The following is a 141,618-nucleotide window of genomic DNA, read 5'->3' as shown; positions in this document are numbered from 1 at the left end:
GACTCGGATGTCTGGTTTCCTCTCAGGAAAGAACAGTTCCCCCATATCAATATTTTATCCCACACATCTCTACTGAAAGGGCAATCTTTGCCTAAATGAGTTACCGTCTCTAGCGCTAAGTTACAAAGACAGCAAACTGGGTTGCACTGCCAATGTCTCTTCTGCAGGTTGTCAGCAGTTAGCACTTTATTATGTAAAAGAGTCCACACAAAAAAACGGCATTTAGGTTCAACTTTTGCTTTCCAAATGGGGTCAATTTTCATTCTGCAATAATTTGTTGCGAACTTGATCTTATATTCGGAAAATATTAGAGTGTTTGTATATTTAGATAAGTTTAATACAAAAACATATTTAATAATATAAGTGGACTTGAGCTTGTTGAAAAGCTCGTCTATGGTGATGGTACAATTGAGTGATTCTATGATTGCCAACACTATCACCTTCCAAACCCTCCGATTTAGAGCCTGCAATAACTTGAGTGCTCTCTCGTGATCGTCGTAGGGAAGCTACACCTTGTTTGCGTACATCTTAATGATCAGAACCGAGAAAACATAGAATCGATTGCCTCTTCACCCAACTATGTGTAAAGTGTTCGTACTCTCGACAGTGGGTCTTAAAGAGAGTATGGTTTTCACATGATCGTTACTCCTCATAAACATTCTCCAGGGTAGTCCAGATCCCATAAACCTCACTCAAATATCCAACTCTTTCAAATTTAGAGAGCGGGAGTCAAGAAAACAATGCATTCTGAGCCTTGTTGCATGTGTCATGGATCTCTATCTCCTGCATCTTATAAGTGTGCGACCGAGGTAAATTTTCCAAAATCATGAGCCAATGCTTTAAATATATGTCGGTATACGGATCTTCCAGTACATGTAATTCGTCCCATCGAAGGGTGGTGGTTTGCCAACACCACGTTCCATTGTCGTCTTTTCGAATCAAGAACCAACTAAGGTGGAATCATCATTTACCCACTTCGATACCAATTAAAGGATCAAATCAGACGAGCAGAGGGGAGTGAATGGGAGCTACCCTCCAAAACTCCAAATGTCACACAAAAGATGTAGAAGCACCCACCACTAGAGGATAAATTTTCTTAGTGACGACCAAAGGCCACAACAAAGCACTCGAATCGACTAAAAATGTCTTTGCAAGAGAAATCTTCCAAACTCAAGAAAAATGAGCGCTTCACTTCTTTGTTGGAGATGAAAGAATTGCTCAAACCAAAAACATATTGACCCACCAGTGATTTCATGCTTTGGAAATTGTCCTAGGACGCATATAAGTCTAATGAAATAGACATATCACAAAAAAACACCAAAATCCAAAACGACCCAAAATTGTGTCGCTTACTCATGTTGTTTTTAGCATCTCAAATTGAAGTTTGAAAATGCAAAATCAGTCCAAATAGACTCCCATTGAGGTAAATCTTTTGCACACACCATCACAAGGGAGTTTCAAAGGTGTCCACAACATATGAATCGAAAAGATCAAAACTTCAAAATCGGGTCCAAAAACTTAAACTTGACATAGGGTTTGTTGGGGTTTTGTCAAAAGAGAAAATCTATTAGAAAACTTGTCCATGAATTGGATCAGCTCATACAAGAGGTTGCAGTGAATCTAGAATAGTTACTAAACTAGAGATTAACCCTAAAACACTTCCCAAACTTGTGAAAGCAATGATCAACTCAAAACTCAAATTGGAGGGGTAGAGAGGAGAAGAAAAAAAACTCAAGAACAAACAACATCAGATTTAAGATGGAATGCAAAACCCAGAGGGCAAAGTGTGGTTACGGCCACACTTCCTCAAAATTTCATGAACTTAGATGTCAAGGTTCAAGATACCTAAGGATCTCTTAAAACTTGAGAGGAAAATGTAGATTACAAGCTAAGTGATGGGAATGAAATAATGCTAAAAGATATGGTTGAATGGATCGACCATTCCCTTTTATTTATAGAGGGTTATTGCTCTTTCCTAAACTACCCTTAGAAACATAGAGCCTATGCCTATCCACTCATCCAGGGGTGAAATGGACTAAATCTTGGAATTTGATCTAACGACCACACATTCTTCACTTATCCACACATCCAGGGGTAAAATATTTTATGATAAGCAATTAATGCATTATTTGACAAGTATTCGATATCCAACCAAATAATATATGTATCTGCCACTTATCCACCCGAATAAATATCCGGTCCCTGTATCCGTAACCGTCCCATTTCTAACTATATGTATCTGATCCCAAATCCGTTTTAAATACATTAGGGGTAGGATACAGGATGAGCTAGTATATGTCCGGATCCGCTCGTTGACGAAAGTGGGGAAGTCATTTCATGACATGTACTATACTATATATATACTCCACGGAATGAAGTGCATATAGACTGAAAACTGAAACACGTTTAAAAGATAAGAGCATATATATGTACGTCGCTAATCATTCTCATATTTCTCTATGGCATGTTAGTAGGACCATTTCTGGAACTCGGATATCTCAAGTAGCTGGGAAGGCTATCGATCAACACAGTAATTTGTTCGTGCAACTTGTTGGTTCTGTTTAATTAGGTACGTACTACGTATCCACCTACCACTCTATCCAGGAAATATATGACTTTAATTTGTCAGCTTGCATTGCAGATTTGCAGTGAACTTAGTTCGCCCAATAATAGGTTAGGGCGGCGTTAGGCTGGTTCTAACCCTTTATCGACCTATGACGTGAGCGAGCCAACCATCTATCCGTCACTGTCTCTAACCTCGGTCAGCAGTCGATCGGTTAGATCGGTATCAACCACGTTGGAGCTGGACAGATAGATCGATATCCACCGTTGCATTGAACGGTTTAGACGACACCGACTATCTTTATCTAACTATTTGAAGTTAAACAAAAATAATAAAAAAACAATCCTATAATGTAGCCTATAAATGGAGGGAGATGTTTGGGTTCTTTCACACCCCTCACTCTCCATTTTGCTCCTACTACTTGCTATTTTACGCCTCTCGCTCTCCTTTCACTCCGCCAAACAACTCTCGTCATGTCTTCCTCAGACTCCTATGTTGAGATAATCGAAGACAAGATAACCAATATCACTACAGTAAACTAACAAACATCCGACGGCCAAAGCCGTCGGACATAAGCTTCACACCGTCGGGGATAGCTTATGTCCGACGGCATTATGAAAGGGAATTAGGCTTACACCTAGTCCCTAATTAATTTTGGTGGTTGAATTGCCCAACACAAATAATTGGACTAACTAGTTTGTTCTAGTGTATAAGTTATACAGGTGCAAAAGGTTCACATTTAGCCAATAAAAAGACCAAGAGTTGGATTCAACAAAAGAGCAAAGGGGTCAACCGAAGGCACCTCTGGTCTGGCGCACCGGACTGTCCGGTGCACCAGAGGACTCCAACGCAAACTCGCCACCTTCGGGAATTTCCATAGGCAACTCCGCTATAATTCACCGGACTGTCCGGTGTACACCGGACAGTGTCCGGTGCTCCAAGGGAGAGCGGCCTCAGGAACTCGCCAGCTTCGGGAATCTCCAACGGCTAGTCCACTATAATTCACCGGACAGTCCGATGTGCACCGGACTGTCCGGTGCAACCCCGGGGCAACGGCTATTCGGCGCCAACGGCTACCTGCAGCGCATTTAATGCGCACTCTGCGCGCGCAGAAGTCAGGCGCGCCCATACTGGCGCACCGGACAATGAACAGGAGATGTCCGGTGTGCACCGGACATCCAGAAGGGCCCACAAGTCAGAAGCTCCAACGGTCAGAATCCAACGGTAGTGATGACGTGGCGGGGGCACCGGACATGTCCGGTGTGCACCGGACTGTCCGGTGCGCCATCGAACAGACAGCCTCCCAACGACCACTTTTGGTGGTTGGGGCTATAAATACCCCAACCACCCCACCATTCATTGCATCCAAGTTTTCCACTTCCTAACTACTACAAGAGCTCTAGCATTCAATTCTAGACACACCAAAGAGAACAAATCCTCTCCAAATTCCACACAACGCCATAGTGACAAGAGAGAGTGATTTGCTTGTGTTCTTTCGAGCTCTTGCGCTTGGATTGCTTTCTTCTTTCTTGATTCTTTCTTGTGATCAAACACTCACTTGTAATTGAGGCAAGAGGCACCAATTGTGTGGTGGCCCTTGCGGGAAGTTTGATTCCCAAGTGATTTGAGAAGAGAAGCTCACTCGGTCCGTGGGACCGATTGAGAGAGGGAAGGGTTGAAAGAGACCCGGCCTTTGTGGCCTCCTCAACGGGGAGTAGGTTTGCAAGAACCGAACCTCGGTAAAACAAATCCACGTGTCACACTCTTCACTTGCTTGCGATTTGTTTTGCTCCCTCTCTCGTGGACTCGTTTATATTTCTAACGCTAACCCGACTTGTAGTTGTGATTATTTTTTGAGAATTTCAGTTTCGCCCTATTCACCCCCCTCTAGGCGACTTTCAATTGGTATCAGAGGCCGGTGCTTCATTAGAGCCTAACCGCTCGAAGTGATATCGGGAGATCACGCCAAGAAGGAGATGGAGACCGGCGAAAAGCCCACTACAAGCCACGGGAGCACTTCATCGGAAGAGTCCCGCACCAAGAGGAAGGAGAAGAAGAAGAGCTCCTCCAACAAAGGAAAGGAGAAGAAATCTTCTTCGCACCACAAAGAGAAGAAGGAGAGATCTTCCTCCCACAGGCCACATCGGAGAGGGGACAAGCACAAAAGGATGAGGAAAGTGGTCTACTACGAGACCGACACTTCATCAACATCGACCTCCGACTCCGATGCGCCCTCCGTAACTTCTAAATGCCAAGAGCGTAAGAAGTTTAGTAAGATCCCCCTACATTACCCTCGCATTTCTAAAAATGCACCTTTACTTTCCGTCCCATTAGGCAAACCACCAACTTTCGATGGTGAAGATTATGCTAGGTGGAGTGATTTAATGTGATTTCATCTAACCTCACTCCACAAAAGTATATGGGATGTTGTTGAGTTTGGTGCACAGGTACCATCCGTGGGGAATAAAGACTATGATGAGGATGAGGTGGCCCAAATCGAGCACTTCAACTCTCAAGCGACAACAATACTCCTCGCCTCTTTAAGTAGAGAGGAGTATAACAAAGTTCAAGGGTTGAAGAGCGCCAAGGAGGTTTGGGATGTGCTCAAAACCGCGCACGAAGGAGATGAGCTCACCAAGATCACCAAGCGGGAAACGATCGAGGGGGAGCTCGGTCGGTTCCGGCTTCGCAAAGGGGAAGAGCCACAACACATGTACAACCGGCTCAAGACTTTGGTGAACCAAGTGCGCAACCTCGGGAGCGTCAAGTGGGACGACCGCGAAATGGTTAAGGTTATTCTAAGATCTCTCATTTTCCTTAACCCCACTCAAGTTCAATTAATTCGTGGTAATCCTAGATATACTAAAATGACCCCCGAGGAAGTTATCGGGAATTTTGTAAGTTTTGAGTGCATGATCGAAGGCTCAAGGAAGATCAACGAGCTTGATGATCCATCCACATCCGAAGCTCAACCCGTCGCATTCAAGGCGACGGAGGAGAAGAAGGAGGAGGCTACACCAAGTCGACAACCTATAGACGCCTCTAAGCTCGACAATGAGGAAATGGCGCTCGTCATCAAGAGCTTCCGCCAAATCCTCAAGCAAAGGAGAGGGAAAGACTACAAGTCCCGCTCCAAGAAGGTTTGCTACAAATGTGGTAAGCCCGGTCATTTTATTGCTAAATGTCCTATATCAAGTGACAGTGACCGAGGCGACGACAAGAAGGGGAGAAGAAAGGAGAAGAAGAGGTACTACAAGAAGAAGGGCGGCGATGCCCATGTTTGTCGGGAGTGGGACTCCGACGAAAGCTCTAGCGACTCCTCCGACGACGAGGACGCCGCCAACATCGCCGTCACCAAGGGACTCCTCTTCCCCAACGTCGGCCACAAGTGCCTCATGGCAAAGGACGGCAAAAGGAAGAAGGTTAAATCCAACTCCTCCACTAAATATGAATCATCTAGTGATGATAATGCTAGTGGTGAGGAAGACAATTTGCGTATCCTTTTTGCCAACCTTAACATGGAACAAAAAGAAAAATTAAATGAGCTAATTAGTGCCATCCATGAAAAGGATGATCTCTTGGACTCCCAAGAGGATTGTCTAATTAAAGAAAACAAGAAACATGTTAAGGTTAAAAAGGCTTATGCTCTAGAAGTAGAAAAATGTGAAAAATTATCTAGTGAGCTAAGCACTAGCCGTGAGATGATTGACAACCTTAGGAATGAAAATGCTAGTTTAAATGCTAAGGTTGATTCTCATGTTTGCATTGTTTCAACTTTCAATCCTAAAAATAATAATGATGATTTGCTTGCTAGGATTGAAGAATTGAATATTTCTCTTGCTAGCCTTAGAGTAGAAAATGATAATTTGATTGCTAAGGCTAAAGATTATGATGTTTGCAAAGTTACAGTTTCCGATCTTAGAGATAAAAATGATATTCTTCATGCTAAGATTGTTGAACTTAATTCTTGCAAACCCTCTACATCTATTGTTGAGCATGTATCTATTTGTACTAGATGTAGAGATGTTGATGTTAATGCTATTCATGATCATATGGCTTTAATTAGACAACAAAATGATCATATAGCAAAACTAGATGCTAAAATTGCCGAGCACAACTTAGAAAATGAGAAATTTAAATTTGCTCGTAGCATGCTTTATAATGGGAGACGCCCTGGCATTAAGGATGGCATTGGCTTCCAAAAGGGAAACAATGACAAACTTAATGCCCCTCCTAAAAACTTGTCTAACTTTGTTAAGGGCAAGGCTCCCATGCCTCAGGATAACGAGGGCTACATTTTGTACCCTGCCGGCTATCCTGAGAGCAAAATTAGGAGAATTCATTCTAAGAAGTCTCACTCTGGCCCTAATCATGCTTTTATGTATAAGGGTGAGACATCTAGCTCTAGGCAACTGATAGTCGCCTAGAGGGGGGGTGAATAGGGCGAAACTGAAATTTACAAATATAAACACAACTACAAGCCGGGTTAGCGTTAGAAATATAAATGAGTCCGAGAGAGAGGGCGCAAAACAAATCCCAAGCGAATAAGCAAGAGAGACACGGAGATTTGTTTTACCGAGGTTCGGTTCTTGCAAACCTACTCCCCGTTGAGGAGGCCACAAAGGCCGGGTCTCTTTCAACCCTTCCCTCTCTCAAACGGTCCCACGGACCGAGTGAGCTTCTCTTCTCTAATCAAAGCCGGGAACAAAACTTCCCCGCAAGGGCCACCACACAATTGGTGCCTCTTGCCTTGATTACAATGGAGTTGTGATCTCAAGAACAAGTGAGAAAGAAAAGAAGCAATCCAAGCGCAAGAGCTCAAATGAACACGGCAAATCACTCTCTCTAGTCACTAGGGTTTTGTGTGGAATTGGAGAGGATTTGATCTCTTTGAATGTGTCTAGAATTGAATGCCTAGAGCTCTTGTAGTAGTTGAGAAGTGGAAAACTTGGATGGCAATGAATGTGGGGTGGTTGGGGTATTTATAGCCCCAACCACCAAAAGTGACCGTTGGCTGGAGGCGTCTGCTCGATGGCGCACCGGACAGTCCGGTGCACACCGGACAGTCCGGTGCCCCTGCCACGTCATCACTGCCGTTGGATTCTAGCCGTTGGAGCTTCTGACTTGTGGGCCCGCCTAAGTGTCCGGTGCACACCGGACATGTACTGTTTGATGTCCGGTGCACCGGCATGGGCGATTCTGACTTCTGCGCGCGCTGCGCGCGCATTTAATGCACCGCAGGGAGCCGTTGGCGCCGCAGGGAGCCGTTGCTCCGCTGGTACACCGGACAGTCCGGTGCACACCGGACAGTCCGGTGAATTATAGCGGAGCGGCTGCCGCGCGAACCCGAGCCTGGCGAGTTCAGGAGGCCGAGCTTCCTTGGAGCACCGGACATGTCCGGTGCACACCGGACAGTCCGGTGAATTATAGCGCGCCGTCTTCCGAGAAATCCCGAGGGTGAAGAGTTTGAGTCTGAGTTCCCTGGTGCACCGGACAGGTACTGTTCACTGTCCGGTGGCACACCGGACAGTCCGGTGCGCCAGACCAGGGGTGCCCTCGGTTGCCCCTTTGCTCCTTTATTGAATCCAACACTTGATCTTTTTATTGGCTAGATGTGAACCTTTTGCACCTGTATAACTTATACACTAGAGCAAACTAGTCAGTCCAATATTTGTGTTGGGCAATTCAACCACCAAAATTATTTAGGAACTAGGTGTAAGCCTAATTCCCTTTCAATCTCCCCCTTTTTGGTGATTGATGCCAACACAAACCAAAGCAAATATAGAAGTGCATAATTGAACTAGTTTGCATAATGTAAGTGAAAAGGTTACTTGGAATTGAGCCAATATAACTACTTACAAGATATGCAAGGAATGTTTCTTTCTTATATAACATTTTGGACCATGTTTGCACCACATGTTTTGTTTTTGCAAATTCTTTTTGTAAATCCATTTCAAAGATCTTTTGCAAATAGTCAAAGGTACATGAATAAGAGTTTGCAAAGCATTTTCAAGATTTGAAATTGTCTCCCCCTATTTCAAATGCTTTTCCTTTGACTAAACAAAACTCCCCCTAAAAGAGATCCACCTCTTAGTGTTCAAGAGGGTTTTGATATACCATTTCTGAAATACTACTTTCTCCCCCTTTTGAACACAATAGGATACCAAATGATAAAGACTTTTGGAAAGCACTAAGTTTTTGAATTTGGTGGTGATGGTGCGGTCCTTTTGCTTTGGGCTCATTTCTCCCCCTTTTTGGCATGAATCGCCAAAAAAACGGAATCATTAGAGCCCTCTAAGTGCTATCTTCCCCTTTGGTCATAAAATAAATGAGTTAAGATTATACCAAAAAGCGAAGCTTTTGAGCTTTTACTCTCTTCCCCAGGGATGAAGTTCTTTTCTTTGATGCTCATTTCTCCCCCAAAGAAGAGAGAGTTGCTCGGAGTGTTGGCGAAGTATGAGTTACGGAGTGGAAGCCTTTGTCTTCGCCGAAGACTCCAATTCCCTTTCAATATACCTATGACTTGGTTTGAAATCGACTTGAAAACACATTAGTCATATAAAAGAGATATGATCAAAGGTATTTAAATGAGCTATGTGTGCAAGCTTAGCAAAAGAAATTTCTAGAATCAAGAATATTGAGCTCATGCCTAAGTCTGGTAAAAGATTGTTCATCAAGTGGCTTGGTAAAGATATCGGCTAATTGATCTTTAGTATTAATGTAAGAAATCTCGATATCCCCCTTTTGTTGGTGATCCCTAAGAAAATGATACCGAATGGCTATGTGCTTAGTGCGGCTATGCTCGACGGGATTGTTGGCCATCTTAATTGCACTCTCATTATCACATAGCAAAGGGACTTTGGTTAATTTGTAACCGTAGTCCCGCAGGGTTTGCCTCATCCAAAGCAATTGCGCGCAACAATGTCCTGCGGCAATGTACTCGGCTTCGGCGGTGGAAAGAGCGACCGAATTTTGCTTCTTTGAAGCCCAAGACACCAAGGATCTTCCCAAGAACTGGCAAGTCCCCGATGTGCTCTTCCTATTGATTTTGCACCCCGCCCAATCGGCATCCGAATAACCAAGTAAATCAAATGTGGATCCCCGAGGGTACCAAAGCCCAAACTTAGGGGTATAAGCCAAATATCTCAAGATTCGTTTTACGGCCATAAGGTGGGATTCCTTAGGGTCGGATTGGAATCTTGCACACATGCAAACGGAAAGCATAATGTCCGGTCGAGATGCACATAAATAAAGCAATGAACCAATCATCGACCGGTATACCTTTTGATCCACGGACTTACCTCCCGTGTCGAGGTCGAGATGCCCATTAGTTCCCATGGGTGTCTTGATGGGTTTGGCATCCTTCATCCCAAACTTAGCAAGAATGTCTTGAGTGTACTTCGTTTGGCTAATGAAGGTGCCCTCTTGGAGTTGCTTGACTTGGAATCCTAGAAAATACTTCAACTCCCCCATCATCGACATCTCGAATTTCTGTGTCATGATCCTACTAAACTCTTCACATGTAGACTCGTTAGTAGACCCAAATATAATATCATCAACATAAATTTGGCATATAAACAAGTCATTTTCAAGAGTTTTAGTAAAGAGTGTAGGATCGGCCTTGCCGACTTTGAAGCCATTAGCAATAAGGAAATCTCTAAGGCATTCATACCATGCTCTTAGGGCTTGCTTGAGCCCATAAAGTGCCTTAGAGAGCCTATAGACATGATTAGGATACTCACTGTCTTCAAAGCCGGGAGGTTGCTCAACATAGACCTCTTCCTTGATTGGTCCATTGAGGAAGGCACTTTTCACGTCCATTTGATAGAGCTTAAAGCCATGGTAAGTAGCATAGGCCAATAATATGCGAATTGACTCAAGCCTAGCTACGGGTGCATAGGTTTCACCGAAGTCCAAACCTTCGACTTGTGAATACCCTTTGGCTACGAGTCGAGCTTTGTTCCTTGTCACCACACCATGCTCATCTTGCTTGTTGCGGAAGACCCATTTGGTTCCTACAATATTTTGGTTAGGACGTGGAACTAAATGCCAGACCTCATTCCTCGTGAAATTGTTGAGCTCCTCTTGCATCGCCACCACCCAATCCGAATCTTGGAGAGCTTCCTCTACCCTGTGTGGCTCAATAGAGGAAACAAAAGAGTAATGTTCGCAAAAATGAGCAACCCGAGATCGTGTAGTTACCCCCTTATGAATGTCGCCGAGGATGGTGTCGACGGGGTGATCTCGTTGGATTGCTTGGTGGACTCTTGGGTGTGGCGGTCTTGGTTCTTCCTCATCCTCCTTTTCTTGATCATTTGCATCTCCCCCTTGATCATTGCCATTATCTTGAGGTGGCTCATCTTCTTGATTTTGCCCTTCATCAACTTGAGCCTCATCCTCATTTTGAGTTGGTGGAGATGCTTGCATGGAGGAGGATGGTTGATCTTGTGTACTTGGAGGCTCTTCGGATTCCTTAGGACACACATCCCCGATGGACATGTTCCTTAGCGCGATGCATGGAGCCTGTTCTTCACCTATCTCATCAAGATCAACTTGCTCTACTTGAGAGCCGTTAGTTTCATCAAACACAACGTCACAAGAGACTTCAACTAGTCCAGTGGACTTGTTAAAGACCCTATATGCCCTTGTGTTTGAGTCATAACCAAGTAAAAAACCTTCTACAGTTTTAGGAGCAAATTTAGATTTTCTACCTCTTTTAATAAGAATGAAGCATTTGCTACCAAAAACTCTAAAATATGAAATGTTGGGCTTTTTACCGGTTAGGAGTTCATATGATGTCTTCTTGAGGATTCGGTGAAGATATAACCGGTTGATGGCGTAGCAGGCGGTGTTGACCGCTTCGGCCCAAAACCGGTCCGGTGTCTTGTACTCATCAAGCATGGTCCTTGCCATGTCCAATAGAGTTCGATTCTTCCTCTCCACTACACCATTTTGTTGTGGCGTGTAGGGGGAGGAGAACTCATGCTTGATGCCCTCCTCCTCAAGGAAGCCTTCAATTTGAGAGTTCTTGAACTCCGTCCCGTTGTCGCTTCTTATTTTCTTGATCCTTAAGCCGAACTCATTTTGAGCTCGTCTCAAGAATCCCTTTAAGGTCTCTTGGGTTTGAGATTTTTCCTGTAAAAAGAATACCCAAGTGAAGCGAGAATAATCATCCACAATAACAAGACAATACTTACTCCCGCCGATACTTATGTAAGCAATCGGGCCGAATAGATCCATGTGGAGTAGCTCAAGCGGCCTGTCGGTCGTCATGATGTTCTTGTGTGGATGATGGGCTCCAACTTGCTTTCCTGCCTGACATGCGCTACAAATCCTGTCTTTCTCAAAATGAACATTGGTTAGTCCTAAAATGTGTTCACCCTTTAGAAGCTTATGAAGATTCTTCATCCCAACATGAGCTAGTCGGCGATGCCAGAGCCAACCCATGTTAGTCTTAGCAATTAAGCAAGTGTCGAGTTCAGCTCTATCAAAATCTACCAAGTATAGCTGACCCTCTAACACTCCCTTAAATGCTATTGAATCATCACTTCTTCTAAAGACAGTGACATTTACATCAGTGAATAGACAGTTGTAGCCCATTTGACATAATTGAGAAACAGAAAGCAAATTGTAATCTAATGAATCAACAAGAAAAACATTGGAAATAGAATGGTCAGGAGATATAGCAATTTTACCCAATCCTTTGACCAAACCTTGATTTCCATCCCCGAATGTGATAGCTCGTTGGGGATCTTTGTTTTTCTCATATGAGGAGAACATCCTTTTCTCCCCGGTCATGTGGTTTGTGCACCCGCTGTCGAGTATCCAACTTGAGCCCCCGGATGCATAAACCTACAAAACAAATTTAGTTCTTGACTTTAGGTACCCAAACGGTTTTGGGTCCTTTGGCATTAGAAACAAGAACTTTGGGTACCCAAACACAAGTCTTGGAACCCTTGTGTTTGCCCCCAACAAATTTGGCAACTACCTTGCCGGATTTGCTAGTAAGCACATAAGATGCATCAAAAGTTTTAAATGAAATGCCATGATCATTTGATGCATTAGGAATTTTCTTCTTAGGCAACTTAGCATGGGTTGGTTGCCTAGAGCTAGATGTCTCACCCTTATACATATAAGCATGATTAGGGCCAGAGTGAGACTTCCTAGAATGAATCTTTCTAATTTTGCTCTCAGGATAGCCGGCAGGGTACAAAATGTAACCCTCGTTATCCTGAGGCATGGGAGCCTTGCCCTTAACAAAGTTAGATAAGTTCTTTGGAGGAGCATTAAGTTTGACATTGTCTCCCCTTTGGAAGCCAATGCCATCCTTGATGCCAGGGCGTCTCCCATTATAAAGCATGCTACGAGCAAATTTAAATTTCTCATTTTCTAGGTTGTGCTCGGCAATTTTAGCATCTAATATTGCTATATGATCATTTTGTTTTTTAATTAAAGCCATGTGATCATGAATAGCATTAATATCAACATCTCTACATCTAGTACAGATGGAAACATGCTCAATGGTAGATGTAGAGGGTTTGCAAGATTTTAATTCTACAACCTTAGCATGCAACATTTCATTCTTAGTTCTAAGGTCGGAAATAGTAGCATTGCAAACATCAAAATCTTTAGCCTTAGCAATTAAATTTTCATTCTCTAATCTAAGGCTAGCAAGAGATGCATTCAATTCATCAATCTTAGCAAGCAAGTCAATGTTATCATCTCTAAGATTGGGAATTGGCACATTACAAACATGTGAATCAACCTTAGCATTTAAAATAGCATTTTCATTCCTAAGGTTGTCAATTATTTCACGGCAAGTGCTTAGCTCACTAGATAATTTTTCACATTTTTCTACTTCTAGAACATAAGCCTTTTTAACCTTAACATGTTTCTTGTTTTCTTTAATTAGACAATCCTCTTGGGAGTCCAAAAGGTCATCCTTTTCATGAATAGCACTAACTAATTCATTTAACTTTTCTTTTTGAGCTATGTTAAGGTTGGCAAAAAGGGAACGCAAATTATCCTCCTCATCACTAGCATTATCATCACTAGAAGATTCATATTTAGTGGAGGAGTTGGATTTAACCTTCTTCTTTTTGCCGTCCTTTGCCATGAGGCACTTGTGGCCGACGTTGGGGAAGAGGAGTCCCTTGGTGACGGCGATGTTGGCGGCGTCCTCGTCGTCGGAGGAGTCGCTTGAGCTTTCGTCGGAATCCCATTCCCGACAAACATGGGCATCGCCGCCCTTCTTCTTGTAGTACCTTTTCTTCTCCTTTCTTCTCCCCTTCTTGTCGTCGCCTCGGTCACTGTCACTAGATATAGGACATTTAGCAATGAAATGACCGGGCTTACCACACTTGTAGCAAACCTTCTTGGAGCGGGACTTGTAGTCCTTCCCCCTCCTTTGCTTGAGGATTTGGCGGAAGCTCTTGATGACGAGCGCCATTTCCTCATTGTCGAGCTTGGAGGCGTCTATTGGTTGTCGGCTTGGTGTAGACTCCTCCTTCTTTTCTTCCGTCGCCTTGAATGCAACGGGTTGAGCTTCGGATGGCTCGCCAAGCTCGTTGATTTTCCTCGAGCCTTCTATCATGCACTCAAAACTTACAAAATGCCCGATAACTTCCTCGGGGGTCATTTTAGTATATCTAGGATTACCACGAATCAATTGAACTTGAGTGGGATTAAGAAAAATGAGAGATCTTAAAATAACGTTTACCACTTCGTGGTCATCCCATTTCTTGCTCCCGAGGTTGCGCACTTGGTTCACCAAAGTCTTGAGCCGGTTGTACATGTGTTGTGGCTCCTCTCCTTTTTGAAGCCGAAACCGACCGAGCTCCCCCTCGATCGTTTCCCGCTTGGTGATCTTGGTGAGCTCATCTCCCTCGTGCGCAGTTTTGAGCACATCCCAAATTTCCTTTGCATTTTTCAATCCTTGCACTTTGTTGTATTCTTCCTTGCTTAGAGAGGCAAGGAGTATGGTTGTGGCTTGAGAGTTGAAGTGCTCGATTTGGGCCACCTCATCCTCATCATAGTTCTCATCCCCTATTGATGGTACCTGCGCACCAAACTCAACAACATCCCATATGCTTTTGTGGAGCGAGATTAGATGAAATCGCATTAAATCGCTCCACCTAGCGTAATCTTCACCATCAAAAGTTGGTGGTTTGCCTAGTGGGACGGAAAGTAAAGGTGTATGTTTGGAAATGCGAGAGTAGCGTAGGGGGATCTTACTATACTTCTTGCGCTCTTGGCGCTTAGAAGTGACGGAGGGCGCATCGGAGTCGGAGGTAGAAGTTGATGAAGTGTCGGTCTCGTAGTAGACCACCTTCCTCATCCTCTTGTGCTTGTCGCCTTTCCGATGCGGCTTGTGGGAAGAAGATTTTTCCTTCTTCTCTTTGTGGTGAGAAGAAGATTTCTTCTCCTTCCCTTTGTTGGAGGAGCTCTTCTTCTTCTCACTCCTTTTGGTGCGGGACTCTTCCGATGAAGTGCTCCCGTAGCTTGTAGTGGGCTTTTCGCCGGTCTCCATCTCCTTCTTGGCGTGATCTCCCGACATCACTTCGAGCGGTTAGGCTCTAATGAAGCACCGGGCTCTGATACCAATTGATAGTCGCCTAGAGGGGGGGTGAATAGGGCGAAACTGAAATTTACAAATATAAACACAACTACAAGCCGGGTTAGCGTTAGAAATATAAATGAGTCCGAGAGAGAGGGCGCAAAACAAATCCCAAGCGAATAAGCAAGAGAGACACGGAGATTTGTTTTACCGAGGTTCGGTTCTTGCAAACCTACTCCCCGTTGAGGAGGCCACAAAGGCCGGGTCTCTTTCAACCCTTCCCTCTCTCAAACGGTCCCACGGACCGAGTGAGCTTCTCTTCTCTAATCAAAGCCGGGAACAAAACTTCCCCGCAAGGGCCACCACACAATTGGTGCCTCTTGCCTTGATTACAATGGAGTTGTGATCTCAAGAACAAGTGAGAAAGAAAAGAAGCAATCCAAGCGCAAGAGCTCAAATGAACACGGCAAATCACTCTCTCTAGTCACTAGGGTTTTGTGTGGAATTGGAGAGGATTTGATCTCTTTGAATGTGTCTAGAATTGAATGCCTAGAGCTCTTGTAGTAGTTGAGAAGTGGAAAACTTGGATGGCAATGAATGTGGGGTGGTTGGGGTATTTATAGCCCCAACCACCAAAAGTGACCGTTGGCTGGAGGCGTCTGCTCGATGGCGCACCGGACAGTCCGGTGCACACCGGACAGTCCGGTGCCCCTGCCACGTCATCACTGCCGTTGGATTCTAGCCGTTGGAGCTTCTGACTTGTGGGCCCGCCTAAGTGTCCGGTGCACACCGGACATGTACTGTTTGATGTCCGGTGCACCGGCATGGGCGATTCTGACTTCTGCGCGCGCTGCGCGCGCATTTAATGCACCGCAGGGAGCCGTTGGCGCCGCAGGGAGCCGTTGCTCCGCTGGTACACCGGACAGTCCGGTGCACACCGGACAGTCCGGTGAATTATAGCGGAGCGGCTGCCGCGCGAACCCGAGCCTGGCGAGTTCAGGAGGCCGAGCTTCCTTGGAGCACCGGACATGTCCGGTGCACACCGGACAGTCCGGTGAATTATAGCGCGCCGTCTTCCGAGAAATCCCGAGGGTGAAGAGTTTGAGTCTGAGTTCCCTGGTGCACCGGACAGGTACTGTTCACTGTCCGGTGGCACACCGGACAGTCCGGTGCGCCAGACCAGGGGTGCCCTCGGTTGCCCCTTTGCTCCTTTATTGAATCCAACACTTGATCTTTTTATTGGCTAGATGTGAACCTTTTGCACCTGTATAACTTATACACTAGAGCAAACTAGTCAGTCCAATATTTGTGTTGGGCAATTCAACCACCAAAATTATTTAGGAACTAGGTGTAAGCCTAATTCCCTTTCAGCAACCAACCCATGCTAAGTTGCCTAGAAAGAAAACTCCTGATGCATCAAATGATCATACCATTTCATTTAAAACTTTTGATGCTTCTTATGTGCTTACTAACAAATCCGGCAAGGTAGTTGCCAAGTTTGTTGGGGGCAAACACAAGGGGTCAAAGACTTGTGTTTGGGTACCCAAAGTTCTTGTGTCTAATGCCAAAGGACCCAAAACCGTTTGGGTACCTAAAGTCAAGAACTAAACTTGTTTTGTAGGTTTATGCATCCGGGGGCTCAAGTTGGATACTCGACAGCGGGTGCACAAACCACATGACAGGGGAGAAAAAGATGTTCTCCTCATATGAGAAAAACCAAGATTCCCAACGAGCTATCACATTCGGGGACGGAAATCAAGGTTTGGTCAAAGGACTGGGTAAAATTGCTATATCACCTGACCATTCCATTTCCAATGTTTTTCTTGTTGATTCATTAGATTACAATTTGCTTTCCGTTTCTCAATTATGTCAAATGGGCTACAACTGTCTATTTACTGATGTAGGTGTTACTGTCTTTAGAAGAAGTGATGATTCAATAGCATTCAAGGGAGTGTTAGAGGGTCAGCTATACTTGGTGGATTTTGATAGAGCTGAACTCGACACTTGCTTGATTGCTAAGACTAACATGGGTTGGCTCTGGCACCGCCGACTAGCCCATGTTGGGATGAAGAATCTTCATAAGCTTCTAAAGGGAGAGCACATTTTAGGATTAACAAATGTTCATTTTGAGAAAGACAGGATTTGTAGCGCATGCCAAGCAGGGAAGCAAGTTAGTACCCATCATCCACACAAAAACATCATGATGACCGACAGGCCACTGGAGCTCCTACACATGGACCTATTCGGCCCGATTGCTTACATAAGCATCGGCGGGAGTAAGTACTGTCTAGTTATTGTGGATGATTATTCTCGCTTCACTTGGGTATTCTTTTTACACGAAAAATCTCAAACCCAAGAGACCTTAAAGGGATTCTTGAGACGGGCTCAAAATGAGTTCGGCTTAAGGATCAAGAAAATAAGAAGCGACAACGGGACGAAGTTCAAGAACTCTCAAATTGAAAGCTTTCTTGAGGAAGAGGGCATCAAGCATGAATTCTCTTCTCCCTACACTCCACAACAAAATGGTGTAGTGGAGAGGAAGAATCGAACTCTATTGGATATGGCAAGAACCATGCTTGATGAGTACAAGACTTCGGATCGGTTTTGGGCGGAGGCAGTCAACACCGCTTGCTACGCCATCAACCGGTTATATCTACACCGAATCCTCAAGAAGACATCATATGAACTCCTAACCGGTAAAAAGCCCAACATTTCATATTTTAGAGTCTTTGGTAGCAAATGCTTTATTCTTGTTAAAAGAGGTAGAAAATCTAAATTTGCTCCTAAGACTGTAGAAGGCTTTTTACTTGGTTATGACTCAAACACAAGGGCATATAGGGTCTTTAACAAGTCCACTGGACTAGTTGAAGTCTCATGTGACGTTGTGTTTGATGAAACTAACGGCTCTCAAGTAGAGCAAGTTGATCTTGATGAGATAGGTGAAGAACAGGCTCCATGCATAGCGCTAAGGAACATGTCCGTTGGGGATGTGTGTCCTAAGGAATCCGAAGAGCCTCCACATGCACAAGATCAACCATCCTCCTCCACGCAAGCATCTCCACCAACACAAGTTGAGGATGAGACTCAAGATGTTGAACAAGAAGACCAAGAAGATGAGCCACCTCAAAATGACGGCAACGATCAAGGGGGAGATGCAAATGATGAAGACAAGGAGGATGAAGAACCAAGGCCGCCACACCCAAGAGTCCACCAAGCAATACAACGAGATCACCCCGTCGACACTATCCTCGGCGACATTCATAAGGGGGTAACTACTAGATCTCGTGTTGCACATTTTTGTGAGCATTACTCGTTTGTTTCCTCTATTGAGCCACACAGGGTAGAGGAAGCACTACAAGATTCGGATTGGGTGGTGGCGATGCAAGAGGAGCTCAACAATTTCACAAGGAACGAGGTATGGCACTTAGTTCCACGTCCTAACCAAAATGTTGTAGGAACCAAATGGGTTTTCCGCAACAAGCAAGATGAGCATGGTGTGGTGACAAGGAACAAAGCTCGACTTGTGGCCAAAGGATACTCCCAAGTCGAAGGTTTGGATTTCGGTGAAACCTATGCACCCGTAGCTAGGCTTGAGTCAATTCGCATATTATTGGCCTATGCTACTTACCATGGCTTTAAGCTTTATCAAATGGACGTGAAAAGTGCTTTCCTCAATGGACCAATCAAGGAAGAGGTCTATGTTGAGCAACCTCCCGGCTTTGAAGATAGTAAGTACCCTAACCATGTCTATAGGCTCTCTAAGGCGCTTTATGGGCTCAAGCAAGCCCCAAGAGCATGGTATGAATGCCTTAGAGATTTTCTTATTGCCAATGGGTTCAAAATCGGCAAGGCCGATCCTACACTCTTCACTAAAACTCTTGACAATGATTTGTTTGTATGCCAAATTTATGTTGATGATATCATATTTGGGTCTACTAACGAATCTACTTGTGAGGAATTTAGTAGGATCATGACACAAAAATTCGAGATGTCTATGATGGGGGAGTTGAAGTATTTCTTAGGATTCCAAGTAAAGCAACTCCAAGAGGGCACCTTCATTAGCCAAACGAAGTACACTCAAGACATTCTAAACAAGTTTGGGATGAAGGATGCCAAGCCCATCAAGACACCCATGGGAACCAATGGGCATCTCGACCTCGACACGGGAGGTAAGTCCGTGGATCAAAAGGTATACCGGTCGATGATTGGTTCATTGCTTTACTTATGTGCATCTCGACCAGACATTATGCTTTCCGTTTGCATGTGTGCAAGATTCCAAGCCGACCCTAAGGAATCACACCTTACGGCCGTAAAACGAATCTTGAGATATTTGGCTTATACTCCTAAGTTTGGGCTTTGGTACCCTCGGGGATCCACATTTGATTTGATTGGTTATTCGGATGCCGATTGGGCGGGGTGTAAGACTAACAGGAAGAGCACATCCGGGACTTGCCAGTTCTTGGGGAGATCCTTGGTGTCTTGGGCTTCAAAGAAGCAAAATTCGGTCGCTCTTTCAACCGCCGAAGCCGAGTATATTGCCGCAGGTCATTGTTGCGCGCAATTACTTTGGATGAGGCAAACCCTGCGGGACTACGGTTACAAATTAACCAAAGTTCCTTTGCTATGTGATAATGAGAGTGCCATCAAAATGGCCGACAATCCTGTCGAGCATAGCCGCACTAAACACATAGCCATTCGGTATCATTTTCTTAGGGATCACCAACAAAAGGGGGATATCGAGATTTCATACATTAACACTAAAGATCAATTAGCCGATATCTTTACCAAGCCACTTGATGAACAAACTTTTACCAAACTTAGGCATGAGCTCAATATTCTTGACTCTAGAAATTTCTTTTGCTAGTTTGCACACATAGCACACAAGTATACCTTTGATCATATCTCTTTTGTATATGCTATGACTAATGTGTTTTCAAGAGTATTTCAAACCAAGTCATAGGTGTATTGAAAGGGAATTGGAGTATTCGGCGAAGACAAAGGCTTCCACTCCGTAACTCATACTTCGCCATCACTCCAAGCAACTCTCTATTCTTTGGGGAGAAATGAGCATCAAAGAAAAGGACTTCGTCTTTGGGAGAGAGTAAGAGCCCAAAGCTAAAGGACCGGACTTCGCCTTTGGTATAATCTTAACTCATTTATTTATGACCAAAGGGGAAGATAGCACTTCGAGGGCTCTAATGATTCCGTTTTTGGCGATTCATGCCAAAGGGGGAGAAAGGTTGAGCCCCAAAGCAAAAGGACCGCACCACCACCAATTTCAAAAAACTTAGTGTTTTCCAAGAGTATGTTTCAATTGGTATCTTATTGAGTTCAAAAGGGGGAGAAAATAGTATTTCAATTTGAATCATCAAAACCCTCTTGAACACTAAGAGGATGATTTCATTTAGGGGGAGTTTTGTTTAGTCAAAGGAAAAGCATTTGAAACAAGGGGAGAAAATTTCAAAACTTGAAAATGTTTTGCAAACTCTTATTCATTTACCCTTGACTATTTGCAAAAGAACTTTGAAAAGATTTACAAAAGATTTTTTTTTGCAAAAACAAAACATGTGGTGCAAGCGTGGTCCAAAATGTTAAAGATGAAGAAACAATCCATGCATATCTTGTAAGTATTTATATTGGCTCAATTCCAAGCAATCTTTACACTTACATTATGCAAACTAGTTCAATTATGCACTTCCATATTTGCTTTGGTTTGTGTTGGCATCAATCACCAAAAAGGGGGAGATTGAAAGGGAATTAGGCTTACACCTAGTCCCTAATTAATTTTGGTGGTTGAATTGCCCAACACAAATAATTGAACTAACTAGTTTGTTCTAGTGTATAAGTTATACAGGTGCAAAAGGTTCACATTTAGCCAATAAAAAGACCAAGAGTTGGATTCAACAAAAGAACAAAGGGGTCAACCGAAGGCACCTCTGGTCTGGCGCACCGGACTGTCCGGTGTGCCACCGGACAATGTCCGGTGCACCACCGGACAATGTCCGGTGCACCACCGGACATGTCCGGTGCACCAGAGGACTCCAACGCAAACTCGCCACCTTCGGGAATTTCCATAGGCAACTCCGCTATAATTCACCGGACTGTCCGGTGTACACCGGACAGTGTCCGGTGCTCCAAGGGAGAGCGGCCTCAGGAACTCGCCAGCTTCGGGAATCTCCAACGGCTAGTCCACTATAATTCACCGGACAGTCCGGTGTGCACCGGACTGTCCGGTGCAACCCCGGGGCAACGGCTATTCGGCGCCAACGGCTACCTGCAGCGCATTTAATGCGCACTCTGCGCGCGCAGAAGTCAGGCGCGCCCATACTGGCGCACCGGACAATGAACAGGAGATGTCCGGTGTGCACCGGACATCCAGAAGGGCCCACAAGTCAGAAGCTCCAACGGTCAGAATCCAACGGTAGTGATGACGTGGCGGGGGCACCGGACATGTCCGGTGTGCACCGGACTGTCCGGTGCGCCATCGAACAGACAGCCTCCCAACGACCACTTTTGGTGGTTGGGGCTATAAATACCCCAACCACCCCACCATTCATTGCATCCAAGTTTTCCACTTCCTAACTACTACAAGAGCTCTAGCATTCAATTCTAGACACACCAAAGAGAACAAATCCTCTCCAAATTCCACACAACGCCATAGTGACAAGAGAGAGTGATTTGCTTGTGTTCTTTCGAGCTCTTGCGCTTGGATTGCTTTCTTCTTTCTTGATTCTTTCTTGTGATCAAACACTCACTTGTAATTGAGGCAAGAGGCACCAATTGTGTGGTGGCCCTTGCGGGAAGTTTGATTCCCAAGTGATTTGAGAAGAGAAGCTCACTCGGTCCGTGGGACCGATTGAGAGAGGGAAGGGTTGAAAGAGACCCGGCCTTTGTGGCCTCCTCAACGGGGAGTAGGTTTGCAAGAACCGAACCTCGATAAAACAAATCCACGTGTCACACTCTTCTCTTGCTTGCGATTTGTTTTGCTCCCTCTCTCGTGGACTCGTTTATATTTCTAACGCTAACCCGGCTTGTAGTTGTGATTATTTTTTGAGAATTTCAGTTTCGCCCTATTCACCCCCCTCTAGGCGACTTTCACATTAACCTATCTCTGACGGTTTTAAGCCGTCGGAGGTAAGGCGTGGAAATAGCGTTAGGTCCGACGGCAGCCGTCGGACATAAGCTATCTCCGACGGCCTCATCCGACCGTCGGAGATAAGGGTGGGCAACCGTTTTACCCGTCGTATGTGGGACCCACTTCGATTATGTCTGACGGCTTAAGCCGTCGGACATAACAAGCCCTTATGTCCGACGGCTTACACTAGGCCGTCGGACATAATAAATTCCAGAAATTGCACAAAATTCTGAATTTTAAAAAATCTGACATTTGCAAATACAAAACAGATTTCATGCACATATACACATTCACAATCACAACTATACTCACATAAGTATACACATTCACAAATATACTCACATAAGTATTCAAATTCACAAATTTAACATAACGACATATAATTCCAAATGGTTGCAACAAGTGTTTACATCAACATAGTTGTCCAAAATCCAAACTGACATCGTTCGACGGATAGTCTTTCACATGAAAGGTTGCAACAAGTGTTTTACATCATTATCACTCATATCCATCGCCACCTCCTCCGGCTGGACTCTGCGTGTTGTAAAGGTTGTTCACCCACGAATGTGATGTGTCATCTTGACCAGACCCATCTCTAGGTGCGGCAACTGAAGCGGGTGGTGTCTGAAATCCCTATAACACAAGCACATGAAATAGTAACCACTCAATTATTCATTTAAACAAATAAGACATATATGAACATGTCACACACGCATATGTGTACATACCGTAGGGAATTGTGTCGGAGGCGGAGGTGGAGGCGCCAACATTGGCATTGGCAGTGCAAAGTCTGAAGGCGGCATCCCATATGTCGGCATCGGGACGCCCACTTGTTGGGCTAGTTGCTACAAATTATATACAAGTCATTGTTGAGCAAATAAGATACACATCATGTGTTTTGCAAAATAAGCTACAAAATGTTACTTCAACTTACCGAGAGAAGAGCTTGATTTTGGGCCTGGAGGCTTGCATAATACTCGTCCCTCTTCTTCTGGTACTCGGCTTGTTGTCTCTGGTATTCAGATTGTTGCCTCTGGTACTCCATTTGTTCCCTCAAGACTGATTGATGGTACTCTGCCTGTTGACGCAACACTGCAAGCTCTATCTCATGGGCGGATGATCGTGAACGGGACGACTGTGAAGACGACGATGTGGACTATCGTCCACGGCGTCTCAGCTCTCTGGAATCAATCGTAGAATAAAAAATACCCAACCTACAAGAGTGAACCATGCACTTAGTATAATAACTCATGGCTCAGTTGAATCGCAAGCATATGATGACAATTTTGAAAACCAAATCAAATAATCTCACCGTCCATGGGCTTGTCCTCCTGCGCTAGCATATGCTGCCTGAGGGTCGATTGTCTGGCTCCTCCAATCGTACTCCTGCCCATGGCGTTGAACCATCTCCTGACCATACGAAGCCTGGAGGCAAACAATATCAAATATAAGTGCATAACCCCTATGCCCTTGCAAACAATATCAAACACATAATAGAGTACCAAAAACTCACTAGACGGTCGGTGGCCATCTGAGTGCATAACACATCAGGATTCTGAGGATCAGAACCCCTATGCCCTTGCATATAGACCTCCACATCCGTGGGCGTACGACCGGATTTGACTTCCTATACATAAAAGTTATAATGACACATTTCTATGTGATTCAAAGTTACGACAAAATGTGACTTACCATTCGCTTAGCCAAGCGCACATGACCATCACCGCCGTAGTTGTGGAACGACTCATTCCCACGATTTCCCCTGTTCCTTTCGGAAATGGCACGAAACTCAGGGAAAGGCCACCATCTGCACAATGCCCGATAACCGTCTGATCGGGTGGCCATCCACGACACCGACACCTACATGAAATTTTTTAAATAAAGCAAGCAAATACATGGCTTCGTGCGATATGAGAGGCAACAACCTGTTTACCTCTAGGTATTGCTCCTCCGTGAAGTAAATTGATGACCACTCGGCCTTGGTATTTGGCATCGGTCGATCATCAGCATTTGCTCTGTACCATGCCTTTATAGCCTGAATTCGTGCATAGTACATTGCATCTGCAACAACATCGTTTGCGTTATACTCAAACACGTAACGAGCGTTCATATCATATGATCCATCGTCCGACAACTTGTACCGTTTTTGCAAAAAAAAATTAGTGTTATCATAAAAGCAAACATATATGGAATAACTAAAATAGTATAAACAATTCATACCCAGAATGCATCCCAAACTAGTGCATGTGTGTTGCCAAACGTTCTACAGACACCATAGCGATAATGCTCCCAAGTGGTGGCGGGGACAGACTCGCCAGTAGGCAAAGTCACAAGACCAGGCCAGTGCAGACGAACAAGATTACCAAGGACCATGTTCACCTGCCTGTAGTGTCCTGTGCCTGTGAACGAGTCGTCGATCCAAGTCCTGCAAACAGAAAACAATGTAGAAATTAAAACATAACTTTCAATAACATTTAAGCAAAGATATGTCACTCGCTTTCCACTAGGCTTTATCAAAACCCGAGATTCGGGTGGAAGCTCTGGAGGTGGTCCAACAAAATGTAGCTTCCTCGTTCTCCTAACTTGAGAAGTTCCAAACCCAGCCGCGGAATCTCCACCAGCGTCGTCTCCAGCATCATCTCCCACATTATCTCCACCATCATCTTCAACATCATCTCTTGCATGATCCTCTACCACTGGTTCCTCAATTTCAGCATCCTATGAAACAAATAACTTACATCATACAATATTAAGTAACTCAAATAATGTAATTTAACAACTAACTTACATCTTGTGGAGGCAAATGTTCTGCCAGCGCTCTCCGTCTGCTCATGGTAGAACCTATGCCCTGAAAAACTGAATCCTCACCCCTCGAGCTGCTCCTCGAGCTACTCCTCGTCCCAAGCAAACTACGAGCAAAAGTCTTCATTTTCTTTGACATCCTATTTTAACAAAAACAAGTTAGTACATAAATCGACAATAAAATAATAAAATATGCAATAAAATCATAAAATATGCAATAAAATCATGATCCATACTCGTCAATCGTAATCGTAATCAAAATCAGGATCTAGTTGCTTTCGTCGATTTAATGGACGCCAAGTAGCTTTCTTCTTTGTCGTCACTCGTTTTCTTTTTGGAGGAACCTCTACATCATTTTGATCACCTAATAAAGATTCTTCCAACATTTCAGTTTGTACATTAAACGTGCTTGTAAGTTCTTCGTCTTGGAAAATCTCAGTAGCCCCCACTTCCTGCTCGAATTGACTTTCAACATAACCAGCATCACTAGGAGCATATAGTCGTTCACGAGGATTAACTTTGTACACTACCCTCCAATCAACCAAACCATTTTTCTTAGATGGATATGTCATATAATACACCTGCTCGCATTGGTGGGCAAGGATTATAGTGTCGTGGCCTTTTAATCTATCGTTGTGTTTGACTTCCACCATGCCATATTGATTTTCTCGTGTTGTATTTGGAGAAAACCAATCACAATCGAAGAACACCACTTTGAGTTGTTTATCTCCAAAAAACTTGTACTCGATTATATCATTAATGACTACATAATAATTAGTCACCTTCCCTTCATCATCGACAGCTCTAGTTACAACTCCGGAGTTTGTCGTGGCTGCTAGAGGATGATCATCTTCGAACCTTGTGGAACGGAATCTAAAACCATTGACATCATACCGACCATAACGTCTGCCAGTTACTGCTCCTAGGGATAATTGTCGAAGGTCCGGATGTATATTGTCATTTTTGTCTACATAATCTCGAAACCAACACAAGAAATTAAGTCCCCCATCTTTTCCCTCTCGACGAATCTGGTCACGTTCACAGCCAGAGATGCAATTTTGAGAATCAAATTCCCTGTTAGTACAAGGAAACAAACCTTTTAGTATCACAACAAAAATTCTAGCGGCAATGACTAAAATAAAGTTCACACTTACAGGAGAAACTGACTCATCTCTTCCATGTTGTTATACATGTAGAGTAAAGCAGTCTTCCATTCGTCGTTGGTGAAACAATATGTTTTGCTGGGTCCTACAGTTTTGCCCCTCCATTGAAAAATTTCAATATCACTAATAGGGGGCTCGTCGACATGATACCGCAACGTATGGGCATTGACATTGTGTTCCTCTGCAAAGTACAGGCCCGTGAACGATGCTATCTCTTTGTATTTGAATTCTTCAGCGATGCACCCTTCAACACGTCTCTTATTACCAACCATTGCACGTAGCTTCTTTAGTGTCCTTTCGATGTGATACATCCATCTATATTGCACAGGACCTCCTACCTTAGCTTCGTATGGTAGGTGAACAAGTAGATGCTGCATCGGATTGAAGAAACCTGGTGGAAATATTTTTTTAAGTTTGCATACCAAAATCGGTATTTGTTGCTCAAGCTTCTCCATCATATCTTTCTTTATTTCTTTAGCACAAAGATGTCTATAAAAGTATCTTAGCTCCGCTAATGCTTTCCAGACATCATTTTTTACAAAACCACGAAACATAATAGGATGGAGTCTTTCCATTATTATGTGGTAGTCATGACTCTTCAACCCAGAAAACTTGCCCGTCTTCAAATTCACAAACCTTCTAAAGCCCGCGGCGTAACCATCTGGGAACTTTAAGTTTTTCAACCATTTCATCAATTGTTTCTTCCTTTTAGGTTTAATACTGAAAAGAGCACGTGGCTTCTTCTGATTCTCTCCTATCTCCATAGTTGGTCTTCTACAGATTAAGGCCAAGTCTTTCCTTGCCTTAGGGTTGTCTTTTGTTTTGTCAGTGATATTCATGCAAGTGCTGATAATGCTTTCACCCATATTTTGTTCCTGGTGCATGACATCAATGTTATGCATTAGAATCAATGCTTTCATATAAGGGAGTTCCCATAGACCACATTTGTGAGTCCAATTATGCTCGGTTCCATAACCTTCAAAACGATTTCCATGTTCGTTTAGTTTCAAATCATTAAGTCTCGCGAGAATCTCTGGACCACTTAGACGCTTGGGTGGTCCCCTCGTCACAATCGTGTCCTTTTTAAAAGCGTTCCTATCGAACCTGAACGGGTGATCCTCTGGCAAAAAACATCTATGGCAATCGAAGTAACATATCTTTCCACCAAACTTTAGTCGAAAGCATAAAGTGTCTTCAACGCATATCGAACATGTCAAAATCCCATGACAACTCCATCCAGCAAATATACCATAAGCCATAAAATCATGAATAGACCATAAAAACGCGGCTCTCAGGTTGAACTTCTGTTTCTTGTAACAATCGTACGCCTCGACTCCTTCCCACAAAATTTTCAATTCTTCAATCAGGGGTCTCATCATCACATCGATCTTTGTTCTAGGATGATTCGGACCAGGTATTACAAGACACAAGAAAATAAATTCATATTTCATGCAAAGAGCTGGTGAAAGGTTGTATGGAACAGCAAAGACGGGCCAACATGAGTAGGACGTTGCAGTTAGATTGAATGGCGAGAAACCATCTGTTGCCAAACCGAAGCGAACATTCCGCACTTCATCAGCAAAGCTGGAATCAAAAGCATCTAGTGCCTTCCATGCATCTGTATCAGCTGGGTGCACCATGACATTTGGATTCTCACGTACCCTTCTTTGTGCCACCTCATGTGTCTGGCTATATTCTTGGAGATGAACAAACGTTTCAACCGAGGTATAAGAGGCATGTAACGAAACTGCTTACGTGCAATCTTTGTAGTCACGGTCAAACCATCGTCGTTTTCAACCTCAACGAATCTACGCTCACCACATACAGTTAACTTCTTCTCACCCGCGGTCTCCTTCCAGAAAAGCATACAATTATTTTCACAGACATCGATTTTTTCGTAGTCCATACCGAGCCCAAATAACAACTTTTTAGACTGATACATGTCCTTTGGCATCTTGTGATTCTCCGGAAGTACATCACTGATCAAGTTCAAAAGCTCCTTATAACAGTTGTTTGAGAATGCAAACTTAGACTTAATAGCCATAAGTCGAGTCACAAATACAAGGACAGTCACTTTTGTGTGCTCATGCAACGGCTCTTCGGCAGCTTTAAGGAGCTCGAAGAACTTCTGAACCTCAAGTGTAGCTGGATCCTCAAACTCAGTGAGTTGACCGGGGTTCTCCGAATCGACGGTTAGAAGCTCATGGCATACATCGTCAAGCATATCTTCCATCCTATTGTAGTCCTCCTCTTCATGTGACTGAACTTCCGATACAATACGAGGAGGTGGGTCCTCACCGTGGTGCACCCACACCTCATAGCCTGGCATATAACCGTTCTTGCAAAGATCTATCGACATAGTCCTCCTGTCAAGGAAATAAATGTTCCGACACTTGGTACAAGGGCACCTAACATCGGTTCCAGTCTCTGACCGAGCAAAAGCACAGTCGAGAAACGCGTCAGTCTTGGCAACCCACTCACTTGATAGAGCACCTCTTTTCTTCCAACCTTCATACATCCATCGACGATCCTCCTCCATACTAGATACGAGATGTTAACTTGATTAGTTAAGTTAATCACGCCTCTAATCTAATAACCACACTAATACAAGGAAAATAATTTAACGGGACCCTAAATCATATAAAATAACCTTATTTCCGATGGCATAATAATTATCCTCAGAAATTAATAATTTAAATTATATAGACACCACTACATAACATTATCACGGGTGACAAATCATATAAAATGACCTTATTTCCGAGGGCATAATAATTACCCTCGGAAATTAAAAATTTAAATTATCTACGCACCACTAAGTAAACGAAAACAAACTAAATTAATTACATAATCTAATTTCGCCATATAATCAAATTTAGGCCATTGGATATAATAAGATAAACATTATTTAACATACCAATTATTTAATAACAACATTAGAAACTACAAAACAATATTAATATATACAAAATAAAACTAAAAATACTTACTTAGATAATAGGGCGGGGCAATTCCGGCGCGGGCGGAGATGTGGCCGACAGCGACGGGGCAGCACCGGCGGTGTGAGCTACGGGGCGAGCGGGGCCGCGGCCGGCGGCGACGGCGGCAGGGCAGGGCGGCGAGTGGGGCTGCATCGACGGTGCTGGGGCAGTGGTAGGCGAGGCGGCGGGGCAGTGGGAGGCGGGGCGGCGACGCAGTGGGCGACGGCGCCGGGGCAGTGGGCGACGACGGGCACAGAGAGAAGAGAGAAAGGGCGAGCGCGCGTGAAAATGAACCGCGCGCCGGTCTCTGCCAGCGTTAAAAAATCTTACCTCCGACTGCTACGCTGCCAGCCGTCGGACATAACCTTATCTCCGACGGCCTCGTACACAGCCGTCGGAGATAAGCAGTATTTCCGAGCGCCCGTTGTGGCCGTCAGACATAACCTTATCTCCGACGGCCTCGTAGGCAGCCGTCGGAGATAAGGTGGCCGTCGGATGTTTGTTAGTTTACTGTAGTGTATGACATCAAATTATGATAGATGTAGCAGTAAAACCTGCCTCTAGGTCGAGATGGAGACGAAGGACGCAATAGCAGAGCTACATCGATCAGGATTATGAAGTCGTCATCCACAACTGGCTGATGCAAGATGTACTACTTTAGCGACCTGCGTATCTACCCTCCATTCTACTTTTATCAAAGGTATCACATGTGGAGAAATATCTTTATTCAAATTTTGGAGAAGTTGGGTGAGGAATCCCTCTATTTCACTCTTAGAATCAATTCACTCGATCACAATGGTTTCTCTCCCCATAATAAATACATTGCTACCCTGCGCATGCTCGCATGCGGTAGCATTGCTAACTTCGTTGATGAGTAAATCAAAACAAGGAAAAGTTTCGCCTTAGAGTGCTCTTAACATTTTTATAGGGGGTATCATTTCATGCTTTAGTGAGGAGTATAGTCGATGTCCTATAATTGATGATCTTAGATGTCTTTTAGCTAAGGAGGAGGAGAGGGGATTTTCTAGTACGTGCATTATAAAGTGGAGGAACTGTCTTGTTGGATGGAAAGGGTAGTTTAGTAGGGGGCATTAGATCCCTGATTATCATACTCGAGGTTAGGGACGAAGCTACATAGGGATTAGGGGGTGCACATGATTTAGACAAGATTTTCACCATATATGCATCACCTACAAATTATTATCATGTACCCTTAAGGCATTTGCACCCTCCTTTTATTTACTCTAGCTTCACCACTACTCGTGATCTTGTGAATTTGGCATGCTTTTTTAGGTAGTGGGGTCGAACAATGATGTCAACATTCTCTACCAATCACTATTTGTTCACTTACGTGCTAAGAAAGAAGCACAAAATATGAACTTCTAGTGAATGAACATGAGTATAACTAAGGGTACTACCTCGCCGATACAACTACATGTGGTGGCTGGTGTGTGTGAAGATCATTCCCCTCCCATAGATTACAAAATGGTAGATGTTTGCTGCATGACAGAAGGGCACGTGGAAGAACATAGAGAGCATTTTGGGGTACTAAAGGCTTGCTTCTATATTCTCGTTATCACCAGTCATTCTTTTTCACACCAAATACTCGATATGAACGTGCATGCATGTATCATTTTATACAACATGATTATTAAGGATAAACATGAAGGAGCCTACGACGTGGACAAATATGAGATAGTCAAGTCCTCCATCGTAGCATCAACCATCACTAGCGAAGCACTCCACGAGATTTTCAATAATCCTTCTACGTGAGGTTGTAATCCATGCCAATCTTGTCCATGACTAGCTCTAAAATAATTTTATAGAGAATATCTAAGATATGCACATGAAACTTATTTTTTCTATAAATTATGTTATTTTTATTTTTATAATCATATTATGTATATATTATTTTTTAAGGATTATATAATTTTATTTTCTTAATCGTGTAACCGAATGTATTTTTATTTCAATAAAACGACGTGGTTCATATGAGTCTATAAAAAAGTTGATGTGAAACCGTAGTCTAATGATAAAGATTATAAACTAATGTTGCGACAAATAAGGTATGAGACAAATAAGGTTTGACGAAGGTCGGTAGCTTAAAACTATGGCAATGGCCCCGATTTCCGATTCCTCATGTGGAATTCATCTATTAGAGCTAGTTTGAAAGTTATAAAATTGGAGGAGATTAAAAGAGTTAAAATCCCCTTCTTATTTAATTTTGAATAAGAAAGAGATTGTAGCCTCTCCAATCCAATTCGGTATATTAGCTCCCAAATTAGTTCTTAGAAAACATGAATGAAGAAGCTTCTTCCCTAATGGAGATGTAAACCGAAAAATTCTCCCCAGCAAGTAAACGGGGACGGAGACAGAGAAGCATTCTCCATCCCGCTTCCAGCGGAACCTGTTAAACTTACGTGTGACTATATTTACATGTAAAAGTTAATGATAAAAATAAATAATTAACTTGTCAAGAGGTTACTCATTATATAAATACACTTTAATGTGCATATAATAATTTCTTACGGTGACAATGTTGTGCAAAAAATAACAAAAAAAGTCATAATTATAAATTAAGAGATCCCCACCGTGGATTTACCTCACGGGAAACGGCGATGGAGAACACTGCAAGTGTTCATGGAGATTCCTGCTGGAATTTTTTTTGGTCGCGTGAATGGATATGAGGAGATATTCCACAACGAAGAACTGCTCGTTGCCATCCCTGGTTAGAACCAGCGTGATAGCGTGACTGAGCCCCATTTACCTGAAACGCCACTGCCCTGCTCACTACTCACCTGTCCTATAAAACTCTCGTTCCTTGCAGCGTCACATGCCGACTTTGTCACTCCATTCACGAGCCAAAGCTAGCTAGCTCCTCTCGGTGCACGATCGAGTTACGAGTACGAGCACACGTCGCCTTCCCTACCGTTGCCAACAAGCAACAGAGCCAAGAAATCAGTCGCGCTAGAGCGAGCAAGGACGATGCTGGGATGCTTCTCGCGGCTGCGGCGGCCGACGACAGCGGCGCCGGAGCCCATGCCGGCGGCGTCCGACGACGCGTCCACGTCGACGGCCTCGGCGGCGGGCTCCACCTCGCCGTGCTCGTGGTCGTCCTCGGCGCGCTGCAAGGACGACGAGGACCACGGCGGCGGCGCGGTGGGCAAGGACCCGTCGGCGCTGTCCGAGCCCGGGCTGTCCTCGGCCATCGCGTCGCGCCGGTTCTTCCTCTCGTCCCCGGGCCGCTCCAACTCCATCGTCGACTCGTCGGCGCACGGCGGCGGCGGCGGCGCCGCCGCCGCCCCCGCCCTGGACGTGGGCGTGGGCGCGGCCGGGGTGGCGGTGCCCACGTACTCGCCGGACCCGCACGCCGACTTCCTCCGGTCCATGGAGGAGATGGCCGCGGCGCTGCGGCTGGACGCGCGGCGCCGCGGCGACAGGGCGCGCCTCCACGAGCTGCTGCTCTGCTACCTCGCGCTCAACGACAGGCGCGCGCACAAGTACGTCGTCAGCGCCTTCACCGACCTCCTCCTCCGCCTCACCGCCGCCGCCGCAGCCGCCAACCTCAGCGACGACGACCGGCACGAGTAACCGCCTTTTTTTTCACGGTCATGGCCGTGCGTACGGACAGAATTTCGGGTACGGCGGAGGCTCAAAAATCCTCGACAGCATGAGCGAGCGTTCCAAGATCACCCAGAGCTGTACATACTGCCTCCAGCTCCAGATCGAGCTCCGTAGCTAGAAATCTGTTCGTGTGCGCAGCATTTTGGTTCCCTTTTACCTCTAGCTCTGGGTGTGTTCAGTTGTGTGAGTGTGACTGTGTGAGCAGTGAGCGTGCTGGCGAAGATATGATATGGTATGGCCAGCCTCTAAAAACAAAGCGGCATTTGCATCGCGCTCGCTTGGTTTGCTTTGTGATTGCCTGTTTGCCTTTGCCTTTTTGGGGGGTCATCTCTTGCTCTTTTACTGTTCGTCTCTTTAGCTTTCTGCTCTCTTTGGGGGTACCTACACGAAGCCTAAATACGCTTTGCTGTTCGGCGCCATAGTTGAGCTTGAGCTACTAGTAGTGATCCAAAGTGGCCAGAGCGAGGCACTGTATCCCGTCGTTCTAAAATCTCCAAGCGCCCTGGCCAAATTATGGGTTCGTGCTTGCTAACCCATAAACGAGGTCTCCTCGAGACGAGCGACAGGCAACAATAATAAACGAGATGCCGTGCAAAACTAATCGGGCGCTGCAGGCTGCAGGCTGCTTGCTTCCAGCCTAGAGTACACATGGCCGCTGTGCAGTTGGATTGGATGGATCGCATCTGCAGCGCAGAGCAAGCGAAGCAACCATCGGCGGCGCCATTACGTTTTCCTGACTGCATTCACTAGGGAGGGCATACTGCGCGATAAGGCCATGGGCGAGGGACCCACGACGAAACCACTCCCACTCCCACTCCGGGGTTGCAGGTGGGGAGAGGAGCTGTGCCGTGCCGTCGAAAAGACTCCGGCCGGCCAGCCAGGCCGTTGGGGGGCGGCGGCACTAAGTTGACACGGCACCGGCAGGCACGATCGCTAGCTATACTAAACCGTGTGTGCCTGGCAGCGAGCGCCAGAAAAAGCTTGCGCGCCCGTGTTGTGATTGCGATCCCTGCAAGGCCATTGACAACGCCGGAGCAGCGACCAAATCAGCACACAGGATCCTGGAAAGCATCAGAACCACGCACGACACGATCCGAGTCCACCACCGGCAGCGGCAGCGGCAGCGACAGAACCATCTCCGGTGGCCACGCGTGCGGTGAGACCCAGTGCACACAGCAAGGCAGCATTACCGGCATCGACACCGGAACTGAGAGTAATAAACCAGAGATGCAACACATACTACAGCCTTCAGGAAAGCAAGCAAGTAGTCACACCATCGACTCAAGGGCTCCACTTGGGACCAAATTAGATATAAGTATATTTACTGGATCGTGCAATAGTATTGACGTTAACATTGGGAATCCACATCTATTTTCAGAACACACGGCGGCATGTTTTGTCATACAAATCTTGTCAATAAATTACAACTCCTAAAAATCAAAGACCGCTTGGGATGTAAATGAACCTCTGCAGACATCTACTATCCATCCAATGAAGGTCTGTAATTGAACCTCTGCGTCACTTAAATCTAATACCCGTCCAATTTACAGGTGTTTCGGTCATAGAAACATCAAATTGGATAACAAGTACCTTCCTAGGCCAGAAAATATATAGTTGACGATAACATAGGGAAGAAAATCTATGGGAAAAATCTACATCTATAGTCAAGACTGTCAGAACAAAAATAAGCATTTAAGCTTTCGATTTCCTTTGGCATACATCTGGTCTACACAATATCGAATCAAGACAGACATAAATATACATTCACAGTCTAAATATCCATTCTGATCCATTCACATTCTAAATATTCCAAACACAAACCTAAATATGTATTCCATTACCATGAAGTTATGAAATTTGGAGCCTGTTTGGTTTCCTGCCTAAGACGCCACAGCTTGCCTAAACTTAGTCGTTTGAATTGAAGAACTAACCTTATACAGAAAAATTAGATAAATTATGACGCCTTAGTCAGGATATCAAAAGAGGCATTGAAGCCATAGATATGGTTTTCCGGGCAAGCATGCACTCTGACTGCCCAAAAGACAAACAAGGACTCATCTAATGTCCGAGTACAAAAACATAATTACTAATAAGCATTGAAACAGCTTTTCCATCTACTTCCACATAAATTCACACCAGGATTTCTGAATATAATACCAATACAAACAACACGAATGCCCAAAAGAGTGGCACCAACCTATTGCAACAATATACTCTGATATCCAAAGAACCAGACATATTCAAAAGTGCCAAGGAATATGTAGCAACTACCTTCTTAACAGTAATTAAAATCTTAAGGGCAACTCAAGAAAGGAAATAATATAGAAAAAGATCCCCAACCAGGAAGTCTAGGCAACATTAAACTTCCAAATGGGGAGAAAATGATACTTAAATAGGAAGACAGATCTCTTCCAAATAACCAGTCAAACCGTTGCCCGTAGGTGCTTGCAAGAAAATACACCTACTGCAAATACAGCTTCCAGAACTAAAGGTTATAGCTCAACTGCTTGTAGATATTATATTCAAGGTAACATATTTTGTCCACAGTAGCAGCACATGAATCTATAATTTGGGATCAGAGACAGGTATGCGCGCCTCGGTGCAAATTAAATAAACTGATGGAGGTGGGCTTTATGGCAAGAGATCATTCGTTTGGGTCGAATTCTCTTCTACTCTTTAGGAAAGCCCTTTTTCTAGAATCTGAGTCAAGTTCATCCAGATCGGATGCAATTGCTAGGTACCCACAAAGTATCCTCTTTTTCTCAGCTGTCCTGATATCCATTTCGACCAACAAAGGGTTCTGATCAGAATCTACAGAACGACTGGCATGAACACGAGACCAACCTATACGTCCACGATCTTGCCTCTCAAGGAACTCAGCAAGACGCTCAGCCTCCTTCAAGCCAGATGGGTTGTTTGCAAACTTGATAAGTGTCAAACCCATGTGTCCTTCCTTTCCATACAAGGACTTTGACTTCCCACCAGAAAACCCTAGTTCTGAAAACAAAGATACCAGATTGACACAGCAAATATTACTGTGGTATATATGGCATTACTACAAAAAAGGGATGAAAACGGTCGGAAACGGTATTTATTCGGTAATCAGTTTTTTTGTCGTTTTCTTTGATTGCGAATAAATATGATATATAATGCACTATACAAATTTGTATTCTTGTTTATAACATCGAGCTTGTAAAGATTCATAAAAGTTAAACCTCAAATTCATCCTATATTTTTTTAAATGATAGATATAAAATTTGGTATGGATTCGAAAACAAATTCGGTAATTTTTTCAACTTTTTTTATTGTAGGGAGCAAATAATATATAAAACAATTTATGTAATATTTTATTCTTATTTGTAATAATGCGCTTAAGAACCTATCACCATCAAATTTTATACATATCTATTTTAAAATATTAAATTTGTCCTAACAGCTCATATTACCACTTTCATCCCCGTCTACAAAACATAAGCTTAGCCGAAGCATGGTTTCATAAACGGGGATGTTATTTCTTGAGTGATTTTATTTCTCTGCTCCAAATATGGTTAGTTCTAACTGGCGGCCTTGAACAAGCTAAAGAGTGAATGGCATTGCTACTTACTTGCATTAGATAGTTTAGTTAAGCATCGGAAATGAACCCAGAACCCCACAGTGATGCTATAGTTCTTCCTTAACTAGAAAGGTGGTGTTGACACCTTTTTCGGGCGCCAATCACTCAACACAAACCGTGGCGGTGTTCTCTGCACAGGGGCGGACGGTCCGCGACCTGGCGCAGGGCTAGGGTTTCCTGCCTGTCGGTCGGACGGTCCGCGCGTGCGCAGGGGGCGGCGAAGGTCGCCGGCGGCGCCTGGATCTCGCTCCGGAGAGGGACCCCGTCAGGGAGGAGAGATCCTAGGAGTTGTCTAGGCTCGGGCAGGCCGACTTAGACTCCTCTAATCGACGTAGAGTCGAATAGAAGCGGAGAATTTGGGGATTGAGAGACTAAACTATAACTAGAGTAGAACTACTCCTAATTGTACAGGAAATAAATGCGAGATAAAAGTGTTATTGATTCGATTGATGATTACAAATCGGCTGTATACCTCTGTATTTATAGAGGAGGGGGCTGGACCATTTACAAACTAATCTCCCAAGCTAATTCCGCGAATTTAGCTAACAACCGTAGCACAAAACTCGGAACCCTAATCTGCTTTGCGCACGCGCGGACCGTCCGATCCTCATTTTGGTACTCAACAGGTGGCATCACAAAACATTGGACGGAGAAATGTTATTTTTCATATCTGAGTACCTAACCAACCGGAGCAAATAAATTTGTTTGAAGAAGATCAATCATATAGCCGCCACACTCACAGAACAGGGAATAATTGAACCCCTTGAGGTCAGGATGACACATGCCTCATGTAACAAAGACAGATCCAGCAAAACTACTGTTGCATAGAAACTGCAATTACTTAGGGGGTGTTTGAATGCACTAAAACTAATAATTAGTGGCTAAAATTAGTTGAAACATCCAAACACCCTAGCTAATAGTTTAGGTATTAGCTATTTTTGGAAAATTAGTTAATAGTTAGGTAGTTATTTGTTAGCTAGCTAATTTAACTAACAATTTTTAGACAACTAACTATAAGTTCTAGTGCATTCAAACACCCTCTTAGCGTTTGAATGCATTAGAGCTAATAGTTAGCTAACTAAAATTTACTTGTGGAATTAGCTAACTAACAAATAGCTAGCTAACTATTACCTAATTTTAGCTGGGTTGAACCAACTAATAACTAATGAGTAGTTGAGGGTGTAGCTAATAGTTAGCTGCACTATTAGCTGGGGGTGTTTGGATGTCTCCACTAAAAGTAGCTAATAACTAAACTATTAGTTGAGTTGTTTGGATGTCTCCACCTAATTATTAGCTCTAGTGCATTTAAACAGGGCTTTAGACCCCGTTTGAATGCACTAGAGCTAATAGTTAGCTGGCTAAAAATTTGTTAGTAAAATTAGCTAAAAAATAATTGGCTAACTATTAGCTAATTTTAGCTGGGTTGAACCAGCTAATAACTAATGGGTAGTTGAGAGTGTATCTAATAGTTAGTTGGACTATTAGCTAGAGGTGTTTGGATATCTCCAACTAAAAGTAGCTAATAACTAAACTACTCCCTCCGTTTCTTTTTATTTGTCGCTGGATAGTGTAAAATTGCACTATCCGGCGACAAATAAAAAGAAACGGAGTGAGTATTAGTTAGGTTGTTTGGATGTCTTAATAACTATTAGCTCTAGTGCATTCAAACGGGGTCTAAGTGTTAGCGCAGTAGCCTAGGCATTAGTTGGATTTATTTGACTGTAAATTCAACAGAAAGCTTCCAATCAAGCATTGGATGAACTACTAACTGTAACCTGACAAAAGACCTGAAAAGTAGCCTAATAAAAGACCTGGAGAGTAGTGCTACCTAACAACCACAGCACAGCTATTCCTATGGTCAAGCTGAACAAACAAATTACGAGGTAATCCTCATAGCCTCCACGCAATCCTGAGACTTTATTGGCAGCATCTACAACTAGGTTACCTTTTTAGTTGCCTCATAGCAACTCTAAGTCCCCTTAATTTGTGGGGTCAATGGAAGGAAAGTATGTGAGTTGTCCTGTATCACTAATTTAGCTTATGAGGTAGTTGTATCATGAGATAGCAGTATCTTCCCTCACTTCCCTTCCTCTCCTCCACATCACCTAAACCCCTAAGGCCTTGTCCGTTTGTGTCGGATTACACCCGGAATCGTTCCACTCAATCAAAGTTTATATAAATTAGAGAAGCAATCCGGTTCGAAATCGTTCCGACCCATCGATCCGACAAAAACGAACAAGGCCTAAATGGAAATGCATTAGGCAACCTATGAAATGGCTGGCACGGACTAATGTACCCAGCATAACAACTCATGGGTATTGCCTTGGCAGTTCCACAGTTGGCACTACGTCCAATCAGCAAAGGAAGAGCAGCTCTACAGCCCAGCAAGAAAACAAAAAATCTTGTCTTTTCTTAGCAGTAGTAAGAAAATTGTGATACCATTTCAATGAAAATATATCGAGTGTTGTATAAAGCATATATATGCCAACACTGTATTGACTTAAAGGTTGTGACATAAATATACCTGTCATTTTCTTATCCATTTCTTTGTTCCCTAAACCCTCAAAGCGACCATCTTTCTTCCTCCCAGTCGAAGTATTGTGAATGATAACAGTAGGCGGCCACACAATGAGGTCTTCCCTACTTGCTTGGACAAGGTCAGAAGGTAATGATTGGTAGCCCTTAGAGTTCTCAGGGACTTTTGTATAATTCCATCCCATAAGGACACACAATGCCTTGTGCAAACCAAGATGATCAACAAGTGAATCTGCATTTGGTGGGTTGTAAGCATGCATGACAAGTCCATGGACATCAGCAAAGTCCTTAGAAGACCTGGAATAGTGCACATTGACCAGACATAATCACAAATAATTAAGATCCAACGAGTAGCAGCTGGAAACTAGAGAGCTAGACACACAGCTCATTACAAATACAGTGTAATAGGATCGAGAAGTGAGAGGGAAACTAAACAGGCAAATCCCCAAAGCAAGTCTTGTCACAGAAGTACCATAACTAAAAAGTAAGATAGGATCCTTTGGTAAAGAAACAACAGTCAAGAGAAAATCAATTTTAGACATGCTCTGGTGCACTGAAGATCGTATGCAATGAGGCAGACTACAGGGACTCCACAGTTCCACTATACATCAATAAGGAATGGTTATAAGCTCCGACTGGAAAATTTGGTAATGGATAACAAGTAGTTTTATGAGGTCCATGCCTAGGCTTGAGTACTTGTTTCCACATCAAACCCTATTAGCAATACAGTAACAGTTATTGAAAAGTTGAATCAGAACATGAACTGCCAAAAACTTTTTAAGGTAGCCATAATATATGGATCCCACTATCGCATCAGGAAGCAATTGGTTTCTGTCATCTATTTAGGCACTTCGGCAGCAGCTGCATAGTCAACTGTGCTTTCAAGACGCAGACAGTCATTTAAGGAAAAACATTCTGGGGCTATAGAAGGGAGGTTCCAGTGGACATAGTGTCCTTTTTTAAAAAGAAAAGACATTTCATATAGAGTGTGAACCTAACCCAAATATCATGTTTTAAAATTCGCCCACAATTCAATTTCCTATGACTGTCGAAATTTTGTAAACATCTGGTTCACCAAAAAACTAATACATTTCAGCCTCTGCACAAAGAATCTATTTTTATTTCAGGGTTCACTTATTCCAACAGATTGAAAGATTGGACCAAACTACAACAATCTGCTTCACCTATACTAGGTGTGTGCCCGTGCGTTGCGACGGAAGTTAAAAATTAGTATAAAACATAGATACAGAACGATAAACATCAATATGATAGTTAGGTGCTCGTGCGTCGCTACGATTTCACTGAGATCGCAAGTCACCCGCAACAAGATTATCATGTATTCCTAGATATGGTTGCTTCATATCACTTCATTTACCAATGCAAAGAAATTTCTAGCCATCTTCATCAACATACCCATTCATATGAACTCCATAAAGTAAATAAATTAAGAGCACGAAAGGGCAACTTAAGCAAGTGTCAACTTTTGTGCTAAACTTTTGATGATTTATGTGTAATAGCCAACAATTGGTGTGGCCTTTAATGACAAGGAACACTGCCGCATCTTGTCGTCACGTGCATTGAGCATGGATAGAATAGCGTCCCTTTTGAGGATGTTGGTTGGCACACCTTTTTCTTGAAAGATGTTTTCATTTTCTGACTAATTGTCTTTTCCATTCAACATTTAATGATGAAAACTGTTGTATAATAAAAAGATTCATACAATTTTCCCGTAATTAAACTACAAAAATATAAAAATATATAGGTATATTTTATTATTTGAAAACATGTCAGACATAATAGTACATAACCGTACCACCCTCTTCAAAATCAGGGATTACAATTTCGTTTTGTATTTTTCAAATACCGTTTTGCTCTTATATTTTAAAATTTTAAACCGAAAACCAAACCGGTTTTCGTTTCCCGGTAGTAGCGGGAATTACCGGAAACACAGTAGCGGGAATTACCGGAAACCGGTGTTTCTCGAGCGAGAAACTCATCCCTGTTTGGAATATAAGGATTTTAGAAAAATTATACAGAAATTTTCCAGGAATATTTGAGGGGTATGAGTGTGTTGTTTGGAAAAAAAATCAGATCAGTTCTGCATAGGTATACTGTACGTGCTCTAAAAAAGAAGAGAATGTCAGAGTGCCGAAACTGAGAAGAACATAAAAGAAGTTTCCGTTGCTCGAACTCGGGCAGACTACAACAGATGTGTGATATCCGAGGAAAGGTTCTTTTATACCTTCACTACGGTTGTAGAAACCATTTGTTGAATCTCATGTACAACGATCCATACACTGATACACATAAGCAACTGTACGCTTGTACTTCATAGTAATTCACAGATATCATATTTTGTAGCCTTGGGGGACCGGTATCGATATTGAGTATTGTGGGCACGCACATCTCACACTATTTATAACCTTGGATGGAGGCTCGACCCTGAGACTGAAGGCATCGTCTGGTCCGAGTCCAAGAGGAGATCAAATGAGGTCAGGGAGTATGAGTTCAATATAACACTCATTTGCTTGCCCACGTTGGTTATTGGACTTGCCGTCGGCACCACCTATAGCACAAGAGTTCAGACATCACAACACAACTAATTCAAGGGGTAATCATTACCGTATTGCTCTTAATTGCCATGCATTGTATTAAATCGACAGTATCAAACCTTGTCGGGCTGTTGGAAGGAGTTCTCATCCCGCAGCCAACCCGACGTGAGAACCGTATTTATAGATCCAAATGTCTGAATATCAGTTTCCAACCCAGTTACAGATATATTCAGACTAATAGCTTTGCTTCCAAAATTTACAACCTGCAAAAGAAATTTTCTTACCCGAGTTATTTTTTTCATTTTTATTCGCAGAGCTAAGGTCCTAAGTAAGAGAAAGAGATCACCTTTATTTTCATGTAAGTGTTCCCATCATGTGGGTTATTCCAAGTGATAGCAGATGGTCGTAGTTCGGTAGTTGAATAGTGGACGGATGAAGTGTAGCGCCGCTTGAATCTTTGAAGAAGACCTGCATCCAGTAATTTGGACATCCATAGTGCTGCCATGAGTTAAAGACTATAGCATCTGGGTTCCACCTATCAAGCGAGCAGTATTTTTTGTTAAATATTGATGACATCGTCAAGTACAGACACAGTTACCATGCAGAAGTAAACATTCACATTTACCTTTGGTCATTGCCGTTTACAAAGAGTGGAGCACAACTTGCCATCTCAACCACGTCGCTGCATAAAAAAAAAGTTTCAAATCAAAACAGATAAGTGTGCAATACAATCTACCATCAAGCAGGAGCCAAACCAGAAATAACGTTACAAAAACCTGTTCCTTTCTAATCCAATGAGAAATACAGCTTCAGCTAAAGCAGCTATTAGTGTTCCTCGGCCAGCATCATTTCCAGTTACAGCATATTCACTAACAATTGCTTGCAAAATACGAATTATGTAGGACATTACCAGCCAGTTGTAAAAGGATGACAACTAAGGTAGCAATAACAAAGCAAGTACCTTGGGTCCGGTACGGGCTGTGTTAGCAAACATGCTAGATTTGAAAAACATATCACCTGATAAAGTATAGACCTGAAGCATGGCAGATGTCACCTCTACTGGGAAAAAATATTATCTATGAGAAAAACAATTAAGACAGTCATTACATGGACATCATACAAATCAGCTGGGTTGTCTGATGAAGTAGCAGATCTGTCACAGCTTGATATGATTTTGATGTCTGGATAGGATGCTTTTATTGCAGAGTAGAACTTCACAATAGTATCACATACTTGTTGGCGTTGTCCACTTATATCGTTCATGGGTAGTTATCAAATTGTAAGCACACCTTGGAATATATAGGCGCCAATCTTCTTCAGCCAGTTCAAGTTAGCACATATATGTATGTATGCTTATTTGTCAATATGATAAAATACTAAGTCTACATATATAATATATGATGTCTATATAGGTGCCAATCTTCTTCAGCCACACCCCAACCACCCGCACCCTTCACCCTGTTAGAAATGAATACGACACGAAGAGGATCAATCACAGAGAAGACACAGATTTAACGTGGAAAACCCCTCTAAAGCGAAGGGGAAAAAACCACGGGCGCCAGCTAGCAACTTCTCACTATTTTCGGGTGGTTACAGATCGCAGGAGATTTACAATTGAGATAATTATCTCCTGCGGCTTACAAAAATATTTATAGAGGTGAAACCCTAGGCGACGAGCCTCCGTTTCGCTCGCCAACTTGGCCGCCTTCTTCATGAATTTGGATCACAAATTCAACAAACTCCACCTTGAGACAAATTCCTTGTAGTATCATAATAGCAAACTCCACCTTGAACAAATGCATCATCATCTTGCCGGCGCCAACAGCCACTAAGGGCTAATTTATAATACCAACTATAGCTCAAACTTAGCAACAGAAACATGTTTTGTCATCATATCAGCAGGATTATTATGAGTACTGATCTTGCATACCTTCACCAACCATTTTTCAATGATATCACGAACTAAGTGATAACGAATATCAATATGTTTGGATTTCTCAGTAATCATCTGATCTTTGGTGAGATGAATAGCACTCTGACTATCACAATAGATGGTAATGCAAGACTTAATTCCACATAGCTCTGGATATATATACCTTTCAACCATAAGGCTTCCTTAGTAACTTCTGCAATTGCCATATACTCAACTTCTGTGGTAGACAAAGCAACAGTATCTTGTAAACGAGCTTTCCAACTCACAGCACAATCTCCAACAGTAAAGACATAACCTGAAAGAGATCTCCTCCTGTCTAAATCACCACCATAATCTGAATCAATATAGCCAACCAGACCATCTCCAGATTTACCAAAACATAAACAAGCACTAAAAGAACCACACAGATATTTGAAAATCCACTGAACAGCTTTCCAATGCTCTTTACCAGGATTAGACATGTATCTAGCAACATAAACAACGCCCAAGCCTCCCGGCGACGGGCCTCCGCTTCGCTCGCCAACTTGGCCGCCTTCTTCATAAATTTGGATCACAAATTCAACACACCCTTCTAGAATCCGCTACCCACAGGGATCCGCCAAAGTCGTCGACAGCACGGCGGCGCCTATTGGCACGTCGGAGGCGCACGATGAAGCAGGAAGCACACGATCTCGAGCATTGGAGTTTCTACAACATCATTCTCCATGGTATTATTTTGTTAAATTAAGAACTTCCAGGGATGCCAGTGCTTGACAAAGAGAGAATATATCTTGAGAGGGAAGCAAAATGTTTGACACACAACAAATGAATAAACAGTCAAACATAGAAGCACAGGGGATATGTTGCGTGCATTTGGTAGTACCACCAACACTATTTCTCTTGTTGCTTTGATGTTATATAAATCCACAACAATTGTAAGTATAGCAACTGAAGTAACAAGAATCATTCTGTGGGAGTTCTTACTTGCCACTGTGAGAATAGATTGTCAGTTAAGTCAATAAGTTTGATCTCTGGTACATGCAAAAAAAATAGTTGTCAGAACAAATGGAAACCTAGGATTTAATAAGTCCCTGAAGAAACAAATTATAGCAGAACGACCTGCTCTAATTGTTAGACACATTATGGCTTATTTATAATAAAAATAAGCAGTAAAACTACAGATATTAACCTACATGGTTTCTGTCAAAATATAACAAGCATGCTAATGCAGGTAAGGTAGAGACAAACCTGGTTCTTGGAGATCACGTGTTTTGACTCGAAATATTGAAAAGAATAATCCAGAAACACCTATATGTGTTCTCTATTATCACGAGATGCACATGGAAGCTGATGTATGAGAAGGAACACTAACCATGATCATATTGAGTCTGTTTGACATCACGTGGAGTCCACTGATACATGGATCGGAAATATTTGGCCCTTATTCTGTGGAGTCCACTGATACATGGAACACTATCAAGTAACCTTGGCTCTACAATCTCCCAACTTCTCTGGCTGCTAACAGTCATCGCTTTGATTCAATATGTGTCATTCACTAAAGCATAACATAAGATCAATGATATCTGTACCAAGACACCATTCAGTACCTTGATAGTTTCTTTCTCACCGTGTACCCGGAGTGCTGGCACCTCCTCGACTTCCCCGCGCTCAGGCTCCGGCCGTTCTACCCCCGGCGCGCTCGTCTTCGCTAGCGTCGTGGAGTCGTTCTACCTGCTATTCGACCTATTCTGTCTCCTGCCTCGTTCCTTGTTGAGCTCACGCGCCTCGTTCTTTCTATTTGCCACTTAGAAAGATGTTCACATGATTCGAAAAGGGGAGAGGACAGCAAGTACCTTTTCTTTGGTAACATGAGACAATATCAGATTTGATAAATGGTTTATGCCACAATTGATACATGCAACTACCACAAGGGCGGCCACAAACAAACTAAACTGCTATATGCCAGCATGATTAGAGACAACTACATAGTGCCTAAGGTTGTAATAATAAAATAAACAAAGTAGAATTTACATACATACCTAACAGGTCACATGTGGCAGTATTTGATGTTGTGTCCAGAATTTTTGGAGGCGGTTTCAGGGTAAATCTGAGGTGGTTATGTAAATCTGTGCCAGATCAAAGGAGCAAATTCCACAGCAAGAATACGAGAGTCCACATGAATTGCATACAAAAAAACCTTGTCGAACACCACCCAAAGGTGATTTAGTGGGGTATTAGATTAAATGGGACAAAAAGGCCAACTCGAGAAACACAGAAAGTAAAGAAACATTATATGTAAATTAATAAAGTATGAAATGTTTTACGGTAAAAAGAGTTACAAAAAGGCTAACTCGAAGCGCCCACATCGCAATTCGAGCGGGGGCAGGGAGAACCACAAACCAAACAAAAACAAAACGTGGAGTTACCTAGCGCGATATAACCTATGGAACCTCTCATTCCAATTGAGCTTTCTGAATTTTGCATAGCTTTTGCTACTGTACCTAAAGGTAGGATTCTTGATATTCCAAAATCGCCAATCTTGGCGCTCATGTCATCTGCAAGAAGAACGTTGCTTGGTTTCAGGTCGCTGTGGACGATCGATGGATGGCTGTGGTTGTGAAGATAGTCGAACGCATCGAAGATGTCAGCAGCTATGCCAAGTCTTTCTGAAAGGCTGAGGGTGTTTTCTGCAGTGGGGTTGCTCGATCGGGGATGGATCCAGTCGTCTAAGCTGCCATTGGCCATGAACTCAAAAACCAACGCCTTGAACTCTTGGCCTTGCGGACCAGCACTCGAGCAGCAGGTGACGATCTTCAGGAGACAGTGATGGCTACCCTTCTCAGAGTCTCACACTCGGCCTCGAAACTCTTTGAATATCCTGATTGCTGAAGGTTGAACACTTTTACGGCTACGGTTGCAGCTGCACCTGCACCTGCACCTGCACCTTTGTCTTCCTCTTCTAGAGTACATCTGTAAACAGAGCCATATCTTCCTCTGCCGAGCAAGTTAGCCTTTGAAAACCCGCCAGTTACTCTTGACAAAGTACGAAACTCTCTGAAATTGTTCGTCATTAACTGCAGATATGACTTCTCTGTTTCGCCTTTTATTTCAGCTTGGTCTGGCGTACAAGAAAAAGAACAACAGCCGAAAAGATGGGCACGGACAGGGGAGAACCTGGGGCCAGAGGCGGGCCTTCTTGGAGATGGCGGTGAGAATGGCCCAGACGTCGAGCTCCGTCTCCTGGATTGGTTGGTCCGCGAACTTGCGCGCCACCGCGTGCACCTCGTCGGGAGTGACCTTGGGCGGCGTGGGCACGGAGCAGGACACCTCGTCCTTGGCCGCCGTCTTCGGCATCACCATGAGGTCGTCGCACGGGTCCGGCACCATCACGCAGGGAAGGTGAGTCGGATCCGGGCGGATGGAGGAAGCGTCTATAGTTCCTCGCGGCTGGGATTGCGGGACGCGGTATTTGGAGGATACGGCGGCCGCGATTCTTGGCATGGAGTTCCTCGGATGTCGCGACCAGGATTGTGGGCGATTTGCGGCAGATCCATCGCGGCTGCCATGGATGGAAGCGTGATTTGGGAGATCAAGTTCCCTGGCGCCAGGATGCGTGATTTGGGAGATCGAGTTCCCTGGCGCGGCTGCCATGAAGGGGGAGTGGGGCGTGGCTGCCATGGATTGGCGCGATTTGTGGGCAATCTCGCCAATCCATCTCGCGCCAGGAAAGGGGGAGCGGGGCGTGCGGGCAGCCATGTATGGAAGCCCAGCGCATGGAGAAGAAAGCGAGGCGTGGAGAAAGGCAGAAAGCGCGGAGAGATTCTGATATTTGCCATCAGCAAGAAACATGTTTGTAAAATTGCCATCAGGCCCACATTTCATAGACCCAGCTGGACCCATAATTCATAGACACGGTGATAATTATAACAAGAAGGCAACATTGTGAGTGGCAAAAATCCAAGGCGGTTTTGGCAGAACCGTGCACCATCTGCCTCTATGAACGTCTACATTAGACACTTAAGTAGTAGTAGAGATTTCAAGGGACATATCTTGGTCGTAGATGCCAGCTTGATGTACCTTACTACAATGGTACAATCAAAAGCTTGGATGATGAGTATGGTATGTGTTAGCTATTTGTGTACATGAGCCTAGCCCACAGCCCACTAGGGGTCCTTATCACTGTAGCTGTTAGGGCTGTTAGGGTTTGTAGCAATGATTTCAAGTCGTTCGACTAATCGCGATTAATCGCGATTAGTCAGGCTAGTCGGTTTTAGTGGAGCGACCAGGGTATCCGACCCAATTAGGTCGATTAATCGTCCAGTCGTCCGATTAGTCGTCAACCAAGTGCGATTAGTCGTCCACCATGTAACATTCTATCCAATCCAACATGGTATGAGAGCTCTAGGTTTCTTCCTCCCTCCAGCCGCCGCCACCGCGACCGCCGCTCCCGCCACGACGCTCTACAGTGCTCCTCGGGCTCCCCCTCTGCCTCCGGGGGGATCCTCTTCACCGCACTCCGATCTTGTAACACCCTGAATTTGGGGTATAAAATTTCTTTCTAATTACCAACCAAATTTAGGTGTTACTCTTCTCCCTCTCTAGTCTCACTCTCCCCTTTTCTTTTTGTAGAATTAGTTTAATTAGGGAGGGATTATTTATTTTATTTTGTCCAAACCATGAGTCATGAAATGTTGCATCATGTTGAGCTCCAAATATTCTTTGAATTGTTGCACATGATTGATTTGGTTTGAATTTGAAACTTGATTTGAATTTGAATTGAAAACCCTAGAGAAAATAAATAGAAAAGCAATTAGAAATTTCCTGGAAAATAGAAAAGCCAATTCAGCCCAAGTCAGCCCATTAGGCCCAGCTCCGCGCGCGTGCCCGCGCCCGCGTGCCCTCGTAGCCTGACAGGCGGGTCCCACCTGTCGGCGCCAACCCGTGCACCCTTTCCCTCTCTCTCTCTCTCTCTCTCTCTCTCTCTCTCTCTCTCTCTCTCTCTCTCTCTCTCTCCCTCTCGCTGCTCTGTGGGGCCAACCTGTCGGTGTCGTTTCTCTTCCCCACGTGTGCGCTCTTTCCCTCTGCCTCGTGGACCCCACTCGCCAGCCCCCTCCGCGTCCCTAACCTCTCGCCCACGTTCCCCCGCCGTGGACGCGCCCACGACCGCGTGTTCTCTGGCCACTTCCTCACGCCCTCGCCCCTTTAGAAGCCCGCACACCGCTCGCCCACTTCCCCGCTCATTTGCGCTCTCAGCCGAGCTCTCTCGCCCCTCTCTCGCCCTGTGCACGCGACCAGCCGAGCTTCGCCACCGCTCATCAGGGACTGTCGTCGTTCTGCGACCATCGTTGCGCCCGCTGAAAGGGAATTAGGCTTACACCTTTTTCCTAATTGATTTTGGTGGTTGAATTGTCCAACACAAATAATTGGACTAACTAGTTTGCTCTAGATTATGAGTTCTACAGGTGCCAAAGGTTCACATTAAACTAATAGAAAGACCGAAAAAGGATTCAAATATAAGAGAGCAAAGTCAGCTGAAGTGTGCCCTGGTCTGGCGCACCGGACTGTCCGGTGTGCCACCGGACAGTGTCCGGTGCACCAGGGACTCCAACTCCGAACTGCTCACCTTCGAGAATTCTGGAGGCTGCTCCGCTATAATTCATCGGACTGTCCGGTGTAACACCGGACAGTGTCCGGTGGCGCACCGGACTGTCCGGTGGCGCACCGGACTGTCCGGTGTGCCAGCGGAGCAATGGCTACTTCGCGCCAACGGTCGTCTGCAGAAGGCATTAAATGCGCTACAGTGCGCGCCAGAGTCAGAGCAGAGCCAGATGGCGCACCGGACACTGAACAGTGCCTGTCCGGTGCACCACCGGACTGTCCGGTGGCCCAGAAGACAGAAGCTCCAACGGTCAGAATCCAACGGCCAGATGACGTGGCAGGCGCACCGGACAGTGTCCGGTGGCGCACCGGACTGTCCGGTGCGCCATGCGACAGCAGACTCCACCAAACGGGTAGTTTGGTGGTTGGGGCTATAAATACCCCAACCACCCCACCATTCATTGTATCCAAGTTTTCTGACTTCCCACACCTTACAAGAGCTATAGCATTCAATACAAGACACACAAAAGAGATCAAATCCTCTCCCAAGTCCTTAGTTCATTCCAAATCAAATAGTGACTAGTGAGAGAGTGACTTGTGTTCATTTGAGCTCTTGCGCTTGGATTGCTTCTTTTTCACATTCTTTCTTGTGATCAACTCAATTGTAACCGAGGCAAGAGACACCAATCGTGTGGTGGTCCTTGCGGGGACTTTGTGTCCCGTTTGATTGAGAAGAGAAGCTCACTCGGTCTAAGTGACCGTTTGAGAGAGGAAAATGGTTGAAAGAGACCCGGTCTTTGTGACCACCTAGGTTTGCAAGAACCGAACCTCGGTAAAACAAATCCTTGTGTCTCACTCCTTATTTGCTTGCGATTTGTTTTTCACCCTCTCTCTCGGACTCATTTCTATTTCTAACACTAACCTCGGCTTATAGTTGTGCTTAAGTTTATAAATTTCAGATTCGCCCTATTCACCCCCCTCTAGGCGACTTTCACCTGCGTCGCGCCCGTTCCTTCGGTAAGCTTCGCCGCATCACCCGTAGCTCGGGACACCCCTCGGTTCGCCCCCAGCCCCTCTGGTTTACCCGGTCCGCGCTCACCGGAGTGTTTTCCGTGCAGCCGGAGTGGCCGTTGTCGACCCGGGACTTCACCGCCTCCCCGCCGTTCCCCAAGCGCTCCTGGGTTCGTGCTTGTTGTAAGCAACCTCCCCGCGCCTCTATTTCTCCGTTTATTGTCCTGGTCGTCGCGCAATTGCTCACCGGAGTAGGTTTGCGCTGCCGCGGGACCTTTCTGCCGCGTTCTGCGCCCTCTGGTGCTCCCGCGCCGACGTGATGCCCACGGTTGTGTTCGCCATGTCGCTCTGAACGCGCTCGACCCTTTCCCTAAGCCCCTAGAGCCCCGTCGTGGTCATCCCCCTCGTCTCCGGTGAGCCCTCGTCGCGAGACCGAGCGGCACCACCGCGCTCATGTCCGTCCACCGGCTGTTGGATCTCGGGCGTCCGTCCGAGATCTAGCGGTTTAGATTTAATCAAAGCAGATGATAGGAATACGATCCCTACCACGGATTAGCCTTAGGTTGTATGAGTGTGAGGGGGCTGGGCGAGGGAGGAAACGCCCACGGCTGTGTTTGGGCGCCGTGGATGCTGGGCGCAAGGAAAGAGGGAGATGGGCTGCTGAACAGAAGAACACACTGATGAACAGTAGCGCGATGAATAGTGACGGCTAGGGTTTCTCCTAGCTCCCAGAGGGAAGCTGGAAACTATAATTGTTTCTGCTTAATTCCATATAGGGTGGTGCTTACAATTATTTATACTCCCTTCTAGTACTTATCTAATAAGATCAAATCCCTCTTTTCTCTCTAACAAATCTTATCTCCTTAATATTCTAATCCTTATCCAACTAATCTGCATGTCTAGATCCTTATCCAACTAATATGCATGTCTAGTTGTTGCCTCTGCTGTTATCCGGCGCCTGTAGTAGCGGCCAGTCATAACATCTCTCCCCGCATGCGCAAACAGCTCGTCCTCGAGTTCGAAGTTGGGGTAGAGGCCTCGAAAGTCATCGAGCGGCTCCCATGTAGCTTCCTCCGGAGATAGGCCCTGCCATTGCACCAAATTGTGCCACGTTCCGCACCGCTGTTGAGCACGCAGCACCTTCAGCGGCGCTGGTAGTAGTCTGCCATCCTGGACAGGGGGTAACCCCGCACGCTACAGCCGATATGCCACCTTGTCGATGCGCTCTAGGATTCGGAATGGTCCGGTGTAGCAAGGGCCGAGCTTCCCTTTTGCGCGTGGCTCCAGGGACTACACGGGCCGATGTAGAAGGCGCAGCCACACCCAATCCCCGACAGCCAGCTCCATGTCGCGATGACTGATGTCGTAGTACCGCTTGGATAGCTGCTGAGCCTAAACGAGGTGTTGTCGGACCTCCGCAAGGATGTCGTCTCGGTCGCGCAGCAACTCCTCTGCCGCTGTCGTCCGTGCGGACCCGGGCTGGTATGGCAGGATCGGCAGTGGGGGCGTCCGTACACCACCTCAAATGGCGTGGCACGGAGGGTGGTGTGGAACAAAGTGTTGTAGCAGTACTCCGCCCAAGAGAGCCAGTCCACCCAGGCCCGAGGCCGATCACCTGTCACACAACCAAGGTACATGGCAATCACCTTGTTGACAACCTCGGACTGGCCATCCGTCTGTGGATGGAACGCTGTGCTCATGCGGAGGGAGACGCCGGCGCACTTGAAGAGGTCACGCCAGATGTGTCCGGTAAACATAGGGTCCTGATCACCGACGATGGAGGAGGGGAACCCGTGTAACCAGACGACGCCATCGAAGAAGGCCCGCGCGACCGATGTCGCCGTATACGGGTGGCCAAGCGAAATGAAGTGGGCGTACTTGGAGAAGCGATCGACCACCATGAGGATGACCGATTTGCCGCCCACCTTAGGCAGCCCCTCGATGAAGTCCATGGAGATGTCGGCCCACACCTGGGACGGCACCTGGAGGGGCTACAGCAGCCCCGCCGGCTGCAGGGTCTCTGTCTTGTTCCGCTGGCACGTTGTGCACGTCCGCACCCAATCAGCCACCAAGGTGCGGTCGCCAGGAACGTAGAACTCGGCACGGAGGCGATGGAGGGTTTTCTGAATGCCCTCATGCCCCGCCGAGTGGGCCAGGAGGATGGCCTAATGTCGAAGGTCGTCGTGGTTCGGTACGTAGACACGTGAGCCGTGAAGGAGGCCATCCTCCAGGCGCAATGGGGCGGTCAAGGTACCATCCTGGAGCTGCTGGCACAGGCGGCTGCTGTCCGGGGATGTCGTTGTGGCGCGGCTGATGTCGTCGAGGAAAGCGAAACGAAGGCCCAGAGAGGGCCAGGGCTGCTGCTGCCCTGGCTCCCTTGCGGCTGGCTGGAGTAGCTCGGCGTCACGGCGGGACAGTGCATCCGCGGCGACGTTGAGGCAGCCCGGACGATACTCAACCTCGAAGTCGAAGCCGAAGAGCTTGCTCAGCCACTGGTGTTGGGGCACTGTAGACAGTCGCTGGTCGAGGAGGTACTTCAAGTTGTAGTGGTCAGTGCGGACGACGAAATGATGACCCAAAGATAGGGCCGCTAATGGCGCACCGCCTGAACCAAGCCGATTAGCTCCCGCTCGCAAGCGGCAAGTTTGAGGTGCCGCGCCGCAAAGGGACGGCTGAAGAACGCCACCGGTCTCGCGCCCTGGTGAAGGACGGCGCCGAAGCTCGTACCGGAGGCGTCGTAGTGCACGACGAAAGTCTTCTTGAAGTCAGGCATCTGAAGGACTGGACTTGTGGTCAAGGCTATTTTCATCTGCTGGAAGGTGGCCTGGGTGTCGTCGTCCCAGGTGAAGGCATCGCACCGCAGAAGGCGCGTGAGAGGTGCCGCGATGACACCGAAGTCGCGGATGAACTTCCTATAGTAGCCGGCGAGGTCCAAGAAGCCCCGCGGGCCACGAGCGGAGCGCGGTGCCAGCCACGAGGAGACGGCCTCCACCTTGGCCGCATCCATGGCCACCCCCGCGGCAGAGATGACGTGCCCGAGGTATGCCACCGAGCGTGCCCCGAAGGAGCACTTGGAGCGTTTGAGATGTAGTTGGTGGTCGCGCAGGGCATGGAGGACGATGCTGATGTGTTGGAGGTGTTCCGCCCATGTCTTGTTGTAGATGAGGATGTCATCAAAGAACACAAGCACAGACTTGCGCAAATAGGGGCAGAGGACGTCGTTCATGAGGGCTTGAAAGGTCGCTGGAGCGCTGGAGAGGCCAAACGGCATGACCAAGAACTCATAGTGTCCGTCGTGTGTCCGGAACGCCGTCTTCTCAACATCAGCGGGGTGCATGCGCACCTGGTGGTAGCCCGAGCGCAAGTCGAGCTTGGTGAAGAAGTGGGCGCCATGCAGCTCGCCGAGCAACTCATCGACCACTGGAATAGGGAACTTGTCCTTTTATGTCTTGGTGTTCAGGGCCCTGTAGTCGATGCAGAACCGCCACGAGTTGTTGGGCTTGCGGACCAGCAAGACCGGAGTAGAGAATGGTGATGTGATGGGGCGAATGATCCCTTGGGCGAGCATGGCGCTGCACTGACGCTCTAACTCATCCTTCTGGAGCTGGGGGTAACGGTAGGGCCGAACCGCCACCGGTGCCGCCCCGGGAAGAAGATGAATGCGGTGGTCGTAGGGGCGGGCGGGTGGCAGCCCTTGCGGCTCGGCAAAGACCAGCTCAAACTGCCGAAGAAGATCGTCGAGGAGCGGCTGTGTGGACGTGTTGGACACCACGCACGCAGCCGGCTGTGGGGGAACCGCGCCGGGCGCCCCCAGGCCAGACCAAATGATGCGGCGGCCCCCCTTGGTGAAGGACATGGACAGGCGGTCGCAGTCCCAGAGGATCGGCCCCAGCAGTCGCAGGAATTCGAAGCCCAAAATGACGTCGAAGGTGCCGAGGGTGAGGCCGATACAGTCGATGGAAAACTGTTCGGTGCCCACCCGTAGGTCGACGCTCCACATCATACCTTGGCACGGTATGTTGTCACCGTTGGCCACCTGCACTTTGATGGTGGGGTGTGGCGTGGATGGCAGCTGCAGGCGGCTCATTAGACCCACCGACATGAAGTTGGTGGTGGAGCCAGAGTCGACGAGGGCCACAAGACGGTGGCCATTGATGGAGACGGGCAGCAGCATGGCGTTCGAGTGTTTAGCTGCATGTTGTTGGAGGGATCCTATATTTATGAAAAAAATAAAATATTAAATACGATTTTTTTGTTTTTATGCATGCAATTCATTTCCTTTCATTGCATATTCTTTCCATCATAAATTCGTGCGCATGCAGCTGGTAACAGATTTTTACGCAATATACCGAATTGCATAATTATTTACACAGTGTAGTATATTTAGTATCAGTATATATCATAAAATGATCCTTATGAGTCTAGTTGCATGGCTGTTGCAGCGATTCTAAATTTATGGAAGAAATAAAACATTTAAAAATAGAAACCACCATGCATATCTTTCCTAAATTTACGCGCATGCAAGAGAACGTGTTTGACTCATACATGCATTCTTTTTTTGCGCGCGGGTGACGTACCCGACAGCCTGGTTGAGTCGACGTGTTGGGTTGAACCAGGTTGCAGGGTTGGTCGGCTTAGGCTTTCTTTAACTATTGGAAGCTCAGTGCTCCCGTTATACCTGTTATATATATATATACACACACATTATTCAACATGCATAGATCATGAACTGCACAATACTAGGTTACAAACACTGGTAAGCAAGCTTCCTCTGCGGGCAACAAGCATTGCAAATACAGATTGCACAGACTTGCCCGCATCCGAAATGCCAGGGAGTTCGCTACGCCAGGACTGAACACCTGGATACACACACATGAACCGTCCTACTGAGATACACACTAACTTTCTGCTGAACAAAGCTACTGTCTCCATGGATTAATTAAACAATCAAGAAATCATCCTGCATATCAAGAACACTAGCTAGCTACTATTATCATGCATAGTTAAGTACGTGGCACCCGAGTTTTCCAGAGCTGTGTGTGACTGTGATGTGAGCTGTGAATGGAACACTGCTTCAAGTCCCTTCAAGTGTCACTGCCACGCTGTCTCCAGGGGTCTCCTCCAGCTGTTGAAGAGGCTCCAAAGTCGCGACGATGTCGCGCATCAGCGGCCTAGCCTTTGGGTTGCGGCTGAGGCAATGGTACGCCAGCATCGCCGTCTTCTGCACTGCCTTCACTGGGTAGTCCTCGGCAAGCCTTGGGTCTACTATGCCAAGCACCTTCTTCTTCTGTGCCAACAATGGGAGTGCCCAGTCTGCCAGCATCTGCTCCCTGACTGGCCGGGACTTGTCCAGTGACTTCCGGCCCGTGAGGAGCTCCAGTAGTACAACACCATAGCTGTAGACATCACTCATCGCCGTTAGATGCCCTGGAGTTGAAAAAGAACAACACATTGTTACCAGTCCACTACTGGAATTTCTGGAACCAGATGCCTAGCTAATTCTAAAAGATTCAGTGCCAATTCCCTTCCATTATGTAAATAAAATGCCCTCTCAGGTCATGGCCACAAGGCCCTGAGTAAGAAGCAGGGGCGGACCTACATAGGCCCGAGTGAGGGCCCAGGCCCCCGCTCATTTCTCCTTTAGAAGTAGTAGAGCCTAAATTTTCACCATAAAGTCCTCTGCTCAGCATCGCTTAGATGTCCCTGCTCTAGTATTTTTGTGCCCATCCTTACAAGTATGCCCACACTCTCATTTTCTTGTAGGTCCGCCCCTGGTAAGAAGTTGCATGAACCCAGCATACATTTTATTTTGAAACTCACTTCGTAGTAGTTAAGCTTGCTCTTGAGTTAGATACGGAGTGTGATCTGTGAGGAACAGATTACCTGTCATAATGTACTCTGGTGCAGCATAACCGTAGGTACCCATAATACGAGTTGAAACATGGGACTTATCGCCAACTGGTCCATCTTTTGCAAGCCCAAAGTCAGATAGTTTTGCATTATATTCCTGTAGTTTTTTGGGGTATCAAAGAAGATTATGATAAGCATGAAACCACCGTTTCCCATTCCCACAACAAAATGAATAACAGTATCATGCTACGAGTGAATTTTCCTTTGTTTCCTGCATTTTAGTTTACAGCAACTGGCATAGTGGCATTCAAGTGTAACGCCATAAAGCAAAGAAGTTACCTCATCTAGTAATATATTTGATGTCTTGAAGTCCCGATAGATGACGGGCTTCTCAGCTTCATGCAGAAAAGCAAGTCCTTTCGCAGCACCGAGCGCAATTTTCATTCTGATCGACCACGTAAGTGGCACCATAACCCCTGCATTATGAAAACAAATACTCCACTGATCTGATAATATACACTGGTGGATCTCAAATGGACAAATAATAATGCAGAACTGACCACATAGGTCATGCAGAAATTTATAATGCTGCCACTCGAAGCAAGTTAAATTATACTGGTTCAGGATAGGAGTGAGGGACAGGTTTATGCTCGTTTTCAATCGATTCTTTTCAGTTATGAGTATGAGAATTTGCATGAATGCCATGTGTGGATATACCATAGTCAGTGTTATGACAAAATGACAAGAAACTATATAAAACCAATCAACAATCTGTCAAGAATAGGATAAGAATTACTTGAAAACAAATGAGACTCCACACTTCCTAGAGGCATGAACTCGTAAACAAGGACCCTGTGGTCATCTTCACAACAATAGCCGATCAACTTCACTAAATTCGGGTGAGAGAGCTGTCCAAGAAATATAACCTCAGCCTGCAAATATGGACAAAAACTTCATATATGAGGACAGCAAAGCAAAGCATGCCGAGAAGAAATGAAGATAACAACTGAAAAAAAATCATGCTTGCATCGTTGTATATTCAGAAATAGTAGGTTAATCACCAGCCACTCCCTATGGCCCTGGAAGCTATTGTCACCATCATGGACCTTAACGGCAACTCTTGTGGGCTCTTCTATCTCTAACCCTTCGCGGAGATCCTTGGTGATAAAACCTTTGTAGACTCTGCCAAATCCACCACCGCCTAGTAACGAATCTTGCCTGAAATTTTTTGTCATTCTCTTGAGCTCCTCAAATGTGAACGCTATCAAAGGATTGCGAGCTGTATCCTTTCTCAGCGCCTCCACCTCTTTCGGGTTGGATGGTAGCTGGCAATCCTCCTTTTCAGTTCTCTCCGAGGGGCTCTGAATTTTGGGAGATTCTGCAGAAAACAAATAGACAAGTCAAGTACGGGGACTGAAATACAGGGTGCAGATTATTCAGAAACTTTGTAAATAAGTTACCAAAAGATGAACAAGAATTTCATACGGCAGAACAAAAGTATCTGATCATTACATGGAATAATCATAAAATCAACTGTCAAGGTTAGGGAAAAAAGAATCATTGGGTTGGATAAGATTGAACATTAGGACTGATTTTTTGTGAAGAAAATATTCAGTACTGAAATAGCCGTAATTGGACTAAACAAGAGCAGGGACATGGTCCCTGATTCTATCAAGACGAGAGAACACACACATAGCAGCAGTTTCGTTAATGTCTAAATTGAGGGCATCAAACAAATATATGAAACTTCTGCATACTACAGTTGCAGTTACATCATCACAGAGATCAAACCAAAGTAATAAATAGTCGTACCTGCTTTGGTTGCATTGGAAGAAACCCTGTTAAAGTATGGATTCCCCTTAAACCAGCAATTACCCATAGTGCACGACTCCTAAAGAAGAAACTCCGTCTGGCGCTGTGTCTCACCAAGAACACCAAGAACAGAAAAGGAGGCAAAAGAGTGCTTGTAGTAAGCTGATGGGCTGATGGTTTGCTTATTTAGCAACGGATGAGCACGAAAAAAAACAAACAACAACGACACCAATATATAATCTCAGACCTATCAATCGCTCTCAGGAACCGAACCAAGAACAGGCCGTCCTGAAGATCAGCCCTAGTTGTCAGCATGAAACCAAGGAAGAAGGAAAGGACGCTGGTGCGAGAGAAGCTCCAAATTTTTATTCTCTTGAAAGCTACAGAGAAGACACAGGCACAAAGGAAAGCCTCAAGCGAAACATCCCTTTCCCTATTGAATGGAGACAAAACGCCAAGATTGAAAAGAAACGGAACGGCTCAGCGCTGGTAGTCCGTTTCCTCTACATGCATCCTTATATGGATGGAATAAATATTGCATTTAAGAAGCGTATGGAAGGTTTCTCCTTTTTCTGCATTTATTTATATTTTCCTCTACGCATTTCTAGTGGTTTGGCTTGTGGAGGAGAAGAAAAAAAAAAGCAAGGGGATGGGAAATGCAGCGACCAGACATCATGTAAAAGGTCCCCGGAGCACCAAGACGAGGTGCACTCGAGTTCGAGTGGGGCAATGGGGATTGCAGTTGTGGCCATCTCTGTCCCTCTCCGCCCCCCTGCAATCATCCTAGATTCCACTGTCTTGGCCCCGAGGGCTGAGGCCCTTGACCTTGGTTGCTTTGCCCTCACTCCTATCTGAATTGCTTTCTGGGCTGTGGTTGGGACTCGCAAGGAATGCACTCATCTAGCGCCATCTGCTTGATCTTTGAGGGATGTGAAATGATGGGGTTTCTTGGTGGAGCGGCGGTGGTGGTGGTGCCCATCTCATTCCCACTAACCAGTAACTGCAGCCACAGGTGAGACTAATCACTGCACTAACTATATATCTCCCCCTCTCCTTGCTCCAAAGGAATTTTATAACCTTCTCGTGGAAATCTGCTTTCTTTCCCCTCTGATGATGACAACCTTTACTGCTGGGCAAGTGGATGTCTGGATCACGCGGCCAGTTTTGCTATCTCCTCCTACGACTTTTATTCTCCAGGGGAAATGTTGCAATCCTCGGGGAGTTGTGTCGCAGTGGGAATTGGCTTGGGCGACTCGCTCGCCGTTGCTTCTTGGCCGCTCTTTTGGCTTGGGTAGCCTTGGGAGTGAGGGCGAGACCTGGACCAGTGCCAGTCTTCCAAGTTCAGCACCCCACCAGGCACCCACCAACCATTACCTCTGTTCCTTCCAACCCCATTTGGTCTGAAATGTTTCCCCTCTGTCTAAGCTGGGCGCGTCAACGTCACTATCTTTTTCCCAGCCAATTGCCAAGCTTAGGTTTGGTTGATCTCATTATTAAGATCAACAAAGGTGCATAGGTTTGGATTACTTGCGATGGTGCTTGGTCTGGGCAACAAATTATAACACAAAGGGCCCATCACTGGAAACTGAAACAGTTATGCTGTTTCGACATGTGAGGGATATAGTTGCAGAAACATCCCGTGTCAATAGTAGCTAGTGAGCCTGCATTCGTCATGGGGAGGTAGCTGGCGTTTATGTACCCTGGAGATTCAGCAGGAATGCAGCATAGTGTGAACTACTTGTTTCCATGAATAGTTTCTCATTGCATTCCCTCTCAAACTGTAATATTGACAACAAATGAGCATGCCGATAGGTGTAGACAAACTGTCAATATGCGTGGGTATAACCTTGTGCGATCACAACATGTTTGATTGATTGCTTGTGAGACTTTGCGGTGTTACTGCTAGGCTTTGCATATGCACCTTTAGGGTCCTCAGTTTTGGGTTCACGAGGGCCTAAAGGGGGCTTAAATTCTCGGTGATGAGACTGTGTGAGTTCCAGCCAGTAAAACACTTATATCATGCTCGCCATTTTATTTTTTTCCTAACTACATCAGCATCAGTAGCTCTGACATATAAACTCAGCCTGTATTTGGATTTTTTATGGGTGCATGAACCTTGAGGATGCCGACAGTTTTTTCCCCGTGATTGGTGCAAAAAGAAGTTATTTGGTTAGATTGGCTAACGTTTCATGACACTTGGCGATGCTTTGATGGTTTTTGGAATCTTGCCAGCAGTATGCCATTTTTGTCATTTTATCAAAGTAGCACGCTTTGGGATTTATTTTTCCACGCTTGAAAGTTACATGCCTTTACAGCTGCATTCTTTTCACTCTTGCATTTTGATAGTTACAAGTCAAAGAAATAGGCTCCACTTGGGTTTCCTTAGTTGTCTGATCCTAGAAAGCCATAAAGGTAAGTTCATTTGTTGGCCGCACTAGAAAAGATCATTGTCTAGATCCTCCTACAAGGCAGCTTGCACAAGTAGTGTTTGTCAAACTTGTCATTTGGGAATTAAAATCCTATTCATTTAGCTCTAGTGGTCTAGTATTAGCTCTGATGGTACTCTGTTGTCTGTTTATTTTTTTAATTCTAAATCCTGATTATAACCTACATCCTGGGTCATGCCTTTATCCTACTACATTGTTTTTGTCAATGTTTAGACAACTTACTGACATAATACCATGTTATAGTGGACGCACTAACCAGTCCTACATAAAAGCCTAAGCTATCAGGCGAAGGTATGCCATCCACTTATACACTTCAACAATACCCATTTCGCAGTGAATGAATTCTACCCTGCAAGCTCTGGGCACACTCTTAGTTTTCAAGTTTGGTGTTTTGCGGATTTTTTAGGATTCAAGGGCATTACCCCATGTCTGTTGCATTGCATCAGCACAATAGTTATAAGAGTTTAGAGTAAAGTAGTTACAAGACGTTGAAAGTTGGACTAAAAAAACAACAATATCTAGCCCTCAAAAGCCAGCTTAACAGATCATGACTTACAGATCTGGTGGCTAATACAAATTATAGCAGCAAGATTTAAGAGGCTGGTTTCAATGTAATTTGTAGTATCTGTTGGTGGCTGCTGGGTTGGTCTCATAAGTCTATCTCCAGCAGCTTACATATCCCTATCACCATATTCAGATTCACTCTACGAACAATGCATGCAAAACAGTGTTTTGGTGACCATATGGGTGAACTGCTAGAGACAATCTAATAGCTCCTCTCTCTATATATATATCTCTTTGTTTCTGTTGGTTGCTTATTTAATTTTCAGGGACCAACTGGGGCAAGGAGCCAATCTGAACATAAATTATTTCGTTGAGACCGAGAACCAAGGGTTGGCAAGACTGTCTTTTCTTATTGGACTTGTAAAAACTTATTTTTTCCATGTTCCTGGTCAAGTGCCAAAACATGTTTATTCTCAAAGAAATATGTGCGACTCTCTTGTTATTCTCAAATAAAATATGTGCATGGTCAAGCACCAAAACAAGTTCAGTTGAGTTTTCTCCCCTTTTCTTAGAAGGTATAGTCTGTAAGCTTTCATCTGAAATATCGGAATCAGGAGAGTTTACTTTCTGAAATACAGAATAGCCCGTGCTTCTGTAGACCATATAGAATCTTACTGTCTGTTTATCTTCAACATTTCAATCTAATGGTTTACAAAACTTGTGAGTTTATCATTAACCAAAGTTCTGTACTTTTCTTATATGATAGTCAATACTCAAAATATTTTCAGGAAAACTCCAAATTGTATTCCCCTTTGTGTAGAACTATGACAAGTCTGTTTCAGAAGGCTTTTGTATAGATAAATATAGCATGTTCAGGGAAACGAAATGGTACCAAAGAGCATGCTGTCATCCTGATTATGTGTGAAAACACATACACAAGCAGAACGGTGCTCCATCTCTATATTTTGCAGTAGACAAAATACATACTGCAATATCATCCAAGGGGTGCCTTATTTTGGCAACAATGCTCTGCTTCATGATGGGTTCCGAAAGACAACTAAGGACTTCATGCTGTCATAAAAGGACAAATTCAGTGTTGACGGCTCCCACATGAGTGGGGTCTCGAAAAATCTTACCCTTGTATTTCTTCAGAGAGTTTGCGTCAAATCTAAGAGCTTTAGCTCAGTGGCAAGTCCTCACCACTGTGCCAGGCCTGTCCTTCGAGTTCATGCTGTCATAAAAGGAAATTTCTGTGTAATGGAAATCCTTGTGCAGCAGATAAGGAGGTGCTGTTGGCTGTTTGGTATTCATGCAACCATGAACGGAAACTTGCATTACACCAAGCCATGAAAATCCTTGTGGGGGCATATAAGGTGGTATAATATCTGTTTAGTCTTCAGGGGCACATTTGTCTTTATCATCCTCAGATGTATCTGCTGTGTTACTGTTCTGTGTTTCCCATGAAGCCAAAAGAACATTTTTGTATATGGTGTCAGGGAGGGTGCACAAGTATTCATTCAGTTGGATTGACCATAATTGGCATGCATGGATATGATGCCAACATTGAACATGTCAACATGAATAACCAAACACATGTGGGAACCATTCTTTTTTCCTATGTTACATCGAATGATGCAAATTTCATGTAATCATGCATCTAAAAGGTTAAAAGTTTGATGGTCGGTGAAGCATGCTGGTAGATCTTTTTGGTGAAGTGAACAAATATGCTGAACCAAACTCATGCCAAGGTGTGTTTGGTAAGACTCATACTGTAATTCTGACGCTTCTTTTTTCACCTGCTAGGACACTGAATAGTTTGCCTGCTGATATGTTTTTTTATCTGTGTTTTATTGATATATAGTAAATTCAAGTTTCCTTTTTCTGTATTCTTGTAAACTATAATGACGTGTATAAGGATATGTTTCAGCTCACTAATGCGCCTTATATATTATGTTAAGCATCAGTTACAAGTCAGCACACACTGGGAAAAAGTGTTAGCTTTATGAGCATTCTTGTTGATTGTATATTTGTGTGCTGCAAGACATACCCTGGATGGGAGGTTTACTGATTACTATGGCGCATGCTAGATGTACTACACAACCCTTACTTTGTAAGTTAAGCAGGTTACACGCTGCTGAAATATATAAGCTGATATTAAGGCTGAATGACTACAAATTAGGCCGCGTGGACCAAACCATAATTAAAGAAACACGGTCCATGGTGACTACGTATTATTGTTTCCTGTAAGCCGCAGGTGTTCATTATTTCTGGGATTGCATTACTTTTGATTCAGCAGATGCATAATCCTTGCACGGAGTCTAATGGTTACCAGCAGCAACATGTACAGTAAACTTTCCTGTTTCAGCACATAAGCTTTCACTTTTTTTGAATCCTACAGTTGCTTAAACATGATTGGCAAGAGACAAGAAAAGCCCTTAACTTCATGGAACACTGAATGGTATAAAATTATATGCAAATACAGTCATTGTGTGTGTGTTTGTGTTTTGTTTTTGTTTTATGGAAGTATAGTCACTGCAGTTTGCTATAACCTGCATGGTAGGCATGATGTTTGTCTTGCCGCTAAACTGGATCTTGATTCCTGAAGGTATAATGATATGAGCATTGAGCATATGTGTTATGTTCATAACTCAACACTTGCCTATACATTTGGTTCCGTGGAAGTCTGGACCTTTAGCCCTGGAGCTTAGCCTTTTAGTTAGTTAAACTAAAAGCCTGAGGTTAGCCTTTCGAGAATTTCAAAAGCTAACTTTCAGACTTGACTATAGACTCTAGCTGGCTGGATCTCGCCCTTTTGTGTAGGAAGTAAACAAAGAACATTAGATCGGATGATTAAAACACGAGGGTAAGAAGGTTAGGCTGCTACGAACCAGCTTAGGTCTGTTAGTTATCTTACACACTGCACAGTAGCTAGACTCTGTACTTAACTCGATAGGCCTAATCATCGCATCAGTGATCTACGGACCTAGATCAGTAGATGAATGAGGCAGCGGGCATGATGCGGCCATGGAGGGTTGTCAGAGCCAATTGTAGCTTTGCAAAGCTTGTCTTGCAAGCACCCTACAGCACGGCAAGAACACACGCCCCCACAGAATCATATGCTATGTCCTTTGTCTATCTCCCCTATATATATACCCCTGCCATGCATCCCAGTAAAGCCATCGTGTAAAGCACAATGGCAGTTTTTCTGCTGCTGCTGCGGCTTGTTGTTTTCTCTCTTTCCTTCGCCATTAATGCCGTTCAAACTGCTCCAGCATCCCATGCACAAGTACTGTTTTTTCATAGAGTTCTCAGTCCCTTTTTTTAATATCTTTTGATCAAACCATATGTTCACATCTATGTGTTCTGTATTTATGTTGTTTTACAGGTTCACATTGTGTACTTGGGCCACAACAACGACCTCGATCCTTCTCTAACTACAGATTCCCACCTGCAACTTCTGTCGACAGTCTTTACAGAGTAATCGTTTCTCTTTTCTCCTGCTGTACTCGGTGTACGAATTTAGGGAACTACCAAAATACATGCGGAGCTTACAGTAAATTTGATCTAATTTAGACGTTGTGCATAAACTTCATCCTTTTGTTAAACTGTTTAATCTATAAATTTCCTCAGTCAATTATGTTATGCTGATGATGTGTTGACGGATAAACAAGCACTTCAACAAAATATAAAAGAATAATACAAGTTAGCTATTTCTGCAAAGTTTATCATAACCGTGGCATTTGTTTACTGCTTTAGGCTATTAAGATCGTCGCATCATTTAATTTGGACACACGTAGTAGTCTGATTGATTTTTTTTTATTAACGACACTTACACGCTCCACATTTCAGGCCGAATGAAGCGAGAGAAGCTATTCTGTACAGCTACAGCTGTGGGTTCTCTGGTTTTGCTGCCTTGCTCAATTCAACACAAGCTACTACCTTGTCTGGTAAGGGGGGTTACTTCTCAGAACATACACGCATCACAGTTCACTGTTGACGTGCGCTTGCAAGAAAGCTCAATGATCATCACAAAGCAGGAACAGACGGGGTTGTATCAGTATTCAGGAGCCGGATGCTGGAGGTCCATACAACAAGGAGCTGGGATTTCATGGGCCTCCGCCTGCACATGCATACGGAACAATCATCGCAGAGGCATTTGAAATTCGGAGATGATGTGATCGTCGGCGTCCTTGATACTGGTACGTAGTCATGGCCCTGCAGCGCTGCAAAGGCTTTTTTTTTCCTCTTACGGCCTCGTTTGGATAAAGAGGAATTGAAGTGGATTGAAGTGTATTTTAGGGATTGAAAGGGAAATTAGTTCATATTACACTTCAATACACCTTATACCACCTCAATCCACTCCAATCCAAGATTACCCAAACAAGCCCTACGGGACGTTTGGATCACTTCATTTTAGAGGAATTGAAATTCACTTAATAAAGTAACTTATTTAGTTTGGAATTTAACGTTCCACCACTTTCCAAAGTTCTGATATAAGTTATCTCAAATTCATGGGTGGAGATGAAAAATGATTTTATGTATTATTAAAATTTGTTTCTACTCTGTGCAAGACGATCTTCCACTCTCACTCCTTTACAGTAAAAATGTAGAATATAAATATCTTTAATATCTTGCTGATAATAGTATACTGATATATTTTGTATAAAACCGAATTACTTTAATTGATATATGTCTAAATTACTATTATTAGAATGGAATTCAATTCTAATGATCCAAACGGGGCATTAGATTAAACGAGATCTATTTTTTCATGCACTTTTGCTGGAGATAAAATAGATAATTGAGTAGGGATCCCTCTCATACCGGCAAAGAATTGAGCAACCTTGACATGAAAGATAGAATGATTATTGTGATCCCAGCATGCCCTGTGAAGTTCATATATATTTTTAGCACTCATTCTGTCATTCATGTTAGTTGTCGCAAAGTGTGGTCCTTGACACTCACTCCACTTGGATGCTTTTGAGAAACATTTGAGCTTTTCATGTGCCCCTCAGGAGTGTGGCCTGAATCCAAGAGCTTCAGGGACGACCCACACTACGGCCCCGTCCCGTCTTCATGGAAGGGCACGTGCGTGGTAGGCGACGAGTTCGACCCGGCCGCCGCGTGCAACCGCAAGCTCATCGGCGCGCGCTACTACCTGGCCGGCTTCGAGAGCGAGCTCGGCCCGCTGAACACCAGCGACGGGTCGGAGTACCGGTCGCCGCGCGACCGCGTCGGGCACGGCACGCACACGGCGTCCACGGCCGTGGGGAGCGTGGCGCCCAACGCCAGCTACTTCGGCGGCCTGGGCGGCGGCGCCGCCCGCGGGGGCGCGCCCAGGGCGCGCCTCGCGGTGTACAAGGTGTGCTGGTACAGGGACCTGACGGGCCGGTGCAGCGACGCCGACATCCTGGCCGCGTTCGACGACGCGCTGTGCGACGGCGTGCACGTGGTGTCGGCGTCCCTCGGGTCGCCCCCGCCGCTCATGCCGCTGCTGTCCACGAGCACCGAGATCGGGGCGTTCCACGCCATGCAGCGCGGCGTCGTGGCGGTTTTCTCGGCCGGGAACGACGGGCCGGACGCTTCCATGGTGCAGAACGTCTCGCCCTGGGGGCTCACCGTCGCCGCCAGCAGCATCGACAGGAGGTTCCCGACGGTGATCACGCTCGGGAACAATGCCTCCATCGTGGTGGGTTTTTTTCTGCTCCTACGTGCTTTACCATGGGCAAGGATGATTTATCATATGACGTGCTTGGCGTACGTGGTTGCGCAGGGAGAGAGCTTCCTTGTGAAAGCCATGAAGAATGGTCTGGTAGATAGCAGCAGCGTCTTCACCGATGGGTAATCCGTGATCTCTCTCTCACACACACTCACATATAGTCTGATCGCATCGAATCTGACCAAGGCATATACCTTCTTTCTTCTGCATTTTGTGGACGAAGGACGTGCACATTCGAGCAGCTGATCAACCGCACGGCGGCGTGGGGGAAGATCGTGCTGTGCTTCGCCACGATGGGAGGGGTGTCCAGCGACGGCGCGGCGCTGGCGGTGTACGCCGGCAACGGCGCCGGCGTGATCTTCGCCGACACCATAAGCCGGAAATCGAGCCAGGACAGCTTCTGGCCCACCGTCCACGTGGACCTGTACCAGGGCACCCAGATCCTCAACTACATCCGCGACTCGAGGTGCGTGGGTGCTGGCATGGCTTCCACTCAGCTCAGCATTGAACGACCAAGCAAACTCGCTCTCTAATTCTAACTGGGCACAACTAACCTCTGCGGTCACAGAAAGCCGACGGTGCGCATATCTCCGAGCAAGACGGTTGTCGGCGAAACGCCGGCGCCGGCCGTGGCGTACTTCTCTTCCAGAGGGCCGAGCTCCGTCTCTCCAAAGATCCTCAAGGTACTACCCCGCTAGCCGCACAGGAACAGCAATGTGGTCCGGTACGGCGATGGGCTCAGCCCATTGCAGGCAGGTATTAGTCGTGAGCTAGCGTTCTTACGCTGGTCTGGTGCGTTCTGATGATGGCAGCCCGACGTGACCGCCCCCGGAGTGAACATCCTGGCAGCATGGCCGCCCAAGTCGTCGCCGACGGTGATCCCCTTGGACAAGCGCTTGACAGAGTGGAACATGGACTCCGGCACGTCCATGTCGTGCCCGCACGTCTCCGGCATCGCCGCGGTCATCAAGTCCGTGCACCCGACCTGGTCCCCGGCGGCCGTCAAGTCCGCCCTCATGACCACAGGTATAGATCGACGACACTAGTAGCTATAGCTAGCTTCTACCGACCGGTGTCCTCCTGGCTAGGAAGGAGTAATAATCACGAAATGTAAAAGCTTTGCATCAGGAATTTTGCCGTCCCTGTAAAATGTCGTCTTTGCAGCGTACATGTACGACGGCACGTCGGACGTGATGCAGGCCGGCGGGACGGTGAAGGCGGCGGACGCGTTCGACGTGGGCGCGGGGCACGTGGACCCGCTGCGCGCGCTGGACCCGGGGCTGGTGTACGACGCGGGCGCGCGCGACCACGTGGTGTTCCTCTGCAGCCTGGGCTACACGGAGGCCGCGATCCGGAACATGGTGCTCCCCCAGCCGGCGCTGGACACGAGCTGCCCCCGCGGCGGCGGCGGCGGCGGCGGCCCGGAGGCGGACCTGAACTACCCGGCCATCGTGCTCCCGGACCTGGGCGGCACGGTGACGGTGAAGCGGACGGTGACGAACGTGGGCGCGAACCGGGACGCCGTGTACCGCGCCGCCGTGGCCAGCCCGCAGGGCGCGCGCGCCGAGGTGTGGCCGCGGGAGCTGGCCTTCTCCGCGCGCCCCGGCGGCGAGCAGGCCTCGTACTACTTGACCGTCACCCCCGCGAAGCTGTCCCGCGGCCGCTTCGACTTCGGCGAGGTGGTCTGGTCGGACGGCTTCCACCGCGTCCGCACGCCGCTCGTCGTCAGGGTGACCAACCTGCCGGACGACGGCGTCAAGGTGGTCCAGGCCGCCAACGCCACGGGCGACGGTTCCCAGGCCGCCGCGTAGCCTCCCTAGCTGCCTCCGGTTCTAGGCAGGCGGCGCACGGTCTGAGTGAGCCTGTCACTGTCAGAAGATTTCGCGCGTAGGTTTGCTGTGTCAGACTACGCTTCGTACCGAGACTTTTTTGCGTCCGTTTCTTGGGATTGGTATTGTGCTGTAGTACTGGTTGGTGGTTATGTATTGGTCGGTCCCACCACTAGTATTTGGGAGTATTTGTGTCTTGATTGCACAAGATGGTTGTGTCTTGATGATACAAGATGGTTGCGTATTGGTCCCACCACTAGTAGCGAGGGTGGCAGTGATGAAAACAGAAAGAAGTACTAGCACGGAATTCCACGGCGTTGCTGTCAGTGGACCGATACTTGTCCAGCGTGTGATTGGTAGCAGCAGGAGGAGGAAGGGAATTTGTACAAGGCACGTGCCAAGCCGAGCAACTGGAAGAGTGCAACTTCTACAGTGTGTTTTCAGCACGGAACATGTACACACTCCTACTTGAATACTACTACTAGTGGTAGCAGTAGTGTTAGGTAAGATCTTAAATTGACTAAAAAATCCCTGTATTTGGGGGGCCAATTTTGAGCAGCGGATAGACTACGCCAAAATGGGCAGTATGATGGAGCAAATATACGTCGATACCTGATCCAATCATCACGAATCATCCATGCAGCTGGAGGAATATAAATCTCTAGTCCTTGTCAAGAACGAGCACACTGAAGCTGACTCTGCGTAAGCTAGGCTGAGCCCAACGTACGCGCGCGACAGCGATCCGTCCTAACGGTGGAGTTCAGACGACAACGGATCAATGGGTCTATTAATTCCATCACTTCTGTCGGTACCGATCGTGTTGGATGTCGTCTCCTGTCGGTTATATCACATACCCACAATATTAAGTTACATGCACTAACCAACTCAAAAGCCTAACTTGATATTAATCCACTTTGATTCTGTCAAATACGCTGGAGTGGAGGAGCCTCTTTCTTCAAATCTTAGATCATCTCCAGCAATTTATCCATACTCATACCTATATTCAAAATACACTCTACAAACAATACAATCTACAGTGTAAAACAAAGTAAAAAAGGTGTTTTTTATGGTCATATGGGTGAACTATTGTACGTTGCACATATATGATCACTAAAAACACTGTTTTGCATCGTTTTATATTGTAGATTGCACTGGTTATATAGTGTAGTTTGAATATGGGTATGGGTAAACTGCTGGAGATGGTCTTAGAGAGGTTGGGTGAGCACTCCCCTACTTTACTTAGAATTGATGCTCTCAGCCACAACAGGTTTTCCCACTACCAAAGATGCATTGATGTCCTCCATATGCTCGACTATGGTGGCATTGCTTACAGCGTTGAACAATTATATAGGTGTGTCATTTCATGTTTCAAAGAGAAATACAGTCGTCATCTCACTATTGACGATCTTAGGCGAGTTTTAGCTACTGATAGGAGAGGGGATTCCCTGGTATGATAGGAAGTATATATTGCAATCATTAGAAGTGGAGGAACTATCTTGTTGGATAAAAATGATATTTTACAATAGGGGCATTGGATCCCCAACCATCATGTTAGAGATGGTTGCCTCATATGACTTAAGGAGTTGAAACTCTTTTGTTGAGGTAGTGGGGTTAAACGTTGCCTCATATATGAATTATGGATTTGACATTGTCGGTACCCTAAATCAGGGGTACTCTCTTCTACAACATGAAGACGCTGCACCCATGCGACGTCTCCTAGCCACACGGAGACGGCGCCTGACCCCACCACATGGGCAGGCCAAAGGGCGCCACGTGGTAAGGAGAGACAGCACATCCCAGTAGGTCCGGGCCCCCACAGAAGGACACTGGACCTCGATACATATAAGTCCGGAGCCTCCGGGTAGGTCCGAACCTCAGCAAGGTCCCAGAACGAAGAGGACCCTGGTATGAGCAGGGGTCCGGTGCTGACACGCCCTCCACTTCCCGCTCAGATGGAGTCCCACTGCTTATGGCCCATGACATAAGCTATCGGGTCGAGTCTAACGTGAAGTCGTGCAGCCCCTGCATTTAATGAGGAGGGGACGCGCCGCCTGTCACTGCGCTGACGAGAAGCATACGATATGAATGACTATGAGATAGTCAAGACCATCATTGCAACAACATCGATCACCCCCATACGATATGAATGACTATGAGATAAAAATTTATATTTATGAAATATGTAGATTTTATTTTTAAGCCATGTAATTTTTGTATTGTATTTTATGAATCGTGTTTTTTTTGCTTAATTATGTATTTTGTAATGTATTTACATTTCAATAAACGTTGTGTTTCATGCAAATAAAATGTTTATAAAAGAAAAGCCGACGTGGCGACAATGTGGCTATAGACCGACGGTAAGGATTGTGCACAAGAACGTTGTGATAGATAAAGGCTGACAATGATTAATAGCGTCTACCACATTACGATCGCAGTTGATAATGTGACAGTTGATAAAAAAACTGGAAGGGTTGAAACTAGTCTAAGGTCGGTTGCAACACACATAGCTTTTATAGATCGCCACATTAGCTATCAATCATACTATTAACATATGTTATTGACCTATTGTCAACCATTATCTAATGCAACACTCTAGCTGGCATACAATCTTTATCGTCAACCTATATTCGCATCATCGCTACATTAGATTTTCTCAGGGCTAGTTTTAGCTTAAGAAAAGTCAACACTCAGCTCTCTCCTCTAGTCAGTCTCTCGCTCTTCTCTCGATTGAGCTCCTGCTCTGCTGCTCTCCGTGATCTCTGGCCCAAGATCCTTGTGTGTGCACAAGGGTTTTGAACGAGCATGCCACTGAAGCTTTATCCGCCCATCTACGTGTACTTATCTCTGGTGAATATATATAGTGAGGTGTGTGTATGGATGTGTGGTTATAGTCTTCTATATCATGGTATAGGTGTACATTTGGACCGGGCCAGATGGGCCGGCCCGAAGCACGGAAAAAAAGCACGGCCCAAGCACGGCACGACACGAAATAATTTAGTGCCGGGCCGGCACGGCCCGTTATATCGGGCCGGGTTTGGGCCGAGGTCACGGCCCATGGGCGGGCACGGGCACGGCCCGTTTAAGGCAGGCACGAAATGGCCCATATAGAGGCACGAAAAGGCCCATATATTTATTAAAACCACACTTTCATATACTTGATAAAGAACACAAAACTAGAGATAATGCTAGTTAGATGTTTTTTGTAGCTTTGAATTAGAGTGTGTGATGTAATTTTGCTTTTGTTATGAACATTAGACAATAAACTGAACTTACGAACTTTGTATAGAGCTGGTTATACTTTTTTTCCTTTTAACAAAATGATTTATAAACGAGATAGTCATTACATAGCTGTGGTAACTTTAATTAATACAAATATTAATTTTGATTTTGTTCAAATTTATTTGTCTTATCTTTTATTTGTTTTATTATTTTTTTGAATTTTGGGCTCTAATGTGAATTTCGGGCCAAAAACTGAATTTCGGGCCAAAAAATGAATTTCGGGCCAAAAAATGAATTTCGGGCTTTTATAATTTCGGGCCGCCCGAAATGAGCCCGGCACGTTTAATCAATTACGGGCCTGGCCGTGGGCCGAGGGCTAGGCCCATGGGCCGGCCCGGCACGGCCCGAAATTCAAACGGGCCGGGCCGGCCCGAAATTCAAACAATACGGGCCTTTTCGGGCTTGGGCCGGGCCGGGCCGGGCGGCCCGAATGTACACCTATATATCATGGTACTCTGGTAGCAGATCTGTGGTAGTAATAAGAGTATTCTATAGTAGTAGGCCGCGCAGCCTTGGGCGCGTGTATGTGTGGGGGTACGGACGGGCCCGATGGACGCACCGTCGGCATTTGTTATCGTTATCTCGGCTGGCTGCGCCCGCCGTGCCATGCGCTTTAATTTGCGCGGCGTGGATCGGATCTGTTCCTCCTGTCGGCAGATAGATCCCGTGGATGGATCGCCATCGGCGCAGGAAAAGAGCAGCGCCGTGTTTTTTTTTTTGTTTTGTTACCAGCCTCTCTCTTTTTTGGCTCAGGAAATCACTTCCTCCTTTCTTGTATAGCAAGCGCCATGTTTTTCGCTGTTCAGCGTACGCAGCACGTCATCGCGACCGTCTCACTCTCACCACAGCTGCAGCCTGCCAAGTGCCAAGACGCCGCCGGACGAGATCGCAGGGAAAAAAAAAACCCACGTGCATTCCTCCGTCACGCGATCCCATTTCCAGTTCTGCCGGACGGGACGCAGCCACGCGTCCACGCCCGGCGCCGGAATCTCGCCACCGGCGGCGCGGCCGGCCGGGCCAGATTTCGACGTCGCAAGAAAGAGAAAACGGCCTCGTCCGTTTATTCTTTTGTCCCTCCCACCCTTGCTATCAAAATTTCCCCGCCGTTAGTTCAATCAAAGGAAAGAAAAGAAGAGAAAAGAAGAGAAGGGAAGATAACAGATGTACGACGCGACCCCGTTCGACCCGTCTGCGCCTGGTAGGGATAGGCAGAGGCAACAAGTTGGTAGGCGCGGCACGTGCCAGCGCGATCTTATCTACCCTCGCTTCGTTTCTCCATCCATGTGCCTTGCGACGGAAAGGCACCGAGAAAATTTGGGTAAAAAAAAGAAAAAGAAAAGAGAATGCCCCTAAAACAATACAAAAGATGAAAAGAAAAGAAAGCAGGGCGCCGGCTGCTCACGGCCATTATGGCCCTTATTGGACGGCTGGGCTCGGTGCGTGGCGGCACTGCCAGCCGTCCGGTTCCAGTCCGGTGCGCTCTTCTGCTGCTGCTGCCGTGGCTCCTCGTCTACCGTTTCTCTGCGAAACTGCTAGAGCGTTTGCCGATTCCCGCCACCTCCTCTTTTCCATTTGTCTTTTCCTTTAGTAGAAAACGCGATCGACGGTCTGGCGACGACTCGCGCAATTATTGCTGGACTCGCGCGGGCCGCTACTCTACTACACAGCACACGATCTACTGTAGCCAACTGTAGTTGTAGCAGCAGCACGTGTGTGAGCTCATCGCCGCCACTCTTCTTCGCCACCGCAGCTCTGCACTGTGCACCACCGGAGACAGGTTGTCGCCCGAAATAGTCATCAACACGTAGTGGTCACTGTACACGGGTTTAATTTTAACCAAAAAAGGAATACGAACACAACACGCTGCAGTGCACAGTCACACACACGCACAAAAAAAAACAAGGCCTCAGCTAAGCGCCAGGTACTCGTCGTCTCGTCTGGCTGCCTGGCTTTAAACCACATCGGAATTAGCTTTGAAACCCAGCACCCCGCGATCACGATTACCCACACTAGTAAAGTAGTAAACTAATCCACCAATAGAGACCGACCATTCACCACTCGCCCGCACGAACCCAGAAAAGAAGAGGCCGTAGTGCAGGGAGCGTGACGAAAATACAGAAACAGAAAATGGAGTGGTGCGGGCCGGCGGGGAGGGGGAGGAATCCAAAGCGAACGCCAGGCAGGCGGCAGGCGGCAGGCTCGCGAGAGAGAGCCGTGCGGCTGCCGAACTCCACAGGCCTATACGGGTGTACTAGCACTGTAGCCTACTAGCCAGCAAGCACCTCCTGGTGCTATATGACCCCCCGCACCCCACCCAAAACCCCTCCTTTTCCGCTCCAGACACAGCAGCCCCTCTTGTACCAGTAAACCGTGCTGCTATCCCCCGCTACCGCTACCCGCCGCGCTGCTGCGGCTCGCCTCCCTCCTCCCCAGTCCCCACGCCCCGCCGCCGCCGCCGCCACCTCCTCTCGCTCCCTCCTTTTACCCCGAGCTTAAGCTCGCGCGTACCTGCCTACCTATCCGTAGGAGAGGAAGAGGGGACAAGGCCCGGTCGGTCGGTCGGTCGGTCGGGGGGCTCTCGGATCTCGCCGCTGCCTCCCCGTTCGTTCGTTCGTTCGTTGGGATCTCGCGCCATGGCCGCCGTCGCGCCGCCCCCGGCCCCCGCGCCGGCACCGGTTCCGGCTCCTGCTCCTGCCACCGTCCCTGTCGCGGATCGTATCCTTCGTTCGCTGCCGTGCGCCAGAGGTTTTTGCCTTTCCGGGGTTTCGCTGCTTGGTCGCGCGCGGGGTCAAAGGTTTTTTTTGCCTTGCTGCTTCGTTGGTTGGTTGGTTGGTTGGGGGTCAAAGGGGGTTTGCCTTCCCATGGCGGCTGCGCAAGGCTACCGTGTGAAATCGTCTGTCCCTACCGGCTACCGCCTCGTTTCGCTTTGAACTGTACAGATCCATACGGGGTTTTCTTTCTTTTTAACTGTGTCTTCGCTGCTGTTTGCGAGCTCAGCTCTACAGGGGGATAACAGAAACAAATCTCTTCTTTTTCTTCTGGGTTTGTGATTGGTTTACGTTTATTCATACTGCTCGATAGGATTCAGTAGCTTGCAAGGTCTGGGTGGGGGGGGGGGGGGTCGATCTAGAAACAAACCGTTGCACCTTAATTCTCCGCTTTGCTGTTGCGCGAAGAAACCACGGATCTGCTGCAGAAGCTGTCGCTCGACTCGCAGCCCAAGGCGGCGGACGCAACACAGCCTGCTGCTGCCACCGCCAAAAAGGTAAAGGGATAACAGCACAAGCGCCCGTGGCTTCTCGTCCTGTCCCCATGCTCATGGTTTTGTCGAGATAATCCGCGGTTCTGATTCGTCGCTTCTTTGTGCTGTTCATTTAAATTTAAACCAGCAGGGCGCCGCGGCGAGCCAGCCGCTGAGCGTGGCGATCCCGCCGGAGCCGTCCATCACGCCGGTGATCCAAGACTTTACGGATCCCAACCTGTTTTATCTACCAGCGTATTACTACGGAGGTGAGGAGCATGTGGTGATCATACTGTAGTTTGCTGTTTTCGTCGTTCTTGTGGGCGCCTGATTGATGGTAACATAATTTTTAATATATTTGTTGCTATGAGACTTCTGTTATTTGCTAACTGAATTGTCTGGTTCTTGCCTTGTCCTGCAGGCTACGACAGTTCCATGAGCGAGTGGGATGATTATCCGAGGTATCTAAATTCAGATGGAGTGGAGATTGCCCCAGTAAGTCATCCTATAAGATCTTGCCCTTTCACGATACATGTGATGCTTCCCATGATTGTTTGCATACTATGTCCTATCCTTAATGTAGAAATGCTGGAATGGTCAAATTGCTTGCTATTACTGTCTAGTGGTACCTGTACTGTCGAGTCTATTGTAGGACATGTAACAAGTGCAAGCCTATTCACCCTCTTTTGGGGTATGCTTTCTGCTTTGGTTGGGTTCCTCTTTTCCTTATGCTCTCTGTACTGTTACTCTTGTTGGGAAGGTTGTTTTCTTGTCTGCCACTATCATGTCATGGAAATTCCGCATCTTGTATCTTGTGGGTTTGTTTGGATAAACCTAAACCCTACCATTCCATATGGACTGGAGTGGAAATGAGCTAATTTCCCCCTCAATTCCTCCCATTATGTTATGGATTGGATGTAGTTTTCCTCTATCCAAACAGGCCCTGATCCTTCTTTCCTCTATTATTTGTGCTACTCTTTTCATTGGGTATTTTGGACTTCTACAGGCGGTATACGGAGATATTTATGGATATGGGTATGCTCCTTACGGGGCATACTCTCCTGCCACTTCCCCAGTTCCAACAGTTGATGGTCAGATGTTTGGTGCACAGCATTACCAGTATCCAACTGCGTATTTCCAGCCTCCTACACCAGTTCCTTCTACCACTCAAAGTGACCTACAGTCTTCTAAAAATCCTGAAAAGCCAGCAGCTAAAGCAGATCCAGCCAAGACTACTAACGGTGTTCCCAATGGTACTGCTCACAGTAACAGTGGAACTGTACCCCTTGCGTCGAGCCAACAAAATTCATCACTGACGCCTGATGGAACTTATAGGGCGCCCTTGCTAGGTGGAGTTCCTTCTGCTGGTTACCTGGACACGACATATGGGTATGACAGCACAGGGGCACACTTTGCATGGTATGATGGCTCTGCTTATGCAAATGGACAACAAAGAGCAACTACAACTAACCATTTTCCATCCTCAACATTTGGTAATGGTTCCCCAGCAAGGTATCAGAACAAGAGCACCACCACACCGCAGATGGTGAGTTCAGATAAATTACCTTGATAATAATTTTATTAAATGCAGCTGCGTAATTTATGTTTTTTTCTCTGCTTATCTATGTTCTCTTCGAGGCTCATAGTACTATTGGATAAATGTAATTCTTTTCAATGTCTCTTCTTAGTCTAACCAGATAGGAAGCATAATATTGTTCTCTAGAATTCAGTTTGTGTTTTAACACCTCAAGGGTAGAGTGGACATGTCAATACAAGAAATACACGCTTCTTGATTTTGCAGCTTACAAAACAAACTTTTTAGTTTTTTCCTTCTATTTTGAGTTGATTATGATGATATGCTTCGACTGTATTTACATCTGTTGGCAGTCTCGCTCATGTTTTTTTCTCCGCATTGTCTTCAAGCAGGGTATGCAGAATAGAAGACCTACAACTACATCACCAGCTCCTACTTATCCCAATAGGATGTACCCTAGCTCCCGACCGTACACCCAGTATGGGAATTCAATAAAAACTGGCCTTCCCTACGGGAGCAACGGTTATGATTCCAGGATATATGGGCGATGGGGTCTTGGTATGGATAACAGGTACAGGCCTAGGGGCCGTAATGGATACTATGGTTATGGCAACGAGAGTCAGGATGGAACAATCGAGTTAAACAGAGGTCCTAGATCTGGCCGTTTCAAGAACCAGAAATTGTACGGCCATACTGTCACTATTGCTGTGAAAGGGCAGAGCCTTCCTTCTGGTGAAAGCAAGGATGATAGTGCCGTGCCTGATAGAGCACAGTTCAATAGAGACGATTTCCCTGTTCAGTATGATGCTGCAAAGTTCTTTGTCATTAAATCGTACAGTGAGGATGACATCCACAAGAGTGTAAAATACAATGTGTGGGCAAGCACAACCAATGGAAATAAGAAGCTCGATGCTGCTTATCAAGAAGCTCAGTCGAAGGGTTCTGCGTGCCCTATATTCTTGTTTTTCTCAGTAAGGACCTTTTCCTCATTTGGTGTTTTGTTATGGATGCTAACTTAGTTCTCTTTGCCTGATATGCTCATTCACGATGAAATTTCAGGTGAATACAAGTGGGCAGTTTGTTGGTGTTGCTGAAATGACGGGGGCTGTCGATTTTGAGAAAACCCTGGGGTATTGGCAACAGGACAAGTGGAATGGTTCCTTCTCTGTTAAGTGGCACATTGTCAAGGACGTGCCTAACAACATTCTCAAACACATCATCCTAGAGAACAACGAGAACAAGCCTGTCACGAACAGCCGCGACACTCAAGAGGTAAGCATAGTCCATGCTGTTTCCCCCCAAGTTCTGTGAATTGCAAAAACTGCCGCGTTGCCTCTTTACTCATTGAACGATAATGTAGATACACCTAGAACAAGGCCTTCAGATGCTCAAGATATTCAAGGAGCATGTCAGCAAGACGTCCATCCTGGATGACTTCGCCTTCTATGAGAGTCGCCAGAAGCTGATGCAGGATAAGAGGTCGAAACAGCAGCAGGTCCAAAAGCAGGTGCATTTGTAATTCTGGATACAATGCATATTTCATCACCTTGCTCGTCTAATGCCCTGCGTGTTGGCTATTGAATCATGCAGGTCTGGGACAGTAGGACCCCCATTTCTGTCACTGGAAGCGAGCAACAGCAGGAAGCTGCCAATGGGAAGCCCAATCCGTCTGTACCAAACGGTGTCCCTGCAGAGGTGAAGGCGGCGAAGGCTTCTGCAGAGAACGGCACCGCCACTCCAGCTATTTCCTACGCGGCAAAGGTGGCCCAAGCAGCAACAGAGAAACCTGTGCTCGCCAACGGAGTCGCTAAGACCGGTTAGCTGGACCGCCCAACCGATGCTCCATAGCTAGCCGCGAGCGACGGTCGACGTCCCCAAGAGCTCGACCGAATCACTGTACAAGGGAAACTGGTGACCAACCAAGGCAGGCTGTGGAACTGGGCAGGCATGGCGCCCTAGAGCGTTGCGGCTCCATCTCGTCGCTGCTGGAGAGCAGCTGGCTAGCTGTTAGCGTTTTCCCTAGTCTCTCTCTCTGTTCCCCGTTTCAGTTTGCTTATAGCCCGAAGACTTTTCTGCTGTAGTATTGGAATGCCAGAGACCTTTGGCCGGACAAGAGGAATTTGCGAAGGCCGTCTGGCTGGGTGTGTTGCGTCGTCATTGGGGTCGAGTATGGCCGGTTGTGTTCGTCGTTATATTGAGTGGATCCGAATGAATGTGGGTTAGATTGGAGCTTTCCTTTTCTTTCTCTTTCCTTTACCTGTTTGATTATTGCGGACCGTCTCTTGCTCCTTCTGTCCACCGTCTGGTGATGGTGATGGTGTTGGTGCTCGGCTGCTGGATTCGGCTCGGTGCTCCACTAGACCACTACCGCATTGGGCTAGTGGGGACTAGGGAGTTGTTGCAAAGATGGCAAAGCAGAAGGGCCACCTTTGCCGTATTCTGCTTCGAGTAATTTGGCTTGGTACGTTCTTAGGCTAACCACAAAGCCCCCCCACTATCTGATGATCGGAGCTAACAACAATTACCAAAAGCCCTCTATTTGTCTCATATCTCCCTACATCACATGTGCTAACTCCAACTTGTTCCAAACAATATGAATCATAGTTAGTTAAAGCTAGTGATGTCTAAGGTCGTTCAATTCATTAGGTCCTAATACACATGCTTGAGTTCATCATATGTAATAGTACATAAGCATCCGACTTGAACCATGAGTTCTCTTAATAGTACGGCTGCTCATTCTAAATTCAATCACACACTTTATTGCGTCTTAATCGGTAAAAAAATGCCCTAACTTCCTCCTTCACCTTACATCTTGATTTTACATCTTTCTACAATGACATGGTAAAGTTGGAAATGCTTAGATTTAATAGTGCTAGGAAGCATAGGGTGTTTTTGTGGCTAAATTCTCGATAGCCGGTCGTCTATTTTCTCTATTACTCTTGAACTTTTTGTTCCATTCCTTCGGAAAAAAGTCTTGACCGTATGAGATCCAACAATGTCAGATACCTTATTTATCTTACATCTTCCCGCAAGTCACCGCTTCTACAACATCGATGACCTCCTTAGATCGATCAATGCCAGTTACTTCCTTACTTTTGTCAATCTGCATCTTTGTGGTGCATCTGCTAATCTTTATGAACTTTCATTTGTCTCATTCATATTACTCTGAACACATGATAGTCTATCTAGTTGTTTTAATTATCAAAAAAATATATATATGGAGCTTTTAGCTCTCCTTTAGCCACCTTTGTCAAGCTGTCCAAATTCACCATCTTTCTAAAGTTGTCCAAACTCATTTGGTGACAGAAATTTGGGCATGTCAAATTTTAGCTCGGTTACAAGGTGCCATGTAGGAAACACATTTGCGCTACATGCAGCGGTGCAGGTTACTGATAATCAGGTGCTCTGTCATGTGCTGCCCCTGAGAGGGAGGATTTTCATCTACGGTGGAAACAGGAACGGATGGGCCGTCTCATTTGCGTGCTCGCATTCACCCCGCTGGCGTCCACTATACGCATCCATTCGCATGTACTGATTGCTGGGAAGGTTATGTTTGGCAGACTCTAGCTCTGGCAGCAGTTTTAGTGAAGGAGCTGGAAGTGAGACACGTCAAACCGTTTAAAAGATGGATCCGTTATCAAGTGAAATGTAGAGAATCCGAAACTATTTTGAGATCAAATCCGAAGCTGCAAAAAGTGATTTTCTATCTATCCCGTGTTCTAGTTCGTTCGAAGGATTGCAACCCAATAGTTTGTTTTGTTATCCTGTGGGCTGTGGCATTTTTATCTCATAATATGCAATTTGGCTCGAAAAATTTGCCTTTGGAAAAGAAAGAATAAAAACGAGACAAAAAAATGTCAGAAGTGGGATTTGAACCCACGCCCTCGTAAGAGGATCAGAACTTGAGTCTGACGCCTTAGACCCCTCGGCCATCCTGACTTATGTTTTGATTACTTACAATAATTATATATATTCTAAGGTTAGTTGCACATAAGGTGCATGTGTGCACTATGTGATTGTTTGGGTGTATATGTGTTATCGTAAGACTAACTGCAACGCATGCCTCTTCACCTCTCCTACACTAAAACTGTTCATCGTTTAGGGGCTACAGTCTCCCCCTTCCTCGCGCAGCGGTGAGACTGACTGCAACACATGCCTCTTCACCTCCCCTACGCTAAAACTGTTCATCGTTTAGGGGCTACAGTCTCCCCCTTCCTCGCGCAGCGGTGAGCGCTACCCTCTCCCCTTCCTCGCGACGCTCTTCTCTCTCACGCCAGATGCAGGGGTTCACTGTAGCCGCCCCCTCGCCTTCTTCACGCGGAAGGAGCCGCCCGCGCCAGACACCGGAAACATCTCGCTCCACCTCGCTCCGTCTCCACCCGTCCACGGAAGGGCGATTTTTCGAGGCGACGCGGCGGCGGATCTCCCGTCGGCCGGTGGAGTCGGCACCGGCCCCCCTCGGGTGCGCGGATGTAATACCCAATTTGTAATCAATCGGAAGAGAGTAGATCTCGTTATGTGTTTGCCCCATACTCATTGTAACACAGTAATAACCATATATAAAAGGGAACAAATAATTAATAACACATAAAATAAACCCTTGCATCACATTGGATCTTTGTCTGCGCATTTAAAACAATATGAATAAAAATAAGGTAATAATGAAAAGGAGGTTTTGACCTAATTCGAAACTTGGAAATTTGGAAAAGAGAGTATATAAAACATAGATAAATTTTATATTTCTCAAATGACACTTCTTAAATTCACAATATAATTTGAGGACAAATTCTGCACAAAGTTTGAATTTAGGATTCAAATTCAAATTGAGTTTGGAAAAAAAAGAAAAAAAAAGAAGAAGCAAAATACTACATGGGCTGACCAACCCTGCTTTCGGCCCAACAGCCCCTCAGCCCGGCTGGCTGGCGCGCCGACAGGCGGGCCCATGTGGCCAGTGGCAGTAGCGCCCACGTACACTCTTCGGGTCGCTGCCCTGGGGGCCCTGCATGTCAGCACCTTCTTCTTTCTGTTCCGCAACGAACGCGCGACGAACTCGCGCGCGCGGACTCCGTCCTCCGCACCCGCCGGCCGGATTTACCGGTTCCGCACTGCGGATTCTATTGGTCCGCCTGGGATATAAAACAAGAACTCTATGGCCACCTTGCCCATCCCATGGCCGGATGCTCGACGCCCCTGTTCTTCGAGCTCGAGTTATCCTCTGCTCGGTTCTCCTATCACACCGACCATGGTGGCCGCCAGATTTGCTCCCATATCGATTCACGCCAGCGACGGGCTCTCGGGTGTCGGCTCGGAACCTCACCAGGTCACTGGGGAGGCGCTCGGGGTCGTGCCAAGTCAAGAGGATTGCCGCCGCCCTGGGAACTCGCCCTCACTGCCTGTTTGTGCCATGGCCAGGGCTCTGTGCTGCACGAATCAAGGTAAGAATAAATCCATAGTGATCGCCATGGCGTGCCCATCGTGTTACTCCGTTCAATTGGACAATGGTGCTCGGGGGAGGCTAATGGGTGTCTCGCCCGCATTCTCCACCGCGTGGGCATGGTGGCGGCGCCGCGACTTGGGTCAGTGGGGAAGAGAAGGCGTGGAGCGTTGATCTTGTGATCAACGGCTCCGGTTGGGCGATAATGTGATGAGCCACGGACCGTTGATCTCGAGGTGACTGGTCTAGATTAAACCTATGTACCGCTTCGGGGTAGGGTTGCGGTGGCCGTTGATCTAACCGCGGACGCCTCAGATTGGATCGCGGTCATTTAAAATCCAAGCCCTTGATCGCTGATCCGGTGGTCCAGATCGCGTACCCCTTCATAGATTAAATCAAGCCGTTGATCTCTAATCCTGCGATCAGTATTGCATAACGGTTGGATTCAAATGATCGATCTGATCTGGCGCATCCGTTCCTAATCGGACGGCTGTGGATTGCCCATACCCCTTCGCCGAGCCAGTTTCACAAATAAGCCCCTGTCCGTTTAGGTATTCAACCCGCAGTCCAGTCCTGAGTCTTGGTGCTATTTGCGTAATAGACCCTGTGCTTCTCTGGAATTGTGGCCGCAACCCAGGGATTGTTTAAATCAAGTAATTAATATAGGAAATGATTTTTAGTTTAAAAATAAATCAAGAAAACTTGTTTAATTCGTATTAAATTCATTTTAGCTCCAAATTGATTCATTCCAGTGGCATTAATTTTGTTTAAGTATTGTTTATTACCTAGTACCTTTGTCTAACTATAAAACTTGATTTAAAATTATTCACATGAATAACTCTATTCTAGGTATTAAATAAACTTCAGAAATTCCTAACTTAACAACCGTAGCTCCGAATTTAGTGTTTCTTGTTCCTACGATCTCGTAGCAGTGCGTAGATTATTATTACGCAGTTTATTCTTATGATTGGTGTAATGTTAATTTTAGCCTATACCATGTTTGTCTGTATTGCTACGTTTAGCAGTGAGGACACGTGTCATCTGAAGATCATCGTGGTACCTGGAATCTCAAGACCCAGGCAAGTTGTGCCCTTGATCACTTCTTTTTACCCACTCATGTTCTAATTAATCATAATGATCTGCATAGGTTAATTTTGATGGGACCCAATAGGTTACCCTAGTTTGATTATCTTTATACCTTGTTTACCACTGAACTTTTTGGGTAGTACTTGCTAGTGCTTTATGTGGTTTTGGGTATGAAGATACATTATTCATGATCACACTTTTATTATCTGTTTATTATCACTGTTCATGATAAGATCATTATGTTAATTGGAACATGGAGCGACCACCCGGGAAAACAGTGCTACCACAAGGGTATAATGGGACGCCCTTGGCTGATTAATTAGGAAAGCTAGTGGAGGACTACCTTACCCGAAAGGGGCAAGGGCAGTAGGGGAGTGGTCAGTGTAGGGAGGCCCTCGGGAGGATTTTGCTGCGATGGCGGTCCTGCAAGGGATTCCTGCATTGGAGCTTCCTATAAACTGTAGCGGGTTTTCTGAAGCTAGTGGAACTTTGTAAAGGCCTCGTAGTGTTACCCTGCCTCGCCTCCTCGGTAGAGGTGTATGGGAAGTCGCGATCCCTTGGCAGATGGGTAACATGACTTGTGGGTAAAGATGCGCAACCTATGCAGAGTGTAAAACTGGTATACTAGCCGTGCTCACGGTCATGAGCAGCTCGGACCCTCACATGATTAAATTATGGAACTTAAACTCAATTTGTCATATGCATTGCATCGCAGGTGAGTTGGTTACTTTTGATCTACTACTTAATTGGGCTGGTATTTACTTATACTTAGTAATTGCTAATAAAATTTTGACCAACTTTAAAAGCAATGCTCAGCTCTAACCATCCTCTTTGGTAAGCCTTACACTTCACGTGAGCTCCCACCTTTGGCGAGTTCATGCACATTATTCCCCACAACTTGTTGAGCGATGAACGTATGTGAGCTCACTCTTGCTGTCTCACACCCCCCACAGGTCAAGAGCAGGTACCGCAGGATGAGGCGCTTGGAGGATGCTGTGATGAGTTCGTGAGAGGTCTAGGCCGTCGTCTCCCAGTCAACTTTGGGTTGCTGGACCGTTGTCTCCTTATAATGTAATTATTTATTTTGTATAGAACTCTTGTTATATAGTAAAGATGTGACATTCGATCCTGTGCCATGATTCATCATATGTGTGAGACTTGGTCCTAGCACACCTGGTGATTATGTTCGCGCCCGGGTTTTGGATCCTAAAATCCGGGTGTGACAGCGGAAGACGAAGTCGACGTCGTCAGCACGCAGTGCCGTTCGCGACCGAAGACGAAGAGGGGTAAAATCCGCTTGCGCCGAGGTTCGTCGCGACCGATTCGTTGGCTTCCGTCTCCGACCATCAACGGCGCCATCAGATCGAGACGGATCCCCTTCGATTCGACTTGGTGGGCACTAAATCTCCCCTTCTTAAGGTATTTTGCTTTACAACTCCACGACAAATCAGTTTTTTTTCCCGATTGATTTACAACTCTAGTCGTATTTTGCTTGATTCGCCGTCTAGCGGCCCAGATCCATCCCAACTAGAGGTTTAGCATCTTCTACCCCGTCAATCGAAAACTTCAGTGAGGATAAATGTACATTACCACTGAAGCTGTGTTCAAAAATCGTAATTTTTGTTGCCAAGCCCATAGGAGCTAAGCAGCTCCAGACAACTGTTGTAGGTACGAAGTTAGGAAGTTTTTCATCCTATGATTTACGCGCCTGGTATACCATACTTTATGTTCCACGTCATCCAAAAAATGCAACAAAACTAAACCTAACATTAGGCATGCCAGCAATTATATGTACCCAGTGGTGTTCATTGGACTGTTCTTCATGTTTTCAAACTGAAGACAATGTATTTGTGCCATTTATGTGCAATGTTACCCTTTCGCACTATATGAGTATGCACCAATATAAGCGAAAACACTGAATCACTTATTTCCTGTGCCACGATATGTACTGTTCAAGACTTAAACTTGTCTTTCTCTCATGACATTACCTCTAACATTTGTCTCTGCACTTACTAGTTTCCTTTATATTTCTGTGGCACTTATTTTCCTTACCTTGATATCTGTATAAAATGTTCTTGCCAGGTTCATTCCCATGTACCTGTTAACAATTATATAACTCATATGTACAACTTCCAAGTTTGCATCTGTCTGTATGTTTTATGATTCGAAGTGTACATGTCATATGTCATCTTCACTTTACTGAATATCCTATTTTGCATTTGGACATGTTCATGTTTTTCATATGGGTAACGATACAATTTGGCTGTTACATTTCATCATCATTATGATTGATCTTAGGAAAGTGCTTGTACATATCAGTTATGATTTCGAATCTCTAGTTTGTACTTCCCTTATATTTGCTACAAGTTTGTAATGTTTTTCCTTGTTTTTATGACACCCTAGTGGTTCAAACAAAATTTGTATGCAATATTATCTGCCCACTTTTGTCATGACAAGAATGCATATGCTTTTAAAGGGTTTGAACATGTTACTTCATAAATTAAATGTTTGCAGCCCATTTGTTAATGGCATCCTCCCAAGAAGATAAGATGAAGGCTTTGATGAAAGTCCTTGTCGACTGTACCGAGGATGCCACAAAATCCCTGGGGGGTTTAGTTGATCATGCATTAGACCACATGCATGATGAAGAAATCCTAGCTAGGACATTGTTTGCCATCAAAGATAAACTAGAGTTGCTTCAGCAGGATGCCTTAGAGGCAAAAGTCCAAGCCTTTCCAGAAGTAGCTAAGTACGAGTGGGATGACATCAGTGTTGATCCTCCCTCTCCGTCACCCCCTCCAACAGTTACTGATCCTTCTGTTGACGAAGAGGAGTTCTACTGCCCCGACGTCAGTGACGAATGGTATTTCAGTGATTCAGATAGGTCTACCCGTAACAGCTACTGGAATATGTTTTAGGTTTATGTTCGCAGCGAAAGGTACATGACATCCTTTTGAACACCCATATGTCATGTATGTCTAAGTCTAAGCAGTACACTGTCCGAAGAAGTACTTAGTTCGATGTAAGGAATAATTGTAGTCGGTGAACTTTGTTCAGTACCATTTGTCATGTGTTTGGTTTAGTACTGTAACCGTGAATGCGAACCTTTTATTATAACTGCTGCTGCGTTTTATGCTTGATTTGTAAATCATGTGTTCAAATGCTTCTGCACATTTGTAACTCTTCTTAGCATCTGACTTAATTTGTCCCCTGTCCACCCTTACTAGAATGGACCCATCAAACAATGCCACTTCTTCTCAGCCCATGTCAAATTCATCAATTGGCCAGCAGTTTCCTCCTCCACCCCCTATGTGGCCGACGGCTTACATGCAGCAGAGTGGTATGGATTGTAACTTCATGGGAAACCTGAATTTTCCAAACCCTGCTCAAGGTCCGACAACAATGTGGGCACCCATGCATACAGGAAATACATCTTCCCAATCTACCATGATTCCCGCCTCTCAATCAGCTATGTACTGGAATCATTACTTGAATTTTGTCAGGAATCCTCTTGGGCCACCTGAAGTTAACCCATTTCCTGATTGCATTCCACCATCCAATACCAGTACACCATTGCAGGGTTCCAATACTATACCATCCATACCTGTGAATTTGGACTCAGATGCAGAACACAGTGTTCAAGACATCAATAGTCTTGAAAAGAATGCACCTCCTATACAGAAACCCAAAAAGTCTAAGGAACAAAACTTTACTGGCCCTGAAGATCTTCTACTTTGCACAACCTGGTTGCAAATTAGCAGTGACCCTGTTGTGCACACTGGCCAACGTAGGGAGGGCCTTTGGGCTAGAATTGAAAAAAGATACAACGAACAGAGGGGTAACTTTCCTTGTAGAGTGAACAGAGCGCTTAGCAGCAGATGGGACAAGATAAGAGCAGATGTAAGTAAGTTTGCTGGCTACTACGCAAGAGTTCTAAGAGAGAAACAAAGTGGGTTAACTGATGACGACAAGGTAACCAAAATTTTACCGACTTTAAATAATTTCCAAATGATTCTATATACATGTTAACACATTTGTAAAATGAAACCATAATTTCTACAGACATCGAAGGCGGCTACATTATTTGCACATGAGGAGAACAAAACTTTCCAGTACATGCATTGCTGGCACCAACTTAAGGGAGAACCGAAATGGGAGAGCATTTGTAGTGGACAATCGTTCCGCGGATTAAATGCAAATCCTATTGGCTCAACAGGTACTCCGTATGCTCCCACAACTGAAAATGATAGTGCATCTGCAGGGTTGACAGGAAAACGGCCGCGTGGTCGTGATTTCAGTAAATCAGAGAGAAACAAACCTGCATCATCTTCATCTCCAGAGTACCTTAGCCGTTTGCAAGAAATAACTGAAAAACAAATTAGAGGTCCATAGAAAAGGGTGAAAAGAAAGAGAAGTGCTCAGAAGAAGACAGGGAAATGGAGAAAAAGAGGTTAGAATTGGAAGCAGAAAAGGTCATCATACGGAAAAGGGAATTGAAACTTCAAGAACTAGATTGTGCTGAAAAAAGATTACAAAGGCTGGAGGCAACGAAAGAAGAAGATGTCGAACCCCAAGTTTGGATTATGATGCAAAATCAAAAAAAGAAGTTGCAAGAATTCATATTTGGTTACGAGTGAAAGAAATATTCGGTGACTCGTAATTTGAGCTTGTTTTAGCGAACCGGTTTATATTATTTGCTTATGTCAAAACGTTACATTTGTTTGCCAGACCATTATATTTTTGTTCGAACCATAAGTCGTGAAGGACAGTCGTGCTGTGCTGTTTGTTGTATGGTTTGTAATCGACAATAATTATTTGCATTTGCTGTGAACAAGTTTGGTTAAAGTTTCATATATTTCATCGTGAACGTATTCGAGGTTTGCAAATAATTGCTGCGTGTTCTACTTGGAATCGGTTGTGATGTGTAGAAATCGTTAGCAGTGTTCATGGTGTTCTGTTAAAAGAACAAGTACATGTTTCCAATGAAGATCTACTTTATTTCAGAACCGATACGTAGGACATGACAATGGAAATTACACATAGTAGAATGCAGTTCAAACAAACTTTAGCATACAAATGCTGAAGTTTACATGCTTCCACGCCGAGCCCACAAGTGCTCGACAAGATCATTTTGAAGGGAGCACGATCTTTCTTGGCGACGAAGATCGAAGTGGTTAATGACCCATTCTGCCCTTCCTTCTGCAATTAGTTGTGGTGCTTGACTGGTTGAAGTGTTATCACCAAAATCAGTATTAGCTGCAAACGGCCCTTCGTCTTCAACAATCATGTTGTGCATTATGATGCAAGCTGTTATAATTTCAGTTAAACGATTACGATCCCAACCATATGCTGGACCTCGTAGCACCGCCCACCTAGCTTGAAGAACTCCAAATGCACGCTCAATATCCTTTCGACAACTTTCCTGCATTTGTGTGAAATAGACTTTCTTTTGCTCATATGGGTGCCTTATAGCTTTTACGAAAGTTGGCCAGTTGGGGTAAATACCATCAGCTAGGTAATATCCGAAGTTATATGCATTACCATTAATTGTGTAATGCACAGGTGGCATTCGACCAGATGTCATGGGGTCGAAAACAGGTGATCGGTGGAGCACATTCACGTCGTTGTTTGTCCCGGGCATGCCAAAGAAAGCATGCCAAATCCAAAGGTCATACGTTGCCACAGCTTCTAGAATCATGGACGCTCGACCATTTCTGCCACAAAACTGACCACGCCATGCGGTAGGACAGTTCCGCCACTCCCAATGCATGCAATCTATAGAACCCAACATCCCGAGGAAACCCCTTGATTCGCTATGGTGCATGATGCGTGTTATGTCAGCTTCGTTAGGAGTTTGTAGATACCACCCACTGAAGTATGCAATGATACCTCGACAGAAATGGTGAAGGCATTCCCTAGCTGTCGACTCCCCTATTTGAATGTACTCGTCTACAGCATCTGAAGGTAACCCATATGCTAGTACCCGCATTGCCGCACATACTTTTTGTAGTGGACCTAGACCAGGCATACCAGTTGCGTCAACCCGTTGTGTAAAGTACGAATCATGTTGTTGAAGACCTTGCAAGATTCTGAGGAACAGAGTCCTACTCATGCGGAACCTAAGTTTTGAATAAAGAATATTTGTAATGAAATTGCAAATATCAAACCGTATTCGAATAATAAGAAGGGGGTACCTTCTACGAAAGACGTGGGGTGGATACACTGGGTTCTCGGCGAAGTAGTGATGATGGATAAGATTTTCTCCACGAAAATGATCTCTGTGAATAACCCGCCGAGGCAAACGGGACCGTCTTTGGAGGTGGCGTCTCGCCTCTATGTTGAGGACAAGAAGATTGACAAGCATAAGTGTTTCGTCCTCACTATCACTCGAGTTAGAGTCTTCATCGCTATGGCTGTGAGACATACTGTGAAAGGTTTGAAGTGTTGATGTACTGAACTTTGTTGTTGCATTTGTGAAGAGATGGATTGCATATATATAGGGGAGAGGAAAGCGGCTTCAGGTGGAAGGTAGTGGCTTCCCACGAAAGACAAACATGGCTTTCGTTGCAAGACTAGTGCGGCTTGCCGCACACGACAAGTGGAATTTGGTTCGCAGGAAAAAATATTTCTGATCCGAGGACGAATAAAACGTGATCACGAAATTATGCAAATTCGAATGTATTGTAAAATAATAGTAGTTATTTATTATATGTGCAAGTAATTGTAAACTAATTATTTTATAATAATTAAATTTTTTTAATACATGCGCAACATTTCGGACGTGTGCAAAATAATTAAATAAAATCAAAATTGAAGTTGGTTAAGTTAGTTATATGGAAATGGTTTTTTAATGAGTAGAGGGATATATAGGGGAAACTATAGGGGGAACGATTGCGGGACGAGTGAATATAGGGGATGGAATCTTGCTGACGTGGCTGCATAGTAACATTTAGGGGGAAAAATTTAGGGGGAACGGTTGCGTACAGTCTAAATTGTGGTAAGATATAAAAAAAATTTATTCTAATATATAGTACCTGTTCTTTTTTTTATTTCTCACGTTTAGTTAAAAATGAACTCACGGGTGATGTAGTAATACACATGAATTGATACGATATGAATGCATAGGCATTCAAATAAGATCTAGAATCTGCCACATTTTTAGGCATTCAGTCTCACTATCAGCATAAAAATCGTTCGCCTCATTCAGGTACTGCTCGTGTTCTGTTCTTCGCGCTGTACACTCGTGAGTTCTGAACTTCTCACTGCCACGTATTTTTTCCTCTCAGTTTTCTTATTGTTTCGACAATAAACAATTTTGTCATTACTTAACTATAAAAAGCTTCTGTAATCTTACCTTAGATTTTTTTTTTGTCAGCCATTGGAGGAGTACGTCAAAGAAAATTTTCATTTGAACTTTGTTGCCGAAGAGTCCAGCCAGACGTTAGCTCCGCCACTGGCAAGTAGGAACCAGCTCAAATTAAGAACACGAAAGAGAATCGGCAGGTAAGAATCGTACGTCAGGAACAAAATAGGTATCACATTCATCGTTGTCGTCTCTCTAATCCTTGATTCGTCATGATTGGATGCCTGGCTTTCGCTTTTGCGCTCATTAACGATACGGCCGATGACCTGAAGTACCATGTTCCTTGCAGATAACGAACATAAATTGACCTTGTGTGATGAAATTGATGCTTTGCAGTGCAGTGCCAACCTTAACACTAAAGTCAGTGCAGGTAACAAGCACACGAGCAAAAAAACAAAATGATTTCATCGTTTAATCATTTGAACTAAACCAAAACGAACTATGTTTAAAAGAAACTATCGTAAGCGAGAGAATGGTCCTCCGTTCCTTCTTACCGCCAGTGAATTTGCCAGAGACAGAGAGAGGGGGTTCTTACCAACGGCTGATATGAGCTTGAAAGGGCTCTTTTTAATTGTAATACTAGCAGATTAATTGTACAGGATTCGTATAAAATTTTATGCATGTGAAATATAACAACTTTTTTTTCGAGTTAGCATATATAATACATAATAATAATATCTGTAGCGAAGAGAGTGAGAGAGAGAAAAAGAGCACGAAAAAGCGCGAGAGCGAAGGAAGGAGGCGACAGGGAGAAAGTATCATCTATCCCGACCCGAGGCAGCAGGATATGAGGCTGCAGTGAACGCCGCCCGGCGTCTCGAGACGAAAGGGCTCTGATCCTCCTCCTCTGCCATTCAGTCAGTCGTCACTCCCCCGCCCTCCCAATGGCCACCTCGTCCGTGCTCCCGTTCCACCTCCCGTCCTGCGCGCGCCGGGCCAGCACCGCCGCGCGCGCCTCCGCGGCCCCGGTGGCGGCGGCGGCGGCGACGACCGCGCAGTCCCTGGAGGAGTCGTTCGGCCGGAAGGGCCTGCGGTTCGTGGCCGACCCGGCCGGCGGGGCCCCCGCCGCGGAGCTCAGCGTGCGGAACGGCAGCTCGCTGCACCTCCGCCTCGGCGACGGCCTCGTCACGTCCTACAAGCCCAAGGTGCAGTGGAAGGACGACGGGTGCCGGGAGGTGCTGCACACCGTGGGCGGCAAGGGCGGCGTCGGCCTCGTCCTCAGCGATCAGGCGTCAGGTGGCCAGTCGTCGCTGCTCGACGGCGCCGAGTGGGCCGTCAGGGACGCCGACTCCGATTCCTACGACGCCGTGCAGGTGCATTTTTTTTCCTCTCTCTCTCTATATATATCTTGTTTCCGCCTCCTGCCAAAACAAAACAAAAAAAAAAACGCGAAACACACTACCGTGTGAAAATAAATACTATATATATGTCGTCCAGGTTGAGCTCGGGTGCACCATGGGGAAGCTGGACATCTCGTACGTGGTGACGCTGTACTCGCTGAGCATGGCGACGGCGGTGATCGTCCGGAACACGGGCAGCAAGCCGGTGGCGCTGACGGGCGCGGTGCTGAGCCACATCAAGTTCGACAAGCGAAGCGGCACGGCCGTGGAGGGCCTGCGGGGCTGCCCCTACTGCTCCCACCCGCCGCCGGCCGCCGCCTTCAGCCTCCTGTCCCCGGCCGAGGCCATGAAGCGGGAGGACCCCGGCTGGTTCGGCGGCGGCGGCGGCGAGGAGCCGCGCCAGGGCGTCTGGACCATCGAGGAGGACCTCTACACCACGCTCAAGAAGAAGGTGAGCCGGGTGTACGCGGCGCCGCCGGAGGAGAGGAAGAAGCGCGTCTACAGCACCGCGCCGTCCAAGTTCACCACCATCGACCAGGTGGGTTTTGCCGACCGACCAAACTATGAGTTCTTCGAATCAAAAGTAACGTTGCTATGGTATGATGATGAATTTGCAGTATAGCGGGCTCGGGTTCAGGCTGGTGAGGATGGGGTTCGACGACATGTACCTGTGCAGCCCGGGAGGCATGTACGACAAGTTCGGCAAGGACTACTTCCTGTGCACGGGGATGGCGTCCATGTTGGTGCCCGTCGTCGTCAACCCCGGCGAGGAGTGGAAGGCGGCGCAGGTCATCGAGCATGACAACCTGTAACTTCTGTATACAGGTTGATGGTTTCTCCTCCTCACTCCCATGGGAAGCAGCTTGTGGTGTTATATGTCCTCTCCTCCTCACTCCCATGGCTCACCCTGTCTGGCAGAGCGAGGCACGGTTACATGGCGTTGGCGGCGGACACACGGCGCGGCATAGCTTGTGTCAACCTACGGGGCTTCGCCCACCAGTGTCCGACGGCGTGTGTCCGTGTAATTTTCTGCCATGAAGCCGGCTCCGCCGCATGTCACATGACGCGGTATGGAGCACAGAAAACCATAGCAAAACTTTGATCGGAGACTCATCTGAAGTGTACATTGATGATTTTTTTTCATATAAAACACATTCACTGTAAAAAAGATAGTAACACAAGCGTCTCCACGGCAAATAAAGTCTACTCTCTAGTAAAAAGATTTACAATTCCAAATGGTAATGCTCGTAACTGCGCTACAAGCATATTGCCAAATGAACACCTCTTAACGACCCTCTGCTTCATATAAAGCTCATAACACAATAGCTGTTCTAGTCTTTTAACATAATCCACAACTCTGCTGCAAAACAATCAGTCCTGACAACAGGATGAACAGAAGAGCACAGCAACGCTGTGCAGCACGCTCAGCAAAAAACAATAAAAATCACCCTGAAAATCAGTGCTGCCAACAGGATGAGCAGAAAGAGCACACTAACGTTGTGCAGCAGGCTCAGCAAAAAAAATCACCGGTCAATTGTCCTGAGCCGGAGAGCGCTGCTCACCACAGGTTTCGGTGGTTACTTTAAAGTAAACCTGCATCCTTGAGAGCAGCCTCAAAATCTTCTTCACGTTGCCAATTCCGAACCTAAAGTTAACACAACACAATAAGAATATGCATAAGAGCATAAGATAAAAGCATGCACAAGATTTAGTTACACACCTCAGGCACACTGTGCTGGAAATAGTCCTCGATCTTCTTCATCACAACATTATCGGTTTGACCACACAGCAAGTTGAACACAGCACCTGTCACCAGCAACAATTCCCAGTTAGCAACATTAATAAACTAGTAAATCTAGTCAAGTACAAAAAGTCTTATTATTTGTTTTCTTATTAACCAAATTAAAGGGCCGTTTCCATCTTACCATAAGAGCACCTAAATTTCTTTCTTAAAACCTTATAAAAAAGGATTTAAAGGGGCACTATTTTGCATCCAGGTGGAAATTCAAGCTCAAGGGTACAAACAAACAATATGCTTGACAAAGGCAGCAAGGTCGCAATATCTCAACAGCATGATCCCCAATTCGTTTCATTCCTAATAATGGCACTATTATTTGCCACAATGTACATCGCCATAACTAGTTGCTTCCTGTGACGCTGACATTTATTTAATGCAAAACCGGTGCTACTAAACATGTAATACAATTCTACAAGGAACCATAGATCCAAATTTTACCTTTCCGGCCAAAGCGCCCAGCTCTGCCAATTCTGTGCAAGTACACCTCATAATCAGGTTCATCTCTTGTACCAAATTTGATTGGCATGTCGTAGTTGATGACGAGGTTAACCTTTCAAAATCAAGCTAGAAGGTGAAAAATTTGTACTTCATGAAGTGTAAAGCAAATGGCACTCAGATAGTACCTGTGCTTGGTCAAAACCTCGAGCAAGAACATCAGTTGATATAAGAACCTTGGTGTAGCCATCTTTGAATTCCTGTATTATCTTTTCCCTCTCTGATTGGTCAAGGGATCCTTGGATTGAGGAGCACACATAGTCCTCCCTCGTCAAAGCATTGTGAACATTCTTAGTACTTTGCTTTGTTCTAACAAATATGATAACCTGGCCAACTTTCTGTCCAAATTCAAATATCTTGTCCCTTATAACCTCTATTTTTGCCGATTCATCAGGTACTTGAACTTTGTACTGTTTAACTTTTTCCAAAGTAAGCTCTTCCTTCTTCACAAATATCTGATTTCCATCCCTAATGACCTTTGTAACAAAATCCTTCACCCTATCATTGAAGGTCGCAGAAAAGAGAAGCACCTGGAAAAAAGTAGAATTAACATATGAAAAATAGCTCATCAAGTCAACTAGGCATGTGCGCTGTATGTCCAGGCAGGGTTAGCTCAAAATTGAAGTGAATGTAATTTAGCGAGAGATAAAAAATTAACCAGACATTACATAAGAATATCCCGAAGTATCTAACAGAGATACGTCCAGTAAGTAGTAACATAACAAATGACAACTGCATTTAAGCCATTTAGTTTAGTTACGTGAAGTCGGCCCTCGAGTCTTAGTAGAGTAGCTTAAAGCAGTGGAAACTTGCCATGCATTCTACTCAATAGGGAAGTTAAGTTATAGAAGTCTTTCTTCCTCTTCTGGTGAAGCTAGCTACTGTCGTTTCTATTGGTTTCTCAAGAGGCTCAAGGCAAATCCAGATTGAGATTGAGGAAAGGGAGTAAATTAAGTTTTCGAATCATTGACTCAGGCCCATTGTCGAATCCTACTGATGATATCCGTTGTGTTGGATTTGTAGCCATACAAGAAGGATCGAGTCCGGAATGATTATATATGTGAATACATGATAGTTCAGAATGATTATATACGTGAAAGACCGAAGTTAACATGGGAAGAGGTGAGATATACCCAAAGATTTAGTCTCGAATAGGAATGCATGGAAAACAGCTATCATGCCTGGACCTTGACTTGTGGGTTCTGTTGGGTTTTAACTTTAGACTGTCCCAACTTGCTTGGGACTAAAAGAATTCGTTGTTGGTGGTGGCGTTATTGTTGAATTCCACAGATACAGTGAATGGACAGATTTCAGGGATGAGATTTTTTTCCAATAAGCCTTGTTTCCATCATTAGGAAAAAGGTTGTTCCCTAGGTCAATATCGTTTCTCACAACACCTCCCAGATATCCTCTTAGCAAGCTTTTTAATGTGATAAGAAAAAAGTTAAGAGGCAAAAGAAAATTACCTGACAACCACCAGCGCTTCTTTGTATATCCCTCATCATCCTTTCAGAATCACTCCTAAAGCCATCCTGCAAGAAGAAATTCACCACTGTGAGAAAACAACTTATGAATTTACCAAGGCTAGCTTACATGATAAATAAGCTGCATGGTCATGAACAATGTCCTGAGAAACTAAGCACAGCTCCAGTTATAAAAAGAACTATCATGCCAGAAATGAAGTAGAAGACAAAGAAATCAGTTGTTTGGCAGAAATCCTTTTTTATTCTAGCATAAAATATGGAAAGTCCAAAATCATTCTAGCAATAAGGATATAGAAATCCTTTTTTTCTTCTTTTTAGTGTACATAGGAAATAGAATGTACTGCATGCTACTAGACAAAAAGTTGTTTTGTAGCAATGTAGTATACCATATGCATTGCTTGGGGTTGTAAAAGGTTAAAAAACAAATCATTACTTTGTGTTGCTAATTACTCCCTCTGTTCCAAATTATAAGACATTTTGACATTTCTAGATACATGGTTTTCACTAAATATCTAGACATAATGTATATATAGGTGCGTACTAAAAGCTATGAATCTAGAAAACCCAAAATGTCCTATAATTCGGAACAGGAGTAGAATTCATCTAATGGTTTGCGTCTAGACATGATGAAAATAGCACATCCATATTGTGAGGACACATCAACAATATCTGTTTGAAGTTTGGGAAAGGCATAACATCACAGAAAGTACCAATCATTGTATACAAGTGCATAACTTTCCTCTACTCTTGTTAAGAATCACTTAATCAGTTGGTTGTGATGTGATAGCCAAGCACAGTCAGAGAAGCTTACTATGCTTCTTGATACATTGCTCCTTACAGCATTATAGTAACCTCCCAAATACCCTATGCATAATTATGATAACAAAACAAGAATGGAACTCAAACATGAATAACTTTCCTCTACTCTTTTTAATAATCACTTAATCAGTCGGTTGTGATGTGATAGCCAAGCACAGTCAGAGCAACTTAGTATGCTTCTTGATACATTGCTCCTTGCAGCATTATAGTAACTCAAATACCCTAGGAATTATTATGATAACAAAACAAGAATGAAACTCAAACATACCTCAGCAAGCATATGATCTGCCTCATCAAACACAAGTATCTTGATGTCCCTTGTGGCCAGCTTCTTATGGGTAATCCATTTGATGAGCGTACCAGATGTGCCGATAACGATCTGGTCAGTGATCGGAGCCATTTTCGAGATCGGCATGTAGTCTTTTTGAGCTGGCGGGATTGCACAGGCGCATGTAATGCCAGTAAACTTGCCCATCCTCATGAGAACTGCCTTATTCTGCAGAGTTGGATGAAGCAAACTCAGCACTATTAACAACAGAGGTTACCCATATGATGCGAGAGCATAGTATAAGAACGGTGATTCGACCTGCTGCGCAAGCTCCCTGGTGGGGCAAATGCAGATAGCCTGGGGTATCTTGCGTTGCGGGTCGACGCGGCTGAGCATGCCGAGGACGAAACAGGTGGTCTTGCCAGAGCCGTTGTGCGCCTGCGCGACGAGGTCCTTGTAGGGCGGCGTGAGGATCATGGGCAGGGTGATCGCCTGGATCTTGCTCGGGCGGCTGAACCCCATCTCGTCGTGCAGCCCCTTAAGCAGCTCGGGCGACAGCTTCAGATCCTCGAACGTGGTGGCCGACTCGTACACCGTGCCACCCGAAATCACCTGGAGCGCAGCCAAATCGAAATTACATCAGTCAATCAGCAGCCCGAGGCCAGCGAGACTGGCTAGGGCTAGTGTCAGCGTCGGCGCTGGTGCCACCGCCGGCGGAAGTGGGGGGGAGGGGAACGGGATCGTACGGCTTGGATTTGCGAGTCGTCGGAGTCATCGAGGAGGGGCGGGCCCTCTTCGCCTGCGGCGTCGTCCACCGACGGGGCGAGGGAGAGCGCCTCGATCTGCTTGGCCTGCTCCTCCACCGCCGGCTCGGTGATGGAGGAGGAAGAGGACGCCGCGGCGGCCGCCGCCGCCGCTTCGGCTGCCGCGGTCGCCTTAGCCTTGGCCTCCTCCTCCTCTTCGACGTCGGCCCATGACTTCTTCTCCGGGGACGCCGCCTTGTCGGCCATCGCGCCGCGCGCTGGCAGATCGAGACTCGACAGCAATCAGGAGTGGTGACTGGTGAGTGGAGGAGAAACGGAGAGGAAGCAGAGAGGGCTAGTGGGTTCGTGTTTTTTTTTCTCCACTCTTGATTTGTCAAGGGTTTATATGCGTGCTAGAGCAGTTTAGCTTAGCTTTCAAGCGGACTGCCTCCGTGTCACCGTGTGTTCTCTGCTTGCGATTTACGCAGCGGGCAGCGGTTAATCCGCGCTCTCGTTGGGCCACGCCCACTTTGGCGGCGGCCGTTTGAGGATGGAGTGTGGACCGGGCCTCAGAATGGGAAGAGAGTTAGCGGCCGGTGACGTGGGTCGGGCCGTAGGAGCATGATGAGAACTAGTAGAACAATTGCATCCTATCCTTCGCGTTTAGCTCTTTTCATAAAATAATTATGTTTGGACTTCTGAAAAACTAATCTATCTTTAAATCCTGTAAATCAGCCTAAGAATTATAGCATCGAGATTACACGTTTCGATCCTATCCTGTCCATCGCGTTTTTTTATTTTAGCTCCTTTTCAATAAAAAAATTATGTTTGGACTTATGAAAAACTAATCTATCTCTAAACTCTGAAAAACTAATTTATCAACACAATTCCAGATTTTATTCAAGTCAAGGAATATTTTGACGTTCTGTTCCTAGATGAAACGAAATACTTAGAATATAATATTCTAATTAATTCCTATTATACAAGAAAAGGTCCAGATAGACTGAACAAAAAGGGCTTCATTTCTATTTTCCAATTTGGAAAATCACATATTTGTTTCCTTTGTATGAACAGAAAAATACAATGACTTAAAGAAGTTTCTATCACAAACTTTGTACCACGCATATTACTTAGAACAACGGGGAAAGTAGGATAAGCAAGAATAAAAAAATATTCTTCAGAATAGCGGTATATAAAATTAATAAGAAATGCAAAATGAAGAAAAGGTCACCTAATCTCACCTATTTCTATACCATAAAGAACCAGAGATTTAAACACTTTTTTGAATCAGCCTATGATCTATAACATGGAGATTACACATTCAGCCTTCAGGGCAATGCCACTGTTAGCATGGAGACGGTGGTTGTGACATGGCGGGACCTTATGCCAAGATCTACAACACTAAGGTTGGTATCAAAGATTTGTGGTACTAATCTCGGTACAATAGATCGTAGCATCAACCTCGATGCCACATATCCTCTGCTTCGACCTTAACCGTGCGCTGCTCTCCTCCACCAACCATGATGTCATGGTGAAAGATCTATGTGTGATTTTGTTAATTATGACAATTAGTAGATTAAAAACATCTTCAGCAGGCCGTGTAAAAGACCGTGCAAAATACTATTTTACACTGTAAATTGCATTATTTACAAAATAAACTTTAAAATAGAAAGTAAGATAGAAAGTATAACAGGAAGTCTAGTTTAATGTTTCAATGTCGTATTTTGTCTAGGTTTACTGTGCTGCTGTCGTCCTACTTTACAACTAGCTGTACGACAGTACCAAAAGGGCAACGCTTTCTCGAATGACCATATAGGGTACCAACAGACAAGAACATGCTGCTATCCTGATTTGTCCTAATTATTAAGTCAAGCATAATCCTGTCATTTTTTGCATTACCAGCTGTTACGCTTTTGCTTTGCCCTATGTGGTTGTGACATGTAAATGTAATGTCCACCAAGCGTGCAATTTGAAACTTGATCACACTGCATATATGTTCGTGTGTTTTTGGTATCGGCTTAGAGAACCTGTTGGGACTCTAAGAGTGTGTTTGGTTTAAGGAATGAAGTGACTCATCTTCTTCTCACTCTTCACGTTTTTATTTGGTTTGAAGAATAGAATGATTTGATCCATCACCACCCCATTCCTTTAGTATATATATGAGGAGTTGGTTGATTCCACCAAAATTGATAAAATAAACTTATGATACATCATCTCATGAAGTATTGGACGACTCCACAAACCAAACACACTATAAATAAATCTTTTAAAATTACTTACTTTGTCCTAAAATATAGTTCTTCCAAGATCTTTTTTCCTGTCCACGTTCAAATAAATGATAACGTATATATAATTTAAAACAAATTATATTTCGGGACAGACTAACATACAGTGTTGTGTGGGTTTCCTCATTTTTAATCAGGAATCCAAAATGCTACAAACATGAAAGTCGAACTGCAGAGGCAGAATGCATTATAATGCCAAGGAGAATATCGGCAGTCTCAGCAATTCGCGGTGTAAAGTGCAAACACACTTCAGCTTCTGAGTTGCAGCTGCAAAGTGCAAACACACTTCATCTTCTGAAGACCAGAGAGCTGTCTCCCACTCGGCAGAATAGATTAGCAATTCCAGACGAAGACTCCATTCCGACGACGAGTCACGGTCTAGGGCTGACAATGGGCTATAATTTTTGCACTATAAGATTTAAGGATCGAAGCGGGTTAGGATCGAGCTTTATTTCTAGTCATTTTTGAACTATAATTTATTTAGCGCCTTGACATTTTGTGAAGAACTATTTAGATCACAATCCGTTACCAGGGGTGGTCACGGATGACATAATAACGGCATCCTAGTGGCTGTCTCCATGAACCATGATATAGTAATACATAATCTTCACGTTTAGTGATGGTCCACCCATAGAATCAGAAAGAAACTGAAGTGTACTATGGCTGACCTTCAAATCCTGATGGCTAGTTAAAAGAGAATAATATACAAACTAACAGCTCAACTTGATTGTAGTAACTCGAATTAGAAAGGAAACAAAAAAGAGATTTTGCAGTATTTGGGAAAAGAACGTTTGCTGCTTTGCGAATTTAGACTGATCAAGAGAAAATATCTTATCAACCATTTGGAAATACCAACAGTTGGCCTCTTGCTTTGCCCTATGCCACACAATATTTACCCAAGGTGCAATTTGAAACACGTCACAATGCACATCTGTTTTGGTATCAGCTTTAGTGATGAGTCAGTCAAGACAATGACACAATAACCAGCAAAAATACCTCACCAAACCCAGGAGTGCTCACCAGAACTAACCTTGAGGGGTAGTTTGGAAGCTCCATTATCCCAAAGATTTATATTTTCCTAAAGTTCTGTTTATTCCATTATTTTGTGAAATTGTAATCTAACTAATAGAGTAAGCTATTTTTTTAGAACGTGACATTACATACATTTGCAAAATTTATATATAAGTCTATTTTAAATTCACGCGGTGAAAGATATAAATTGATTCTATAGATTTACATAATAATAATCTTCTAATGTACAACTTATAACACACTTTTATACTTACTTTTTTATAGCGTAAGTGTAGACTCTCTCTCATACGATTTAGGATAATATTAAAATATATTATATATACAAATATATGAACTTAATTAGTTTATGTTTAAATTATAATTATTAGAATGAATTCGATTGTGATGAAACAAGCGGATCTGAAAATTAATTCATTTTCTATTGAAAAAATAGAAATTCGAAAAAAATAGAGTTTCTAAATTAGCCCAAAATGAATCTTCATTCTTTAGGGATGGATGCAACTACCATCACATACAAATACAAGGGTCTGTGCTTAGTCATCAATGATATGGTCCAACCTATATGAAAACAATAATAGCAATGGATAGATTCACCCGACATAAAGAATTTCCATGAGAATCTTAGCAAAGTGAATTCTATCTCTGAAGATGATAGAAAATTAGAAACCAACAAAATTTGCTCCTTTTTTTTGAAGAGGCAAAAACCAAGCAACCTTCGTATTAATGTTTTATATAAGCTTCGACAAGTCACTCCTGAATAGCTGATCTCCATCGAGGCGAGGCAACCGGCCATCTACCTTATTCCTTATTTCCAGCAAAAACACATTACAACTGCAATGGTGATACATAGAAATGAAATTCCATGAACACATAACAAAAGCGAGAGAGGAAAAAAAACATTGCAAAATACAGTAGCCGTTACGTTATGGTACTAATACTACAGATAGATCCCAGTGCGCAACGCGAGACAGCTCTTGCACGAGCTCACTTATGCTAGGAAGAAAGACTGAGTAGCAATACCAAATGATCATAAGCACAAGGCAATCAAGGGTTCCTGGCTTGGAAGTCCTTCATGAAGGCGACGAGCTTCTCGACGCCGGCGAGCGGCATGGCATTGTAGATGGAGGCGCGGACACCGCCGACAGACCTGTGCCCCTTGAGCTGCACCATGCCCTCCTTGGCCGCCTCGGCGATGAACTGCTTCTCGAAGTCCGGGCCCTTGGCCAGGGTGAAGGGCACGTTCATGTGCGAGCGCACGGACTTGTCGACGGGGCAGACGTAGTACCCTCCGCTGGCATCGATGGTGTCGTAGAGGGCGCCGGCCTTGCGCGCGTTCTTCTTCTCGACCTCGGCGAGGCCGCCCTGCGCGAGCAGGTCCTCGAAGACGAGACCGCAGACGTAGATGGCGAAGCAGGGCGGGGTGTTGTAGAGGGAGGCGTTGTCGGCGTGCGTCTTGAAGTCGAGCATGACGGGCGTGATGGGCTGAGCGGCGCCGATGAGGTCCTTGCGCACGATGGCGATGGTGACGCCGGAGGGCCCGACGTTCTTCTGTGCGCCGGCGTAGATGACGCCGAAGCGGGAGACGTCGACGGGCTTGGAGCAGAAGTTGGAGGACATGTCGGCGACGAGGATGCCCGACCTGTTGCGGGGCTCCGGGTAGTCCTTGAACTCGACGCCGTGGATGGTCTCGTTGGAGCAGATGTGGAGGAACCTGGCCTCGGGGTTCTGGGCGATGGCGTCGAACGGCGGGAGGGCCGTGTACTTGCCGTCTTTACCCGACCAGGCGACGGAGGCGGCGGAGAACTTCTTGGCCTCCTTGAAGGCCTTGTCGCTCCAGGATCCGGACACGACGAAGTCGGCCGGGTCGGAGGGCCCCGTGCAGAGGTTGAGCGGGACGGCGGCGAACTGCGTGGTGGCGCCGCCCTGGAGGAAGAGCACGGCGTGGGTGTCGGGCACCGCGAGGAGCGCGCGCAGGTCGGACTCGGCCTTCTTGATGGCGGCGTCGAACTCCTTCCCGCGGTGGCTCATCTCCATGATGCTCATCCCGGAGCCGTGGTAGTCCACCAGCTCCGCCTGCGCCCGCTTGAGCACGGAGAGAGGGAGCGTCGCGGGACCCGCCGCGAAGTTGTAGACGCCGCGCTCCACCTCGTCCGCCGCGGCGGCTGCGGCCGGGGACGGCGCCGCCACCGCCGCGCACGAGATCCTGGCGGCGCGGACCGGGAGGCGGACGGGAGAGGCGGCGGCGGACGCCCTCGACGGCGCGGCCGGGATCGCGGCGCGCTGGAGGAGGAGGGAGTGCGGCGTGGTGGCGGCGGCGGCCATCGTGGGGATGAGAGTAGAGGATGGAGAAAGGTTTTTGGGCTTGGGCCGGCTGCGTGGGCGACTGGGCGTGGTGCGGAAATGGGGAGAAAGGGGGCGGCGAGATCTATAGGAAGGGAGTTGTTGGGAAGAGGAGGTGTCAGAATCGGGGGTTGGTGCTGCTGCTGCCTACTGAATGATGTGTTGGTTGGTGGGCCCGTTCGGCAGTGAAATGAAATGCTGCGACCAACTTGAACGCCGTGACTGTATTCAGGTTGCACATCTGGAGCAGTTTCTCTTTTTTCTGGTGCAGTTGTAATTTATACAGATAATAAAAGTATTATAGAAGCAATATAAGCAAGTATAGATTAAAGCCAAACTAACAGACTTTTTTGTTATGATCTGGTCGTAGCTCCATTGTGTTGGAATTAGGCCAACTATTATGCCTAAATTCAAATAAGAAAGCCAAAGTAGTGTAAGAGTGGGCATAGGGATTTAGTCTCATATTGCTTATCTAAGAATGAGCGAACCAACTTATGGTTTGTTCGGTTAGCTCTTAATTCATGTGGATTGAGTAGAATTGAGTGAGTTTAAATCCCATGCAAGTCAAACTTCTTATTTTTTTTCCAATCACATCCAATCCATAGGTAACGGAAATAACCGAACAAAGCCTTATATGTGAGAGTGTTCACTACTTTTCACTAGACCTGTTCAAATGTCGGGTCGGGTTCGATGTCAGGTCAAGGTTGGGTTGTGGATTATTTAGCACAGCCCATATCCTGTCGTGTGTAATGTCGGGTCGGGTTGGCCCGTACCTCCCCATTGGACGTGTCGGTTCGGGTTTTTTGGCTTTGGGTCAGGTTTTTCGAGTTGGGTCGGGTTTTGGGTAAAAAATCATGGCATGTACTCCGCATGTGAATTGTTGTGGGTCAAAAACTATGGCCCGTACCTACCTGTCACATTGGTCGGGTCGGGTCGAGGTTTTTTCGGTCGAGTCGGGTGGCCCATCCTCAAGTCTACTCCTCACATGAGACAAATAAAGTGCTATGGACGTTGCCACACACTCACTCGCGTTTCATGTTTTTTATCGCGTGACTTGTGACTTACGACGATGTTCTAAATGGTGGTTTATTTTTTGCCTTTTGTTTTGGTTATCGAATACTACACCTAGACTATCACGTCAGCTGAGAGTAATGGGCATGCATGTTACGTGTGAGATCTCCGAGCGGTTGCACGTAGAGATACTCGAGGAGGCGGTTCCTGTAATTTAGCCGATCGAATCAAGAAGTTTGTTGCGACCCCTTCTATAAAAGGGGACGTCCTTCAGTCTGAGGACACAGGAACAACAACCGACTCATCTTCTTTTTCTCATCTCTCTGCGTCGTCGCTTCTCTGTCATGTCGTACCTTCGTCTGCCGTGTAACATATCAAGGGAGAGCGATGCCTCGAACCATCACCGGTGATTTGACGACCCACAAGGGTGCCGACGAATCAGATTTCTGAGAAGTGCTTCATGTACGTTGTTGGGGCGAAGGCGAAGACGCCACCCTTCGCTCGATGCCTTCGACGTAATCGTCGGACCAACGGAGAAAAGACAACAGGCAGGCTCACCCTTCGTCCCACACATCATCGGACGAAGACCTGTGACGAGGTCGTCTCATCATTGCGACCTCGTCCAGCATGGAGGCCCACGTGTGATCCGGCCCATTGTAACAGGCCCTGCGTGGCCGCTGCGCGTTACAGGCCTAATTTGTAAAGACATCCCTGTAATTACGGTATGTAACCCCGCTTTATGGGAATATTCCGGGGATAACCTAGATGTCTGAGGGCACATGTGTCCTTAACACAGGACGCTGGGCACTCAGATACCTATAAATACCCCCGCACAGTGCCCTTGAGAGGCTAGATTAACAGAGCTTTTGCCATCTCGTGCGAGAACCCTGTTTACGTCAACTTTCGCTCGTGTTCCTCACCATCGCTCGTGGAAATCACTTGAAAGTCGCCTAGAGGGGAGGTGAATAGGGCAAATCTGAAATTTATAAACTTAAGCACAACTACAAGTCGGGTTAGCGTTAGAAATACGAACGAGTCCGAGAGAGAGAGGGTGAAAAACAAATCGCAAGCAAATAAAGAGTGAGACACAAGGATTTGTTTTACCGAGGTTCTTTTCTTGCAAACCTACTCCCCATTGAGGTGGTCACAAAGACCGGGTCTCTTTCAACCCTTTCCCTCTCTCAAACGGTCACTTGGACCGTGTGAGCTTCTCTTCTCAATCAAACAGGACACAAAGTCCCCGCAAGGACCACCACACAATTGGTGTCTCTTGCCTCGGTTACAGTTGAGTTTATTGCAAGAAAGTATGAGAAAGAAAAGAAGCAATCTGAAAGGGAATTAGGCTTACACCTAGTTCCTAAATAGTTTTGGTGGTTGAAATGCCCAACACAAATAATTGGACTAACTAGTTTGCTCTAGTATATAAGTTATACAGGTGTAAAAGGTTCACACTAAGCCAATAAAAAGATCAAATATTGGATTCGACAAAGGAGCAAAGGGACAACCGAAGGCACCTCTGGTCTGGGGGCACCGGACTGTCCGGTGCACACCGGACAATGTCCTGTGCACCACCGGACAGTGTCCGGTGCACCAGAGGACTCCAACTCTAACTCACCACCTTCGGGAATTTCCAGAGGCACTCGCGCTATAATTCACCGGACTGTCCGGTGTACACCGGACAGTGTCCGGTGCTCCTCTGAAGATCTGCCTCAGGAACTCGCCAGCCTCGGGAAATCAGAACGGCTGCTCCGCTATAATTCACCGGACATGTCCGGTGTACACCGGATTGTCCGGTGCAACTCCGGAGCAACGGCTATTTCGGCGCCAACGGCTACCTGCGACGCATTAAATGCGCGCGCTGCGCGCGCAGAAGTCAGGCGTGCCCATACTGGCGCACCGGACACTCAACAGTATATGTCTGGTGCGCCACCGGACATCCAGGCGGGCCCAGAAGTCAGAACTCCAACGGTCGGAATCCAACGGCATTGATGACGTGGCTGGGGCACCGGACATGTCCGGTGTGCACCAGACTGTCCGGTGCGCCATCGACAGACAGCCTCCACCAACGGTCAAGTTTGGTGGTTGAGGCTATAAATACCCCAACCACCCCACCATTCATTGCATCCAAGTTTTCCAGCTTCCAACCACTATACAAGAGCTAGCATTCATTGCAAAGCACACCAAAAGAGATCAAATCCTCTCCCAACTCCACACAAAGCATTAGTGATTAGAGAGAGTGATTTGTAGTGTTCATTTGAGCTCTTGCGCTTGGATCGCTTCTTTTCTTTCGCATTCTTTCTTGTGATTGAACACTCACTTGTAATTGAGGCAAGAGGCACCAATCGTGTGGTGACCCTTGCGAGAAGTTTGATTCCCAAGTGATTTGAGAAGAGAAGCTCACTCGGTCCAAGGGACCGTTTGAGAGAGGGAAGGGTTGAAAGAGACCCGGCCTTTGTGGCCTCCTCAACGGGGAGTAGGTTTGAGAGAACCGAACCTCGGTAAAACAAATCCACGTGTCTCACTTCATTATTCGCTTGCGATTTGTTTTGCGCCCTCTCTCGCGGACTCGATTATATTTCTAACGCTAACCCGGCTTGTATTTGTGATTATTTTTGAGAATTTCAGTTTTGCCCTATTCACCCCCCCTCTAGGCGACTTTCAATTGGTATCAGAGCCCGGTGCTTCATTAGAGTCTAACCGCTCGAAGTGATGTCGGGAGATCACGCCAAGAAGGAGATGGAGACCGGCGAAAAGCCCACTACAAGCCACGGGAGCACTTCATCGGAAGAGTCCCGCACCAAGAGGAAGGAGAAGAAGAGCTCCTCCAACAAAGGGAAGGAGAAGAAATCTTCTTCTCACCACAAAGAGAAGAAGGAGAGATCTTCCTCTCACAAGCCACATCGGAGTGGGGACAAGCACAAGAGGATGAGGAAAGTGGTCTACTACGAGACCGACACTTCATCAACATCGACCTCCGGCTCCGATGCGCCCTCCGTAACTTCTAAACGCCAAGAGCGTAAGAAGTTTAGTAAGATCCCCTTACACTATCCTCGTACATCTAGACATACTCCATTACTTTCCGTTCCATTAGGCAAACCGCCAACCTTTGACGGTGAAGATTATGCTAGGTGGAGTGATTTAATGAAATTTCATCTAACCTCACTCCACAAAAGTATATGGAATGTTGTTGAGTTTGGAGCACAGGTACCATCCGTAGGGGATGAGGATTATGATGAGGACGAGGTGGCCCAAATCGAGCACTTCAACTCCCAAGCCAAAACCATACTCTTGGCCTCTCTAAATAGAGAGGAATACAACAAGGTGCAAGGGTTGAAGAATGCAAAGGAAATTTGGGACCTCCTCAAGACCGCGCACGAGGGTGATGAACTAACAAAGATCACCAAGCGGGAAACGATTGAGGGGGAGCTCGGTCGCTTTCGACTTCGCCAAGGGGAAGAGCCACAAGACATGTACAACCGGCTCAATACTTTCGTGAACCAAGTGCGCAACCTCAGGAGCAAGAAGTGGGATGACCATGAGGTGGTTAAGGTTATTCTTAGATCACTCATTTTCCTTAACCCCACTCAAGTTCAATTAATTCGTGGTAATCCTAGATATACTCAAATGACCCCCGAGGAAGTTATCGGGAATTTTGTGAGCTTTGAATGTATGATCAAGGGCTCCAAGAAGATCAACGAGCTTGATGAACCCTCCACGTCCGAAGCACAACCGGTGGCATTTAAGGCGACGGAGGAGAAGAAGGAGGAGTCTACACCGAGTAGACAACCAATTGACGCCTCCAAGCTCGACAATGAGGAGATGGCTTTAATCATCAAAAGCTTTTGCCAAATCCTCAAGCAACGGAAGGGGAAGGATTACAAATCCCGTTCCAAGAAGGTTTGCTACAAGTGTGGTAAGTGAAAGGGAAATGTGCCCTTGGGCCATTTCTAAGTATTTTGGTGATTGAGTGCCAACTCAAGCGCTTAAAATGTGAATTTATGCAATGGATGAACAAAGTGCAAATCAAGAGCAAAGGTATGTTTCTAAGTCTTAGTACATTGGTTTGTGTACTAATATATTTATCTAAGTGTTAGAAACAGAGAGAAGAAGAAAAGGAGATTGTTGGCTGTGTACAGCCAACAGGCTGTTTCGGTCTGGGGCACCGGACTGTCCGGTGGTGCACCGGACAGTGTCCGGTGCGCCAGGCTGCCTCGACCTAAAGACGCCGCTCTCGGGAATTTGCCGACGGCGTACGGCTAAAATTCACCGGACTGTCCGGTGTGCACCGGACTGTCCGGTGAGCCAACGGTCGGCCGAGCCAATGGTCGGTCGCGGAATCTGCGCGCGACACGTGGTCTGGCCAACGGTCGGAAGGAAGCACCGGACTGTCCGGTGTGCACCGGACTGTCCGGTGCGCCAGATCTGCAACGGTCGGCAACGGTCGGCTGCGCTGTTTAAGGAAATAAATCGGGCACCGGACAGTGTCCGGTGTGCACCGGACTGTCCGGTGCGCCCGATGACAGAAGGCAAGGATGGCCTTCCAGTTTTGTTCTCAACGGCTCCTAGCTGCCTTGGGGCTATAAAAGGGACCCCTAGGCGCATGGAGGTATATACCAAGTATTCCTACAACATTCCTAAGCACCAAGACATCGCTCTCGCGCATTCGTTTCATTGTGATAGCATATAGAGCTCTTGTGGAGTTGTGAACTCTTTGAGTTGTGTTGCGAGCTCTTGTTGCTGCTTGTGTGCGTGTTGCTCTGATCTTTTGAAGTCTTGTGTGTGTTGCTCATTCCCTCCCTTACTCCGTGCTTCTTTGTGAATCTCAAGTGTAAGGGCGAGAGGCTCCAAGTTGTGGAGATTCCTTGCGAACGGGAAATTGAAAGGAAAAGCATAACACTGTGGTATTCAAGTTGATCATTGGATCACTTGAGAGGAGTTGAGTGCAACTCTCGTCCGTTGGGACGCCACAACGTGGAGTAGGCAAGTTTTGTACTTGGTCGAACCACGGGATAAATCATTGTGTCTTCTCTGTGTTGAAATCCTTGTGATTATCCTATTGTGCAAGATCTTCTCTCTAGCCACTTGGCATTAACTGTGCTAACACTTAATCAAAGTTTTGTGGCTTAAGTTATTGAAGTTTACAGGATCACCTATTCACCCCCCCTCTAGGTGCTCTCAATTGGTATCGGAGTCGTTCTCTTCAAGAAGGGACTAATCGCCCGAAGAGATGGATCCTAAGGGGAAGGGAATCGTGATCAACGACAAGGAGAAGGAGTCCTTCGTCAACGAGCCGAAGGATGACAAGCCTACTGACTCGGGCTCAGGCCACAAGCGTAAAGATGGGAAGAAGAAGAAGACAAGGCGCATCAAGGAGATCGTCTACTACGACAATAGTGATGAGTCTACTTCTTCCCAAAAGGACGACGACAACGACTACAGGAAGACGGTCAATTCGAACTTTTCATTTGATTATTCTCGTATTCCACATAGTTCGAATTCGCATTTGCTTTCCATTCCTCTTGGCAAACCTCCACACTTCGATGGGGAAGACTACGGATTTTGGAGTCACAAAATGCGTAGTCACTTATTCTCTCTCCATCCAAGCATATGGGAGATTGTAGAGAATGGAATGAAATTTGATAGCTCGGATAGCCCTATGCTTATAAATGAACAAATCCATAAAAATGCACAAGCTACTACTGTTCTATTAGCATCTTTGTGCAGGGAAGAGTACAATAAGGTGAGCGGCTTGGACAACGCCAAGCAGATATGGGACACCCTCAAGATCTCTCACGAGGGGAACGACATCACCATGCTCACTAAAATGGAGTTGGTGGAGGGCGAGCTTGGACGATTCGCAATGATAAGGGGAGAGGAGCCAACCCAAACTTACAACCGGCTCAAGACCCTTATCAACAAAATAAGGAGCTACGGAAGCACGCGATGGACGGACCACGACGTCGTCCGCCTAATGCTAAGGTCCTTTACCGTTCTTGATCCTCATCTCGTAAACAATATTCGTGAGAATCCCAGGTACACGATGATGACGCCCGAGGAGGTACTCGGAAAATTCGTAAGCGGGCGGATGATGATCAAGGAGGCAAGATACGTCGACGACGCTCTAAACGGTCCAATCAATGAGCCTCAACCTCTTGCTCTCAAGGCAACAAGAAGCAAGGAAATGCTACCTAGCAAGGTGGCACAAATTGAGGCGGCCGGACTTAATGATGAAGAGATGGCTCTCATCATCAAGAGATTCAAGACGGCACTAAAAGGCCGCAAGGGACAACCAAGCAAGACCAAGACAAAGGGGAAGCGCTCATGCTTCAAATGTGGTAAGCTTGGTCATTTTATTGCTAACTGTCCCGACAATGATAGTGATCAGGATCAAGGGAACAAGAGGGAGAAGAAGAAGAACTATAAGAAGGCAAAGGGCGAGGCGCATCTAGGCAAGGAGTGGGACTCGGACTGCTCCTCTTCCGACTCCGACAATGAAGGACTCGCCGCCACCGCCTTCAACAAGTCATCCCTCTTCCCCAACGAGCGTCACACATGCCTTATGGCAAGGGAGAAGAAGGTGAGTACTCGAGACTCCACTTATGCTTCTTCTAGTGATAATGAGTCTAGTGATGATGATGACATAGACTATTCATGCTTATTCAAGGGCTTAGATAGATCTAAGATAGATAAGATTAATGAGTTGATTGATGCTTTGAATGACAAGAATAGATTACTAGAAAAACAAGAAGATCTTTTATATGAGGAGCATGATAAATTTGTTAGTGCACAAAATTCTCTTGCTCTAGAAATTAAAAGGAATGAAATGCTCTCTGGTGAATTATCTACTTGTCATAAAACCATTTCTACTTTAGAAGGTGTCAACAATGATTTAAATGCTAAATTAGAAGTGGCAAATAAATCTAATTCTTGTGTAGAACATGTTGTAATTTGTACTAGGTGTAAAGATTTTGACATTGATGCGTGTAGTGAACACCTAGTTTCAATTTCCAAGCTTAATGATGAATTGGCTAGTCTTAATGCTCAACTTAAGACTAGCAAGAATGATTTTGATAAGCTAAAATTTGCAAGGGATGCCTACACGACTGGTAGACACCCCTCAATTAAGGATGGACTTGGCTTCAAAAGGGAAGCCAAGAACTTAACAAGCCATAAGGCTCCCATTCCTGCTAAGGAGAAAGGGAAGGCCCCTATGGCTACTAGTGCTAAAAAGAACCATGCCTTTTTGTATCATGATAGGAAAAATTCTAGAAATGCTTTTAGAAGTTATGATGCTTTTGATTCACATGCTTATGATTCTTATGCCATGACTGCTTCTAGTTCTTCCTATATGCATGGTAGAAGTATGACTAGGAGAAATGCTATTCATCACGTGCCTAGAAAAAATACTATTCATGCTCCTAGGAAAGTAGTTAATGAACTTTCTACAATTTATTGTGCTTTGAATGCTTCCTTTGCTATTTGTAGAAAGGATAGGAAGATAGTTGCTAGGAAGTTAGGGGCAAAATGCAAGGGAGACAAAACTTGCATTTGGGTCTCTAAGGAAATTTGCACTAACCTTGTAGGACCCAACAAGAGTTGGGTACCTAAGTCCCAAGCCTAAATTTGCCTTGCAGGTTTATGCATCCGGGGGTTCAAGCTGGATTATTGATAGCGGATGCACAAACCATATGACGGGGGAGAAGAAGATGTTCACCTCCTACGTCAAGAATAAGGATTCCCAAGATTCAATTATATTCGGTGATGGGAATCAAGGCATGGTAAAAGGGTTAGGTAAAATTGCAATTTCTAATGAGCATTCTATCTCTAATGTATTTTTAGTAGAGAGTCTTGGATATAATTTGCTATCTGTTAGTCAATTATGTCATATGGGATATAACTATCTTTTTACAAATGTAGATGTGTCTGTCTTTAGAAGAAGTGATGGTTCACTAGCTTTTAAGGGTGTATTAGACGGCAAACTTTATTTAGTTGATTTTGCAAAAGAAGAGGCCGGTCTAGATGCATGCTTAATAGCTAAGACTAGCATGGGCTGGCTGTGGCATCGCCGCTTAGCACATGTGGGGATGAAGAACCTTCACAAGCTTCTAAAGGGAGAACAAGTGATAGGTTTGACTAACGTGCAATTCGAAAAAGATAGACCTTGTGCAGCTTGTCAAGCAGGTAAACAAGTGGGAGGAGCACATCACAGCAAGAATGTGATGACTACTTCAAGACCCCTGGAGCTGATGCATATGGACCTCTTCGGACTCGTCGCCTATTTGAGTATAGGAGGAAGTAAGTATGGTCTAGTTATTGTTGATGACTTTTCCCGCTTCACTTGGGTATTCTTTTTGCAGGATAAGTCTGAAACCCAAGGGTCCCTCAAGCGCTTCCTCAGGAGAGCTCAAAATGAGTTTGAGCTCAAGGTGAAGAAGATAAGGAGCGACAACGGGTCCGAGTTCAAGAACCTTCAAGTGGAGGAGTTCCTTGAGGAGGAAGGGATCAAGCATGAGTTCTCCGCTCCCTACACACCACAGCAAAATGGTGTGGTAGAGAGGAAGAACAGGACGCTAATCGACATGGCGAGGACTATGCTTGGAGAGTTCAAGACCCCCGAGCGTTTTTGGTCGGAAGCCGTGAACACGGCTTGCCACGCCATCAACAGGGTCTACCTTCATCGCCTCCTCAAGAAGACTTCATATGAGCTTCTAACCGGTAACAAACCCAATGTATCTTACTTTCGTGTATTTGGGAGCAAGTGCTACATTCTAGTGAAGAAGGGTAGAAATTCTAAGTTTGCTCCCAAAGCTGTAGAAGGGTTTTTATTAGGTTATGACTCAAATACAAAGGCGTATAGAGTCTTCAACAAATCATCGGGTTTGGTTGAAGTCTCTAGCGACGTTGTATTTGATGAGACTAATGGCTCTCCAAGAGAGCAAGTTGTTGATTGTGATAATGTAGATGAAGAAGTTGTTCCAACGGCCGCTATACGAACCATGGCGATTGGAGAAGTGCGGCCACAGGAACACGATGAACGAGATCAAACATCTTCCTCAACTATGGTGCTACCCCCAACTCAAGACGATGAACAGATTCATCAACAGGAGGCGTGTGATCAAGGGGGAGCACAAGATGATCGTGTGATGGAGGAAGATGCGCAACCAGCACCTCCAACCCAAGTTCGAGCGATGATTCAAAGGGATCATCCCGTCGACCAAATTCTTGGTGACATTAGCAAGGGAGTAACTACTCGATCTCGATTAGTTAATTTTTGTGAGCATTACTCCTTTGTCTCTTCTATTGAGCCTTTCAGGGTAGAGGAGGCCTTGCTAGATCCGGACTGGGTGTTGGCCATGCAGGAGGAGCTCAACAACTTCAAGCGCAATGAAGTTTGGACACTGGTGCCTCGTCCCAAGCAAAATGTTGTGGGAACCAAGTGGGTGTTCCGCAACAAACAGGACGAGCACGGGGTGGTGACGAGGAACAAGGCTCGACTTGTGGCAAAAGGTTATGCCCAAGTCGCAGGTTTGGACTTTGAGGAGACGTTTGCTCCTGTGGCTAGGCTAGAATCAATTCGTATCTTGCTAGCATATGCCGCTCACCATTCTTTCAGGTTGTTCCAAATGGATGTGAAGAGCGCTTTCCTCAATGGGCCAATCAAGGAGGAGGTGTACGTGGAGCAACCCCCTGGCTTCGAGGATGAACGGTACCCCAACCACGTGTGTAAGCTCTCTAAGGCGCTCTATGGACTTAAGCAAGCCCCAAGAGCATGGTATGAATGCCTTAGAGACTTTCTAATTGCTAATGCTTTCAAGGTTGGGAAAGCCGATCCAACTCTTTTTACTAAGACATGTGATGGTGATTTGTTTGTGTGCCAAATTTATGTCGATGACATAATATTTGGTTCTACTAACCAAAAGTCTTGTGAAGAGTTTAGCAGGGTGATGACGCAGAAATTCGAGATGTCGATGATGGGCGAGTTGAACTACTTCCTTGGGTTCCAAGTGAAGCAACTCAAGGACGGCACCTTCATCTCCCAAACGAAGTACACGCAAGATCTGCTAAAGCGGTTTGGGATGAAGGACGCCAAGCCCGCAAAGACTCCGATGGGGACCGACGGACACACCGACCTCAACAAAGGAGGTAAGTCCGTTGATCAAAAAGCATACCAGTCAATGATAGGTTCTTTGCTTTACTTATGTGCTAGTAGACCGGATATTATGCTTAGCGTATGCATGTGTGCTAGATTTCAATCCAATCCTAAGGAGTGTCACTTAGTGGCGGTAAAGCGAATTCTTAGATATTTGGTTGCTACGCCTTGCTTCGGGCTCTGGTATCCAAAGGGGTCTACCTTTGACTTAGTTGGATACTCAGACTCCGACTATGCTGGATGTAAGGTCGATAGGAAGAGTACATCGGGGACGTGCCAATTCTTAGGAAGGTCCCTGGTGTCATGGAACTCTAAGAAACAAACCTCCGTTGCCCTATCCACCGCTGAGGCCGAGTACGTTGCCGCAGGTCAGTGTTGCGCGCAACTACTTTGGATGAGGCAAACCCTCCGGGACTTTGGCTACAATCTGAGCAAAGTCCCACTCCTATGTGACAATGAGAGTGCTATTCGCATGGCGGAGAATCCTGTTGAGCACAGCCGCACAAAGCACATAGACATCCGGCATCACTTTTTGAGAGACCACCAGCAAAAGGGAGATATCGAAGTGTTTCATGTTAGCACCGAGAACCAGCTAGCCGATATCTTCACTAAGCCTCTAGATGAGAAGACCTTTTGCAGGTTGCGTAGTGAGCTAAATGTCTTAGATTCACGGAACTTGGATTGAATTGTAGCATACATGTGTTTATGCCTTTGATCATGTTCATTCTGCATTTTGTTGCTTATTATGGTGCTCAAGTTGTACAAACACTCCCTGGACCTCGCAAGTCCGTTGCAAAGTGATGCACATGTTTAGGGGGAGATGTGTTACAACTTGACCCTTTCGAGACTAACCATGTGCTTGAGTTTGATGATTTAGTCTCGAAGGAGGATTGAAAGGGAAAAGGTGGACTTGGATCATGAAAGACTTCCACTGCACTCCGATGAGAGGGTAACTTATTCCAAGTTCATCTCTATGATCTTATTGCCTTTGTACTCTTAATTGAAGATTTTGGTGAGGCAATGGGGTTAAAGGGCCAAGATTGATCCCGTTTTGGTGCTTGATGCCAAAGGGGGAGAAAATAAGGGCCAAAGCGATAAATGGATCAGCTACCACTTGAGAGATTTTGAAAACAGTAGAATAGAGTTTTTGTTTTGTCAAACTCTTTTATTGTCTCTTATTGTCTCTCTTGTCAAAAGTTGGCTTCTTGTGGGGAGAAGTGTTGATTATGAGAAATAGGGGGAGTTTGTGAAGTGTTGATTATGGGAAATAGGGGGAGTTTGTGAAATCTTTGATCAATCTCTTTTGAAATGACTCTCTTTATGCTTCAACATGTGTGTTTGACTTAGAGATAGAGATTTGAGTTTGATTTCAAAAACAAACCAAGTGGTGGCAAAGGATGATCCATATATGCCAAACATGAATCAAAATAAATTTAAGTGTTATTTGAAGTGGTTTTGCACTTGTTCTAGTTGCTTTATGTTGTGTTGGCATAAATCACCAAAAAGGGGGAGATTGAAAGGGAAATGTGCCCTTGGGCCATTTCTAAGTATTTTGGTGATTGAGTGCCAACTCAAGCGCTTAAAATGTGAATTTATGCAATGGATGAACAAAGTGCAAATCAAGAGCAAAGGTATGTTTCTAAGTCTTAGTACATTGGTTTGTGTACTAATATATTTATCTAAGTGTTAGAAACAGAGAGAAGAAGAAAAGGAGATTGTTGGCTGTGTACAGCCAACAGGCTGTTTCGGTCTGGGGCACCGGACTGTCCGGTGGTGCACCGGACAGTGTCCGGTGCGCCAGGCTGCCTCGACCTAAAGACGCCGCTCTCGGGAATTTGCCGACGGCGTACGGCTAAAATTCACCGGACTGTCCGGTGTGCACCGGACTGTCCGGTGAGCCAACGGTCGGCCGAGCCAACGGTCGGTCGCGGAATCTGCGCGCGACACGTGGTCTGGCCAACGGTCGGAAGGAAGCACCAGACTGTCCGGTGTGCACCGGACTGTCCGGTGCGCCAGATCTGCAACGGTCGGCAACGGTCGGCTGCGCTGTTTAAGGAAATAAATCGGGCACCGGACAGTGTCCGGTGTGCACCGGACTGTCCGGTGCGCCCGATGACAGAAGGCAAGGATGGCCTTCCAGTTTTGTTCTCAACGGCTCCTAGCTGCCTTGGGGCTATAAAAGGGACCCCTAGGCGCATGGAGGTATATACCAAGTATTCCTACAACATTCCTAAGCACCAAGACATCGCTCTCGCGCATTCGTTTCATTGTGATAGCATATAGAGCTCTTGTGGAGTTGTGAACTCTTTGAGTTGTGTTGCGAGCTCTTGTTGCTGCTTGTGTGCGTGTTGCTCTGATCTTTTGAAGTCTTGTGTGTGTTGCTCATTCCCTCCCTTACTCCGTGCTTCTTTGTGAATCTCAAGTGTAAGGGCGAGAGGCTCCAAGTTGTGGAGATTCCTTGCGAACGGGAAATTGAAAGGAAAAGCATAACACTGTGGTATTCAAGTTGATCATTGGATCACTTGAGAGGAGTTGAGTGCAACTCTCGACCGTTGGGACACCACAACGTGGAGTAGGCAAGTTTTGTACTTGGCCGAACCACGGGATAAATCATTGTGTCTTCTCTGTGTTGAAATCCTTGTGATTATCCTATTGTGCAAGATCTTCTCTCTAGCCACTTGGCATTAACTGTGCTAACACTTAATCAAAGTTTTGTGGCTTAAGTTATTGAAGTTTACAGGATCACCTATTCACCCCCCCCTCTAGGTGCTCTCAGTAAGCCCGGTCACTTTATCGCTAAATGTCCATTATCAAGTGACAGTGACAGGGATAACGACAAGAAGGGAAAGAGGAAAGAAAAGAAGAGGTACCACAAGAAGAGGGGCGGCGATGCCCACGTGTGCCGCGAGTGGGACTCCGACGAGAGCTCCACTGACTCCTCCTCCGACGAGGACGCCGCCAACATCGCCGTCACCAAGGGACTCCTCTTCCCAAACGTCGGCCACAAGTGCCTCATGGCAAAGGACGGCAAAAGGAAGAAGGTAAAATCAGGATCCTCCACTAAATATGAAACCTTTAGTGATGAGGATGATGCTAGCAATGAGGAGGATAACTTGCGCGTTCTTTTTGCCAACCTTAACATGGAACAAAAGGAAAAACTAAATGAGCTAATTAGTGCCATCCATGAAAAGGATGACCTCTTGGACTCCCAAGAGGACTTCCTAATCAAGGAAAATAAAAAGCATGTTAAGGTTAAAAATGCTTATGCTATAGAGGTAGAAAAATGTGAGAAATTATCTAGTGAGCTAAGTACTTGCCATGATACTATTACCAACCTTAGAAATGAAAATGCTAGTTTAAATGCTAAGGTTGACTCACATGTTTGTAATGTTTCAATTCCCAATCTTAGAAATGATAATGATGATTTGCTTGCTAAGATTGAAGAATTAAACATTTCTCTTGCTAGCCTTAGAGTAGAAAATGAAAATTTAATTGCTAAGGCTAAAGAACTAGATGTTTGCAATGTTACAATTTCCGATCTTAGAGATAATAATGATATCTTGCGTGCTAAGATCGTTGAACTTAATTCATGCAAACCCTCTACATCTAGTGTTGAGCATGTTTCCATTTGTACTAGATGTAGAGATGTTGATATTAATGCTATTCATGATCACATGACTTTGATTAAACAACAAAATGATCATATAGCAATATTAGATGCAAAAATTGCCGAGCATAACTTAGAAAATGAAAAGTTTAAATTTGCTAGAAGTATGCTCTATAATGGGAGACACCCTGGCATTAAGGATGGCATTGGCTACCAAAGGGGAGACAATGTCAAACTTAGTGCCCCTCCTAAAAGATTGTCAAATTTTGTTAAGGGCAAGGCTCCCATGCCTCAGGATAACGAGGGTTACATTTTATACCCTGCCGGTTATCTTGAGAGCAAAATTAGGAAAATTCACTCTAGGAAGTCTCACTCTGGCCCTAACCATGCTTTTATGTATAAGGGTGAGACATCTAGCTCTAGGCAACCAACCCGTGCTAAGTTGCCTAAGAAGAAAACTCCTAGTGCATCAAATGAGCATGACATTTCTTTTAAAACTTTTGATGCATCATATGTTTTAACTAACAAATCCGGCAAGGTAGTTGCCAAGTTTGTTGGGGGCAAACACAAGGGGTCACAGACTTGTGTTTGGGTACCCAAAGTTCTTGTTTCTAATGCCAAAGGACCCAAAACCGTTTGGGTACCTAAAGTCAAGAACTAAAATTGTTTTGTAGGTTTATGCATCCGGGGGCTCAAGTTGGATACTCGACAGCGGGTGCACAAACCACATGACAGGGGAGAAGAAGATGTTCTCCTCTTATGAGAAAAACCAAGATCCCCAACGAGCTATCACATTCGGGGATGGAAATCAAGGTTTGGTCAAAGGATTGGGTAAAATTGCTATATCACCTGACCATAATATTTCCAATGTTTTTCTTGTAGATTCTTTAGATTACAACTTGCTTTCTGTTTCCCAATTATGTCAAATGGGCTACAACTGTCTATTTACTGATGTAGGTGTCACTGTCTTTAGAAGAAGTGATGATTCAATAGCATTTAAGGGAGTGTTATAGGGTCAGCTATACTTGGTAGATTTTGATAGAGCTGAACTCAACACTTGCTTAATTGCTAAGACTAACTTGGGTTGGCTCTGGCACCGCCGACTAGCCCATGTTGGAATGAAGAATCTTCATAAGCTTCTAAAGGGAGAACACATTTTAGGACTAACAAATGTTCATTTTGAGAAAGACAGGATTTGTAGCGCATGCCAAGCCGGGAAGCAAGTTGGCACTCATCATCCACACAAGAACATCATGACAAGTGACAGGCCACTGGAGCTCCTACACATGGATTTATTCGGCCCGATCGCTTACATAAGCATCGGCGGGAGTAAGTACTGTCTAGTTATTGTGGATGATTATTCTCGCTTCACTTGGGTGTTCTTTTTGCAAGAAAAATCTCATACCCAAGAGACCTTAAAAGGATTCTTGAGACGGGCTCAAAATGAGTTCGACTTGAGGATCAAGAAAATTAGAAGCGACAATGGGACGGAGTTCAAGAACTCACAAATTGAAGGCTTCCTTGAGGAGGAGGGAATCAAGCATGAGTTCTCTTCTCCCTACACGCCATAACAAAATGGTGTAGTGGAGAGGAAGAATAGAACTCTATTGGACATGGCAAGAACTATGCTTGATGAGTACAAGACTTCAGATCGATTTTGGGCCGAGGCAGTCAACACCGCCTGCTACGCCATCAACCGGTTATATCTACACCGAATCCTCAAGAAGACATCCTATGAACTCCTAACCGGTAAAAAGCCCAACATTTCATATTTTAGAGTCTTTGGCAGCAAATGCTTTATTCTTGTTAAAAGAGGTAGAAAATCTAAATTTGCTCCTAAGACTGTAGAAGGCTTTTTACTAGGGTATGATTCAAACACAAGGGCATATAGAGTCTTTAACAAGTCCACTAGACAAGTTGAAGTTTCTTGTGATGTTGTGTTTGATGAGACTAACGGCTCTCAAGTAGAGCAAGTTGATCTTGATGAGATAGGTATTGAAGAGGCACCGTGCATCACGCTAAGGAACATGTCCATTGGGGATGTGTGTCCTAAGGAATCCGAAGAGCCTCCAAATGCACAAGATCAACCATCCTCCTCCATGCAAGCATCTCCACCGACTCAAAATGAGGTTGAAGCTCAAATTGATGAAGTAGAAGATCAAGCAAATGAGCCACCTCAAGATGATGGCAATGATCAAGGGGGAGATGCAAATGATCAAGAAAAGGAGGATGAGCAAGAACCAAGGCCGCCACACCCAAGAGTCCACCAAGCAATACAACGAGATCACCCCGTCGACACCATCCTCGGCGACATTCATAAGGGGGTAACTACTAGATCTCGTGTTGCACATTTTTGTGAACATTACTCGTTTGTTTCCTCTATTGAGCCACATAGGGTAGAGGAAGCACTACAAGATTCGGATTGGGTGGTGGCGATGCAAGAGGAGCTCAACAACTTCACTAGAAATGAGGTATGGCATTTAGTTCCACGTCCTAATCAAAATGTTGTAGGAACCAAATGGGTTTTCCGCAACAAGCAAGATGAGCATGGTGTGGTGACAAGGAACAAAGCACGACTTGTGGCCAAGGGATACTCCCAAGTCGAAGGTTTGGATTTCGGTGAAACCTATGCACCCGTAGCTAGGCTTGAGTCAATTCGCATATTATTGGCCTATGCTACTTACCATGGCTTTAAGCTTTATCAAATGGACGTGAAAAGTGCTTTCCTCAATGGACCAATCAAGGAAGAGGTCTATGTTGAGCAACCTCCCGGCTTTGAAGATAGTGAGTATCCTAACCATGTCTATAAGCTCTCTAAGGCACTTTATGGGCTCAAGCAAGCCCCAAGAGCATGGTATGAATGCCTTAGAGATTTCCTTATTGCTAATGGCTTCAAAGTCGGAAAGGCCGATCCTACGCTATTTACTAAAACACTTGAGAATGATTTGTTTGTATGCCAAATTTATGTTGATGATATTATATTTGGGTCTACTAACGAATCTACATGTGAAGAGTTTAGTAGGATCATGACACAAAAGTTCGAGATGTCTACGATGGGGGAGTTGAAGTACTTCTTAGGATTTCAAGTGAAGCAACTCCAAGAGGGCTCCTTCATTAGCCAAACAAAGTATACTCAAGACATTCTAAACAAGTTTGGAATGAAGGATGCCAAGCCCATCAAGACACCCATGGGAACTAATGGGCATCTCGACCTCGACACGGGAGGTAAGTCCGTGGATCAAAAGGTATACCGGTCGATGATAGGTTCTTTACTCTATTTATGTGCATCTCGACCGGATATTATGCTTTCCGTTTGCATGTGTGCAAGGTTCCAATCCGACCCTAAGGAATCCCACCTTACAGCCGTAAAACGAATCTTGAGATATTTGGCTTATACTCCTAAGTTTGGGCTTTGGTACCCTCGGGGATCCACTTTTGATTTAATTGGTTATTCAGATGTCGATTGGGCGGGGTGTAAGATTAATAGAAAGAGCACATCGGGGACTTGCCAGTTCTTGGGAAGATCCTTGGTGTCTTGGGCTTCAAAGAAGCAAAATTCGGTCGCTCTTTCAACCGCCGAAGCCGAGTACATTGCTGCAGGTCATTGTTGCGCGCAATTGCTTTGGATGAGGCAAACCCTGTGGGACTACAGTTACAAATTAACCAAAGTCCCTTTGCTATGTGATAATGAGAGTGCAATCAAAATGGCCGACAATCCCGTCGAGCATAGCCGCACTAAGCACATAGCCATTCGGTATCATTTTCTTAGGGATCACCAACAAAAGGGAGATATCGAGATTGCATACATTAATACTAAAGATCAATTAGCCGATATCTTTACCAAGCCACTTGATGAACAAACTTTTACCAAACTTAGGCATGAGCTCAATATTCTTGATTCTAGAAATTTCCTTTGCTAACTTGCACACATAGCTCATAAATATACCTTTGATCATGTCTCTTATATGCTATGACTAATGTGTTGTCAAGTCTATTTCAAACCAAGTCATAGGTGTATTGAAAGAGAATTGGAGTCTTCGACGAAGACAAAGGCTTCCACTCTGTAACTCATCCTTCGTCGTCACTCCGAACCGCTCTCTATCTTTGGGGGAGAGAGCAAAGCAAAAGGACTCCTACTTTGGTTTAATCTTCACTCTTTTATTTATGACCAAGGGAGAGAGCAAAGCAAAAGGACTCCTACTTTGGTTTAATCTTCACTCTTTTATTTATGACCAAAGGAGGAGAAAGTAATTTAAAGGGCTCTAATGACTCCGTTTTTGGCGATTCATGCCAAAGGGGGAGAAAGTATTAGCCCAAAGCAAAAGGACTGCACCATCACGCAAAAGGACCGCACCATCACCTAATTTTAAAATATAATTTTCAATTGTCAATTTGGTATCTTAATATGTTCAAAAAGGGGAGAAAGTAGTATTTCAAAATTGATTCATCAAAACCCTCTTGAACACTAAGAGGAGGATTTCATTTAGGGGGAGTTTTGTTTGGTCAAAGGAAAAGCATTTGAAACAGGGGGAGAAAATTTCAAAACTTGAAAATGCTTTGCAAACTCTTATTCATTTACCTTTGACTATTTGCAAAAGAACTTTGAAAAAAATTTACAAAAGATTTTGCAAAAACAAAACATGTGGTGCAAGCGTGGTCCAAAATGTTAAAAAATGAAAGAACCAATCCATGCATATCTTGTAAGTATTTATATTGGCTCAATTCCAAGCAACCTTTGCACTTACTTTATGCAAACTAGTTCAAATATGCATTTCTACATTTGCTTTGTGTTGGGGACTTGTTCTCAAATGCTAAGAATTAAGAACAAGGCAACACAAGAAATGTTAGGTGTTAAGGTCCTTCGTCCTCCATAACAATATATCCCTTCGGGATATAGAGCATCTCGGACGAAGGTTACGAAGGACATACCTTCGTAAGCATAATAACGAAGAATGAAGCATTTGCATAAATCATAGAATATGAAATAAACATCTAAATACTGTTAGAGAATTATCTCTACTTGTATTAATGAATACAAATGACTTTGAATTACAAATGTACCTTCGGTCCTGCGGAAGGCACAGGTACAAGCGTGATGCGAAAGCAAATGACAGGTTCACGTGAACAGTACAGAGGTACTGTTCATCTATTTATAGGCACAGGTCGCAGCCTGTGACAAATTACAATTATGCCCCTTGCGAAAGTTTATAGCATTAACTCAGACTCATATGTATAAAAAGGTCATTCTATCTCTATGTCGGTTTAAAAACGCCGAAGCTCCATGAAAAGGGACCTTCGGCCATCTCTTGGAGACGACTTCAGCCGAAGCTGCTTCTTCGTGTGAGACCTTCGGCGCACCGAAGCACGACCCCAACAGTAGCCCCTTTCGCGGTGCTAGATCGTTCTTCGTAACGAGCTTGACCCGTGAAAAAAGCCTCTTCAGCTTCGGGAAGCCGAAGGTCCAAAAAACACCTTCCCTGAGCTCGTTGCGGAGAAACGATCCGACTTCCGAGCGCGTGTCGGTCCCACCTTGCAGAGTTACTGTTTGATCCTTGCGGTCCACTGCGCAGCGGGTACAAGTTACGGCGCGCCTGGTGTAACAATTCCGCCGCTTCGCCTTCTTTCCTGCAGTACTATATAAACAAGCAGGTAGGTGTGAAGTTACCACAGCATTCATTGCTATTTGCACTGTTTTGCTGCCGAAATTTTCCATCATAGCCGAAGCTTAAATCCCAAAATCGAACGAAGGTCCGTCTCGACACTTGCTTCGTCAGAAAGAAGAGCTTCGGAGAGAAGAAAAAAGTAAAAAGTTTCTGACTTCCCAAACTTAAAATCAAATGGCGAGAATTCGATCTACTGCCAAAGTTGTACGTGAGGGAGACGAAGCCGAAGGTTCAAACACTGTGCCCATCTCCGAAGCGATGCAGCGCTCCGGTCTAGTGGCTGCGGAAGAGAGGCCTGGTACCGAAGCAAACCCGACAACAGCCGAAGAAGAAAACATTGATGGGACTGACTCCGGAGATGACTACCACATGTCTACACCCAGCAAGCCCAGTCACCTGGATTTTGGAAAATCAACTGTTTCAAAGGCTGACCTTGCGAAGATGGTAAAAGCAGGTTTTTTCAAAGAAGATCAGAAAAAGCTACTTCGCTTCGGAGGAGAGGAGACTACCCCGAAGCCAGAGAAGGATGAGATTGTAATTTTCAAAAGCTTTTTAAAAGCTGGGCTGAGATTTCCTCTCCATGGAATTATTGGAGATGTGTTGCAAAAGTTTGGCATTTATTTTCACCAATTGACTCCTAACGCCATTGTTAGGCTTAATGTTTATATTTGGGCTCTCCGAAGCCAAGCTGTGGAACCGTTTGCCGACAGCTTCTGCCGAGCGCACGAATTACATTACCAAACAAAGGCCAGAGCAGACGGACTACATGATAATTTCGGCTGTTACAATTTTGCCTACCGGAAGACAACAAAGTGTCCTGTTATCAGCTACCGGAGCAAATGGCCAGCAGGCTGGAAGTCTGAGTGGTTCTACGTAAAAGTTGACGAAGACAGAGAAAAATTGGTACAAAGTCCTCTGGAATTAATCTTCGGAGAGACAAGGCCACACTGCCACATCGGCGATTTAAAGGGTCCTACCTGGGCCGCTCTGGGTGAATTCGAAATTATTTCAGAACATATTGGCACCAGGGATCTGGTTCAGGAATTTTTGGCATTCAGAGTTTTCCCTACTTTAAAAGAGTGGGAGATGCCGAAGCTGGAGGGAGAGAAGAAGGAGGGGGAGCTTGTTCGTCTGCCTTATCACTTTAAATTCAAGAAATACTTTAAGAAACCCTGCAAAGAGTGGTTGGACACAGTTGAAACAATGTGCAATGAAATCTTGGGGAACTACTCCAAAAAGGAGGATCAATTAATGACAGCAGCCTTCGGCACCCGACCGAAGCGAAGGCTGAACCGAGTATTCGATGCCCTGGGCTTCGAGTATCCAGACTATGAGCAGTTGAATAAGGGTGCCGGAGGCCACAAAAGAAAAAGAGTGGCTGAAATTCTGACCAAGGATGAAGAGCAACCAGCAGCAGAGAAGAAAATTCCGAAGAAAAGGAAAATATCAACTCCGAAACGGAAAATATCCGAAGAAGAGAGAACCCCCACACCGCCTTCTACTAGCGACATAGAAGAAATTTTAAAGGTAATGACTGAACCCATGCCTACGAAGCTAAGTCCACTAGGGCTCCAACTGACGAAGCTTTTTCGAAAGGTGGACGAGCCGGATCAGACGAAGACAAGCAAACCCAAGCGGCAAAGAATCATTGCGGTAACTGAAGTTATCGATAAGACGCCGCCAAGGGCGTCAATCCAAAAAACGGCAGCTGCCGAAGGTGAAGCAATCGTTGAAGGTGTAGCTTCGGAGGTCGCGGCTACCGAAGCCGCTACAGCCGAAGATACAAACTTAGAAACCACGATTACGAATATCAACAAGATTTTGAAAGACATGGCCGCGGAAGAAACTGGTGCTACTACTGAAAAAAACATGGCCACAGTGCCTGAAAAAGGAAAAGAAATAGCCGAAGACCCTTCGGATGACGAAGCATACACTTTCCAGAACTTAGTTGGGCAAAAACTGACGAAGGAGGAAATAGAAGAACTTAAAGAATACGCCAAGTCTTGCGGGTACAAGTCAGGTGCCCTCCTATTTGGGGGTGTAGATGATGAACAACTGGGCTGCATCCGGGACTCAGCTGGGGCTAAGGTCATCGGTACTTTATCAAAGAGTATCGGTTTTCCGAAGCTGGAGTCAGACATCAGCCGCTACCGACGACAACATGTCGTTGGTAGTTTATTTTATTCTAATTTCAAGGTGAATGACTTGTTTCTTAACCTTTATTGCTTCTAATAAAAACATGACTGACGAAGGTTGTGTTTGTGTAGAGTATGCTATTGAGCAAGGCTTTGCAAATGCAGCAGGATCTTGAAGATAAAAAGCATGAAGTTATAATTGAAAATTTGGAAAACAAAATAAAGGAACAATCAGATGCTTTTGAGAAAAAGAACTTCGAACTCCAGGCAGCCGAAGGTTTACTGGCGGAAGCTGAAGCAAAAATATTAGAACTGAACACGAAGCTTCTCCGCCAGTCTGAGCAGTTCGAACAAGAAAAACAAGATCTCAATGCAAAACTTGAAGCCGAAGCTCAGCAGAATTCGGATTTGAGAAAATTATTGACAAATCTTCAAGAAAAATGCCTAGAATTTAGCAACAAGTGCATTCAGCGACTAAGAAAGATTTTTCATTCGGTTGGAGCTAGCAGCGAAAAATTTACCCCCTCAGCTGAAGACCTACCACAAACCTTCGAACACATTGAGGGGGAAATTGACGAGCTCGACGAAGTCATAGCTGGGCATGGTGATTTCTGTGCCTGGGTAGCTTCTCGAGGGACTGCTGCAGCCTTCATGAAGGCTGGCTGTGAACATGGAAAAGTTGTTAACAGGCCCACCTTCGCCTTATCTCCATCAATCCTGGATGATATGCCTGACCTTGCCCGAAGTATCTCCAACAGATTTATAAAAATGATATGGACAAAAGGCGGGCGGGAGAAGGCTGGAGATGAAGCACGAAGCCATCTTGAACCAGTAAGAGATAATACTTCGTACTTACCTTTTTCTTTGCACTTGATTTTTACTCACGATTCCTTGATTTATGTAGGTTGACGAAGGTGAAGATGATGCTTAAGTTATGTCGCTGAAACTGTCGCCGAAGCTGAAGCTTAATGAAGATCAGTAGAAATGTACTATAGGAAAAAACTCAGGATACTTTTGTAACAAGTTTTGTAAATACAATTGAACTGTTCTCAAGGAATTTTGTACATACCTTGTAATATATCCTTACCCTTCGATTGAGTCGCTTTGATGTGGACGAAATCAGCATTTTGAGCCGAAGGCGAAAAAACACCTTCCCTTCTTTTCGTACACAACGAAGCCTAAACGGTTGCTTCCTCTTTTTGCCAAAGCTTCTCTTCATATAGCAAAACATAAAAAACTACTTCTTCTTTCTGCCGAAGCTTTTACATAGCAAAACATAAAAGACTTCTTCTTCTTTCTGCCGAAGCTTTTACATAGCAAGACATAAAAGACAACTTCTTCTTTCTGCCGAAGCTTTTACATAGCAAGACATAAAAGACTACTTCTCCTTTCTGCCGAAGTTTTCCTTTACATGACAAAACATAAGAGACTACTACTCTTTTACACAATGATTCGTAAAAATCCAGTTCTCCCTTATACTGAACTTTTCCTTGTGCCGAAGCAACGGAACTTTTCACTTTTGCACACAACATAGCGTAACAAGTCATAAAAGGTACTTCTCCGAAGCTTTTTTGCCGAAGCAGCCACTTGGGAACACAAATGCTATGAATGAATGCTTATGCATGCGAATGTTATGATGTAATGCACGAATGAATGTCCGAAGCATATGTCCGAAGCCATATTGTCAGCCATTACTTGAAAACAACCACACATTAGCTCTGCATTCCCTTAGGAACGACTTTGGAGCTTCTTCGCCTCTTACTTAGGCAATATCAGCGTTGACTTTTCGCTGTAAGCTCTGCATCCCCTTAGGGACGTCTTTGGAGCTTCTTCGTCTTTTACTTAGACGGTATAAGCTCTGCATTCCCTTGGGAACGTCTTTGGAGCTTCTTCGTCTTTTACTTAGACGGTATAAACTCTGCATTCCCTTAGGAACGTCTTTGGAGTTTCTTCGCCTTTTACTTAGGCGGTATAAGCTCTGCATTCCCTTGGGAACGTCTTTGGAGCTTCTTCTCTTTTTTCTTTTTCAGTTTCTGCACTCGATGGTGCGTTCTCAGCTGTTACATTTACATTTTTTGGGGGATTTCGCTCTTATAAGACTAAAAAAGGAAATTACACATGATGGCCCCATTAAAAACCTTTCTCCCCCTTCGGAAAGGAAAAGGGTGCCATGAAAATGAAAAGAAAAAGCATAAAAAATTACATCATATTATACATAGTATCGCCGAAGCTCATCCGCATTCCAAGACCTTGGAATTTCGTTGCCATCCATGTCCTTCAATCTGTATGATCCAGGCCTTGACGAAGATACTACTAAGAATGGTCCTTCCCATTTCAACTGTAGCTTACCCACTGTATCTGGGTTAGCCACTCTCCGAAGCACCAAGTGTCCCGGCTCAATATTTTTTAGCCGGACTTTTCTATCTCGCCATTTGACTGTTTCAGCCTGATATTTATTAATATTCTCCACGGCCTGAAGCCTGATCCCTTCTAAAGCATCTTTTTCCACAAGACAAGCATCTTCGGGGCCTGATTCTGCCGAAGCTACTACTCTTACTGATCCAGCTTTTGCTTCCTCCGGAGTTATTGCTTCGTCACCGAATAATAATTTGAATGGGGTAAAGCCTGTAGACCTTGATGTTGTTGTATTGTGGCTCCACACCACTTTGATTAACTGATCTGGCCACTTTCCCCTGGGTTGATTGAAGATTAACTTCATTATTCCTGTCATTATAATGCCGTTGGCCCTTTCAACGAGCCCATTTGACTCCGGATGCCTGACTGACGCAAAATGGATCTTCGTTCCGATTTGGTTACAGAAGTTTCTGAAAGCTTCGGAGTCAAACTGCGTTCCATTATCTACAGTAATTGCCTTCGGTACCCCGAAGCGACAGACAATATTCTGCCAGAAAAACTTTTGGACAGTGGCTGAAGTTATTGTGGCCAATGGCTTCGCCTCAATCCACTTGGAAAAATACTCCACAGCCACTATAACATATTTTAGATTCCCTTGAGCCGGTGGTAATGGGCCCAACAAGTCAAGGCCCCACCTTTGCAATGGCCAGATGGGTTGTATCAGCTGTGTTAAAGACGAAGGTTGTTTTTGATCTCTTGCACATTTCTGACAACCTTCGCACTTTTGCACTAACTCCGCTGCATCCGAAGCTGCCTTCGGCCAATAAAATCCTTGGCGGAAGACTTTCCCAAGTAATGGCCTAGATCCAATGTGGGATCCACACAGGCCTGCATGTATCTCTTTCATCAACTCTATACCTTCGGCTCTAGATAAGCACTTGAGCAGCGGAGCACAAACTCCATGTTTGTATAATTCCCCTTCTATCATGACATACGGACGAGCTCTTGCCTCTATTCTTTTATTGTAAGCTTCGTCATCTGAAAGGGACTTACCCTGAAGGTAAGAGATTATTTCAGTTCTCCAATCTTCGCTGTAAACAGGAGATATGTTGAGGACTGCTCTTTCAAGGAGCTCCACTGAAGGTGCCTTTATTGTTTCGAAAAACACATCCGAGGGTAACGGCAGCCCCTGTGCCGCAGACTTAGCTAGCAAATCAGCATGCTCATTTTGTCCTCGAGGAATATTCTTGACCGAGAATCCTTCGAAGGATGCCTCGATCCTTCGGACCGTATCTAGATACTTTTCAAGCTTCGGATCTTTAGCTTTGCAACTTTTGTCAACATGACCCGAAACCACCTGGGAATCAGTTTTAAGAATTGCCCTTCTGATTCCCATTGCCTTTAATTTCCGAAGGCCCAAAAGCAGGGCTTCGTACTCAGCAATATTGTTCGTGCAGCTGAAATCAAGTCTTGCTGCGTAACAAGTTTTGACATTGGATGGTGAAACCAACACAGCAGCTGCACCTGCTCCGAAGATTCCCCAAGAGCCATCACAAAACACTGTCCACACTTCGGCATCTTTATTTGCTTCTTCATCCTGAGCCCCTGGTGTCCAGTCGGCAATGAAATCTGCCAATGCTTGAGACTGGATCGAAGATCTATGCACATAATCAATGTAAAATTCGTTGAGCTCTGCAGCCCATTTCCCAATCCGTCCAGTAGCTTCTCTATTTCTCATTATATCCTTCAACGGCTGCGAAGAAGGAACAATGATATTGTATGCCTGAAAATAATGCCGAAGCTTCCTGGATGCCATTAAAACGGCATATAATACCTTCTCCAGCTCTGTATAATTTTTCTTTGAGACACTAAGGACCTCAGATACAAAGTACACTGGAACTTGCTTCTTAAGCTGGCCATAAAGCTTCTCCTGGACAAGCGCCGCACTTACTGCTGAGTGCGAAGCTGCCACATATAACAACAGAGGAGCCCCTGGCGTTGGCGGAGTTAATGTTGTGAGATCTATCAAGTATTGCTTCAACTCTTCGAAGGCTTTTTGTTGACTTGGGCCCCATTGAAAGACTTCGGCTGACTTCAGCACCTCGAAGAATGGTAAGTTTCTTTCTGCTGATCTGGATATAAATCTGTTGAGAGATGCCAGCCTTCCTGTCAATCTTTGGGCCCCTTTTCTTGTAGTTGGTGGCTCCATTCGAAGTATAGCTTCGATTTTATTTGGATTAGCTTCGATTCCCTTTGTTGAAACTAAGCATCCAAGAAATTTACCCTTCTTTACTCCGAAGACACATTTCTCTGGATTCAGCTTCAGACCAGCTTGTCTGAAGCTGGCGAAGGTCTCCTGCAGATCAGCAATATGGTCCTCTTGCTTCGTGCTTTTGACGATAATGTCATCAACATAGGTCAACACATTTCTACCTATTTGAGACTGGAGAACCTTCGCAGTCATTCTGCTGAAACTTCCTCCAGCGTTTTTGAGCCCCTCAGGCATCCGAAGATAGCAATACGTGCCACTTGGAGTTATGAAGCTAGTTTTCGGCTCATCTTCCTTTTTCATCCAGATTTGATGATATCCTGAGTAACAGTCCAAGAGACTCATGAGCTCTGAAGAAGCTGCTGCATCGACTAGAGAGTCTATCCTTGGCAACGGGAATTCGTCCTTCGGACAAGCTTTGTTGAGATCTGTGAAATCGATACACATTCTCCACTTGCCATTGGCCTTCTTCACCATAACAGTGTTAGCTAGCCATTCTGGGTACTTCACTTCTCTGATAACTCCTGCACTGAGGAGTCTTTTTACTTCGTTGCGAGCCCCTTCGGCCTTGTCATCAGACATTTTCCGAAGCCTCTGCTTTCGGGGTCTAAAGGATGGGTCAACATTGAGCGAATGTTCAATAACATCCCGGTTTACTCCACAGAGATCATTAGCCGACCATGCAAAAACATCTTTGTTGTTGAATAAAAACCTTATCAAGGTTTTCTCCTGGTCTTCAGATAACTGCGAGCCCAACAGCACCTTCTGATCTGCTATGTCTTCGCACAATAGCATGGGCTTCGGCTGATCAGCCGAAGCTGCTTTTTCCCTCCTGAACTTGTACTGTTCACAAGCTTCAACTCCATCTATATTATGGATTGCCTTGGAATCAGTCCAGCTTCCTTCGGCCCTTCTGGCAGCTTCCTGACTCCCATGAATAGCAATAGGCCCTTGGTCCGAAGGTATCTTCATGCAGAAATAAGCTGGGTGAAGAATTGCTTCAAAAGCATTTAGGGTACCACGACCAATGATGGCGTTGTAGGGGTATTCCATGTCAACAATATCAAACACAATTTGCTCAGTCCTTGTGTTATTAACAAATCCGAAGGTTACCGGCATGGTAATCTTCCCGAGTGCCACAATCTGCCGCCCTCCGAAGCCACAAAGAGGGTGCGTAGCATCATGAATCTTGTCTTCAGGCTCTTGCATCTGTCTGAAGGCTTTGGCAAATATGATGTCAGCTGCACTGCCTGTGTCGACCAAGACATTGTGGACCAGAAATCCTTTGATAACACAAGAGATAACCATGGCATCATTGTGTGGGTAATCTTTAAGCTGAAGGTCCTCTTGGGAGAAGGTAATTGGAATGTGAGACCATTTTGACTTAATGAAGGGTCCCTGCACGCCAACATGCTGCACCCTTCTCTGAGCCTCCTTCTTCTGCCTTTTGTTAGCTGGCTCCGAGCAAGAACCGCCTGTTATCGGGAGCACCAGCTTCGAAGCCGAAGCAGCTCCAGCTTGAGTGTTGAACGAAGCCATCAGCTCAGAAAGGTGGAAGTGAGTTGACCGGAGGTGGGCGCCAATGTTGGGGACTTGTTCTCAAATGCTAAGAATTAAGAACAAGGCAACACAAGAAATGTTAGGTGTTAAGGTCCTTCGTCCTCCATAACAATATATCCCTTCGGGATATAGAGCATCTCGGACGAAGGTTACGAAGGACATACCTTCGTAAGCATAATAACGAAGAATGAAGCATTTGCATAAATCATAGAATATGAAATAAACATCTAAATACTGTTAGAGAATTATCTCTACTTGTATTAATGAATACAAATGACTTTGAATTACAAATGTACCTTCGGTCCTGCGGAAGGCACAGGTACAAGCGTGATGCGAAAGCAAATGACAGGTTCACGTGAACAGTACAGAGGTACTGTTCATCTATTTATAGGCACAGGTCGCAGCCTGTGACAAATTACAATTATGCCCCTTGCGAAAGTTTATAGCATTAACTCAGACTCATATGTATAAAAAGGTCATTCTATCTCTATGTCGGTTTAAAAACGCCGAAGCTCCATGAAAAGGGACCTTCGGCCATCTCTTGGAGACGACTTCAGCCGAAGCTGCTTCTTCGTGTGAGACCTTCGGCGCACCGAAGCACGACCCCAACACTTTGGTTTGTGTTGGCATCAATCACCAAAAAAGGGGAGATTGAAAGGGAATTAGGCTTACACCTAGTTCCTAAATACTTTTGGTGGTTGAAATGCCCAACACAAATAATTGGACTAACTAGTTTGCTCTAGTATATAAGTTATACAGGTGTAAAAGGTTCACACTAAGCCAAAAAAAAGATCAAATATTGGATTCGACAAAGGAGCAAAGGGACAACCGAAGGCACCTCTGGTCTGGGGGCACCGGACTGTCCGGTGCACACCGGACAATGTCCGGTGCACCACCGGACAGTGTCCGGTGCACCAGAGGACTCCAACTCTAACTCACCACCTTCGGGAATTTCCAGAGGCACTCGCGCTATAATTCACCGGACTGTCCGGTGCTCCTCTGAAGATCTGCCTCAGGAACTCGCCAGCCTCGGGAAATCAGAACGGTTGCTCCGCTATAATTCACCGGACATGTCCGGTGTACACCGGACTGTCCGGTGCAACTCCGGAGCAACGACTATTTCGGCGCCAACGGCTACCTGCGACGCATTAAATGCGCGCGCTGCGCGCGCAGAAGTCAGGCGTGCCCATACTGGCGCACCGGACACTCAACAGTATATGTCCGGTGCGCCACCGGACATCCAGGCAGGCCCAGAAGTCAGAACTCCAACGGTCGGAACCCAACGACATTGATGACGTGGCTGGGGCACCGGACATGTCCGGTGTGCACCGGACTGTCCGGTGTGCACCGGACTGTCCGGTGTGCACCGGACTGTCCGGTGCGCCATCGACAGACAACCTCCACCAACGGTCAAGTTTGGTGGTTGAGGCTATAAATACCCCAACCACCCCACCATTCATTGCATCCAAGTTTTCCAGCTTCCAACCACTATACAAGAGCTAGCATTCATTGCAAAGCACACCAAAAGAGATCAAATCCTCTCCCAACTCCACACAAAGCATTAGTGATTAGAGAGAGTGATTTGTAGTGTTCATTTGAGCTCTTGCGCTTGGATCGCTTCTTTTCTTTCGCATTCTTTCTTGTGATTGAACACTCACTTGTAATTGAGACAAGAGGCACCAATCGTGTGGTGACCCTTGCAGGAAGTTTGATTCCCAAGTGATTTGAGAAGAGAAGCTCACTCGGTCCAAGGAACCGTTTGAGAGAGGGAAGGGTTGAAAGAGACCCGGCCTTTGTGGCCTCCTCAACGGGGAGTAGGTTTGAGAGAACCGAACCTCGGTAAAACAAATCCGCGTGTCTCACTTTATTATTCGCTTGCGATTTGTTTTGCGCTCTCTCTCGCGGACTCGATTATATTTCTAACACTAACCCGGCTTGTATTTGTGATTATTTTTGAGAATTTCAGTTTCGCCCTATTCACCCCCCTCTAGGCGACTTTCACAATCCAAGCGCAAGAGCTCAAATGAACACAAATGTCGCTCTCTCTAGTCACTATTTGATTTGGAGTGATTCCGGACTTGGGAGAGGATTTGATCTCTTTGGTTGTGTCTAGAATTGAATGCTATAGCTCTTGTAATGTGTTGAAGGTGGAAAACTTGGATGCTATTGAATGTGGGGTGGTTGGGGTATTTATAGCCCCAACCACCAAAAGTGGTCGTTGGGAGACTGTCTGTTGCATGGCGCATCGGACAGTCCGGTGCGCCACCGGACACTGTCCGGTGCGCCAGCCACGTCAGCCGACCATTGGGTTCTGACCGTTGGAGCTCTCACAGGTGGGGCCTCTGGGCTGTCCGGTGGCGCACCGAACAGATACTGTAGACTGTCCGGTGCGCCTTCTGCGCGTGCTCTACCCTCTGCGCGCGCAGGCGCGCATTAAATGTGTTGCAGTCGACCGCTGCGTGCGAAGTAGCCGTTGCTCCGCTGGCACACCGGACACTGTCCGGTGCCTCACCGGGCAGTCCGATGAATTATAGTGGAGCGGCCTCCCATTTTCCCGAAGGTGAGGAGTTCAGCGTCAAGTTCCCTGGTGCACCGGACACTGTCCGGTGGTGCACCGGACAGTCCGGTGCACCAGACCAGGGTGCCTTTGGGTTGTCTTTTACTCTCTTTGTTTGAACCCTTTTTTGGTCTTTTTATTGGCTTATTGTGAACCTTTGGCACCTGTAAAACTTATAGACTAGAGCAAACTAGTTAGTCCAATTATTTGTGTTGGGCAATTCAACCACCAAAATCAATTTAGGAAAAAGGTGTAAGCCTATTTCCCTTTCATCACTGTAAGTAAATCTGTATTTTTAGTTTATTGCGATGTTAGATTCATTGTCGACTTTTTCTTTATGATAATCTTGTCTAGGTTTGTTCTGTTATAACATCATGGATATCAGTGGTGGAGGACTACCAAAAATAAGGTATGACTTAGTACAGCGTAACGAGGGGGCTGCTATCGATCGACCGAGGGAGAGGTTGGACTTGGACGCTCGCCACATGAGCGAGATTGGGGCTTGGGCATCTAGCGGTCTACAGTTTGCTAGTGGCTAGTGCTGGAGAGGCCGGAAGGGCACGTGGGCATCGGCCATAGTGCACGGGTGCACGACCGCTACCCACACATCGTAATTGGCAGGAGAAGCCAACAAGGGCACGACCACGTCCCACAACCACGCATCGCACGCCACAGTCAGCACGAGAGCTGAAGTCGGGCACTGGAGCAGGCGAAGTGGTCGATCGGAGATCATGAGTTCACGACTGTGCGTGCGACGGTGCTATGGCTACGGGTATGCGATGATGGCAATGGTCAAAACAAGGTATGACGTGAGCCATACACAGCCATAACGGGCGCTCCGCCCCTGATGGATATTATCTTGATCTCTACATTTTATGTTGTATTATTAAATTAATTTTTGTCCCCGGTAATTTTGTAACACTTTGATCGTGTTGTTTCTGTGGGCGGGCTTCTGTCCTCGTGCGGAATTGATCTTGGAAACGCCTTGTTGGAACAGGCGTTGCCATGTCGGGATAAGACAAAAACGCAGCAGAGTACTGCTTGTCTGCTAGTACAGTTGTACTAGACTAGCTAGCGGAAGTCGCCAAACAACCAAAACTTGTACGGCCCAGATCAGCCAACAGAGAGAGTCCACAGCAGCCCAGCAATTACCCAACAGCCCGCCAAACATCAGCCACGCGCCCACGCCTCTGCACGAAACCGTCGGCCGGCGCCCGGCGCTTCGACTCATGCAGTCACGCTCACGCAGTCACGCGTCGCCCCTCCTATCCATCCCCTTGGCACCTCCTCCGCGCGCATTATCTGATCTCTCTCTCCCTTGACGCGAAGCGGCGAAGTCCGGTGGCGGACTGGTGGTGGTGGGCTGACCGATAGCTGTGGCACCGCTGCGCGCCGGCCAGGCGGCTACTTGCCACCACTCCGGGCAGGTGCCCTGCTCTATTTCCCGTTCAATCTTGATGACCACAAGGCAAAGTAAGTAACTTCCAAGATTCTTTACTTGTCAATTTCAATCTGTCCGAACATCCAAATTGGTTTCATCAATTTTGTAGTCATTGTTGCCTTCTAGGTAGTTTGCCCAGATTATAGAGTCCTATTTTTCTTCTTCTTTCTGATATTTGCTAATTGATATGTAGGAAAACAAATTAATCAACCAAGATATAACATTTTTGTGAATGCTAGAAAATGCATGAAAATGTTTTCTAAAAGAAAAGCATAGGATTCATCCATCAACTAAACTTTAGCTGCTATGAATCCAAAAGGCATAGCTAAAAGACTAATTAAACTTCTAGCCAAATCTATTAGTCGGATGATCCAAACACTTCAACTAAAATTTAGCTAGAAGTGTCTAAAGTTTAGCTTTAGGGGGCGTTTGGGAGGGCTCCCACAGCTTCGCTCCTAGCGAGAATCAGTCTTGCCGTGTCAAACGATAAAAATCTGAATTGCTCCGTGTGGGAGTTGAGTGAATATAGTCTCTATTTTGTACTAGAAAGTGAAAGCCAAAAAAACCTGCTCTCCACACTCTAACCCCTTAGGAATCACTTCACAACTTATTTGCTAAATAGTTTCATCAAATAGATTCACTTTTGATAGAGAATTACTCAAAATCACTATATTAGTTAGAGAATCAAAGAGCAGAGCTCTATCAAACGAGCCCTTAATATTTTAGCTAGCTAAACTTTAGTTGAGTGGATTCAAACGTGGCCGTTTGATAAATACCTCCTCCGTTCCGATGTATAAGCCATAACCACTTTTTTATTCTTGTATCATAATAGAAGATATGACCGTTTAATTAAATAGATTTTTCAGTCTTTAAATCGAAGTTGAATCAAAGTTCGTTACGTAGTAGTAACTAGAAAGCACTATCATCGCTATTTTATTGTTGGCGTATATTATTGCTTGCGTTCAATTATTGATGCTAAAACCTTGCCCGTAGCGCTATTTTAAGAACTTGTATGTGTCTACTAATTTAGAACTGAGGGAATGAGTACTTTCCTAGCCAATATGGCCACACGCACCAGGACGCTATACAACTACACGTCTATAGAAATAAAAAGTTCAATAATGAAACGCATGTAAAGAAATATACAGAAAAATTAAAAGAAGAGGCATTGACACGAGGGAAAAAGAACAGAACAAAGCAAGTTGTTTGTTTCCAAGTCTTTGTATTTAGGTGTTGCACTGTCGCAATGTCACAGTATATTTTTCCTGTGCGATTCCAGTATTCATCATTGAACCAGAACATGTTTGTTAGTCCCATCCACCCATTCCATGAGCCAATGGGCAATGAGATGGCACTTCCGATACCCTGCACCTACAGTCAATATTGGGTTCCTCACCTTTCAGTTAACCGAATGCCAAAAATCCAAAGAGGCATTCAGAGGGCAAGTAAAACAGCCCCAAGTCTTTGTTCTCTACAGTCAATATGTGCACTAGCACAACAAGGATCAATGACAGGGGTTCATCTTTTTCTCCCTTTCTGCTATACATCAGGACGGCTACTGGTATGAATCTCATTTCTTGTAACTTGAAGGTGGGAAAGATTGACGTCTCACCGAACTCTGGAAACTTCCTGTACTTCTTTGGTTTATTGACTCAGTGCTATGTCCTGGAAGCTGTCTGTAGTAAGTTGTGTTGCACAGCTTCATTGTCTCGTTTGTCTGAGTTGTTTGAATCCAAACATTCTCACTGTGCATTCCAGGATTTGGATAAAATGGTTTTACCTCACCAGACAACTGCCGGGAAGGAAATACAGAAGATCTAAAGTTCTCCACGTTGATCCCAGCCTGGAATTGAACAGCAGCAGACAAAAGTCTAGGCATAAATGCAAAACTTCATGAAAATAAATAAACGGAGATTGAAGCCAAACTTTTTTTGATAACAGGGAGACATCATTCTGGACTTACATTAACCAGAGTAACGTCTTAGGCAAAGGTAAGCTAGGAAGCGAAACGGCTAAACTATTCAAATCGCGTAACTCTGAACAAAACACTGCTAATGGAAACCTAGAGCCCTAGACCTTCAACTAAGATGTAGCAACCACGACATAGTCGTCCAGCCAACCACGAACACACAGCCACAGCGTATATTATTACAGATGCTGGGAAACAGCACTGAATCGCCAACCCTTTAGCCACAGTATCAACAACCTGAGGAAAAGAAGACTGACAACAGTGACACGTAGTAAGCAGCTTGACAGCAACCAGATCAACAAATACGCCTGTCCAACGGCGCCAGCCCAAGTCACGACTGAAGATTTCTTTAGCCATTTTTTTGATGCACCAACTTCCTGCCGCCAGCTTCTCTCTTTCCCTCTCTTTTGTGTAAGAAGGCGTCCTTGTACTCGGCTCTGGATATGACTTTCTCAGTGACCTTGATATCTCCATTGGTTTCCAATCTGCTGCTCTTTCTAGTCCCTTCCACTAGTTCAATCATCTTCCCTTTGCCTTTTTTAATCTTGGCAGCTTGCAACTCTTTGGACATCCCAGGATCTGTATTGTCTACACCTGCAATCTCTTGTGAAGCACTCATCTCAATATTTGCCTCTTTCACCAGATCTTCAAGCTCATGAGAGCTAAGGAGATCATCCCCACTCCCATCGAAATCCACCTTCTCTTCACTATAACCCTCAATCCCTTTCTCACCATCTTTACTCACTTTCTGAGCATTACCTGACTTCCCACCTTTGAAAGAGTTATCTTCCAAAATGCCAGTAAGCATATGATCTGCCATCCCCTTCCCTTTTTCACTCTTGACTTTTTTCATCAAATTCTCAGTAATATTATCATCTAATTGAAGAGACTCGATAGTAGCTCTTTTTCCCAAGCAAACAGTATCATCATTCCATCGTTCTTCATCTAATGACTCCACTTTGAAAAAAATGTCGTATAGAAAAGGTTTAATACCAATTTCTATAACCGAGGGAATCATTGATACACTTTTTACATTCACTTTGAATCTAACAATGTCCTTTGTCTCCAGAGCTTCTACATCAATCTCTTCCACCGCACCAATGGTAGAACCCAATTCACATATCGCTTGGTAATTCTGAATCTCTTCTGGAACATTTTCAGCACGAATCCAAGCAGTGTGGAGCCTTGCTTTTGCTGTCGCTTGGGAGTTCCAAGGAGCAACTACAATCTTCACCCCCGAAATCTTCATTCGGACCTCAGGAAAATTCACTAATTCTTCTAGTCTATCAAGAGAGGGAAACTGCATAAGAAACCCCATGTGACATTTGGTGGCTTTCCACACCCGACCCCAAGGAAAGTGGAACCCAAAGTCCGTTTCGAGATCCTCAGCCGACACATAACCCTCCAACACCCTTACCAAACCTAATATGTTTTTCTTAGATTTTTTAGCCAGATTTTTCGCATATTGAGAAGCATAGAATCCCAATCCATCTGCTGCCATACCGACAATTGGCATTATCGGTTTGCTTCGTTTGGGCCACACACACTTAGCGGTAACATGAGTTTCCTTTCTGCAGATCACACACCATAGAGATTTGGCACAATCTCTAGAGTGGTGACCCTCATCTCTAGGACCATGGGCAACATCCACACCTAGGCTCCACCCACCCCTTGCACCATGGGACTGAGAAGCAGCCCAGCACTTTGTAGGAGGGGGCACCAACGCAGGCCAAACACCACGCCCAGAGGCACGTACATCCGGAACGAGCAGGGCCGGGGGGGAAAGGGAGTGGGCTCGGATGGGAGGGAGAAGGCAGACGAGAGAACCGGACCGTCGTCATCCTCTCACCATTCCCCCCCCCCCCCCCCCCCCCCTATGTCTCGAGATCCGTCTAGTTGGGGTAATAAGATGTCAGGTGCTACAGCTTCTAAGCGTCGCAGATCAAACCTGGGTGTGTCCTGTAGATTGAAGCCAAACATATCGAGAAGGGTAAACAAAATTGAAAACCCTCTAGTGAACGCATGCTGAAAGAATATCCAAGCTAATCTATAGTAAAGACTTCCTCTCAAAACATGTAGTAAAGACAAACGTTCAGAACAATACCAAGTTGCATAAAATTAACTGTAGACAAACCAAATGTGTACTCTTCAACAACATTCCAACAGAAAAAAAGGCAGATTGATACATAGAAAATCACATGTATTCAGAATGACTGCTTCGATGTTTTCATTGTTCAAGAATAGTTTGCCTATACCTGCTCATTTGACTCTCCTCCAGATGCCAAGTTTCCTTTTAGAGCTTTTAAAGTGAGACTTAGGTCCTGAATAGCCTGAGCATCATACAAAATACAGCGATATAAATACAGAATAATAAACAAAGATTCAGATGTTCCATATTTTTTTACCTGCTGATGTATATTATTGCTCAGGACATCCTTATTCACTGGTCTGATCTGGCCTAGCAAGGTCTGAGAGGTCTTAACTGAGGACATGGTTTGAGTTTTGTCCTCTAGGTGGATGCTGCTGATCAAAGCTGCTTCACTCATAAAACCAGCCCTACTACCAGAAGCAACATTGACATTTGCAGACTGATCAGATGAATCAAAATTACTCCTATCAATGTCAGCATCCAAAGGAGTCACTTCATCACTGGTCTGACCACTTTTCAGTGCCACCTGCAGAAGATAAGATACTAGTTTCAAAAGAAAGCTTAACCAGTGCTAGACTCAGCACATGCCTAAAGCATTCAGAGAGTGAAATCAACATAAGTTCAACCCAACAAACCTGTTCCAGCCGTTCCTTCTTTAGTTGCTCAGCTATTCCTTCGAAGGCATAAGAATACTCAAGTGCATTCCAGACAGTGTAAGCAATTAGCTCAAGATTGCTCTCAACATATGGATATTTTGATTTCACAATTCTTTTCAAATGTCCAACATCTGTAGGCATCTGCTTTGCTTTTGAATTAAAAAGAGTGAGTGGAGTTAGCCAAGTTAGATATCCAATTTTGCACCATAATAACAGAATATAAAGAAAACAACAATACCTATCTCAATTAAAGCCTTATTTGGCAGTATATAACCAGTACTCTCATCTTCCTGACGAGCTATACGATCTCTCCACTCATGTAGAGCCTAAATTGTGGGAAGAAGAGGATATATGAGATGCTCATTATATATGCAATATTTCAATATAACAAACTAAATACAATAAAAAGTCTTAATATGACTTTACAAAGGTCAAAATATCCAAAAGTTATGAAGTATAGCAGTAATTAAAAACATATATATGAATAGACCATATCAAAATTTGGTATTTAAAAGCTAAGAAAATGCCACAATGTATTCTATATATATTGAATGGAGAATGGTCATGAGAGTCATAAAGTCTGTTCTTACAGCAACAACAGCCAGCTGTCTTGCATCCAGTTCATGTTCCTGCAACCTGTAATAATATAGTTCAGTAACTAGATATGTGCATAAAACTACAAATGTCAAGTGCATATTTTAAATATACAAAATACTAATTGTTTACTATAGAACCCAGTGAAGGAACTGAACGCAGCAGCATACGAACCCGTATATGTGGAGATAGGATGTATCTGTCAGAAGCTCCTTCTCATAGAACTGTAAGCAAATTTCATTACTGCGCTTATGGACCTGCAGTAACCCAAACTCATTAAAACAAACGCACATTAGGACATGCAATTTGATCCATATGAGAGTCCAAATAACAATCGATTCAATTCAGGAACCACAAGCAACGAAGAGATCGGTGTTAGATTTAAGGATTCATTCAAAGAGGTGGCAATATCAAACTGTATATTCTCTTATGATCTCAATACATAAGATGGGAACCGGAACAAAAACAATACTTCTTGTACCTCTAGAAGAAGATCATTTTCAAATGTTGACTCCCTCTGTAGTCTCTGTCTCATTAAATCATATATGTACAACAGATAGTGTGTATCTTCTCTAGCATACCTGGGCAGAAGTAAAGCCACTTATATATAACTGATGGCAAGTCAGAAATAAAGAAAAGAAGCAAACAAAAAATATCCAACACCAAACACAATAAAAAAGAAATAAGTCATATATGTACAGCAGATAGTTTGTATCTTCTCTAGCATACCTGGGCAGAAGTAAAGCCACTTATAT

General features: G+C 45.3%; 10 protein-coding genes and 1 non-coding gene across 24 annotated transcripts in view; 4 read left to right on the top strand and 7 right to left on the bottom strand.

The window, feature by feature from the left end:
- The first annotated feature begins 31,943 nt into the window (after positions 1-31,943).
- Positions 31,944-33,151, top strand: LOC103631741 (transcription repressor OFP12). The gene has a single exon (XM_008652968.4). The coding sequence runs from the start codon at positions 32,186-32,188 to the stop codon at positions 32,789-32,791; it is 606 nt and encodes a 201-aa protein (XP_008651190.1). The 5' UTR covers positions 31,944-32,185; the 3' UTR covers positions 32,792-33,151.
- A 1,953-nt stretch (positions 33,152-35,104) lies between these two features.
- LOC103644434 (protein SUPPRESSOR OF GENE SILENCING 3) lies at positions 35,105-39,286 on the bottom strand (the record flags this gene model as incomplete). Its single annotated transcript, XM_008667639.3, has 2 exons — positions 35,105-35,821; positions 38,962-39,286. Coding segments are annotated over 2 exons (678 nt in total), but the record flags the coding sequence as incomplete, so codon positions are not given.
- Positions 39,287-54,721: 15,435 nt separating this feature from the next.
- LOC100193907 (putative protein kinase superfamily protein) lies at positions 54,722-58,712 on the bottom strand. 4 transcript variants are annotated; one of them, XM_008659707.4, is made up of 7 exons: positions 57,955-58,712; positions 57,708-57,810; positions 56,957-57,273; positions 56,692-56,827; positions 56,235-56,371; positions 55,929-56,052; positions 54,740-55,472 (listed from the first exon to the last, which is right to left on the bottom strand). In XM_008659707.4, exons 2-7 carry the CDS (start codon positions 57,772-57,774, stop codon positions 55,120-55,122), a joined length of 1,134 nt encoding a protein of 377 aa, XP_008657929.1. In that variant the 5' UTR covers positions 57,775-57,810; positions 57,955-58,712; the 3' UTR covers positions 54,740-55,119. The 4 variants fall into 4 exon arrangements, with proteins under 4 accessions (NP_001132451.1, XP_008657929.1, XP_035819267.1 ...); XM_035963374.1 differs by having other exon boundaries at positions 54,750-55,441; positions 57,955-58,345; NM_001138979.1 differs by having other exon boundaries at positions 54,722-55,472; positions 57,708-58,080.
- LOC100501587 (uncharacterized) lies at positions 58,581-68,755 on the top strand. Of its 5 annotated transcripts, XM_008648995.3 has the most exons (11): positions 58,726-62,415; positions 63,057-63,116; positions 64,044-64,135; positions 64,508-64,605; positions 64,696-64,857; positions 65,674-66,347; positions 66,432-66,499; positions 66,601-66,843; positions 66,946-67,060; positions 67,190-67,403; positions 67,542-68,755. In XM_008648995.3, the coding sequence occupies exons 2-11, from the start codon at positions 63,114-63,116 to the stop codon at positions 68,186-68,188; spliced, it is 2,316 nt and encodes a 771-aa protein (XP_008647217.1). In that variant the 5' UTR covers positions 58,726-62,415; positions 63,057-63,113; the 3' UTR covers positions 68,189-68,755. The 5 variants fall into 5 exon arrangements, with proteins under 5 accessions (NP_001349512.1, XP_008647217.1, XP_008647207.1 ...); NM_001362583.1 differs by lacking the exons at positions 58,726-62,415; positions 63,057-63,116 and adding an exon at positions 58,581-58,719 and having other exon boundaries at positions 67,542-68,582; XM_008648985.3 differs by lacking the exon at positions 63,057-63,116.
- Positions 68,756-73,398: 4,643 nt separating this feature from the next.
- LOC100383598 (uncharacterized) lies at positions 73,399-78,511 on the top strand. Of its 4 annotated transcripts, none has more exons than XM_008647063.4 (9): positions 73,399-74,200; positions 74,662-74,750; positions 74,875-74,995; positions 75,148-75,221; positions 75,733-76,272; positions 76,653-77,231; positions 77,320-77,532; positions 77,621-77,767; positions 77,851-78,511. In XM_008647063.4, exons 1-9 carry the CDS (start codon positions 74,119-74,121, stop codon positions 78,079-78,081), a joined length of 2,076 nt encoding a protein of 691 aa, XP_008645285.1. In that variant the 5' UTR covers positions 73,399-74,118; the 3' UTR covers positions 78,082-78,511. The 4 variants fall into 4 exon arrangements, with proteins under 4 accessions (XP_008645285.1, XP_035815492.1, XP_008645292.1 ...); XM_035959599.1 differs by having other exon boundaries at positions 73,596-74,200; positions 74,878-74,995; positions 77,621-77,755; XM_008647070.4 differs by having other exon boundaries at positions 73,596-74,200; positions 77,621-77,755.
- A 1,604-nt stretch (positions 78,512-80,115) lies between these two features.
- Positions 80,116-80,199, bottom strand: TRNAL-CAA (transfer RNA leucine (anticodon CAA)). The gene has a single exon. It is a non-coding gene; the product is annotated as a tRNA-Leu (tRNA).
- A 7,667-nt stretch (positions 80,200-87,866) lies between these two features.
- Positions 87,867-89,204, bottom strand: LOC109940740 (protein ALP1-like). Its single transcript, XM_020540842.1, has 2 exons — positions 88,975-89,204; positions 87,867-88,899 (listed from the first exon to the last, which is right to left on the bottom strand). The coding sequence occupies exons 1-2, from the start codon at positions 89,202-89,204 to the stop codon at positions 87,867-87,869; spliced, it is 1,263 nt and encodes a 420-aa protein (XP_020396431.1).
- A 1,711-nt stretch (positions 89,205-90,915) lies between these two features.
- Positions 90,916-92,655, top strand: LOC100216780 (Photosynthetic NDH subunit of subcomplex B 2 chloroplastic). 2 transcript variants are annotated; one of them, XM_020546912.3, is made up of 4 exons: positions 90,916-91,456; positions 91,581-92,021; positions 92,101-92,308; positions 92,402-92,655. In XM_020546912.3, exons 1-3 carry the CDS (start codon positions 91,028-91,030, stop codon positions 92,293-92,295), a joined length of 1,065 nt encoding a protein of 354 aa, XP_020402501.1. In that variant the 5' UTR covers positions 90,916-91,027; the 3' UTR covers positions 92,296-92,308; positions 92,402-92,655. The 2 variants fall into 2 exon arrangements, with proteins under 2 accessions (XP_020402501.1, NP_001136651.1); NM_001143179.1 differs by having other exon boundaries at positions 90,975-91,456; positions 92,101-92,595.
- Positions 92,656-92,669: 14 nt separating this feature from the next.
- On the bottom strand, positions 92,670-97,467 carry LOC100193503 (DEAD-box ATP-dependent RNA helicase 38). Its single transcript, NM_001138616.1, has 8 exons — positions 97,094-97,467; positions 96,666-96,959; positions 96,348-96,575; positions 95,243-95,308; positions 93,905-94,306; positions 93,720-93,831; positions 93,204-93,289; positions 92,670-93,128 (listed from the first exon to the last, which is right to left on the bottom strand). Exons 1-8 carry the CDS (start codon positions 97,355-97,357, stop codon positions 93,066-93,068), a joined length of 1,515 nt encoding a protein of 504 aa, NP_001132088.1. The 5' UTR covers positions 97,358-97,467; the 3' UTR covers positions 92,670-93,065.
- A 3,623-nt stretch (positions 97,468-101,090) lies between these two features.
- LOC100284817 (uncharacterized) lies at positions 101,091-102,877 on the bottom strand. The gene has a single exon (NM_001157712.2). It carries the CDS (start codon positions 102,727-102,729, stop codon positions 101,452-101,454), a length of 1,278 nt encoding a protein of 425 aa, NP_001151184.2. The 5' UTR covers positions 102,730-102,877; the 3' UTR covers positions 101,091-101,451.
- Positions 102,878-136,680: 33,803 nt separating this feature from the next.
- The window catches only part of LOC100384536 (Protein RRP6-like 2), a 7,975-nt gene continuing 3,037 nt past the window's right edge, over positions 136,681-141,618 (bottom strand). Inside the window, exons 7-14 of one of the 3 annotated variants that reach the window (NM_001177054.1) lie at positions 141,345-141,444; positions 141,038-141,120; positions 140,860-140,905; positions 140,508-140,595; positions 140,249-140,418; positions 139,870-140,139; positions 139,720-139,794; positions 136,681-137,338 (exon numbers count right to left, since the gene is read on the bottom strand). In NM_001177054.1, coding sequence (NP_001170525.1) covers positions 137,066-137,338; positions 139,720-139,794; positions 139,870-140,139; positions 140,249-140,418; positions 140,508-140,595; positions 140,860-140,905; positions 141,038-141,120; positions 141,345-141,444 — 1,105 coding nt within the window. In that variant the 3' untranslated portion in view covers positions 136,681-137,065. Of the gene's footprint in view, positions 137,339-137,395; positions 139,424-139,719; positions 139,795-139,869; positions 140,140-140,248; positions 140,419-140,507; positions 140,596-140,859; positions 140,906-141,037; positions 141,121-141,344; positions 141,445-141,618 lie in introns of those variants that run through there. The other 2 variants (XM_008648235.3, XM_008648240.2) reach the window with 2 other exon arrangements.

This window comes from Zea mays, chromosome 1, assembly GCF_902167145.1.
Source record: "Zea mays cultivar B73 chromosome 1, Zm-B73-REFERENCE-NAM-5.0, whole genome shotgun sequence".
NCBI lineage: Eukaryota > Viridiplantae > Streptophyta > Magnoliopsida > Poales > Poaceae > Zea > Zea mays.
The sequence above is the reverse complement of the archived record's forward strand: the minus strand, read 5'-3'. Positions and strand labels throughout refer to the sequence as shown.

What these genes read in the sequence shown, in the direction of transcription:
- LOC103631741 (XM_008652968.4), top strand. Translation starts at nt 32,186, where the DNA reads ATGCTGGGATGCTTCTCGCGGCTGCGGCGGCCGACGACAGCGGCGCCG.
- LOC100193907 (XM_008659707.4), bottom strand. Translation starts at nt 57,774, where the DNA reads ATGGGTAATTGCTGGTTTAAGGGGAATCCATACTTTAACAGGGTTTCT. An exon ending in GGAGTCTCATTTGTTTTCAA is followed by an intron (nt 56,372 to 56,691) that starts GTAATTCTTATC and finishes TTCATAATGCAG; the next exon opens with GGGTTATGGTGCCACTTACG. An exon ending in CAAATATATTACTAGATGAG is followed by an intron (nt 56,053 to 56,234) that starts GTAACTTCTTTG and finishes AAAAAACTACAG; the next exon opens with GAATATAATGCAAAACTATC.
- LOC100501587 (XM_008648975.4), top strand. Translation starts at nt 63,852, where the DNA reads ATGGCAGTTTTTCTGCTGCTGCTGCGGCTTGTTGTTTTCTCTCTTTCC. An exon ending in AGCAGCGTCTTCACCGATGG is followed by an intron (nt 66,500 to 66,600) that starts GTAATCCGTGAT and finishes TTGTGGACGAAG; the next exon opens with GACGTGCACATTCGAGCAGC. An exon ending in GTCCGCCCTCATGACCACAG is followed by an intron (nt 67,404 to 67,541) that starts GTATAGATCGAC and finishes TCGTCTTTGCAG; the next exon opens with CGTACATGTACGACGGCACG.
- LOC100383598 (XM_008647063.4), top strand. Translation starts at nt 74,119, where the DNA reads ATGGCCGCCGTCGCGCCGCCCCCGGCCCCCGCGCCGGCACCGGTTCCG. An exon ending in ATGGAGTGGAGATTGCCCCA is followed by an intron (nt 75,222 to 75,732) that starts GTAAGTCATCCT and finishes GGACTTCTACAG; the next exon opens with GCGGTATACGGAGATATTTA. An exon ending in ACAGCCGCGACACTCAAGAG is followed by an intron (nt 77,533 to 77,620) that starts GTAAGCATAGTC and finishes ACGATAATGTAG; the next exon opens with ATACACCTAGAACAAGGCCT.
- LOC109940740 (XM_020540842.1), bottom strand. Translation starts at nt 89,204, where the DNA reads ATGTCTCACAGCCATAGCGATGAAGACTCTAACTCGAGTGATAGTGAG. An exon ending in CCCCACGTCTTTCGTAGAAG is followed by an intron (nt 88,900 to 88,974) that starts GTACCCCCTTCT and finishes TTCAAAACTTAG; the next exon opens with GTTCCGCATGAGTAGGACTC.
- LOC100216780 (XM_020546912.3), top strand. Translation starts at nt 91,028, where the DNA reads ATGGCCACCTCGTCCGTGCTCCCGTTCCACCTCCCGTCCTGCGCGCGC. An exon ending in ATTCCTACGACGCCGTGCAG is followed by an intron (nt 91,457 to 91,580) that starts GTGCATTTTTTT and finishes TATGTCGTCCAG; the next exon opens with GTTGAGCTCGGGTGCACCAT. An exon ending in AGTTCACCACCATCGACCAG is followed by an intron (nt 92,022 to 92,100) that starts GTGGGTTTTGCC and finishes ATGAATTTGCAG; the next exon opens with TATAGCGGGCTCGGGTTCAG.
- LOC100193503 (NM_001138616.1), bottom strand. Translation starts at nt 97,357, where the DNA reads ATGGCCGACAAGGCGGCGTCCCCGGAGAAGAAGTCATGGGCCGACGTC. An exon ending in CAGATCATATGCTTGCTGAG is followed by an intron (nt 95,309 to 96,347) that starts GTATGTTTGAGT and finishes TTCTTCTTGCAG; the next exon opens with GATGGCTTTAGGAGTGATTC. An exon ending in GAGGTTTTGACCAAGCACAG is followed by an intron (nt 93,832 to 93,904) that starts GTACTATCTGAG and finishes TGATTTTGAAAG; the next exon opens with GTTAACCTCGTCATCAACTA.
- LOC100284817 (NM_001157712.2), bottom strand. Translation starts at nt 102,729, where the DNA reads ATGGCCGCCGCCGCCACCACGCCGCACTCCCTCCTCCTCCAGCGCGCC.